The following is a 116,989-nucleotide window of genomic DNA, read 5'->3' as shown; positions in this document are numbered from 1 at the left end:
AATGCTCAGCCCCTGGGCAAGAGGCTTTTCCAGCTGAGTAAGAAGCAAAGTAGAGAAGAAAAATCATCTTCTCACCTCGTAACTAGGCATTACAGCCAGCATCAAATAGACTGTTGTGGAACCATTAATATTCACAGATGGGAGAGTACTAAAGGAGGGTATATGGAATTCTTGCTCTTGAACTTGGTGATGCACGTACTACTATGAAACTCTAACTGAGAAAGATCTGAGGTATAAAGTGGATAAAATATTGTCTGAATGGGGTCTTGGCATTGCCTACAACAAAATCAATACTGTTAACTAATTCAGCAACTGACAGTGTACAAAATAAATTGTTTTAAAGCATGGATGATTTAATCCTGAAGAAAATTGTTTGTCGTTGCATACAAATACTATAAGCATTATCTTAAAAACTCAACCACATCATAGGCATCTTTCAAAATACGAAAGTCAATTACAATGAGAATGTCCTTTCAAAATGAGACGTAAATTACAGTATTTTGCTGCATTAAACCATGAATCTTGTTGTTTCATTTATGTACTTCTGAAAATTCTCATTGTTTTCCATACTGCATTTTTAGACTTAAGCCAGTTGGATGCCAAATACTGATATACAGCATAGAGACTGAACAACATTCTGCCTAGAATGTTTAGAAATGAAGGCAAACAATGCATGTGATTGCAGGAAAAATGAATATTGAGAGATCTTAATACAACATTAGTAATCATCATATTAGTAATCATTAGTTACTACCTTAGAATAGTAACTTAGTATATTTGATTGTGCATCTGATCATATGTATACATTTTTCACATCTTCCTAAACTACTACAAATCCATGTGATACATAATGAAGGAAAAAAAAAATAATAGTGGCTGTAGTGGCTGTTAGGCATAAATAAAATCTTTTTTTTTTTTTTTTTTAGTAGAGAACTGTTTTCACACACACCGAATTTTTACAAGTTTAGCTGAAATTGTTTTAATTATATATTTGAGATTGATATGCTGTTTTAATTTAATGATGATAAACATACTGATTCAAGCTAAACAGTTGAGTAAAATAAAATTAATTAAATCAAAACATAAAGAATTCTTGGGGAAAAAAAAGTTTGAGGCTTTGATATCATGGCTGCATTCTGTAGTTTAACCTGATGCATCTTCATGTTCATCACTGTTTTGAGGTGCTAGTTTTGGCTAGGATTGAAAAAATCACAGCAAAAACTGCAGTGATAATTTGATGCTGCCACTACATACATACCACCAAGTATTTCCTGCTACCATCCTCACAGCTAAGCCAGGTTTTATGTTTATCCAATTCAGTACAAACCCAGGCACTTTTAATTACTTAATTACAGAGATATCCAGCTGCACTGTGGGATAGGCACATAGCTTTCATTTGACAGAAATTCTAAACAGAATAAAAATGATGCTGCTCAGCTACTGTTTCTGTGTTAGTCATACACGTATTAGTTTAATCTGTAGCAGCTACTCACTGCTTACTAGTCCTCTGGTAAAATATTGCTTTATCTGTAAAATTTGAGACAGCTTAAAGCATGTTTCAGGATTTCAGGAAAAGAAGGGAAATATATTTCTGTTGGTGTATTGCAGTGAAAGTAGATACCTCTCTATAGCTCTAAAAAGTCTTTTGAATATTAGTTTTCAGAGTGGAAACTTTCAGCCAAGTGAGAGATGCAGGCTGTCTAAATGCTGAATTACCATTGAAAGGACTCATGAACAAGAATGGAAATTAAAACAGAAATTTTACACTCTGAACTCTTAATTTCTGTAAAACTAACAACAGAAGAGAAGCAAGGATCAGACACACAGAAATTTAGGTCACTTATTGCTATCATTGGTACTAAACAGTTTAAATACCTGTTTCTTTTATAGACCACTATACCAGTATAATTTCCTCTTGGTAAGCAAAAGCACGCATGATATTTATGGGTAGTTTCCCCTCCATCAATGAGGGGCATAGGATACTAAAATCTAGGGACTTGGACTGGACAAAAAATGATCATGCTTGGGATTTCCCTGTGCAGCTTTGCCAATTGCATTGTACATCTTCTTAGAAGACTCAGCAGTTTATTACCTACAGAATAATCGATCTCATCATGATGTGGGAGAAATCAAGCTTTATTAAAATTTATTTATTTATTGTTTTACCAAAAGTTGTATCATACAGGCTGAATGATGAGACCAGAAAGAGTACTGTGGGTTACCTACACCACCAAATTCATTATTCCTGTGGACTTTGCATTATTGTTTTTAAGGACTGCACTCTTGGACAACAGTTGTTTCAAAAAACAAAGCACTTTATGGAAACATCCTAAATCAGTGATATTCTTAAAGCTGATACTTTCTGTTGCTATCTATTTCAATACCAGTAAAGGACTGAATGTCACCAATACCATTCTCACACTGAAGCAACAGCTCCTACTGAATTGTCATGTTTAAACTTGGAAATTTTACATTCATGAATTTTATGTTCAAATATCAGTTTTCACTTAATGGGTTTAAAATTAGATTGTTACCCAATGTGTGCATGCTCTGTGGAGCAGAAGGTCTCATAAAAAAGAAAAAAAAGAAGAAAAAAAAAAACACTCAGATGTTTACATCAGTGAGGTATTCAGCCAGAGACCAGTTTCTGAAGGTGGATTACCATTTGGAGTCCATACTGGTAGCAGTTTCCCTGGCTAGTAGACCAGTTTTTCTCCCACATTCATCATCATTTAGAAAAGCAGAAGTCAGTTTCTGTGGTTAAGAGTTCCTCAATATTTCAGTTTTTTCTCACAGCTGCACTGAGACAGTGGTTATCCCAACATGTTTCCTGTTACAAATACAAAATTTATTCAGATAGCTTTCTTCTTTACGGTGAAGCAATATTCCAATGCCATGAGAGTTCTGCAGCTTTAAATGCCCACAATGCCAGAACTGGTAGGAGCCAACACTGCTGCTGCATCCGTGACACCATCCAGTGGCAGACAGCAGTGTGCTCCAAACACCCTGCCTCGCCTCCCCAGAGCTCAGACCACGCCACCCGCACTTCCTTATGGCTTGAGCACAGCAAAAAGGGAACTGGTGATGACCACACTCTGTGTGTCTCCCCTTGTCATGGCTAAATGCCAAGAAAAGCTGTTGTCTGTGAGAGCAGTGCAGCTGCCAGAAGTCAGGAAACAGGCGGTGACAATGTTGGAGCTCACATTGCTCACCCTGCAGCAAACAGAGCAATGCCCTGTCCATAGATTGCATGTGAGCTACCACCAGGGTGACACTGTCTCAAAATGGATCACTTCTACATTATTCCACTACTAACAAGGTCAGACGAGATGAAGAAAGAGGAAAATTATACATGTATGAGGAAAATTATCTCTGCCACTGATTCCTGTATGCACTAATACTTGATACTGAACCGGTATCAGTACTCTGAAGGACCCATACTGCTGCCTAGGGCTTCCATACTTCCACTGGAAGGTCCAAATTAAGAAACATACTTCTTACCTTCTGAATTTAAATTTTCAAGTGAGAAATGATGAACATCATACACAGCTGGTTTTTTTTTGTTTGTTTGGTCATTTGTTTGTTTTTGCATAGTGTTGTGGTTTAACCTATCAGGCAGCTAAGCACCATGCAGCCATTTGCTTACCCTCCTCCCTCCCTCTGTGGGATGGGGGAGAGAATCAGGAAAAAGAAAAAAAAAAAAAAAAAAAAAAGGAAAGAAAGCCTGTAGGTTGAGATAAAGACAGTTTATTTGGAGAGAGGAAAAAAAAAAAAAAAGAAGAAGAAAAAAAAGGAAAATAATAATAATGATGATAAGAGTATTAATACCACTAATGTGTACAAAACAAGTGATGCACAATACAATTGCTCACCACCTGCTGAACGATGCCCAGAAAGAAAGAAAATTATCTCTAAGCTACACATGGCTCTGTAAAAGGAGTCTAGATAAACTATACTAAAATTCTTTTTGAGTCCAAGCTGAAAAGTGTTGAGAAAACCCCAACACAGAACGTAAAACTTTGGAGTACTGGCTCAATAGTCATGATGTCAATTGGATTTCTGGTTTTCACATTTCTATTTTCACATTAGCCTGCAACTATTATCATCATAATATACAACACCTTTTTTTCCAGCTACTTCATAAAGTTTTGCATTAAAAGTCAGCTGCTTTCCTTGCATGACCATGTGTTTTTGTTTTTGTTTTTGTTTTGGTTTTTTTTGAGAATGGAAAAGAGGAATCTGAGTATAACATTTTCTCATGTTTGAAAGTGAGCAGCTTAATGGCTGCTGTGATATCAAAGTTCCAACACATTGACTTAATAGTACAATATTGCTGACCTGCAATTTATGTACTACAGTAGCCTGCAATCCCAGAAAGTCCAAAATTGCCACAAAATCATATTTTTCACACCAGCAGAGATAATCACAGACATTTTATTATCAATAATAAATGTATCAAGCTCATATGTCTGCATTTCTTGTGTAACACAGAAAACACTAAGATCAAGGACATGTATGCATCCTACATTCAGCATTTTTATGTCTTTGACAGTGAATGTCGTAGCAATATTGCAGGAGTTCTGGGAAAGCAAACAGAAGCAGAAGGCCATATTCCCAAGCGAAGGCATCATTGTGTATGAATCACTGAGCTCCCTGGGCCCACCATTTGTGAGCTATGTTACCTTGCCGGGAGGAAGTTGCTTTTGTAACTTTCAGGTAAGTGTCAGCTTCCAATCTTTGCCAGGGGAATTTTATCTATTTATTTATATATTTATTCAGGAAAATTCTTTTGCCATAGAAGATACAGGACAACTACTTCTGTAACAATGAATACTACACTTGACTTTTCCAATCTCATTCTGTCCCAGCCCTCACCGACTTGAGAGACAAGGTACCTGAAGGAAAACAACACAGAGTTCTAGGAATGATTTTACCAGTCTTGTCTATGGTTTCCAGTCATATCTACAATGAAGTGAAACATTATGAGTAACTCAAGCATTTCTGTCAGTTGAATCTAAGACCAAGGTGTTTGTAGTTTCTTTCTTTCAGAAAACAATAATATATTTTATGGTGGAGAAATAGCTTAGTATTTTATTTTATTTTATTTTATTTTATTTTATTTTATTTTATTTTATTTTATTTTATTTTATTTTATTTTATTTTATTTTATTTTATTTTATTTTATTTTATTTTATTTTATTTTAATGTTTTCCTTCAAAACAAGGGTCTGATTTGCGATCCGTAAAGTAGAATGACACTGAATTTCTTCCTGGTTCTGTGCTTCGTTTCTTTTAAACCAAATATACTGTGAGGAATTTTGAGGAGGTTTGACCACTGGAAAGGACAACTTGAAACAAGGTTGTCACCCACTGTTGTTCATTCCACCTGGCTGCAGAGCTGCTTAAGCTGGCAGTTGCTTGTGCTACCAGCTGCTGGTAGCTGCTGTCCTTGCACAGCTTACAGGGGGCTACTCACCAATTACATGTAAGTCTAACCTTCAGAAGCTCCAGCTCGTGTTAAATTTCTGTTTTTGTAATAAGTTATGAACAATTCTTAGCTTTTTCAACAAGCAATGCTCTCCATGGGCCACAGCCTCCTCCAGGCCACATCCACCTGCTCCACCGGGGGCTCCTCCACCCATGGGGGGGCTGCAGCGTGGAGATCTGCTCCATGGGGGACCCATGGGCTGCAGGGGGACAGCCTGCTCCACCGGGGGCCTCTCCCTGCACAGCCCGCAGGGGAACTGCTGCTGCCTGCCTGCAGCACCTCCTGCCCTCCTGCGGCGCTCACCTGGGGGGCTGCAGGGCTGCTTCTCTCACGCTTTCACAATCCACTCTCCCAGCTGCTGTTGCACAGCAGTATTTTCCCCCCTTCCTTAAATCTGCTCCCCCGAAGCCCACCCAGCAGCACTCCCTGCCTCGGCTCTGGCCAGCAGCAGCTCCTTTTTGGAGCCATCTGGAGCTGGCTCTGCTCTGATGCTGACAAGATGGGGCTGCATTCATTTCCAAACTGTCTGTCATAAAGGCCTTCACCTTTGCATTACATTGAGGCAGCGGTGATCTCAGCCTTATTGTATTGCTCTGCGTAATGTAGCTCCCAAAAGAGATCCCAAGGTCCAGAACAGACATGGAAATAACTGGGGGGTTGTAAGGAAAACAATTGTATTCCATCTACAGGCTTGGGTGTTATTAACAGAGCTTTGTATACTGAGCTGGTGCTTGGTAGGAGAAAAACCATAAATCTTCCCTGGGAAAGTTGGACCCTCTCAGCTACATACTGCTATGAGCAAATTCAGATGTAAGAACATACTTCAAAAATTGGTGCTCTCTACAAACCGGTTAAGGGTTTGGGACCTGCAGGTGCTGCCTACACCTGTGTGCGTTGCAGTCGTGCCTGTTGCCACTGAGCAAAACGGGGAGAGCTGCTTTGTCGAACGCGGTGTGTTAAAGCACGTGCCGCTGCCTGGAAGAAAAGCACGGACTTCTTCCCTCGTGTGGGACTTCTTCCCTAGCGATCTGTGGTTTACCTGATGGTTTCCCATAAGCTGTGAATGTTTAAAAGAAAAAAAAACAAAAACAAAACCAAAACCCAACCCCAGCGTTGAGAGTGGTGAGGCAGATCCTCACCTGGGGACTCAGAATCAGCGGTGACATCACCATGCGAAGCATTGTGTGCGCTTCGGGTCGGGGCTGCTGCGAGCCTCGCAGCGGGGAGGGAGAGCGGATCCGGGGTGCCTCTGTGTCAGGCCTGTGCCCTGGTGGCTTCGTGAGCACTGAGAGTTTGACTCCTGTGTTCCCAGCTTTTGCTTGCGCACCTGCGGTGTGGCAGAGCCAGCGAGCTGCTTCCTCAGCTGGAGGAGGAAGAGGAGTGACCTCAACGTTGCCGAGGTAAAGCACAATTATTGAAAAGATTTGGCAAAGATGTGGGTTGTAGCAGCGCGGCTGCTGCAGCTGCAGCAGATCCTGGAGTATTGGAGAAGATAGAGAGGGGTTTCTTGGTGAAAAGAATGCTGTGAAAAGTGTTTTCATGCCAGAAATTAGGAGAAACGCCTCTGTTGTTTGACATCCTCTATTGACCTGGCACATTGGCATTACAGCGTACCCTGGCACGCTGTTTGTATGGAAAAAAAAGGTCTTTTAGTCAGGGCAGGCCAGAAACCTGTCTTGGCACTTCCACATCGCAGCAATGCTTACAGACCCTGCATCCTGGCTGCCAGGCCAGGATCTAAATCCGATGGTGCTGTTGGTAAACTGAAGCTCAGGAAGCGCTTCTGGGTTTTTCTGTACTTCCATGTGAATTTTTACCCTCTGAAGATGGTGTATTAAGCTATTTTTGTAACAACAACTAGGTTTAAAAGCAGTTTCAGTTTAACATCTACATGCTTGGGTGTTATTAACAGAGCTTTGTATACTGAGCCGGTGCTTGGTAGGAGAAAAACCATAAATCTTCCCTGGGAAAGTTGGACCCCCTCAGCTACATACTGCTATGAGGAAACTCAGATGTAAGAACACACTTAAATAACACATCAGCAGAGCTGTTGTGCTCCTGACCACCAAAGGCACCTTTTTCCAACACCGTCGTACTGGAAGTTGATGCAGCTGGTTCCATCCTTAACGTGGGACTGTACAGTGCTGTAAAAGAAATATTTTTTCACAGCTTTGGAGAAAGTGAAGCAGAGAAAACCCCACCTAACCACTGATACCTGGACCCCAAACTGCCACAGACTGACAGCGATGCCCACTGGATATCTCCTGCTGCCTTCTGACTGCTCCAGCAGAAGTCCCGTTTGAATTAGCCAGCAGGTCCCTCTGAGTGGCTTTGCTGAAACTCCTGCCGTAGGAAGTATCCTACGGGAGCCAAGTTGCTAAACTGATGTGTGGTTTTCCCTTAACCCCCTCAGCCCTGACTTTGCAGCTCCTGACGACACTGCCAACGTGTGCAGTGTCACCGTGTGCCAACTAGGTGCCAGCTGCCATGGTTTATAGATTGTAAAATGAGTGATTTGGGACTCGTGAGCACTGAGAACAGGTTAGCAATTGCTTAAGAGCTTTACTTGTGTCGCTCTGGGGCAGGGAGATGGGTGAAACATCTTAGGCTTGAAAGTGATTCCCTGCAGAGGGACGTGCTCAGATCTGCACAACAGATCTGTCGTTTTGGTCACCTTATTAGATCCCTGCTTGAGAGGTTGCTTGCAAGAATCGATTCCTCTTCACCTTGATGTGTCAAGCTAAAGACAAATCTGTGCCGAAGCACTGTCTGATCAGACGAGTGCCTCAGTTCAGGATTGTTCTTGGACAGCTCCAGAAACACCAGGACGATCAGCGCCTTCAGGAACAGATTAATTGGATCTCGAGGCTGTCATAAAACAGGTCCCTGAAGTTTGAAGACTCTTCCAATAGTTTGGGCCAGCAAGGAGCAGCTGTACCTGGCGGCTGCGGTAACTCGGGGCTCAGAGTCTCAGAGAGCGTGCTGAAAGGTGACCCCCCGCTGGCTGCTGGAGGAAGCTGAGGCAGCGTTCAGCTCTAACCTTTGCCTTCTTGGCTGTCATCTTTGCACTCCTGCTGTCAGTGGGTGTTGAGTGTCCTTCCCCCCAGCCTCAGCACGTGCCCTCAGATGTAGGCAGCGTTTAGCAGCTAGAATTCACTCCAATATAAAGAGTACAAATCATGCGTTTTCTGCTTTTGCTTTGGAACTCTTAGCTTGAGGTTTTCCTGCAGGCCATGAGGTTTCTTGCAGCAGCAGGGATGAGTTCTGTTAGCAAGAGGCTGTTCTGTGCTTCGACTGTGGGAAGATGAATGGTTACCCGTGCACCGTTAAATAGAACTTGACACCTAGGACACCGCACTTGCAGCCTGTGGGGTGCTTTAACAAACAGGTAAATCAGCAGAGGCTGTTTTGCAGCCGGGGTGATGCTGGGTGATTAAAAAGCAGGGGCAGAACAAGGAGTTTCTAGTGTTTGTTCTTGCTTGTCATCTGACTCTCCACTTCCACTGTTCGTTAGAAAAAAGAACAAAAACAAAACAAAACAAAACAAAACAAAACAAAAAAAAAAACAAGGGGTAAGCATCTTAATATCTTTATTATAAATGGAAGGCACAAAACAGACCAGCTACAGAGACTGTCCAAGAGAAATACTTGGTGCTTTATAAACAAACAAGGAAGTACCCTTAGGTGGGTGTGATAATCCTCCTCTAATGCGTTTTTGGAGTGCAAAAATAGATTTGTTCTTGCTCTTCTCTCCAGGACAAAGGCAGAATAGGCAACTGCAAAGTTAGACCAGGGAGGTCAGTTTGTTCCATACTGAGAAAGACAAGCCTGTAAAACAAACTAGACAGATTTTCTTGGTACTATTCATCTTCCTTCAGCAAAGGCAAAGCTTATGACACTTGTTGGTGTGTGTATATATATTTATCCAGTGCTCTCACAACAAAATTTTGATTTGAAGAGGGCACACAGATCTGATTTTTTTTTTTCTTTTCCAGTAACTAGTATAATAAGCACTGGTATTTTTGTATAAAAACAGAAAAATACAAAACAAAAGACTGAATATTATGTGGTATGCATGACATTAAAAAAAAATGGTGGTTTCAAAGCAATATGTACCCTGGTGTGTTTGCCATATCCTAGAGTCCAGCTTAAAGTGCATCTGATCTGTATTGCATTTTGATATTAATCTCTGTGTACAATGTTTTGCATGTAATTTATATAGTTCTTGGGAGAAAAAAAAAAAAAAAAAGAATGAATTGTCAGTTAGCTTCTTCTGAGAAAACAGACTCCAAGCAGAGATATTACTCAAATCAGAAGTGGACGAGCAGTTGAGGGGTGGGAAAAGGGATACATATACAAAATTTAAAAATAAATAAATAAATAAATAAAACATGCTGGGGGTGGGGGAGAAGGGAAATGGTTTTGAATCAATAAAGCTTTGGCTGTTGAGCAGAAACAATGCGCGAGTGCATCCAGAGAATAAAATGTGCCCACATGTAACTGTGACGTCCTCAGTGTGTCCACCAGCTTGTGAAATCGATCCCACATCTTCTCGTGGTGCTGGATGAATGGCTGAGCTTCCCATCTGAGCAAGGCAGAGCGTGCAAGTAGGGCCTGCAGGGTGGAAAGAGGGATGGGGCTCAAGAAGCAAGCCCACTGCTATGACAGAGTCCCTATAGGCAGTGTGGGTTTTCTCTCTATGCAAGCCTCATTATTCAGAGGCAGAATATGGCTTCGTCCATTCAAGGTCCAGAATCAGTTGTCAAATGCTAGCCAAAGCCAGTGGCTCCTGGGCTATGTGACAAACTAACCCTAGAGCAAAAACCCTCCTTGTCCTCTTACCTGGTGCCCTTTCTGCGATGCCTTTAGGGTGAGTCAAGGCTATGATCTCCACCTTCTGGGGCTGGTGTTTGAGCTATGTCCTACCTCAGTGCTGAGACTCTTTTGCCTCTGTAGAGGCCCTTTGCCATGACACGAGTGACGATGAGAACTAAAATCAACTAGCCTCTGAAACGTTCTTGTTCCCAAGCACAGCTTTTTCACTGGATTGCTTGAACTCCTAGTTTTTGGCCGAGAAGCTATTGTTTCTCTGTGCCTTTAATAAGAGGCTTTCTCTGGAGCCAAGTCAGGATGGCAAGATTGAGCTGGGCAAGGCTATCGAGGAGGAAATTCAATCTTCCCAGCTGGGTGTCTGACCCTTGGAGCCCGGGCCAACTGATCTGAAGCGGCTGTAAAAGCTTTATTTCACAGCATCGCTGTCTTCCCTGCTCGCATTCTAGGCACGGTGTTTCTGCTGACAGCATCTTCCACCTCCTCAGCAGAAGCTGCTTCTGTCTTTAAACGTAGTACAGGCTGGACGCAAAGAAAGAAACTGCTAGCGGTGCTTTTAGCTATTTAAATGGGGAGAAAAACAGCCACTGTTTCTTTCTTTGTCCAGGGCAGCCACGAATGCTTGCGTGACGTGGGCTCCTCTCCCACGTCCTTAATTGCCAAGCCGATAGCGGCTCTGGTGACGTGTCCCATGGGTGTCTGTGCAGTGACGGGGCTGCCTCACCCCTGTGTACCCCAGGACAGACATTTGGGGGGCTCTTTGCTGCTACCACAGGGCGCAACCTGCGGGTCCTGGGGCAGGCAGGATGAGTGCTGCTGGGCCCGGAGGGTAGGCCTGGCCTGAGAGGAGACAGTAAAGGAGGCAGGTTTGGGGCTTAAAGCAGGCTTGTCCTGCCCCAGCCTTCTCCAGAACCTGTGTGCCTGGCTCTGGAAAGCCGTGACAAGACATAAAATGACTCGCAGCTTGCCAAGAGAGCTGCGGTGGTGGAGGAATGGCCGCCTCAAGGGGCTGAGGCCAGGCACCATCACGGGCAGGACTCGAGAGACAAGGCACGATCTTGGCACAGACAGAGAAGGGAAGGGGAAGCACTGCTCTGCTGGCCCTGAGCGGTGCAGCCCCAGGAGAAAAGAAAAATCTGTGTTTCCTTCCGCTGATGTCCACGCTGAAGGTGCAGAAGGGTTCCGTGCTGTTGCTTGGGTCAGCCTTGTTGCCAGGTTGGGAATGTTTAGCCTCCCGGTGCTTCGGTGCTGTTGGGCTGCACTCAGAGTGTGAGCTCTGGGCGTTATTTCTCAACTACTGCGTTATTGGAGCGTACGGACCCGAGATATTCTGCGGATAGGTGATTTAAGCCACGTCAGAAACACCGCTGTGGCATGTGCCAGCGTCGGACGCCCGTTCGACTGATCGGGCGGAGCAGGTGAATTGAATTTGGTGCTGGATGGCAAGGTGGTGTTGGGAGAAGAGCTAGGCTAAGGAGAGCTTCCTCTTGCTCTACCCCTTCCCATCTCAAATGGCCGCTTCCTGGGGAGATGGGTTCGTTGGGAGGTTAACTACAACGTTACAGTGAGGATGAGGAATCCTCTTTAGTCCCGTAGGTATTTGCTGCCAGGCGGCAGCGTTGATTTCAGAAATTGTATTTCAAAAGGGAAAAAGAAAGGAAATCTGTATTCTTTGACATACTCTCTTTTCTCGGAGAGTAGATGTAGGAGCTTCAGCAGTGCCCTTCCTCCAGAAACGATTCCCAGTGTCTGCTCAGACACTGAGGAGGAAAATGGAGGAGAGCCACCCGCTATAAATAAAGGAAAGAAGGGGTCATGGATTAAGGGAGAGCCACTACTTCAAAAATTGGTGCTCTCTACAAACCGGTTAAGGGTTTGGGACCTGCAGGTGCTGCCTACACCTGTGTGCGTTGCAGTCGTGCCTGTTGCCACTGAGCAAAACGGGGAGAGCTGCTTTGTCGAACGCGGCGTGTTAAAGCACGTGCCGCTGCCTGGAAGAAAAGCACGGACTTCTTCCCTCGTGTGGGACTTCTTCCCTAGCGATCTGTGGTTTACCTGATGGTTTCCCATAAGCTGTGAATGTTTAAAAGAAAAAAAAAAAAACAAAACCAAAACCCAACCCCAGCGTTGAGAGTGGTGAGGCAGATCCTCACCTGGGGACTCAGAATCAGCGGTGACATCACCATGCGAAGCATTGTGTGCGCTTCGGGTCGGGGCTGCTGCGAGCCTCGCAGCGGGGAGGGAGAGCGGATCCGGGGTGCCTCTGTGTCAGGCCTGTGCCCTGGTGGCTTCGTGAGCACTGAGAGTTTGACTCCTGTGTTCCCAGCTTTTGCTTGCGCACCTGCGGTGTGGCAGAGCCAGCGAGCTGCTTCCTCAGCTGGAGGAGGAAGAGGAGTGACCTCAACGTTGCCGAGGTAAAGCACAATTATTGAAAAGATTTGGCAAAGATGTGGGTTGTAGCAGCGCGGCTGCTGCAGCTGCAGCAGATCCTGGAGTATTGGAGAAGATAGAGAGGGGTTTCTTGGTGAAAAGAATGCTGTGAAAAGTGTTTTCATGCCAGAAATTAGGAGAAACGCCTCTGTTGTTTGACATCCTCTATTGACCTGGCACATTGGCATTACAGCGTACCCTGGCACGCTGTTTGTATGGAAAAAAAAGGTCTTTTAGTCAGGGCAGGCCAGAAACCTGTCTTGGCACTTCCACATCGCAGCAATGCTTACAGACCCTGCATCCTGGCTGCCAGGCCAGGATCTAAATCCGATGGTGCTGTTGGTAAACTGAAGCTCAGGAAGCGCTTCTGGGTTTTTCTGTACTTCCATGTGAATTTTTACCCTCTGAAGATGGTGTATTAAGCTATTTTTGTAACAACAACTAGGTTTAAAAGCAGTTTCAGTTTAACATCTACATGCTTGGGTGTTATTAACAGAGCTTTGTATACTGAGCTGGTGCTTGGTAGGAGAAAAACCATAAATCTTCCCTGGGAAAGTTGGACCCCCTCAGCTACATACTGCTATGAGGAAACTCAGATGTAAGAACACACTTAAATAACACATCAGCAGAGCTGTTGTGCTCCTGACCACCAAAGGCACCTTTTTCCAACACCGTCGTACTGGAAGTTGATGCAGCTGGTTCCATCCTTAACGTGGGACTGTACAGTGCTGTAAAAGAAATATTTTTTCACAGCTTTGGAGAAAGTGAAGCAGAGAAAACCCCACCTAACCACTGATACCTGGACCCCAAACTGCCACAGACTGACAGCGATGCCCACTGGATATCTCCTGCTGCCTTCTGACTGCTCCAGCAGAAGTCCCGTTTGAATTAGCCAGCAGGTCCCTCTGAGTGGCTTTGCTGAAACTCCTGCCGTAGGAAGTATCCTACGGGAGCCAAGTTGCTAAACTGATGTGTGGTTTTCCCTTAACCCCCTCAGCCCTGACTTTGCAGCTCCTGACGACACTGCCAACGTGTGCAGTGTCACCGTGTGCCAACTAGGTGCCAGCTGCCATGGTTTATAGATTGTAAAATGAGTGATTTGGGACTCGTGAGCACTGAGAACAGGTTAGCAATTGCTTAAGAGCTTTACTTGTGTCGCTCTGGGGCAGGGAGATGGGTGAAACATCTTAGGCTTGAAAGTGATTCCCTGCAGAGGGACGTGCTCAGATCTGCACAACAGATCTGTCGTTTTGGTCACCTTATTAGATCCCTGCTTGAGAGGTTGCTTGCAAGAATCGATTCCTCTTCACCTTGATGTGTCAAGCTAAAGACAAATCTGTGCCGAAGCACTGTCTGATCAGACGAGTGCCTCAGTTCAGGATTGTTCTTGGACAGCTCCAGAAACACCAGGATGATCAGCGCCTTCAGGAACAGATTAATTGGATCTCGAGGCTGTCATAAAACAGGTCCCTGAAGTTTGAAGACTCTTCCAATAGTTTGGGCCAGCAAGGAGCAGCTGTACCTGGCGGCTGCGGTAACTCGGGGCTCAGAGTCTCAGAGAGCGTGCTGAAAGGTGACCCCCCGCTGGCTGCTGGAGGAAGCTGAGGCAGCGTTCAGCTCTAACCTTTGCCTTCTTGGCTGTCATCTTTGCACTCCTGCTGTCAGTGGGTGTTGAGTGTCCTTCCCCCCAGCCTCAGCACGTGCCCTCAGATGTAGGCAGCATTTAGCAGCTAGAATTCACTCCAATATAAAGAGTACAAATCATGCGTTTTCTGCTTTTGCTTTGGAACTCTTAGCTTGAGGTTTTCCTGCAGGCCATGAGGTTTCTTGCAGCAGCAGGGATGAGTTCTGTTAGCAAGAGGCTGTTCTGTGCTTCGACTGTGGGAAGATGAATGGTTACCCGTGCACCGTTAAATAGAACTTGACACCTAGGACACCGCACTTGCAGCCTGTGGGGTGCTTTAACAAACAGGTAAATCAGCAGAGGCTGTTTTGCAGCCGGGGTGATGCTGGGTGATTAAAAAGCAGGGGCAGAACAAGGAGTTTCTAGTGTTTGTTCTTGCTTGTCATCTGACTCTCCACTTCCACTGTTCGTTAGAAAAAAGAACAAAAACAAAACAAAACAAAACAAAACAAAACAAAAAAAAAAACAAGGGGTAAGCATCTTAATATCTTTATTATAAATGGAAGGCACAAAACAGACCAGCTACAGAGACTGTCCAAGAGAAATACTTGGTGCTTTATAAACAAACAAGGAAGTACCCTTAGGTGGGTGTGATAATCCTCCTCTAATGCGTTTTTGGAGTGCAAAAATAGATTTGTTCTTGCTCTTCTCTCCAGGACAAAGGCAGAATAGGCAACTGCAAAGTTAGACCAGGGAGGTCAGTTTGTTCCATACTGAGAAAGACAAGCCTGTAAAACAAACTAGACAGATTTTCTTGGTACTATTCATCTTCCTTCAGCAAAGGCAAAGCTTATGACACTTGTTGGTGTGTGTATATATATTTATCCAGTGCTCTCACAACAAAATTTTGATTTGAAGAGGGCACACAGATCTGATTTTTTTTTTTCTTTTCCAGTAACTAGTATAATAAGCACTGGTATTTTTGTATAAAAACAGAAAAATACAAAACAAAAGACTGAATATTATGTGGTATGCATGACATTAAAAAAAAATGGTGGTTTCAAAGCAATATGTACCCTGGTGTGTTTGCCATATCCTAGAGTCCAGCTTAAAGTGCATCTGATCTGTATTGCATTTTGATATTAATCTCTGTGTACAATGTTTTGCATGTAATTTATATAGTTCTTGGGAGAAAAAAAAAAAAAAAAGAATGAATTGTCAGTTAGCTTCTTCTGAGAAAACAGACTCCAAGCAGAGATATTACTCAAATCAGAAGTGGACGAGCAGTTGAGGGGTGGGAAAAGGGATACATATACAAAATTTAAAAATAAATAAATAAATAAATAAAACATGCTGGGGGTGGGGGAGAAGGGAAATGGTTTTGAATCAATAAAGCTTTGGCTGTTGAGCAGAAACAATGCGCGAGTGCATCCAGAGAATAAAATGTGCCCACATGTAACTGTGACGTCCTCAGTGTGTCCACCAGCTTGTGAAATCGATCCCACATCTTCTCGTGGTGCTGGATGAATGGCTGAGCTTCCCATCTGAGCAAGGCAGAGCGTGCAAGTAGGGCCTGCAGGGTGGAAAGAGGGATGGGGCTCAAGAAGCAAGCCCACTGCTATGACAGAGTCCCTATAGGCAGTGTGGGTTTTCTCTCTATGCAAGCCTCATTATTCAGAGGCAGAATATGGCTTCGTCCATTCAAGGTCCAGAATCAGTTGTCAAATGCTAGCCAAAGCCAGTGGCTCCTGGGCTATGTGACAAACTAACCCTAGAGCAAAAACCCTCCTTGTCCTCTTACCTGGTGCCCTTTCTGCGATGCCTTTAGGGTGAGTCAAGGCTATGATCTCCACCTTCTGGGGCTGGTGTTTGAGCTATGTCCTACCTCAGTGCTGAGACTCTTTTGCCTCTGTAGAGGCCCTTTGCCATGACACGAGTGACGATGAGAACTAAAATCAACTAGCCTCTGAAACGTTCTTGTTCCCAAGCACAGCTTTTTCACTGGATTGCTTGAACTCCTAGTTTTTGGCCGAGAAGCTATTGTTTCTCTGTGCCTTTAATAAGAGGCTTTCTCTGGAGCCAAGTCAGGATGGCAAGATTGAGCTGGGCAAGGCTATCGAGGAGGAAATTCAATCTTCCCAGCTGGGTGTCTGACCCTTGGAGCCCGGGCCAACTGATCTGAAGCGGCTGTAAAAGCTTTATTTCACAGCATCGCTGTCTTCCCTGCTCGCATTCTAGGCACGGTGTTTCTGCTGACAGCATCTTCCACCTCCTCAGCAGAAGCTGCTTCTGTCTTTAAACGTAGTACAGGCTGGACGCAAAGAAAGAAACTGCTAGCGGTGCTTTTAGCTATTTAAATGGGGAGAAAAACAGCCACTGTTTCTTTCTTTGTCCAGGGCAGCCACGAATGCTTGCGTGACGTGGGCTCCTCTCCCACGTCCTTAATTGCCAAGCCGATAGCGGCTCTGGTGACGTGTCCCATGGGTGTCTGTGCAGTGACGGGGCTGCCTCACCCCTGTGTACCCCAGGACAGACATTTGGGGGGCTCTTTGCTGCTACCACAGGGCGCAACCTGCGGGTCCTGGGGCAGGCAGGATGAGTGCTGCTGGGCCCGGAGGGTAGGCCTGGCCTGAGAGGAGACAGTAAAGGAGGCAGGTTTGGGGCTTAAAGCAGGCTTGTCCTGCCCCAGCCTTCTCCAGAACCTGTGTGCCTGGCTCTGGAAAGCCGTGACAAGACATAAAATGACTCGCAGCTTGCCAAGAGAGCTGCGGTGGTGGAGGAATGGCCGCCTCAAGGGGCTGAGGCCAGGCACCATCACGGGCAGGACTCGAGAGACAAGGCACGATCTTGGCACAGACAGAGAAGGGAAGGGGAAGCACTGCTCTGCTGGCCCTGAGCGGTGCAGCCCCAGGAGAAAAGAAAAATCTGTGTTTCCTTCCGCTGATGTCCACGCTGAAGGTGCAGAAGGGTTCCGTGCTGTTGCTTGGGTCAGCCTTGTTGCCAGGTTGGGAATGTTTAGCCTCCCGGTGCTTCGGTGCTGTTGGGCTGCACTCAGAGTGTGAGCTCTGGGCGTTATTTCTCAACTACTGCGTTATTGGAGCGTACGGACCCGAGATATTCTGCGGATAGGTGATTTAAGCCACGTCAGAAACACCGCTGTGGCATGTGCCAGCGTCGGACGCCCGTTCGACTGATCGGGCGGAGCAGGTGAATTGAATTTGGTGCTGGATGGCAAGGTGGTGTTGGGAGAAGAGCTAGGCTAAGGAGAGCTTCCTCTTGCTCTACCCCTTCCCATCTCAAATGGCCGCTTCCTGGGGAGATGGGTTCGTTGGGAGGTTAACTACAACGTTACAGTGAGGATGAGGAATCCTCTTTAGTCCCGTAGGTATTTGCTGCCAGGCGGCAGCGTTGATTTCAGAAATTGTATTTCAAAAGGGAAAAAGAAAGGAAATCTGTATTCTTTGACATACTCTCTTTTCTCGGAGAGTAGATGTAGGAGCTTCAGCAGTGCCCTTCCTCCAGAAACGATTCCCAGTGTCTGCTCAGACACTGAGGAGGAAAATGGAGGAGAGCCACCCGCTATAAATAAAGGAAAGAAGGGGTCATGGATTAAGGGAGAGCCACTACTTCAAAAATTGGTGCTCTCTACAAACCGGTTAAGGGTTTGGGACCTGCAGGTGCTGCCTACACCTGTGTGCGTTGCAGTCATGCCTGTTGCCACTGAGCAAAACGGGGAGAGCTGCTTTGTCGAACGCGGCGTGTTAAAGCACGTGCCGCTGCCTGGAAGAAAAGCACGGACTTCTTCCCTCGTGTGGGACTTCTTCCCTAGCGATCTGTGGTTTACCTGATGGTTTCCCATAAGCTGTGAATGTTTAAAAGAAAAAAAAAAAAACAAAACCAAAACCCAACCCCAGCGTTGAGAGTGGTGAGGCAGATCCTCACCTGGGGACTCAGAATCAGCGGTGACATCACCATGCGAAGCATTGTGTGCGCTTCGGGTCGGGGCTGCTGCGAGCCTCGCAGCGGGGAGGGAGAGCGGATCCGGGGTGCCTCTGTGTCAGGCCTGTGCCCTGGTGGCTTCGTGAGCACTGAGAGTTTGACTCCTGTGTTCCCAGCTTTTGCTTGCGCACCTGCGGTGTGGCAGAGCCAGCGAGCTGCTTCCTCAGCTGGAGGAGGAAGAGGAGTGACCTCAACGTTGCCGAGGTAAAGCACAATTATTGAAAAGATTTGGCAAAGATGTGGGTTGTAGCAGCGCGGCTGCTGCAGCTGCAGCAGATCCTGGAGTATTGGAGAAGATAGAGAGGGGTTTCTTGGTGAAAAGAATGCTGTGAAAAGTGTTTTCATGCCAGAAATTAGGAGAAACGCCTCTGTTGTTTGACATCCTCTATTGACCTGGCACATTGGCATTACAGCGTACCCTGGCACGCTGTTTGTATGGAAAAAAAAGGTCTTTTAGTCAGGGCAGGCCAGAAACCTGTCTTGGCACTTCCACATCGCAGCAATGCTTACAGACCCTGCATCCTGGCTGCCAGGCCAGGATCTAAATCCGATGGTGCTGTTGGTAAACTGAAGCTCAGGAAGCGCTTCTGGGTTTTTCTGTACTTCCATGTGAATTTTTACCCTCTGAAGATGGTGTATTAAGCTATTTTTGTAACAACAACTAGGTTTAAAAGCAGTTTCAGTTTAACATCTACATGCTTGGGTGTTATTAACAGAGCTTTGTATACTGAGCTGGTGCTTGGTAGGAGAAAAACCATAAATCTTCCCTGGGAAAGTTGGACCCCCTCAGCTACATACTGCTATGAGGAAACTCAGATGTAAGAACACACTTAAATAACACATCAGCAGAGCTGTTGTGCTCCTGACCACCAAAGGCACCTTTTTCCAACACCGTCGTACTGGAAGTTGATGCAGCTGGTTCCATCCTTAACGTGGGACTGTACAGTGCTGTAAAAGAAATATTTTTTCACAGCTTTGGAGAAAGTGAAGCAGAGAAAACCCCACCTAACCACTGATACCTGGACCCCAAACTGCCACAGACTGACAGCGATGCCCACTGGATATCTCCTGCTGCCTTCTGACTGCTCCAGCAGAAGTCCCGTTTGAATTAGCCAGCAGGTCCCTCTGAGTGGCTTTGCTGAAACTCCTGCCGTAGGAAGTATCCTACGGGAGCCAAGTTGCTAAACTGATGTGTGGTTTGCCCTTAACCCCCTCAGCCCTGACTTTGCAGCTCCTGACGACACTGCCAACGTGTGCAGTGTCACCGTGTGCCAACTAGGTGCCAGCTGCCATGGTTTATAGATTGTAAAATGAGTGATTTGGGACTCGTGAGCACTGAGAACAGGTTAGCAATTGCTTAAGAGCTTTACTTGTGTCGCTCTGGGGCAGGGAGATGGGTGAAACATCTTAGGCTTGAAAGTGATTCCCTGCAGAGGGACGTGCTCAGATCTGCACAACAGATCTGTCGTTTTGGTCACCTTATTAGATCCCTGCTTGAGAGGTTGCTTGCAAGAATCGATTCCTCTTCACCTTGATGTGTCAAGCTAAAGACAAATCTGTGCCGAAGCACTGTCTGATCAGACGAGTGCCTCAGTTCAGGATTGTTCTTGGACAGCTCCAGAAACACCAGGATGATCAGCGCCTTCAGGAACAGATTAATTGGATCTCGAGGCTGTCATAAAACAGGTCCCTGAAGTTTGAAGACTCTTCCAATAGTTTGGGCCAGCAAGGAGCAGCTGTACCTGGCGGCTGCGGTAACTCGGGGCTCAGAGTCTCAGAGAGCGTGCTGAAAGGTGACCCCCCGCTGGCTGCTGGAGGAAGCTGAGGCAGCGTTCAGCTCTAACCTTTGCCTTCTTGGCTGTCATCTTTGCACTCCTGCTGTCAGTGGGTGTTGAGTGTCCTTCCCCCCAGCCTCAGCACGTGCCCTCAGATGTAGGCAGCGTTTAGCAGCTAGAATTCACTCCAATATAAAGAGTACAAATCATGCGTTTTCTGCTTTTGCTTTGGAACTCTTAGCTTGAGGTTTTCCTGCAGGCCATGAGGTTTCTTGCAGCAGCAGGGATGAGTTCTGTTAGCAAGAGGCTGTTCTGTGCTTCGACTGTGGGAAGATGAATGGTTACCCGTGCACCGTTAAATAGAACTTGACACCTAGGACACCGCACTTGCAGCCTGTGGGGTGCTTTAACAAACAGGTAAATCAGCAGAGGCTGTTTTGCAGCCGGGGTGATGCTGGGTGATTAAAAAGCAGGGGCAGAACAAGGAGTTTCTAGTGTTTGTTCTTGCTTGTCATCTGACTCTCCACTTCCACTGTTCGTTAGAAAAAAGAACAAAAACAAAACAAAACAAAACAAAACAAAACAAAAAAAAAAAAAAAAAACAAGGGGTAAGCATCTTAATATCTTTATTATAAATGGAAGGCACAAAACAGACCAGCTACAGAGACTGTCCAAGAGAAATACTTGGTGCTTTATAAACAAACAAGGAAGTACCCTTAGGTGGGTGTGATAATCCTCCTCTAATGCGTTTTTGGAGTGCAAAAATAGATTTGTTCTTGCTCTTCTCTCCAGGACAAAGGCAGAATAGGCAACTGCAAAGTTAGACCAGGGAGGTCAGTTTGTTCCATACTGAGAAAGACAAGCCTGTAAAACAAACTAGACAGATTTTCTTGGTACTATTCATCTTCCTTCAGCAAAGGCAAAGCTTATGACACTTGTTGGTGTGTGTATATATATTTATCCAGTGCTCTCACAACAAAATTTTGATTTGAAGAGGGCACACAGATCTGATTTTTTTTTTTCTTTTCCAGTAACTAGTATAATAAGCACTGGTATTTTTGTATAAAAACAGAAAAATACAAAACAAAAGACTGAATATTATGTGGTATGCATGACATTAAAAAAAAATGGTGGTTTCAAAGCAATATGTACCCTGGTGTGTTTGCCATATCCTAGAGTCCAGCTTAAAGTGCATCTGATCTGTATTGCATTTTGATATTAATCTCTGTGTACAATGTTTTGCATGTAATTTATATAGTTCTTGGGAGAAAAAAAAAAAAAAAAAGAATGAATTGTCAGTTAGCTTCTTCTGAGAAAACAGACTCCAAGCAGAGATATTACTCAAATCAGAAGTGGACGAGCAGTTGAGGGGTGGGAAAAGGGATACATATACAAAATTTAAAAATAAATAAATAAATAAATAAAACATGCTGGGGGTGGGGGAGAAGGGAAATGGTTTTGAATCAATAAAGCTTTGGCTGTTGAGCAGAAACAATGCGCGAGTGCATCCAGAGAATAAAATGTGCCCACATGTAACTGTGACGTCCTCAGTGTGTCCACCAGCTTGTGAAATCAATCCCACATCTTCTCGTGGTGCTGGATGAATGGCTGAGCTTCCCATCTGAGCAAGGCAGAGCGTGCAAGTAGGGCCTGCAGGGTGGAAAGAGGGATGGGGCTCAAGAAGCAAGCCCACTGCTATGACAGAGTCCCTATAGGCAGTGTGGGTTTTCTCTCTATGCAAGCCTCATTATTCAGAGGCAGAATATGGCTTCGTCCATTCAAGGTCCAGAATCAGTTGTCAAATGCTAGCCAAAGCCAGTGGCTCCTGGGCTATGTGACAAACTAACCCTAGAGCAAAAACCCTCCTTGTCCTCTTACCTGGTGCCCTTTCTGCGATGCCTTTAGGGTGAGTCAAGGCTATGATCTCCACCTTCTGGGGCTGGTGTTTGAGCTATGTCCTACCTCAGTGCTGAGACTCTTTTGCCTCTGTAGAGGCCCTTTGCCATGACACGAGTGACGATGAGAACTAAAATCAACTAGCCTCTGAAACGTTCTTGTTCCCAAGCACAGCTTTTTCACTGGATTGCTTGAACTCCTAGTTTTTGGCCGAGAAGCTATTGTTTCTCTGTGCCTTTAATAAGAGGCTTTCTCTGGAGCCAAGTCAGGATGGCAAGATTGAGCTGGGCAAGGCTATCGAGGAGGAAATTCAGTCTTCCCAGCTGGGTGTCTGACCCTTGGAGCCCGGGCCAACTGATCTGAAGCGGCTGTAAAAGCTTTATTTCACAGCATCGCTGTCTTCCCTGCTCGCATTCTAGGCACGGTGTTTCTGCTGACAGCATCTTCCACCTCCTCAGCAGAAGCTGCTTCTGTCTTTAAACGTAGTACAGGCTGGACGCAAAGAAAGAAACTGCTAGCGGTGCTTTTAGCTATTTAAATGGGGAGAAAAACAGCCACTGTTTCTTTCTTTGTCCAGGGCAGCCACGAATGCTTGCGTGACGTGGGCTCCTCTCCCACGTCCTTAATTGCCAAGCCGATAGCGGCTCTGGTGACGTGTCCCATGGGTGTCTGTGCAGTGACGGGGCTGCCTCACCCCTGTGTACCCCAGGACAGACATTTGGGGGGCTCTTTGCTGCTACCACAGGGCGCAACCTGCGGGTCCTGGGGCAGGCAGGATGAGTGCTGCTGGGCCCGGAGGGTAGGCCTGGCCTGAGAGGAGACAGTAAAGGAGGCAGGTTTGGGGCTTAAAGCAGGCTTGTCCTGCCCCAGCCTTCTCCAGAACCTGTGTGCCTGGCTCTGGAAAGCCGTGACAAGACATAAAATGACTCGCAGCTTGCCAAGAGAGCTGCGGTGGTGGAGGAATGGCCGCCTCAAGGGGCTGAGGCCAGGCACCATCACGGGCAGGACTCGAGAGACGAGGCACGATCTTGGCACAGACAGAGAAGGGAAGGGGAAGCACTGCTCTGCTGGCCCTGAGCGGTGCAGCCCCAGGAGAAAAGAAAAATCTGTGTTTCCTTCCGCTGATGTCCACGCTGAAGGTGCAGAAGGGTTCCGTGCTGTTGCTTGGGTCAGCCTTGTTGCCAGGTTGGGAATGTTTAGCCTCCCGGTGCTTCGGTGCTGTTGGGCTGCACTCAGAGTGTGAGCTCTGGGCGTTATTTCTCAACTACTGCGTTATTGGAGCGTACGGACCCGAGATATTCTGCGGATAGGTGATTTAAGCCACGTCAGAAACACCGCTGTGGCATGTGCCAGCGTCGGACGCCCGTTCGACTGATCGGGCGGAGCAGGTGAATTGAATTTGGTGCTGGATGGCAAGGTGGTGTTGGGAGAAGAGCTAGGCTAAGGAGAGCTTCCTCTTGCTCTACCCCTTCCCATCTCAAATGGCCGCTTCCTGGGGAGATGGGTTCGTTGGGAGGTTAACTACAACGTTACAGTGAGGATGAGGAATCCTCTTTAGTCCCGTAGGTATTTGCTGCCAGGCGGCAGCGTTGATTTCAGAAATTGTATTTCAAAAGGGAAAAAGAAAGGAAATCTGTATTCTTTGACATACTCTCTTTTCTCGGAGAGTAGATGTAGGAGCTTCAGCAGTGCCCTTCCTCCAGAAACGATTCCCAGTGTCTGCTCAGACACTGAGGAGGAAAATGGAGGAGAGCCACCCGCTATAAATAAAGGAAAGAAGGGGTCATGGATTAAGGGAGAGCCACTACTTCAAAAATTGGTGCTCTCTACAAACCGGTTAAGGGTTTGGGACCTGCAGGTGCTGCCTACACCTGTGTGCGTTGCAGTCGTGCCTGTTGCCACTGAGCAAAACGGGGAGAGCTGCTTTGTCGAACGCGGCGTGTTAAAGCACGTGCCGCTGCCTGGAAGAAAAGCACGGACTTCTTCCCTCGTGTGGGACTTCTTCCCTAGCGATCTGTGGTTTACCTGATGGTTTCCCATAAGCTGTGAATGTTTAAAAGAAAAAAAAAAAAAAAACAAAACCAAAACCCAACCCCAGCGTTGAGAGTGGTGAGGCAGATCCTCACCTGGGGACTCAGAATCAGCGGTGACATCACCATGCGAAGCATTGTGTGCGCTTCGGGTCGGGGCTGCTGCGAGCCTCGCAGCGGGGAGGGAGAGCGGATCCGGGGTGCCTCTGTGTCAGGCCTGTGCCCTGGTGGCTTCGTGAGCACTGAGAGTTTGACTCCTGTGTTCCCAGCTTTTGCTTGCGCACCTGCGGTGTGGCAGAGCCAGCGAGCTGCTTCCTCAGCTGGAGGAGGAAGAGGAGTGACCTCAACGTTGCCGAGGTAAAGCACAATTATTGAAAAGATTTGGCAAAGATGTGGGTTGTAGCAGCGCGGCTGCTGCAGCTGCAGCAGATCCTGGAGTATTGGAGAAGATAGAGAGGGGTTTCTTGGTGAAAAGAATGCTGTGAAAAGTGTTTTCATGCCAGAAATTAGGAGAAACGCCTCTGTTGTTTGACATCCTCTATTGACCTGGCACATTGGCATTACAGCGTACCCTGGCACGCTGTTTGTATGGAAAAAAAAGGTCTTTTAGTCAGGGCAGGCCAGAAACCTGTCTTGGCACTTCCACATCGCAGCAATGCTTACAGACCCTGCATCCTGGCTGCCAGGCCAGGATCTAAATCCGATGGTGCTGTTGGTAAACTGAAGCTCAGGAAGCGCTTCTGGGTTTTTCTGTACTTCCATGTGAATTTTTACCCTCTGAAGATGGTGTATTAAGCTATTTTTGTAACAACAACTAGGTTTAAAAGCAGTTTCAGTTTAACATCTACATGCTTGGGTGTTATTAACAGAGCTTTGTATACTGAGCTGGTGCTTGGTAGGAGAAAAACCATAAATCTTCCCTGGGAAAGTTGGACCCCCTCAGCTACATACTGCTATGAGGAAACTCAGATGTAAGAACACACTTAAATAACACATCAGCAGAGCTGTTGTGCTCCTGACCACCAAAGGCACCTTTTTCCAACACCGTCGTACTGGAAGTTGATGCAGCTGGTTCCATCCTTAACGTGGGACTGTACAGTGCTGTAAAAGAAATATTTTTTCACAGCTTTGGAGAAAGTGAAGCAGAGAAAACCCCACCTAACCACTGATACCTGGACCCCAAACTGCCACAGACTGACAGCGATGCCCACTGGATATCTCCTGCTGCCTTCTGACTGCTCCAGCAGAAGTCCCGTTTGAATTAGCCAGCAGGTCCCTCTGAGTGGCTTTGCTGAAACTCCTGCCGTAGGAAGTATCCTACGGGAGCCAAGTTGCTAAACTGATGTGTGGTTTTCCCTTAACCCCCTCAGCCCTGACTTTGCAGCTCCTGACGACACTGCCAACGTGTGCAGTGTCACCGTGTGCCAACTAGGTGCCAGCTGCCATGGTTTATAGATTGTAAAATGAGTGATTTGGGACTCGTGAGCACTGAGAACAGGTTAGCAATTGCTTAAGAGCTTTACTTGTGTCGCTCTGGGGCAGGGAGATGGGTGAAACATCTTAGGCTTGAAAGTGATTCCCTGCAGAGGGACGTGCTCAGATCTGCACAACAGATCTGTCGTTTTGGTCACCTTATTAGATCCCTGCTTGAGAGGTTGCTTGCAAGAATCGATTCCTCTTCACCTTGATGTGTCAAGCTAAAGACAAATCTGTGCCGAAGCACTGTCTGATCAGACGAGTGCCTCAGTTCAGGATTGTTCTTGGACAGCTCCAGAAACACCAGGACGATCAGCGCCTTCAGGAACAGATTAATTGGATCTCGAGGCTGTCATAAAACAGGTCCCTGAAGTTTGAAGACTCTTCCAATAGTTTGGGCCAGCAAGGAGCAGCTGTACCTGGCGGCTGCGGTAACTCGGGGCTCAGAGTCTCAGAGAGCGTGCTGAAAGGTGACCCCCCGCTGGCTGCTGGAGGAAGCTGAGGCAGCGTTCAGCTCTAACCTTTGCCTTCTTGGCTGTCATCTTTGCACTCCTGCTGTCAGTGGGTGTTGAGTGTCCTTCCCCCCAGCCTCAGCACGTGCCCTCAGATGTAGGCAGCGTTTAGCAGCTAGAATTCACTCCAATATAAAGAGTACAAATCATGCGTTTTCTGCTTTTGCTTTGGAACTCTTAGCTTGAGGTTTTCCTGCAGGCCATGAGGTTTCTTGCAGCAGCAGGGATGAGTTCTGTTAGCAAGAGGCTGTTCTGTGCTTCGACTGTGGGAAGATGAATGGTTACCCGTGCACCGTTAAATAGAACTTGACACCTAGGACACCGCACTTGCAGCCTGTGGGGTGCTTTAACAAACAGGTAAATCAGCAGAGGCTGTTTTGCAGCCGGGGTGATGCTGGGTGATTAAAAAGCAGGGGCAGAACAAGGAGTTTCTAGTGTTTGTTCTTGCTTGTCATCTGACTCTCCACTTCCACTGTTCGTTAGAAAAAAGAACAAAAACAAAACAAAAAAAAAAAAACAAAAAAACAAAAAAAAAAAAAAAAAAAAACAAGGGGTAAGCATCTTAATATCTTTATTATAAATGGAAGGCACAAAACAGACCAGCTACAGAGACTGTCCAAGAGAAATACTTGGTGCTTTATAAACAAACAAGGAAGTACCCTTAGGTGGGTGTGATAATCCTCCTCTAATGCGTTTTTGGAGTGCAAAAATAGATTTGTTCTTGCTCTTCTCTCCACGACAAAGGCAGAATAGGCAACTGCAAAGTTAGACCAGGGAGGTCAGTTTGTTCCATACTGAGAAAGACAAGCCTGTAAAACAAACTAGACAGATTTTCTTGGTACTATTCATCTTCCTTCAGCAAAGGCAAAGCTTATGACACTTGTTGGTGTGTGTATATATATTTATCCAGTGCTCTCACAACAAAATTTTGATTTGAAGAGGGCACACAGATCTGATTTTTTTTTTTCTTTTCCAGTAACTAGTATAATAAGCACTGGTATTTTTGTATAAAAACAGAAAAATACAAAACAAAAGACTGAATATTATGTGGTATGCATGACATTAAAAAAAAATGGTGGTTTCAAAGCAATATGTACCCTGGTGTGTTTGCCATATCCTAGAGTCCAGCTTAAAGTGCATCTGATCTGTATTGCATTTTGATATTAATCTCTGTGTACAATGTTTTGCATGTAATTTATATAGTTCTTGGGAGAAAAAAAAAAAAAAAAAGAATGAATTGTCAGTTAGCTTCTTCTGAGAAAACAGACTCCAAGCAGAGATATTACTCAAATCAGAAGTGGACGAGCAGTTGAGGGGTGGGAAAAGGGATACATATACAAAATTTAAAAATAAATAAATAAATAAATAAAACATGCTGGGGGTGGGGGAGAAGGGAAATGGTTTTGAATCAATAAAGCTTTGGCTGTTGAGCAGAAACAATGCGCGAGTGCATCCAGAGAATAAAATGTGCCCACATGTAACTGTGACGTCCTCAGTGTGTCCACCAGCTTGTGAAATCAATCCCACATCTTCTCGTGGTGCTGGATGAATGGCTGAGCTTCCCATCTGAGCAAGGCAGAGCGTGCAAGTAGGGCCTGCAGGGTGGAAAGAGGGATGGGGCTCAAGAAGCAAGCCCACTGCTATGACAGAGTCCCTATAGGCAGTGTGGGTTTTCTCTCTATGCAAGCCTCATTATTCAGAGGCAGAATATGGCTTCGTCCATTCAAGGTCCAGAATCAGTTGTCAAATGCTAGCCAAAGCCAGTGGCTCCTGGGCTATGTGACAAACTAACCCTAGAGCAAAAACCCTCCTTGTCCTCTTACCTGGTGCCCTTTCTGCGATGCCTTTAGGGTGAGTCAAGGCTATGATCTCCACCTTCTGGGGCTGGTGTTTGAGCTATGTCCTACCTCAGTGCTGAGACTCTTTTGCCTCTGTAGAGGCCCTTTGCCATGACACGAGTGACGATGAGAACTAAAATCAACTAGCCTCTGAAACGTTCTTGTTCCCAAGCACAGCTTTTTCACTGGATTGCTTGAACTCCTAGTTTTTGGCCGAGAAGCTATTGTTTCTCTGTGCCTTTAATAAGAGGCTTTCTCTGGAGCCAAGTCAGGATGGCAAGATTGAGCTGGGCAAGGCTATCGAGGAGGAAATTCAGTCTTCCCAGCTGGGTGTCTGACCCTTGGAGCCCGGGCCAACTGATCTGAAGCGGCTGTAAAAGCTTTATTTCACAGCATCGCTGTCTTCCCTGCTCGCATTCTAGGCACGGTGTTTCTGCTGACAGCATCTTCCACCTCCTCAGCAGAAGCTGCTTCTGTCTTTAAACGTAGTACAGGCTGGACGCAAAGAAAGAAACTGCTAGCGGTGCTTTTAGCTATTTAAATGGGGAGAAAAACAGCCACTGTTTCTTTCTTTGTCCAGGGCAGCCACGAATGCTTGCGTGACGTGGGCTCCTCTCCCACGTCCTTAATTGCCAAGCCGATAGCGGCTCTGGTGACGTGTCCCATGGGTGTCTGTGCAGTGACGGGGCTGCCTCACCCCTGTGTACCCCAGGACAGACATTTGGGGGGCTCTTTGCTGCTACCACAGGGCGCAACCTGCGGGTCCTGGGGCAGGCAGGATGAGTGCTGCTGGGCCCGGAGGGTAGGCCTGGCCTGAGAGGAGACAGTAAAGGAGGCAGGTTTGGGGCTTAAAGCAGGCTTGTCCTGCCCCAGCCTTCTCCAGAACCTGTGTGCCTGGCTCTGGAAAGCCGTGACAAGACATAAAATGACTCGCAGCTTGCCAAGAGAGCTGCGGTGGTGGAGGAATGGCCGCCTCAAGGGGCTGAGGCCAGGCACCATCACGGGCAGGACTCGAGAGACGAGGCACGATCTTGGCACAGACAGAGAAGGGAAGGGGAAGCACTGCTCTGCTGGCCCTGAGCGGTGCAGCCCCAGGAGAAAAGAAAAATCTGTGTTTCCTTCCGCTGATGTCCACGCTGAAGGTGCAGAAGGGTTCCGTGCTGTTGCTTGGGTCAGCCTTGTTGCCAGGTTGGGAATGTTTAGCCTCCCGGTGCTTCGGTGCTGTTGGGCTGCACTCAGAGTGTGAGCTCTGGGCGTTATTTCTCAACTACTGCGTTATTGGAGCGTACGGACCCGAGATATTCTGCGGATAGGTGATTTAAGCCACGTCAGAAACACCGCTGTGGCATGTGCCAGCGTCGGACGCCCGTTCGACTGATCGGGCGGAGCAGGTGAATTGAATTTGGTGCTGGATGGCAAGGTGGTGTTGGGAGAAGAGCTAGGCTAAGGAGAGCTTCCTCTTGCTCTACCCCTTCCCATCTCAAATGGCCGCTTCCTGGGGAGATGGGTTCGTTGGGAGGTTAACTACAACGTTACAGTGAGGATGAGGAATCCTCTTTAGTCCCGTAGGTATTTGCTGCCAGGCGGCAGCGTTGATTTCAGAAATTGTATTTCAAAAGGGAAAAAGAAAGGAAATCTGTATTCTTTGACATACTCTCTTTTCTCGGAGAGTAGATGTAGGAGCTTCAGCAGTGCCCTTCCTCCAGAAACGATTCCCAGTGTCTGCTCAGACACTGAGGAGGAAAATGGAGGAGAGCCACCCGCTATAAATAAAGGAAAGAAGGGGTCATGGATTAAGGGAGAGCCACTACTTCAAAAATTGGTGCTCTCTACAAACCGGTTAAGGGTTTGGGACCTGCAGGTGCTGCCTACACCTGTGTGCGTTGCAGTCGTGCCTGTTGCCACTGAGCAAAACGGGGAGAGCTGCTTTGTCGAACGCGGCGTGTTAAAGCACGTGCCGCTGCCTGGAAGAAAAGCACGGACTTCTTCCCTCGTGTGGGACTTCTTCCCTAGCGATCTGTGGTTTACCTGATGGTTTCCCATAAGCTGTGAATGTTTAAAAGAAAAAAAAAAAAAAAACAAAACCAAAACCCAACCCCAGCGTTGAGAGTGGTGAGGCAGATCCTCACCTGGGGACTCAGAATCAGCGGTGACATCACCATGCGAAGCATTGTGTGCGCTTCGGGTCGGGGCTGCTGCGAGCCTCGCAGCGGGGAGGGAGAGCGGATCCGGGGTGCCTCTGTGTCAGGCCTGTGCCCTGGTGGCTTCGTGAGCACTGAGAGTTTGACTCCTGTGTTCCCAGCTTTTGCTTGCGCACCTGCGGTGTGGCAGAGCCAGCGAGCTGCTTCCTCAGCTGGAGGAGGAAGAGGAGTGACCTCAACGTTGCCGAGGTAAAGCACAATTATTGAAAAGATTTGGCAAAGATGTGGGTTGTAGCAGCGCGGCTGCTGCAGCTGCAGCAGATCCTGGAGTATTGGAGAAGATAGAGAGGGGTTTCTTGGTGAAAAGAATGCTGTTAAAAGTGTTTTCATGCCAGAAATTAGGAGAAACGCCTCTGTTGTTTGACATCCTCTATTGACCTGGCACATTGGCATTACAGCGTACCCTGGCACGCTGTTTGTATGGAAAAAAAAGGTCTTTTAGTCAGGGCAGGCCAGAAACCTGTCTTGGCACTTCCACATCGCAGCAATGCTTACAGACCCTGCATCCTGGCTGCCAGGCCAGGATCTAAATCCGATGGTGCTGTTGGTAAACTGAAGCTCAGGAAGCGCTTCTGGGTTTTTCTGTACTTCCATGTGAATTTTTACCCTCTGAAGATGGTGTATTAAGCTATTTTTGTAACAACAACTAGGTTTAAAAGCAGTTTCAGTTTAACATCTACATGCTTGGGTGTTATTAACAGAGCTTTGTATACTGAGCTGGTGCTTGGTAGGAGAAAAACCATAAATCTTCCCTGGGAAAGTTGGACCCCCTCAGCTACATACTGCTATGAGGAAACTCAGATGTAAGAACACACTTAAATAACACATCAGCAGAGCTGTTGTGCTCCTGACCACCAAAGGCACCTTTTTCCAACACCGTCGTACTGGAAGTTGATGCAGCTGGTTCCATCCTTAACGTGGGACTGTACAGTGCTGTAAAAGAAATATTTTTTCACAGCTTTGGAGAAAGTGAAGCAGAGAAAACCCCACCTAACCACTGATACCTGGACCCCAAACTGCCACAGACTGACAGCGATGCCCACTGGATATCTCCTGCTGCCTTCTGACTGCTCCAGCAGAAGTCCCGTTTGAATTAGCCAGCAGGTCCCTCTGAGTGGCTTTGCTGAAACTCCTGCCGTAGGAAGTATCCTACGGGAGCCAAGTTGCTAAACTGATGTGTGGTTTTCCCTTAACCCCCTCAGCCCTGACTTTGCAGCTCCTGACGACACTGCCAACGTGTGCAGTGTCACCGTGTGCCAACTAGGTGCCAGCTGCCATGGTTTATAGATTGTAAAATGAGTGATTTGGGACTCGTGAGCACTGAGAACAGGTTAGCAATTGCTTAAGAGCTTTACTTGTGTCGCTCTGGGGCAGGGAGATGGGTGAAACATCTTAGGCTTGAAAGTGATTCCCTGCAGAGGGACGTGCTCAGATCTGCACAACAGATCTGTCGTTTTGGTCACCTTATTAGATCCCTGCTTGAGAGGTTGCTTGCAAGAATCGATTCCTCTTCACCTTGATGTGTCAAGCTAAAGACAAATCTGTGCCGAAGCACTGTCTGATCAGACGAGTGCCTCAGTTCAGGATTGTTCTTGGACAGCTCCAGAAACACCAGGACGATCAGCGCCTTCAGGAACAGATTAATTGGATCTCGAGGCTGTCATAAAACAGGTCCCTGAAGTTTGAAGACTCTTCCAATAGTTTGGGCCAGCAAGGAGCAGCTGTACCTGGCGGCTGCGGTAACTCGGGGCTCAGAGTCTCAGAGAGCGTGCTGAAAGGTGACCCCCCGCTGGCTGCTGGAGGAAGCTGAGGCAGCGTTCAGCTCTAACCTTTGCCTTCTTGGCTGTCATCTTTGCACTCCTGCTGTCAGTGGGTGTTGAGTGTCCTTCCCCCCAGCCTCAGCACGTGCCCTCAGATGTAGGCAGCGTTTAGCAGCTAGAATTCACTCCAATATAAAGAGTACAAATCATGCGTTTTCTGCTTTTGCTTTGGAACTCTTAGCTTGAGGTTTTCCTGCAGGCCATGAGGTTTCTTGCAGCAGCAGGGATGAGTTCTGTTAGCAAGAGGCTGTTCTGTGCTTCGACTGTGGGAAGATGAATGGTTACCCGTGCACCGTTAAATAGAACTTGACACCTAGGACACCGCACTTGCAGCCTGTGGGGTGCTTTAACAAACAGGTAAATCAGCAGAGGCTGTTTTGCAGCCGGGGTGATGCTGGGTGATTAAAAAGCAGGGGCAGAACAAGGAGTTTCTAGTGTTTGTTCTTGCTTGTCATCTGACTCTCCACTTCCACTGTTCGTTAGAAAAAAGAACAAAAACAAAACAAAAAAAAAAAAACAAAAAAACAAAAAAAAAAAAAAAAAAAAACAAGGGGTAAGCATCTTAATATCTTTATTATAAATGGAAGGCACAAAACAGACCAGCTACAGAGACTGTCCAAGAGAAATACTTGGTGCTTTATAAACAAACAAGGAAGTACCCTTAGGTGGGTGTGATAATCCTCCTCTAATGCGTTTTTGGAGTGCAAAAATAGATTTGTTCTTGCTCTTCTCTCCACGACAAAGGCAGAATAGGCAACTGCAAAGTTAGACCAGGGAGGTCAGTTTGTTCCATACTGAGAAAGACAAGCCTGTAAAACAAACTAGACAGATTTTCTTGGTACTATTCATCTTCCTTCAGCAAAGGCAAAGCTTATGACACTTGTTGGTGTGTGTATATATATTTATCCAGTGCTCTCACAACAAAATTTTGATTTGAAGAGGGCACACAGATCTGATTTTTTTTTTTCTTTTCCAGTAACTAGTATAATAAGCACTGGTATTTTTGTATAAAAACAGAAAAATACAAAACAAAAGACTGAATATTATGTGGTATGCATGACATTAAAAAAAAATGGTGGTTTCAAAGCAATATGTACCCTGGTGTGTTTGCCATATCCTAGAGTCCAGCTTAAAGTGCATCTGATCTGTATTGCATTTTGATATTAATCTCTGTGTACAATGTTTTGCATGTAATTTATATAGTTCTTGGGAGAAAAAAAAAAAAAAAAAGAATGAATTGTCAGTTAGCTTCTTCTGAGAAAACAGACTCCAAGCAGAGATATTACTCAAATCAGAAGTGGACGAGCAGTTGAGGGGTGGGAAAAGGGATACATATACAAAATTTAAAAATAAATAAATAAATAAATAAAACATGCTGGGGGTGGGGGAGAAGGGAAATGGTTTTGAATCAATAAAGCTTTGGCTGTTGAGCAGAAACAATGCGCGAGTGCATCCAGAGAATAAAATGTGCCCACATGTAACTGTGACGTCCTCAGTGTGTCCACCAGCTTGTGAAATCAATCCCATATCTTCTCGTGGTGCTGGATGAATGGCTGAGCTTCCCATCTGAGCAAGGCAGAGCGTGCAAGTAGGGCCTGCAGGGTGGAAAGAGGGATGGGGCTCAAGAAGCAAGCCCACTGCTATGACAGAGTCCCTATACGCAGTGTGGGTTTTCTCTCTATGCAAGCCTCATTATTCAGAGGCAGAGTATGGCTTCGTCCATTCAAGGTCCAGAATCAGTTGTCAAATGCTAGCCAAAGCCAGTGGCTCCTGGGCTATGTGACAAACTAACCCTAGAGCAAAAACCCTCCTTGTCCTCTTACCTGGTGCCCTTTCTGCGATGCCTTTAGGGTGAGTCAAGGCTATGATCTCCACCTTCTGGGGCTGGTGTTTGAGCTATGTCCTACCTCAGTGCTGAGACTCTTTTGCCTCTGTAGAGGCCCTTTGCCATGACACGAGTGACGATGAGAACTAAAATCAACTAGCCTCTGAAACGTTCTTGTTCCCAAGCACAGCTTTTTCACTGGATTGCTTGAACTCCTAGTTTTTGGCCGAGAAGCTATTGTTTCTCTGTGCCTTTAATAAGAGGCTTTCTCTGGAGCCAAGTCAGGATGGCAAGATTGAGCTGGGCAAGGCTATCGAGGAGGAAATTCAATCTTCCCAGCTGGGTGTCTGACCCTTGGAGCCCGGGCCAACTGATCTGAAGCGGCTGTAAAAGCTTTATTTCACAGCATCGCTGTCTTCCCTGCTCGCATTCTAGGCACGGTGTTTCTGCTGACAGCATCTTCCACCTCCTCAGCAGAAGCTGCTTCTGTCTTTAAACGTAGTACAGGCTGGACGCAAAGAAAGAAACTGCTAGCGGTGCTTTTAGCTATTTAAATGGGGAGAAAAACAGCCACTGTTTCTTTCTTTGTCCAGGGCAGCCACGAATGCTTGCGTGACGTGGGCTCCTCTCCCACGTCCTTAATTGCCAAGCCGATAGCGGCTCTGGTGACGTGTCCCATGGGTGTCTGTGCAGTGACGGGGCTGCCTCACCCCTGTGTACCCCAGGACAGACATTTGGGGGGCTCTTTGCTGCTACCACAGGGCGCAACCTGCGGGTCCTGGGGCAGGCAGGATGAGTGCTGCTGGGCCCGGAGGGTAGGCCTGGCCTGAGAGAAGACAGTAAAGGAGGCAGGTTTGGGGCTTAAAGCAGGCTTGTCCTGCCCCAGCCTTCTCCAGAACCTGTGTGCCTGGCTCTGGAAAGCCGTGACAAGACATAAAATGACTCGCAGCTTGCCAAGAGAGCTGCGGTGGTGGAGGAATGGCCGCCTCAAGGGGCTGAGGCCAGGCACCATCACGGGCAGGACTCGAGAGACGAGGCACGATCTTGGCACAGACAGAGAAGGGAAGGGGAAGCACTGCTCTGCTGGCCCTGAGCGGTGCAGCCCCAGGAGAAAAGAAAAATCTGTGTTTCCTTCCGCTGATGTCCACGCTGAAGGTGCAGAAGGGTTCCGTGCTGTTGCTTGGGTCAGCCTTGTTGCCAGGTTGGGAATGTTTAGCCTCCCGGTGCTTCGGTGCTGTTGGGCTGCACTCAGAGTGTGAGCTCTGGGCGTTATTTCTCAACTACTGCGTTATTGGAGCGTACGGACCCGAGATATTCTGCGGATAGGTGATTTAAGCCACGTCAGAAACACCGCTGTGGCATGTGCCAGCGTCGGACGCCCGTTCGACTGATCGGGCGGAGCAGGTGAATTGAATTTGGTGCTGGATGGCAAGGTGGTGTTGGGAGAAGAGCTAGGCTAAGGAGAGCTTCCTCTTGCTCTACCCCTTCCCATCTCAAATGGCCGCTTCCTGGGGAGATGGGTTCGTTGGGAGGTTAACTACAACGTTACAGTGAGGATGAGGAATCCTCTTTAGTCCCGTAGGTATTTGCTGCCAGGCGGCAGCGTTGATTTCAGAAATTGTATTTCAAAAGGGAAAAAGAAAGGAAATCTGTATTCTTTGACATACTCTCTTTTCTCGGAGAGTAGATGTAGGAGCTTCAGCAGTGCCCTTCCTCCAGAAACGATTCCCAGTGTCTGCTCAGACACTGAGGAGGAAAATGGAGGAGAGCCACCCGCTATAAATAAAGGAAAGAAGGGGTCATGGATTAAGGGAGAGCCACTACTTCAAAAATTGGTGCTCTCTACAAACCGGTTAAGGGTTTGGGACCTGCAGGTGCTGCCTACACCTGTGTGCGTTGCAGTCGTGCCTGTTGCCACTGAGCAAAACGGGGAGAGCTGCTTTGTCGAACGCGGCGTGTTAAAGCACGTGCCGCTGCCTGGAAGAAAAGCACGGACTTCTTCCCTCGTGTGGGACTTCTTCCCTAGCGATCTGTGGTTTACCTGATGGTTTCCCATAAGCTGTGAATGTTTAAAAGAAAAAAAAAAAAAAACAAAACCAAAACCCAACCCCAGCGTTGAGAGTGGTGAGGCAGATCCTCACCTGGGGACTCAGAATCAGCGGTGACATCACCATGCGAAGCATTGTGTGCGCTTCGGGTCGGGGCTGCTGCGAGCCTCGCAGCGGGGAGGGAGAGCGGATCCGGGGTGCCTCTGTGTCAGGCCTGTGCCCTGGTGGCTTCGTGAGCACTGAGAGTTTGACTCCTGTGTTCCCAGCTTTTGCTTGCGCACCTGCGGTGTGGCAGAGCCAGCGAGCTGCTTCCTCAGCTGGAGGAGGAAGAGGAGTGACCTCAACGTTGCCGAGGTAAAGCACAATTATTGAAAAGATTTGGCAAAGATGTGGGTTGTAGCAGCGCGGCTGCTGCAGCTGCAGCAGATCCTGGAGTATTGGAGAAGATAGAGAGGGGTTTCTTGGTGAAAAGAATGCTGTGAAAAGTGTTTTCATGCCAGAAATTAGGAGAAACGCCTCTGTTGTTTGACATCCTCTATTGACCTGGCACATTGGCATTACAGCGTACCCTGGCACGCTGTTTGTATGGAAAAAAAAGGTCTTTTAGTCAGGGCAGGCCAGAAACCTGTCTTGGCACTTCCACATCGCAGCAATGCTTACAGACCCTGCATCCTGGCTGCCAGGCCAGGATCTAAATCCGATGGTGCTGTTGGTAAACTGAAGCTCAGGAAGCGCTTCTGGGTTTTTCTGTACTTCCATGTGAATTTTTACCCTCTGAAGATGGTGTATTAAGCTATTTTTGTAACAACAACTAGGTTTAAAAGCAGTTTCAGTTTAACATCTACATGCTTGGGTGTTATTAACAGAGCTTTGTATACTGAGCTGGTGCTTGGTAGGAGAAAAACCATAAATCTTCCCTGGGAAAGTTGGACCCCCTCAGCTACATACTGCTATGAGGAAACTCAGATGTAAGAACACACTTAAATAACACATCAGCAGAGCTGTTGTGCTCCTGACCACCAAAGGCACCTTTTTCCAACACCGTCGTACTGGAAGTTGATGCAGCTGGTTCCATCCTTAACGTGGGACTGTACAGTGCTGTAAAAGAAATATTTTTTCACAGCTTTGGAGAAAGTGAAGCAGAGAAAACCCCACCTAACCACTGATACCTGGACCCCAAACTGCCACAGACTGACAGCGATGCCCACTGGATATCTCCTGCTGCCTCCTGACTGCTCCAGCAGAAGTCCCGTTTGAATTAGCCAGCAGGTCCCTCTGAGTGGCTTTGCTGAAACTCCTGCCGTAGGAAGTATCCTACGGGAGCCAAGTTGCTAAACTGATGTGTGGTTTTCCCTTAACCCCCTCAGCCCTGACTTTGCAGCTCCTGACGACACTGCCAACGTGTGCAGTGTCACCGTGTGCCAACTAGGTGCCAGCTGCCATGGTTTATAGATTGTAAAATGAGTGATTTGGGACTCGTGAGCACTGAGAACAGGTTAGCAATTGCTTAAGAGCTTTACTTGTGTCGCTCTGGGGCAGGGAGATGGGTGAAACATCTTAGGCTTGAAAGTGATTCCCTGCAGAGGGACGTGCTCAGATCTGCACAACAGATCTGTCGTTTTGGTCACCTTATTAGATCCCTGCTTGAGAGGTTGCTTGCAAGAATCGATTCCTCTTCACCTTGATGTGTCAAGCTAAAGACAAATCTGTGCCGAAGCACTGTCTGATCAGACGAGTGCCTCAGTTCAGGATTGTTCTTGGACAGCTCCAGAAACACCAGGACGATCAGCGCCTTCAGGAACAGATTAATTGGATCTCGAGGCTGTCATAAAACAGGTCCCTGAAGTTTGAAGACTCTTCCAATAGTTTGGGCCAGCAAGGAGCAGCTGTACCTGGCGGCTGCGGTAACTCGGGGCTCAGAGTCTCAGAGAGCGTGCTGAAAGGTGACCCCCCGCTGGCTGCTGGAGGAAGCTGAGGCAGCGTTCAGCTCTAACCTTTGCCTTCTTGGCTGTCATCTTTGCACTCCTGCTGTCAGTGGGTGTTGAGTGTCCTTCCCCCCAGCCTCAGCACGTGCCCTCAGATGTAGGCAGCGTTTAGCAGCTAGAATTCACTCCAATATAAAGAGTACAAATCATGCGTTTTCTGCTTTTGCTTTGGAACTCTTAGCTTGAGGTTTTCCTGCAGGCCATGAGGTTTCTTGCAGCAGCAGGGATGAGTTCTGTTAGCAAGAGGCTGTTCTGTGCTTCGACTGTGGGAAGATGAATGGTTACCCGTGCACCGTTAAATAGAACTTGACACCTAGGACACCGCACTTGCAGCCTGTGGGGTGCTTCAACAAACAGGTAAATCAGCAGAGGCTGTTTTGCAGCCGGGGTGATGCTGGGTGATTAAAAAGCAGGGGCAGAACAAGGAGTTTCTAGTGTTTGTTCTTGCTTGTCATCTGACTCTCCACTTCCACTGTTCGTTAGAAAAAAGAACAAAAACAAAACAAAAAAAAAAAACAAAAAAACAAAAAAAAAAAAAAAAAAACAAGGGGTAAGCATCTTAATATCTTTATTATAAATGGAAGGCACAAAACAGACCAGCTACAGAGACTGTCCAAGAGAAATACTTGGTGCTTTATAAACAAACAAGGAAGTACCCTTAGGTGGGTGTGATAATCCTCCTCTAATGCGTTTTTGGAGTGCAAAAATAGATTTGTTCTTGCTCTTCTCTCCAGGACAAAGGCAGAATAGGCAACTGCAAAGTTAGACCAGGGAGGTCAGTTTGTTCCATACTGAGAAAGACAAGCCTGTAAAACAAACTAGACAGATTTTCTTGGTACTATTCATCTTCCTTCAGCAAAGGCAAAGCTTATGACACTTGTTGGTGTGTGTATATATATTTATCCAGTGCTCTCACAACAAAATTTTGATTTGAAGAGGGCACACAGATCTGATTTTTTTTTTTTCTTTTCCAGTAACTAGTATAATAAGCACTGGTATTTTTGTATAAAAACAGAAAAATACAAAACAAAAGACTGAATATTATGTGGTATGCATGACATTAAAAAAAAATGGTGGTTTCAAAGCAATATGTACCCTGGTGTGTTTGCCATATCCTAGAGTCCAGCTTAAAGTGCATCTGATCTGTATTGCATTTTGATATTAATCTCTGTGTACAATGTTTTGCATGTAATTTATATAGTTCTTGGGAGAAAAAAAAAAAAAAAAGAATGAATTGTCAGTTAGCTTCTTCTGAGAAAACAGACTCCAAGCAGAGATATTACTCAAATCAGAAGTGGACGAGCAGTTGAGGGGTGGGAAAAGGGATACATATACAAAATTTAAAAATAAATAAATAAATAAATAAAACATGCTGGGGGTGGGGGAGAAGGGAAATGGTTTTGAATCAATAAAGCTTTGGCTGTTGAGCAGAAACAATGCGCGAGTGCATCCAGAGAATAAAATGTGCCCACATGTAACTGTGACGTCCTCAGTGTGTCCACCAGCTTGTGAAATCAATCCCACATCTTCTCGTGGTGCTGGATGAATGGCTGAGCTTCCCATCTGAGCAAGGCAGAGCGTGCAAGTAGGGCCTGCAGGGTGGAAAGAGGGATGGGGCTCAAGAAGCAAGCCCACTGCTATGACAGAGTCCCTATAGGCAGTGTGGGTTTTCTCTCTATGCAAGCCTCATTATTCAGAGGCAGAATATGGCTTCGTCCATTCAAGGTCCAGAATCAGTTGTCAAATGCTAGCCAAAGCCAGTGGCTCCTGGGCTATGTGACAAACTAACCCTAGAGCAAAAACCCTCCTTGTCCTCTTACCTGGTGCCCTTTCTGCGATGCCTTTAGGGTGAGTCAAGGCTATGATCTCCACCTTCTGGGGCTGGTGTTTGAGCTATGTCCTACCTCAGTGCTGAGACTCTTTTGCCTCTGTAGAGGCCCTTTGCCATGACACGAGTGACGATGAGAACTAAAATCAACTAGCCTCTGAAACGTTCTTGTTCCCAAGCACAGCTTTTTCACTGGATTGCTTGAACTCCTAGTTTTTGGCCGAGAAGCTATTGTTTCTCTGTGCCTTTAATAAGAGGCTTTCTCTGGAGCCAAGTCAGGATGGCAAGATTGAGCTGGGCAAGGCTATCGAGGAGGAAATTCAATCTTCCCAGCTGGGTGTCTGACCCTTGGAGCCCGGGCCAACTGATCTGAAGCGGCTGTAAAAGCTTTATTTCACAGCATCGCTGTCTTCCCTGCTCGCATTCTAGGCACGGTGTTTCTGCTGACAGCATCTTCCACCTCCTCAGCAGAAGCTGCTTCTGTCTTTAAACGTAGTACAGGCTGGACGCAAAGAAAGAAACTGCTAGCGGTGCTTTTAGCTATTTAAATGGGGAGAAAAACAGCCACTGTTTCTTTCTTTGTCCAGGGCAGCCACGAATGCTTGCGTGACGTGGGCTCCTCTCCCACGTCCTTAATTGCCAAGCCGATAGCGGCTCTGGTGACGTGTCCCATGGGTGTCTGTGCAGTGACGGGGCTGCCTCACCCCTGTGTACCCCAGGACAGACATTTGGGGGGCTCTTTGCTGCTACCACAGGGCGCAACCTGCGGGTCCTGGGGCAGGCAGGATGAGTGCTGCTGGGCCCGGAGGGTAGGCCTGGCCTGAGAGGAGACAGTAAAGGAGGCAGGTTTGGGGCTTAAAGCAGGCTTGTCCTGCCCCAGCCTTCTCCAGAACCTGTGTGCCTGGCTCTGGAAAGCCGTGACAAGACATAAAATGACTCGCAGCTTGCCAAGAGAGCTGCGGTGGTGGAGGAATGGCCGCCTCAAGGGGCTGAGGCCAGGCACCATCACGGGCAGGACTCGAGAGACAAGGCACGATCTTGGCACAGACAGAGAAGGGAAGGGGAAGCACTGCTCTGCTGGCCCTGAGCGGTGCAGCCCCAGGAGAAAAGAAAAATCTGTGTTTCCTTCCGCTGATGTCCACGCTGAAGGTGCAGAAGGGTTCCGTGCTGTTGCTTGGGTCAGCCTTGTTGCCAGGTTGGGAATGTTTAGCCTCCCGGTGCTTCGGTGCTGTTGGGCTGCACTCAGAGTGTGAGCTCTGGGCGTTATTTCTCAACTACTGCGTTATTGGAGCGTACGGACCCGAGATATTCTGCGGATAGGTGATTTAAGCCACGTCAGAAACACCGCTGTGGCATGTGCCAGCGTCGGACGCCCGTTCGACTGATCGGGCGGAGCAGGTGAATTGAATTTGGTGCTGGATGGCAAGGTGGTGTTGGGAGAAGAGCTAGGCTAAGGAGAGCTTCCTCTTGCTCTACCCCTTCCCATCTCAAATGGCCGCTTCCTGGGGAGATGGGTTCGTTGGGAGGTTAACTACAACGTTACAGTGAGGATGAGGAATCCTCTTTAGTCCCGTAGGTATTTGCTGCCAGGCGGCAGCGTTGATTTCAGAAATTGTATTTCAAAAGGGAAAAAGAAAGGAAATCTGTATTCTTTGACATACTCTCTTTTCTCGGAGAGTAGATGTAGGAGCTTCAGCAGTGCCCTTCCTCCAGAAACGATTCCCAGTGTCTGCTCAGACACTGAGGAGGAAAATGGAGGAGAGCCACCCGCTATAAATAAAGGAAAGAAGGGGTCATGGATTAAGGGAGAGCCACTACTTCAAAAATTGGTGCTCTCTACAAACCGGTTAAGGGTTTGGGACCTGCAGGTGCTGCCTACACCTGTGTGCGTTGCAGTCGTGCCTGTTGCCACTGAGCAAAACGGGGAGAGCTGCTTTGTCGAACGCGGCGTGTTAAAGCACGTGCCGCTGCCTGGAAGAAAAGCACGGACTTCTTCCCTCGTGTGGGACTTCTTCCCTAGCGATCTGTGGTTTACCTGATGGTTTCCCATAAGCTGTGAATGTTTAAAAGAAAAAAAAAAAAAAAACAAAACCAAAACCCAACCCCAGCGTTGAGAGTGGTGAGGCAGATCCTCACCTGGGGACTCAGAATCAGCGGTGACATCACCATGCGAAGCATTGTGTGCGCTTCGGGTCGGGGCTGCTGCGAGCCTCGCAGCGGGGAGGGAGAGCGGATCCGGGGTGCCTCTGTGTCAGGCCTGTGCCCTGGTGGCTTCGTGAGCACTGAGAGTTTGACTCCTGTGTTCCCAGCTTTTGCTTGCGCACCTGCGGTGTGGCAGAGCCAGCGAGCTGCTTCCTCAGCTGGAGGAGGAAGAGGAGTGACCTCAACGTTGCCGAGGTAAAGCACAATTATTGAAAAGATTTGGCAAAGATGTGGGTTGTAGCAGCGCGGCTGCTGCAGCTGCAGCAGATCCTGGAGTATTGGAGAAGATAGAGAGGGGTTTCTTGGTGAAAAGAATGCTGTGAAAAGTGTTTTCATGCCAGAAATTAGGAGAAACGCCTCTGTTGTTTGACATCCTCTATTGACCTGGCACATTGGCATTACAGCGTACCCTGGCACGCTGTTTGTATGGAAAAAAAAGGTCTTTTAGTCAGGGCAGGCCAGAAACCTGTCTTGGCACTTCCACATCGCAGCAATGCTTACAGACCCTGCATCCTGGCTGCCAGGCCAGGATCTAAATCCGATGGTGCTGTTGGTAAACTGAAGCTCAGGAAGCGCTTCTGGGTTTTTCTGTACTTCCATGTGAATTTTTACCCTCTGAAGATGGTGTATTAAGCTATTTTTGTAACAACAACTAGGTTTAAAAGCAGTTTCAGTTTAACATCTACATGCTTGGGTGTTATTAACAGAGCTTTGTATACTGAGCTGGTGCTTGGTAGGAGAAAAACCATAAATCTTCCCTGGGAAAGTTGGACCCCCTCAGCTACATACTGCTATGAGGAAACTCAGATGTAAGAACACACTTAAATAACACATCAGCAGAGCTGTTGTGCTCCTGACCACCAAAGGCACCTTTTTCCAACACCGTCGTACTGGAAGTTGATGCAGCTGGTTCCATCCTTAACGTGGGACTGTACAGTGCTGTAAAAGAAATATTTTTTCACAGCTTTGGAGAAAGTGAAGCAGAGAAAACCCCACCTAACCACTGATACCTGGACCCCAAACTGCCACAGACTGACAGCGATGCCCACTGGATATCTCCTGCTGCCTTCTGACTGCTCCAGCAGAAGTCCCGTTTGAATTAGCCAGCAGGTCCCTCTGAGTGGCTTTGCTGAAACTCCTGCCGTAGGAAGTATCCTACGGGAGCCAAGTTGCTAAACTGATGTGTGGTTTGCCCTTAACCCCCTCAGCCCTGACTTTGCAGCTCCTGACGACACTGCCAACGTGTGCAGTGTCACCGTGTGCCAACTAGGTGCCAGCTGCCATGGTTTATAGATTGTAAAATGAGTGATTTGGGACTCGTGAGCACTGAGAACAGGTTAGCAATTGCTTAAGAGCTTTACTTGTGTCGCTCTGGGGCAGGGAGATGGGTGAAACATCTTAGGCTTGAAAGTGATTCCCTGCAGAGGGACGTGCTCAGATCTGCACAACAGATCTGTCGTTTTGGTCACCTTATTAGATCCCTGCTTGAGAGGTTGCTTGCAAGAATCGATTCCTCTTCACCTTGATGTGTCAAGCTAAAGACAAATCTGTGCCGAAGCACTGTCTGATCAGACGAGTGCCTCAGTTCAGGATTGTTCTTGGACAGCTCCAGAAACACCAGGACGATCAGCGCCTTCAGGAACAGATTAATTGGATCTCGAGGCTGTCATAAAAAGGTCCCTGAAGTTTGAAGACTCTTCCAATAGTTTGGGCCAGCAAGGAGCAGCTGTACCTGGCGGCTGCGGTAACTCGGGGCTCAGAGTCTCAGAGAGCGTGCTGAAAGGTGACCCCCCGCTGGCTGCTGGAGGAAGCTGAGGCAGCGTTCAGCTCTAACCTTTGCCTTCTTGGCTGTCATCTTTGCACTCCTGCTGTCAGTGGGTGTTGAGTGTCCTTCCCCCCAGCCTCAGCACGTGCCCTCAGATGTAGGCAGCGTTTAGCAGCTAGAATTCACTCCAATATAAAGAGTACAAATCATGCGTTTTCTGCTTTTGCTTTGGAACTCTTAGCTTGAGGTTTTCCTGCAGGCCATGAGGTTTCTTGCAGCAGCAGGGATGAGTTCTGTTAGCAAGAGGCTGTTCTGTGCTTCGACTGTGGGAAGATGAATGGTTACCCGTGCACCGTTAAATAGAACTTGACACCTAGGACACCGCACTTGCAGCCTGTGGGGTGCTTTAACAAACAGGTAAATCAGCAGAGGCTGTTTTGCAGCCGGGGTGATGCTGGGTGATTAAAAAGCAGGGGCAGAACAAGGAGTTTCTAGTGTTTGTTCTTGCTTGTCATCTGACTCTCCACTTCCACTGTTCGTTAGAAAAAAGAACAAAAACAAAACAAAAAAAAAAAAACAAAAAAACAAAAAAAAAAAAAAAAAAAACAAGGGGTAAGCATCTTAATATCTTTATTATAAATGGAAGGCACAAAACAGACCAGCTACAGAGACTGTCCAAGAGAAATACTTGGTGCTTTATAAACAAACAAGGAAGTACCCTTAGGTGGGTGTGATAATCCTCCTCTAATGCGTTTTTGGAGTGCAAAAATAGATTTGTTCTTGCTCTTCTCTCCACGACAAAGGCAGAATAGGCAACTGCAAAGTTAGACCAGGGAGGTCAGTTTGTTCCATACTGAGAAAGACAAGCCTGTAAAACAAACTAGACAGATTTTCTTGGTACTATTCATCTTCCTTCAGCAAAGGCAAAGCTTATGACACTTGTTGGTGTGTGTATATATATTTATCCAGTGCTCTCACAACAAAATTTTGATTTGAAGAGGGCACACAGATCTGATTTTTTTTTTTCTTTTCCAGTAACTAGTATAATAAGCACTGGTATTTTTGTATAAAAACAGAAAAATACAAAACAAAAGACTGAATATTATGTGGTATGCATGACATTAAAAAAAAATGGTGGTTTCAAAGCAATATGTACCCTGGTGTGTTTGCCATATCCTAGAGTCCAGCTTAAAGTGCATCTGATCTGTATTGCATTTTGATATTAATCTCTGTGTACAATGTTTTGCATGTAATTTATATAGTTCTTGGGAGAAAAAAAAAAAAAAAAAGAATGAATTGTCAGTTAGCTTCTTCTGAGAAAACAGACTCCAAGCAGAGATATTACTCAAATCAGAAGTGGACGAGCAGTTGAGGGGTGGGAAAAGGGATACATATACAAAATTTAAAAATAAATAAATAAATAAATAAAACATGCTGGGGGTGGGGGAGAAGGGAAATGGTTTTGAATCAATAAAGCTTTGGCTGTTGAGCAGAAACAATGCGCGAGTGCATCCAGAGAATAAAATGTGCCCACATGTAACTGTGACGTCCTCAGTGTGTCCACCAGCTTGTGAAATCAATCCCATATCTTCTCGTGGTGCTGGATGAATGGCTGAGCTTCCCATCTGAGCAAGGCAGAGCGTGCAAGTAGGGCCTGCAGGGTGGAAAGAGGGATGGGGCTCAAGAAGCAAGCCCACTGCTATGACAGAGTCCCTATACGCAGTGTGGGTTTTCTCTCTATGCAAGCCTCATTATTCAGAGGCAGAGTATGGCTTCGTCCATTCAAGGTCCAGAATCAGTTGTCAAATGCTAGCCAAAGCCAGTGGCTCCTGGGCTATGTGACAAACTAACCCTAGAGCAAAAACCCTCCTTGTCCTCTTACCTGGTGCCCTTTCTGCGATGCCTTTAGGGTGAGTCAAGGCTATGATCTCCACCTTCTGGGGCTGGTGTTTGAGCTATGTCCTACCTCAGTGCTGAGACTCTTTTGCCTCTGTAGAGGCCCTTTGCCATGACACGAGTGACGATGAGAACTAAAATCAACTAGCCTCTGAAACGTTCTTGTTCCCAAGCACAGCTTTTTCACTGGATTGCTTGAACTCCTAGTTTTTGGCCGAGAAGCTATTGTTTCTCTGTGCCTTTAATAAGAGGCTTTCTCTGGAGCCAAGTCAGGATGGCAAGATTGAGCTGGGCAAGGCTATCGAGGAGGAAATTCAATCTTCCCAGCTGGGTGTCTGACCCTTGGAGCCCGGGCCAACTGATCTGAAGCGGCTGTAAAAGCTTTATTTCACAGCATCGCTGTCTTCCCTGCTCGCATTCTAGGCACGGTGTTTCTGCTGACAGCATCTTCCACCTCCTCAGCAGAAGCTGCTTCTGTCTTTAAACGTAGTACAGGCTGGACGCAAAGAAAGAAACTGCTAGCGGTGCTTTTAGCTATTTAAATGGGGAGAAAAACAGCCACTGTTTCTTTCTTTGTCCAGGGCAGCCACGAATGCTTGCGTGACGTGGGCTCCTCTCCCACGTCCTTAATTGCCAAGCCGATAGCGGCTCTGGTGACGTGTCCCATGGGTGTCTGTGCAGTGACGGGGCTGCCTCACCCCTGTGTACCCCAGGACAGACATTTGGGGGGCTCTTTGCTGCTACCACAGGGCGCAACCTGCGGGTCCTGGGGCAGGCAGGATGAGTGCTGCTGGGCCCGGAGGGTAGGCCTGGCCTGAGAGAAGACAGTAAAGGAGGCAGGTTTGGGGCTTAAAGCAGGCTTGTCCTGCCCCAGCCTTCTCCAGAACCTGTGTGCCTGGCTCTGGAAAGCCGTGACAAGACATAAAATGACTCGCAGCTTGCCAAGAGAGCTGCGGTGGTGGAGGAATGGCCGCCTCAAGGGGCTGAGGCCAGGCACCATCACGGGCAGGACTCGAGAGACGAGGCACGATCTTGGCACAGACAGAGAAGGGAAGGGGAAGCACTGCTCTGCTGGCCCTGAGCGGTGCAGCCCCAGGAGAAAAGAAAAATCTGTGTTTCCTTCCGCTGATGTCCACGCTGAAGGTGCAGAAGGGTTCCGTGCTGTTGCTTGGGTCAGCCTTGTTGCCAGGTTGGGAATGTTTAGCCTCCCGGTGCTTCGGTGCTGTTGGGCTGCACTCAGAGTGTGAGCTCTGGGCGTTATTTCTCAACTACTGCGTTATTGGAGCGTACGGACCCGAGATATTCTGCGGATAGGTGATTTAAGCCACGTCAGAAACACCGCTGTGGCATGTGCCAGCGTCGGACGCCCGTTCGACTGATCGGGCGGAGCAGGTGAATTGAATTTGGTGCTGGATGGCAAGGTGGTGTTGGGAGAAGAGCTAGGCTAAGGAGAGCTTCCTCTTGCTCTACCCCTTCCCATCTCAAATGGCCGCTTCCTGGGGAGATGGGTTCGTTGGGAGGTTAACTACAACGTTACAGTGAGGATGAGGAATCCTCTTTAGTCCCGTAGGTATTTGCTGCCAGGCGGCAGCGTTGATTTCAGAAATTGTATTTCAAAAGGGAAAAAGAAAGGAAATCTGTATTCTTTGACATACTCTCTTTTCTCGGAGAGTAGATGTAGGAGCTTCAGCAGTGCCCTTCCTCCAGAAACGATTCCCAGTGTCTGCTCAGACACTGAGGAGGAAAATGGAGGAGAGCCACCCGCTATAAATAAAGGAAAGAAGGGGTCATGGATTAAGGGAGAGCCACTACTTCAAAAATTGGTGCTCTCTACAAACCGGTTAAGGGTTTGGGACCTGCAGGTGCTGCCTACACCTGTGTGCGTTGCAGTCGTGCCTGTTGCCACTGAGCAAAACGGGGAGAGCTGCTTTGTCGAACGCGGCGTGTTAAAGCACGTGCCGCTGCCTGGAAGAAAAGCACGGACTTCTTCCCTCGTGTGGGACTTCTTCCCTAGCGATCTGTGGTTTACCTGATGGTTTCCCATAAGCTGTGAATGTTTAAAAGAAAAAAAAAAAAAAACAAAACCAAAACCCAACCCCAGCGTTGAGAGTGGTGAGGCAGATCCTCACCTGGGGACTCAGAATCAGCGGTGACATCACCATGCGAAGCATTGTGTGCGCTTCGGGTCGGGGCTGCTGCGAGCCTCGCAGCGGGGAGGGAGAGCGGATCCGGGGTGCCTCTGTGTCAGGCCTGTGCCCTGGTGGCTTCGTGAGCACTGAGAGTTTGACTCCTGTGTTCCCAGCTTTTGCTTGCGCACCTGCGGTGTGGCAGAGCCAGCGAGCTGCTTCCTCAGCTGGAGGAGGAAGAGGAGTGACCTCAACGTTGCCGAGGTAAAGCACAATTATTGAAAAGATTTGGCAAAGATGTGGGTTGTAGCAGCGCGGCTGCTGCAGCTGCAGCAGATCCTGGAGTATTGGAGAAGATAGAGAGGGGTTTCTTGGTGAAAAGAATGCTGTGAAAAGTGTTTTCATGCCAGAAATTAGGAGAAACGCCTCTGTTGTTTGACATCCTCTATTGACCTGGCACATTGGCATTACAGCGTACCCTGGCACGCTGTTTGTATGGAAAAAAAAGGTCTTTTAGTCAGGGCAGGCCAGAAACCTGTCTTGGCACTTCCACATCGCAGCAATGCTTACAGACCCTGCATCCTGGCTGCCAGGCCAGGATCTAAATCCGATGGTGCTGTTGGTAAACTGAAGCTCAGGAAGCGCTTCTGGGTTTTTCTGTACTTCCATGTGAATTTTTACCCTCTGAAGATGGTGTATTAAGCTATTTTTGTAACAACAACTAGGTTTAAAAGCAGTTTCAGTTTAACATCTACATGCTTGGGTGTTATTAACAGAGCTTTGTATACTGAGCTGGTGCTTGGTAGGAGAAAAACCATAAATCTTCCCTGGGAAAGTTGGACCCCCTCAGCTACATACTGCTATGAGGAAACTCAGATGTAAGAACACACTTAAATAACACATCAGCAGAGCTGTTGTGCTCCTGACCACCAAAGGCACCTTTTTCCAACACCGTCGTACTGGAAGTTGATGCAGCTGGTTCCATCCTTAACGTGGGACTGTACAGTGCTGTAAAAGAAATATTTTTTCACAGCTTTGGAGAAAGTGAAGCAGAGAAAACCCCACCTAACCACTGATACCTGGACCCCAAACTGCCACAGACTGACAGCGATGCCCACTGGATATCTCCTGCTGCCTCCTGACTGCTCCAGCAGAAGTCCCGTTTGAATTAGCCAGCAGGTCCCTCTGAGTGGCTTTGCTGAAACTCCTGCCGTAGGAAGTATCCTACGGGAGCCAAGTTGCTAAACTGATGTGTGGTTTTCCCTTAACCCCCTCAGCCCTGACTTTGCAGCTCCTGACGACACTGCCAACGTGTGCAGTGTCACCGTGTGCCAACTAGGTGCCAGCTGCCATGGTTTATAGATTGTAAAATGAGTGATTTGGGACTCGTGAGCACTGAGAACAGGTTAGCAATTGCTTAAGAGCTTTACTTGTGTCGCTCTGGGGCAGGGAGATGGGTGAAACATCTTAGGCTTGAAAGTGATTCCCTGCAGAGGGACGTGCTCAGATCTGCACAACAGATCTGTCGTTTTGGTCACCTTATTAGATCCCTGCTTGAGAGGTTGCTTGCAAGAATCGATTCCTCTTCACCTTGATGTGTCAAGCTAAAGACAAATCTGTGCCGAAGCACTGTCTGATCAGACGAGTGCCTCAGTTCAGGATTGTTCTTGGACAGCTCCAGAAACACCAGGACGATCAGCGCCTTCAGGAACAGATTAATTGGATCTCGAGGCTGTCATAAAACAGGTCCCTGAAGTTTGAAGACTCTTCCAATAGTTTGGGCCAGCAAGGAGCAGCTGTACCTGGCGGCTGCGGTAACTCGGGGCTCAGAGTCTCAGAGAGCGTGCTGAAAGGTGACCCCCCGCTGGCTGCTGGAGGAAGCTGAGGCAGCGTTCAGCTCTAACCTTTGCCTTCTTGGCTGTCATCTTTGCACTCCTGCTGTCAGTGGGTGTTGAGTGTCCTTCCCCCCAGCCTCAGCACGTGCCCTCAGATGTAGGCAGCGTTTAGCAGCTAGAATTCACTCCAATATAAAGAGTACAAATCATGCGTTTTCTGCTTTTGCTTTGGAACTCTTAGCTTGAGGTTTTCCTGCAGGCCATGAGGTTTCTTGCAGCAGCAGGGATGAGTTCTGTTAGCAAGAGGCTGTTCTGTGCTTCGACTGTGGGAAGATGAATGGTTACCCGTGCACCGTTAAATAGAACTTGACACCTAGGACACCGCACTTGCAGCCTGTGGGGTGCTTCAACAAACAGGTAAATCAGCAGAGGCTGTTTTGCAGCCGGGGTGATGCTGGGTGATTAAAAAGCAGGGGCAGAACAAGGAGTTTCTAGTGTTTGTTCTTGCTTGTCATCTGACTCTCCACTTCCACTGTTCGTTAGAAAAAAGAACAAAAACAAAACAAAAAAAAAAAACAAAAAAACAAAAAAAAAAAAAAAAAAAACAAGGGGTAAGCATCTTAATATCTTTATTATAAATGGAAGGCACAAAACAGACCAGCTACAGAGACTGTCCAAGAGAAATACTTGGTGCTTTATAAACAAACAAGGAAGTACCCTTAGGTGGGTGTGATAATCCTCCTCTAATGCGTTTTTGGAGTGCAAAAATAGATTTGTTCTTGCTCTTCTCTCCAGGACAAAGGCAGAATAGGCAACTGCAAAGTTAGACCAGGGAGGTCAGTTTGTTCCATACTGAGAAAGACAAGCCTGTAAAACAAACTAGACAGATTTTCTTGGTACTATTCATCTTCCTTCAGCAAAGGCAAAGCTTATGACACTTGTTGGTGTGTGTATATATATTTATCCAGTGCTCTCACAACAAAATTTTGATTTGAAGAGGGCACACAGATCTGATTTTTTTTTTTTCTTTTCCAGTAACTAGTATAATAAGCACTGGTATTTTTGTATAAAAACAGAAAAATACAAAACAAAAGACTGAATATTATGTGGTATGCATGACATTAAAAAAAAATGGTGGTTTCAAAGCAATATGTACCCTGGTGTGTTTGCCATATCCTAGAGTCCAGCTTAAAGTGCATCTGATCTGTATTGCATTTTGATATTAATCTCTGTGTACAATGTTTTGCATGTAATTTATATAGTTCTTGGGAGAAAAAAAAAAAAAAAAGAATGAATTGTCAGTTAGCTTCTTCTGAGAAAACAGACTCCAAGCAGAGATATTACTCAAATCAGAAGTGGACGAGCAGTTGAGGGGTGGGAAAAGGGATACATATACAAAATTTAAAAATAAATAAATAAATAAATAAAACATGCTGGGGGTGGGGGAGAAGGGAAATGGTTTTGAATCAATAAAGCTTTGGCTGTTGAGCAGAAACAATGCGCGAGTGCATCCAGAGAATAAAATGTGCCCACATGTAACTGTGACGTCCTCAGTGTGTCCACCAGCTTGTGAAATCAATCCCACATCTTCTCGTGGTGCTGGATGAATGGCTGAGCTTCCCATCTGAGCAAGGCAGAGCGTGCAAGTAGGGCCTGCAGGGTGGAAAGAGGGATGGGGCTCAAGAAGCAAGCCCACTGCTATGACAGAGTCCCTATAGGCAGTGTGGGTTTTCTCTCTATGCAAGCCTCATTATTCAGAGGCAGAATATGGCTTCGTCCATTCAAGGTCCAGAATCAGTTGTCAAATGCTAGCCAAAGCCAGTGGCTCCTGGGCTATGTGACAAACTAACCCTAGAGCAAAAACCCTCCTTGTCCTCTTACCTGGTGCCCTTTCTGCGATGCCTTTAGGGTGAGTCAAGGCTATGATCTCCACCTTCTGGGGCTGGTGTTTGAGCTATGTCCTACCTCAGTGCTGAGACTCTTTTGCCTCTGTAGAGGCCCTTTGCCATGACACGAGTGACGATGAGAACTAAAATCAACTAGCCTCTGAAACGTTCTTGTTCCCAAGCACAGCTTTTTCACTGGATTGCTTGAACTCCTAGTTTTTGGCCGAGAAGCTATTGTTTCTCTGTGCCTTTAATAAGAGGCTTTCTCTGGAGCCAAGTCAGGATGGCAAGATTGAGCTGGGCAAGGCTATCGAGGAGGAAATTCAATCTTCCCAGCTGGGTGTCTGACCCTTGGAGCCCGGGCCAACTGATCTGAAGCGGCTGTAAAAGCTTTATTTCACAGCATCGCTGTCTTCCCTGCTCGCATTCTAGGCACGGTGTTTCTGCTGACAGCATCTTCCACCTCCTCAGCAGAAGCTGCTTCTGTCTTTAAACGTAGTACAGGCTGGACGCAAAGAAAGAAACTGCTAGCGGTGCTTTTAGCTATTTAAATGGGGAGAAAAACAGCCACTGTTTCTTTCTTTGTCCAGGGCAGCCACGAATGCTTGCGTGACGTGGGCTCCTCTCCCACGTCCTTAATTGCCAAGCCGATAGCGGCTCTGGTGACGTGTCCCATGGGTGTCTGTGCAGTGACGGGGCTGCCTCACCCCTGTGTACCCCAGGACAGACATTTGGGGGGCTCTTTGCTGCTACCACAGGGCGCAACCTGCGGGTCCTGGGGCAGGCAGGATGAGTGCTGCTGGGCCCGGAGGGTAGGCCTGGCCTGAGAGGAGACAGTAAAGGAGGCAGGTTTGGGGCTTAAAGCAGGCTTGTCCTGCCCCAGCCTTCTCCAGAACCTGTGTGCCTGGCTCTGGAAAGCCGTGACAAGACATAAAATGACTCGCAGCTTGCCAAGAGAGCTGCGGTGGTGGAGGAATGGCCGCCTCAAGGGGCTGAGGCCAGGCACCATCACGGGCAGGACTCGAGAGACAAGGCACGATCTTGGCACAGACAGAGAAGGGAAGGGGAAGCACTGCTCTGCTGGCCCTGAGCGGTGCAGCCCCAGGAGAAAAGAAAAATCTGTGTTTCCTTCCGCTGATGTCCACGCTGAAGGTGCAGAAGGGTTCCGTGCTGTTGCTTGGGTCAGCCTTGTTGCCAGGTTGGGAATGTTTAGCCTCCCGGTGCTTCGGTGCTGTTGGGCTGCACTCAGAGTGTGAGCTCTGGGCGTTATTTCTCAACTACTGCGTTATTGGAGCGTACGGACCCGAGATATTCTGCGGATAGGTGATTTAAGCCACGTCAGAAACACCGCTGTGGCATGTGCCAGCGTCGGACGCCCGTTCGACTGATCGGGCGGAGCAGGTGAATTGAATTTGGTGCTGGATGGCAAGGTGGTGTTGGGAGAAGAGCTAGGCTAAGGAGAGCTTCCTCTTGCTCTACCCCTTCCCATCTCAAATGGCCGCTTCCTGGGGAGATGGGTTCGTTGGGAGGTTAACTACAACGTTACAGTGAGGATGAGGAATCCTCTTTAGTCCCGTAGGTATTTGCTGCCAGGCGGCAGCGTTGATTTCAGAAATTGTATTTCAAAAGGGAAAAAGAAAGGAAATCTGTATTCTTTGACATACTCTCTTTTCTCGGAGAGTAGATGTAGGAGCTTCAGCAGTGCCCTTCCTCCAGAAACGATTCCCAGTGTCTGCTCAGACACTGAGGAGGAAAATGGAGGAGAGCCACCCGCTATAAATAAAGGAAAGAAGGGGTCATGGATTAAGGGAGAGCCACTACTTCAAAAATTGGTGCTCTCTACAAACCGGTTAAGGGTTTGGGACCTGCAGGTGCTGCCTACACCTGTGTGCGTTGCAGTCGTGCCTGTTGCCACTGAGCAAAACGGGGAGAGCTGCTTTGTCGAACGCGGCGTGTTAAAGCACGTGCCGCTGCCTGGAAGAAAAGCACGGACTTCTTCCCTCGTGTGGGACTTCTTCCCTAGCGATCTGTGGTTTACCTGATGGTTTCCCATAAGCTGTGAATGTTTAAAAGAAAAAAAAAAAAAAACAAAACCAAAACCCAACCCCAGCGTTGAGAGTGGTGAGGCAGATCCTCACCTGGGGACTCAGAATCAGCGGTGACATCACCATGCGAAGCATTGTGTGCGCTTCGGGTCGGGGCTGCTGCGAGCCTCGCAGCGGGGAGGGAGAGCGGATCCGGGGTGCCTCTGTGTCAGGCCTGTGCCCTGGTGGCTTCGTGAGCACTGAGAGTTTGACTCCTGTGTTCCCAGCTTTTGCTTGCGCACCTGCGGTGTGGCAGAGCCAGCGAGCTGCTTCCTCAGCTGGAGGAGGAAGAGGAGTGACCTCAACGTTGCCGAGGTAAAGCACAATTATTGAAAAGATTTGGCAAAGATGTGGGTTGTAGCAGCGCGGCTGCTGCAGCTGCAGCAGATCCTGGAGTATTGGAGAAGATAGAGAGGGGTTTCTTGGTGAAAAGAATGCTGTGAAAAGTGTTTTCATGCCAGAAATTAGGAGAAACGCCTCTGTTGTTTGACATCCTCTATTGACCTGGCACATTGGCATTACAGCGTACCCTGGCACGCTGTTTGTATGGAAAAAAAAGGTCTTTTAGTCAGGGCAGGCCAGAAACCTGTCTTGGCACTTCCACATCGCAGCAATGCTTACAGACCCTGCATCCTGGCTGCCAGGCCAGGATCTAAATCCGATGGTGCTGTTGGTAAACTGAAGCTCAGGAAGCGCTTCTGGGTTTTTCTGTACTTCCATGTGAATTTTTACCCTCTGAAGATGGTGTATTAAGCTATTTTTGTAACAACAACTAGGTTTAAAAGCAGTTTCAGTTTAACATCTACATGCTTGGGTGTTATTAACAGAGCTTTGTATACTGAGCTGGTGCTTGGTAGGAGAAAAACCATAAATCTTCCCTGGGAAAGTTGGACCCCCTCAGCTACATACTGCTATGAGGAAACTCAGATGTAAGAACACACTTAAATAACACATCAGCAGAGCTGTTGTGCTCCTGACCACCAAAGGCACCTTTTTCCAACACCGTCGTACTGGAAGTTGATGCAGCTGGTTCCATCCTTAACGTGGGACTGTACAGTGCTGTAAAAGAAATATTTTTTCACAGCTTTGGAGAAAGTGAAGCAGAGAAAACCCCACCTAACCACTGATACCTGGACCCCAAACTGCCACAGACTGACAGCGATGCCCACTGGATATCTCCTGCTGCCTCCTGACTGCTCCAGCAGAAGTCCCGTTTGAATTAGCCAGCAGGTCCCTCTGAGTGGCTTTGCTGAAACTCCTGCCGTAGGAAGTATCCTACGGGAGCCAAGTTGCTAAACTGATGTGTGGTTTTCCCTTAACCCCCTCAGCCCTGACTTTGCAGCTCCTGACGACACTGCCAACGTGTGCAGTGTCACCGTGTGCCAACTAGGTGCCAGCTGCCATGGTTTATAGATTGTAAAATGAGTGATTTGGGACTCGTGAGCACTGAGAACAGGTTAGCAATTGCTTAAGAGCTTTACTTGTGTCGCTCTGGGGCAGGGAGATGGGTGAAACATCTTAGGCTTGAAAGTGATTCCCTGCAGAGGGACGTGCTCAGATCTGCACAACAGATCTGTCGTTTTGGTCACCTTATTAGATCCCTGCTTGAGAGGTTGCTTGCAAGAATCGATTCCTCTTCACCTTGATGTGTCAAGCTAAAGACAAATCTGTGCCGAAGCACTGTCTGATCAGACGAGTGCCTCAGTTCAGGATTGTTCTTGGACAGCTCCAGAAACACCAGGATGATCAGCGCCTTCAGGAACAGATTAATTGGATCTCGAGGCTGTCATAAAACAGGTCCCTGAAGTTTGAAGACTCTTCCAATAGTTTGGGCCAGCAAGGAGCAGCTGTACCTGGCGGCTGCGGTAACTCGGGGCTCAGAGTCTCAGAGAGCGTGCTGAAAGGTGACCCCCCGCTGGCTGCTGGAGGAAGCTGAGGCAGCGTTCAGCTCTAACCTTTGCCTTCTTGGCTGTCATCTTTGCACTCCTGCTGTCAGTGGGTGTTGAGTGTCCTTCCCCCCAGCCTCAGCACGTGCCCTCAGATGTAGGCAGCGTTTAGCAGCTAGAATTCACTCCAATATAAAGAGTACAAATCATGCGTTTTCTGCTTTTGCTTTGGAACTCTTAGCTTGAGGTTTTCCTGCAGGCCATGAGGTTTCTTGCAGCAGCAGGGATGAGTTCTGTTAGCAAGAGGCTGTTCTGTGCTTCGACTGTGGGAAGATGAATGGTTACCCGTGCACCGTTAAATAGAACTTGACACCTAGGACACCGCACTTGCAGCCTGTGGGGTGCTTCAACAAACAGGTAAATCAGCAGAGGCTGTTTTGCAGCCGGGGTGATGCTGGGTGATTAAAAAGCAGGGGCAGAACAAGGAGTTTCTAGTGTTTGTTCTTGCTTGTCATCTGACTCTCCACTTCCACTGTTCGTTAGAAAAAAGAACAAAAACAAAACAAAAAAAAAAACAAAAAAACAAAAAAAAAAAAAAAAAACAAGGGGTAAGCATCTTAATATCTTTATTATAAATGGAAGGCACAAAACAGACCAGCTACAGAGACTGTCCAAGAGAAATACTTGGTGCTTTATAAACAAACAAGGAAGTACCCTTAGGTGGGTGTGATAATCCTCCTCTAATGCGTTTTTGGAGTGCAAAAATAGATTTGTTCTTGCTCTTCTCTCCAGGACAAAGGCAGAATAGGCAACTGCAAAGTTAGACCAGGGAGGTCAGTTTGTTCCATACTGAGAAAGACAAGCCTGTAAAACAAACTAGACAGATTTTCTTGGTACTATTCATCTTCCTTCAGCAAAGGCAAAGCTTATGACACTTGTTGGTGTGTGTATATATATTTATCCAGTGCTCTCACAACAAAATTTTGATTTGAAGAGGGCACACAGATCTGATTTTTTTTTTTCTTTTCCAGTAACTAGTATAATAAGCACTGGTATTTTTGTATAAAAACAGAAAAATACAAAACAAAAGACTGAATATTATGTGGTATGCATGACATTAAAAAAAAATGGTGGTTTCAAAGCAATATGTACCCTGGTGTGTTTGCCATATCCTAGAGTCCAGCTTAAAGTGCATCTGATCTGTATTGCATTTTGATATTAATCTCTGTGTACAATGTTTTGCATGTAATTTATATAGTTCTTGGGAGAAAAAAAAAAAAAAAAAGAATGAATTGTCAGTTAGCTTCTTCTGAGAAAACAGACTCCAAGCAGAGATATTACTCAAATCAGAAGTGGACGAGCAGTTGAGGGGTGGGAAAAGGGATACATATACAAAATTTAAAAATAAATAAATAAATAAATAAAACATGCTGGGGGTGGGGGAGAAGCGAAATGGTTTTGAATCAATAAAGCTTTGGCTGTTGAGCAGAAACAATGCGCGAGTGCATCCAGAGAATAAAATGTGCCCACATGTAACTGTGACGTCCTCAGTGTGTCCACCAGCTTGTGAAATCAATCCCATATCTTCTCGTGGTGCTGGATGAATGGCTGAGCTTCCCATCTGAGCAAGGCAGAGCGTGCAAGTAGGGCCTGCAGGGTGGAAAGAGGGATGGGGCTCAAGAAGCAAGCCCACTGCTATGACAGAGTCCCTATAGGCAGTGTGGGTTTTCTCTCTATGCAAGCCTCATTATTCAGAGGCAGAGTATGGCTTCGTCCATTCAAGGTCCAGAATCAGTTGTCAAATGCTAGCCAAAGCCAGTGGCTCCTGGGCTATGTGACAAACTAACCCTAGAGCAAAAACCCTCCTTGTCCTCTTACCTGGTGCCCTTTCTGCGATGCCTTTAGGGTGAGTCAAGGCTATGATCTCCACCTTCTGGGGCTGGTGTTTGAGCTATGTCCTACCTCAGTGCTGAGACTCTTTTGCCTCTGTAGAGGCCCTTTGCCATGACACGAGTGACGATGAGAACTAAAATCAACTAGCCTCTGAAACGTTCTTGTTCCCAAGCACAGCTTTTTCACTGGATTGCTTGAACTCCTAGTTTTTGGCCGAGAAGCTATTGTTTCTCTGTGCCTTTAATAAGAGGCTTTCTCTGGAGCCAAGTCAGGATGGCAAGATTGAGCTGGGCAAGGCTATCGAGGAGGAAATTCAATCTTCCCAGCTGGGTGTCTGACCCTTGGAGCCCGGGCCAACTGATCTGAAGCGGCTGTAAAAGCTTTATTTCACAGCATCGCTGTCTTCCCTGCTCGCATTCTAGGCACGGTGTTTCTGCTGACAGCATCTTCCACCTCCTCAGCAGAAGCTGCTTCTGTCTTTAAACGTAGTACAGGCTGGACGCAAAGAAAGAAACTGCTAGCGGTGCTTTTAGCTATTTAAATGGGGAGAAAAACAGCCACTGTTTCTTTCTTTGTCCAGGGCAGCCACGAATGCTTGCGTGACGTGGGCTCCTCTCCCACGTCCTTAATTGCCAAGCCGATAGCGGCTCTGGTGACGTGTCCCATGGGTGTCTGTGCAGTGACGGGGCTGCCTCACCCCTGTGTACCCCAGGACAGACATTTGGGGGGCTCTTTGCTGCTACCACAGGGCGCAACCTGCGGGTCCTGGGGCAGGCAGGATGAGTGCTGCTGGGCCCGGAGGGTAGGCCTGGCCTGAGAGGAGACAGTAAAGGAGGCAGGTTTGGGGCTTAAAGCAGGCTTGTCCTGCCCCAGCCTTCTCCAGAACCTGTGTGCCTGGCTCTGGAAAGCCGTGACAAGACATAAAATGACTCGCAGCTTGCCAAGAGAGCTGCGGTGGTGGAGGAATGGCCGCCTCAAGGGGCTGAGGCCAGGCACCATCACGGGCAGGACTCGAGAGACGAGGCACGATCTTGGCACAGACAGAGAAGGGAAGGGGAAGCACTGCTCTGCTGGCCCTGAGCGGTGCAGCCCCAGGAGAAAAGAAAAATCTGTGTTTCCTTCCGCTGATGTCCACGCTGAAGGTGCAGAAGGGTTCCGTGCTGTTGCTTGGGTCAGCCTTGTTGCCAGGTTGGGAATGTTTAGCCTCCCGGTGCTTCGGTGCTGTTGGGCTGCACTCAGAGTGTGAGCTCTGGGCGTTATTTCTCAACTACTGCGTTATTGGAGCGTACGGACCCGAGATATTCTGCGGATAGGTGATTTAAGCCACGTCAGAAACACCGCTGTGGCATGTGCCAGCGTCGGACGCCCGTTCGACTGATCGGGCGGAGCAGGTGAATTGAATTTGGTGCTGGATGGCAAGGTGGTGTTGGGAGAAGAGCTAGGCTAAGGAGAGCTTCCTCTTGCTCTACCCCTTCCCATCTCAAATGGCCGCTTCCTGGGGAGATGGGTTCGTTGGGAGGTTAACTACAACGTTACAGTGAGGATGAGGAATCCTCTTTAGTCCCGTAGGTATTTGCTGCCAGGCGGCAGCGTTGATTTCAGAAATTGTATTTCAAAAGGGAAAAAGAAAGGAAATCTGTATTCTTTGACATACTCTCTTTTCTCGGAGAGTAGATGTAGGAGCTTCAGCAGTGCCCTTCCTCCAGAAACGATTCCCAGTGTCTGCTCAGACACTGAGGAGGAAAATGGAGGAGAGCCACCCGCTATAAATAAAGGAAAGAAGGGGTCATGGATTAAGGGAGAGCCACTACTTCAAAAATTGGTGCTCTCTACAAACCGGTTAAGGGTTTGGGACCTGCAGGTGCTGCCTACACCTGTGTGCGTTGCAGTCGTGCCTGTTGCCACTGAGCAAAACGGGGAGAGCTGCTTTGTCGAACGCGGCGTGTTAAAGCACGTGCCGCTGCCTGGAAGAAAAGCACGGACTTCTTCCCTCGTGTGGGACTTCTTCCCTAGCGATCTGTGGTTTACCTGATGGTTTCCCATAAGCTGTGAATGTTTAAAAGAAAAAAAAAAAAAAAACAAAACCAAAACCCAACCCCAGCGTTGAGAGTGGTGAGGCAGATCCTCACCTGGGGACTCAGAATCAGCGGTGACATCACCATGCGAAGCATTGTGTGCGCTTCGGGTCGGGGCTGCTGCGAGCCTCGCAGCGGGGAGGGAGAGCGGATCCGGGGTGCCTCTGTGTCAGGCCTGTGCCCTGGTGGCTTCGTGAGCACTGAGAGTTTGACTCCTGTGTTCCCAGCTTTTGCTTGCGCACCTGCGGTGTGGCAGAGCCAGCGAGCTGCTTCCTCAGCTGGAGGAGGAAGAGGAGTGACCTCAACGTTGCCGAGGTAAAGCACAATTATTGAAAAGATTTGGCAAAGATGTGGGTTGTAGCAGCGCGGCTGCTGCAGCTGCAGCAGATCCTGGAGTATTGGAGAAGATAGAGAGGGGTTTCTTGGTGAAAAGAATGCTGTGAAAAGTGTTTTCATGCCAGAAATTAGGAGAAACGCCTCTGTTGTTTGACATCCTCTATTGACCTGGCACATTGGCATTACAGCGTACCCTGGCACGCTGTTTGTATGGAAAAAAAAGGTCTTTTAGTCAGGGCAGGCCAGAAACCTGTCTTGGCACTTCCACATCGCAGCAATGCTTACAGACCCTGCATCCTGGCTGCCAGGCCAGGATCTAAATCCGATGGTGCTGTTGGTAAACTGAAGCTCAGGAAGCGCTTCTGGGTTTTTCTGTACTTCCATGTGAATTTTTACCCTCTGAAGATGGTGTATTAAGCTATTTTTGTAACAACAACTAGGTTTAAAAGCAGTTTCAGTTTAACATCTACATGCTTGGGTGTTATTAACAGAGCTTTGTATACTGAGCTGGTGCTTGGTAGGAGAAAAACCATAAATCTTCCCTGGGAAAGTTGGACCCCCTCAGCTACATACTGCTATGAGGAAACTCAGATGTAAGAACACACTTAAATAACACATCAGCAGAGCTGTTGTGCTCCTGACCACCAAAGGCACCTTTTTCCAACACCGTCGTACTGGAAGTTGATGCAGCTGGTTCCATCCTTAACGTGGGACTGTACAGTGCTGTAAAAGAAATATTTTTTCACAGCTTTGGAGAAAGTGAAGCAGAGAAAACCCCACCTAACCACTGATACCTGGACCCCAAACTGCCACAGACTGACAGCGATGCCCACTGGATATCTCCTGCTGCCTCCTGACTGCTCCAGCAGAAGTCCCGTTTGAATTAGCCAGCAGGTCCCTCTGAGTGGCTTTGCTGAAACTCCTGCCGTAGGAAGTATCCTACGGGAGCCAAGTTGCTAAACTGATGTGTGGTTTTCCCTTAACCCCCTCAGCCCTGACTTTGCAGCTCCTGACGACACTGCCAACGTGTGCAGTGTCACCGTGTGCCAACTAGGTGCCAGCTGCCATGGTTTATAGATTGTAAAATGAGTGATTTGGGACTCGTGAGCACTGAGAACAGGTTAGCAATTGCTTAAGAGCTTTACTTGTGTCGCTCTGGGGCAGGGAGATGGGTGAAACATCTTAGGCTTGAAAGTGATTCCCTGCAGAGGGACGTGCTCAGATCTGCACAACAGATCTGTCGTTTTGGTCACCTTATTAGATCCCTGCTTGAGAGGTTGCTTGCAAGAATCGATTCCTCTTCACCTTGATGTGTCAAGCTAAAGACAAATCTGTGCCGAAGCACTGTCTGATCAGACGAGTGCCTCAGTTCAGGATTGTTCTTGGACAGCTCCAGAAACACCAGGACGATCAGCGCCTTCAGGAACAGATTAATTGGATCTCGAGGCTGTCATAAAACAGGTCCCTGAAGTTTGAAGACTCTTCCAATAGTTTGGGCCAGCAAGGAGCAGCTGTACCTGGCGGCTGCGGTAACTCGGGGCTCAGAGTCTCAGAGAGCGTGCTGAAAGGTGACCCCCCGCTGGCTGCTGGAGGAAGCTGAGGCAGCGTTCAGCTCTAACCTTTGCCTTCTTGGCTGTCATCTTTGCACTCCTGCTGTCAGTGGGTGTTGAGTGTCCTTCCCCCCAGCCTCAGCACGTGCCCTCAGATGTAGGCAGCGTTTAGCAGCTAGAATTCACTCCAATATAAAGAGTACAAATCATGCGTTTTCTGCTTTTGCTTTGGAACTCTTAGCTTGAGGTTTTCCTGCAGGCCATGAGGTTTCTTGCAGCAGCAGGGATGAGTTCTGTTAGCAAGAGGCTGTTCTGTGCTTCGACTGTGGGAAGATGAATGGTTACCCGTGCACCGTTAAATAGAACTTGACACCTAGGACACCGCACTTGCAGCCTGTGGGGTGCTTCAACAAACAGGTAAATCAGCAGAGGCTGTTTTGCAGCCGGGGTGATGCTGGGTGATTAAAAAGCAGGGGCAGAACAAGGAGTTTCTAGTGTTTGTTCTTGCTTGTCATCTGACTCTCCACTTCCACTGTTCGTTAGAAAAAAGAACAAAAACAAAACAAAAAAAAAAAAACAAAACAAAAAAAAAAACAAGGGGTAAGCATCTTAATATCTTTATTATAAATGGAAGGCACAAAACAGACCAGCTACAGAGACTGTCCAAGAGAAATACTTGGTGCTTTATAAACAAACAAGGAAGTACCCTTAGGTGGGTGTGATAATCCTCCTCTAATGCGTTTTTGGAGTGCAAAAATAGATTTGTTCTTGCTCTTCTCTCCAGGACAAAGGCAGAATAGGCAACTGCAAAGTTAGACCAGGGAGGTCAGTTTGTTCCATACTGAGAAAGACAAGCCTGTAAAACAAACTAGACAGATTTTCTTGGTACTATTCATCTTCCTTCAGCAAAGGCAAAGCTTATGACACTTGTTGGTGTGTGTATATATATTTATCCAGTGCTCTCACAACAAAATTTTGATTTGAAGAGGGCACACAGATCTGATTTTTTTTTTCTTTTCCAGTAACTAGTATAATAAGCACTGGTATTTTTGTATAAAAACAGAAAAATACAAAACAAAAGACTGAATATTATGTGGTATGCATGACATTAAAAAAAAATGGTGGTTTCAAAGCAATATGTACCCTGGTGTGTTTGCCATATCCTAGAGTCCAGCTTAAAGTGCATCTGATCTGTATTGCATTTTGATATTAATCTCTGTGTACAATGTTTTGCATGTAATTTATATAGTTCTTGGGAGAAAAAAAAAAAAAAAAAGAATGAATTGTCAGTTAGCTTCTTCTGAGAAAACAGACTCCAAGCAGAGATATTACTCAAATCAGAAGTGGACGAGCAGTTGAGGGGTGGGAAAAGGGATACATATACAAAATTTAAAAATAAATAAATAAATAAATAAAACATGCTGGGGGTGGGGGAGAAGCGAAATGGTTTTGAATCAATAAAGCTTTGGCTGTTGAGCAGAAACAATGCGCGAGTGCATCCAGAGAATAAAATGTGCCCACATGTAACTGTGACGTCCTCAGTGTGTCCACCAGCTTGTGAAATCAATCCCATATCTTCTCGTGGTGCTGGATGAATGGCTGAGCTTCCCATCTGAGCAAGGCAGAGCGTGCAAGTAGGGCCTGCAGGGTGGAAAGAGGGATGGGGCTCAAGAAGCAAGCCCACTGCTATGACAGAGTCCCTATAGGCAGTGTGGGTTTTCTCTCTATGCAAGCCTCATTATTCAGAGGCAGAGTATGGCTTCGTCCATTCAAGGTCCAGAATCAGTTGTCAAATGCTAGCCAAAGCCAGTGGCTCCTGGGCTATGTGACAAACTAACCCTAGAGCAAAAACCCTCCTTGTCCTCTTACCTGGTGCCCTTTCTGCGATGCCTTTAGGGTGAGTCAAGGCTATGATCTCCACCTTCTGGGGCTGGTGTTTGAGCTATGTCCTACCTCAGTGCTGAGACTCTTTTGCCTCTGTAGAGGCCCTTTGCCATGACACGAGTGACGATGAGAACTAAAATCAACTAGCCTCTGAAACGTTCTTGTTCCCAAGCACAGCTTTTTCACTGGATTGCTTGAACTCCTAGTTTTTGGCCGAGAAGCTATTGTTTCTCTGTGCCTTTAATAAGAGGCTTTCTCTGGAGCCAAGTCAGGATGGCAAGATTGAGCTGGGCAAGGCTATCGAGGAGGAAATTCAATCTTCCCAGCTGGGTGTCTGACCCTTGGAGCCCGGGCCAACTGATCTGAAGCGGCTGTAAAAGCTTTATTTCACAGCATCGCTGTCTTCCCTGCTCGCATTCTAGGCACGGTGTTTCTGCTGACAGCATCTTCCACCTCCTCAGCAGAAGCTGCTTCTGTCTTTAAACGTAGTACAGGCTGGACGCAAAGAAAGAAACTGCTAGCGGTGCTTTTAGCTATTTAAATGGGGAGAAAAACAGCCACTGTTTCTTTCTTTGTCCAGGGCAGCCACGAATGCTTGCGTGACGTGGGCTCCTCTCCCACGTCCTTAATTGCCAAGCCGATAGCGGCTCTGGTGACGTGTCCCATGGGTGTCTGTGCAGTGACGGGGCTGCCTCACCCCTGTGTACCCCAGGACAGACATTTGGGGGGCTCTTTGCTGCTACCACAGGGCGCAACCTGCGGGTCCTGGGGCAGGCAGGATGAGTGCTGCTGGGCCCGGAGGGTAGGCCTGGCCTGAGAGAAGACAGTAAAGGAGGCAGGTTTGGGGCTTAAAGCAGGCTTGTCCTGCCCCAGCCTTCTCCAGAACCTGTGTGCCTGGCTCTGGAAAGCCGTGACAAGACATAAAATGACTCGCAGCTTGCCAAGAGAGCTGCGGTGGTGGAGGAATGGCCGCCTCAAGGGGCTGAGGCCAGGCACCATCACGGGCAGGACTCGAGAGACGAGGCACGATCTTGGCACAGACAGAGAAGGGAAGGGGAAGCACTGCTCTGCTGGCCCTGAGCGGTGCAGCCCCAGGAGAAAAGAAAAATCTGTGTTTCCTTCCGCTGATGTCCACGCTGAAGGTGCAGAAGGGTTCCGTGCTGTTGCTTGGGTCAGCCTTGTTGCCAGGTTGGGAATGTTTAGCCTCCCGGTGCTTCGGTGCTGTTGGGCTGCACTCAGAGTGTGAGCTCTGGGCGTTATTTCTCAACTACTGCGTTATTGGAGCGTACGGACCCGAGATATTCTGCGGATAGGTGATTTAAGCCACGTCAGAAACACCGCTGTGGCATGTGCCAGCGTCGGACGCCCGTTCGACTGATCGGGCGGAGCAGGTGAATTGAATTTGGTGCTGGATGGCAAGGTGGTGTTGGGAGAAGAGCTAGGCTAAGGAGAGCTTCCTCTTGCTCTACCCCTTCCCATCTCAAATGGCCGCTTCCTGGGGAGATGGGTTCGTTGGGAGGTTAACTACAACGTTACAGTGAGGATGAGGAATCCTCTTTAGTCCCGTAGGTATTTGCTGCCAGGCGGCAGCGTTGATTTCAGAAATTGTATTTCAAAAGGGAAAAAGAAAGGAAATCTGTATTCTTTGACATACTCTCTTTTCTCGGAGAGTAGATGTAGGAGCTTCAGCAGTGCCCTTCCTCCAGAAACGATTCCCAGTGTCTGCTCAGACACTGAGGAGGAAAATGGAGGAGAGCCACCCGCTATAAATAAAGGAAAGAAGGGGTCATGGATTAAGGGAGAGCCACTACTTCAAAAATTGGTGCTCTCTACAAACCGGTTAAGGGTTTGGGACCTGCAGGTGCTGCCTACACCTGTGTGCGTTGCAGTCGTGCCTGTTGCCACTGAGCAAAACGGGGAGAGCTGCTTTGTCGAACGTGGCGTGTTAAAGCACGTGCCGCTGCCTGGAAGAAAAGCACGGACTTCTTCCCTCGTGTGGGACTTCTTCCCTAGCGATCTGTGGTTTACCTGATGGTTTCCCATAAGCTGTGAATGTTTAAAAGAAAAAAAAAAAAACAAAACCAAAACCCAACCCCAGCGTTGAGAGTGGTGAGGCAGATCCTCACCTGGGGACTCAGAATCAGCGGTGACATCACCATGCGAAGCATTGTGTGCGCTTCGGGTCGGGGCTGCTGCGAGCCTCGCAGCGGGGAGGGAGAGCGGATCCGGGGTGCCTCTGTGTCAGGCCTGTGCCCTGGTGGCTTCGTGAGCACTGAGAGTTTGACTCCTGTGTTCCCAGCTTTTGCTTGCGCACCTGCGGTGTGGCAGAGCCAGCGAGCTGCTTCCTCAGCTGGAGGAGGAAGAGGAGTGACCTCAACGTTGCCGAGGTAAAGCACAATTATTGAAAAGATTTGGCAAAGATGTGGGTTGTAGCAGCGCGGCTGCTGCAGCTGCAGCAGATCCTGGAGTATTGGAGAAGATAGAGAGGGGTTTCTTGGTGAAAAGAATGCTGTGAAAAGTGTTTTCATGCCAGAAATTAGGAGAAACGCCTCTGTTGTTTGACATCCTCTATTGACCTGGCACATTGGCATTACAGCGTACCCTGGCACGCTGTTTGTATGGAAAAAAAAGGTCTTTTAGTCAGGGCAGGCCAGAAACCTGTCTTGGCACTTCCACATCGCAGCAATGCTTACAGACCCTGCATCCTGGCTGCCAGGCCAGGATCTAAATCCGATGGTGCTGTTGGTAAACTGAAGCTCAGGAAGCGCTTCTGGGTTTTTCTGTACTTCCATGTGAATTTTTACCCTCTGAAGATGGTGTATTAAGCTATTTTTGTAACAACAACTAGGTTTAAAAGCAGTTTCAGTTTAACATCTACATGCTTGGGTGTTATTAACAGAGCTTTGTATACTGAGCTGGTGCTTGGTAGGAGAAAAACCATAAATCTTCCCTGGGAAAGTTGGACCCCCTCAGCTACATACTGCTATGAGGAAACTCAGATGTAAGAACACACTTAAATAACACATCAGCAGAGCTGTTGTGCTCCTGACCACCAAAGGCACCTTTTTCCAACACCGTCGTACTGGAAGTTGATGCAGCTGGTTCCATCCTTAACGTGGGACTGTACAGTGCTGTAAAAGAAATATTTTTTCACAGCTTTGGAGAAAGTGAAGCAGAGAAAACCCCACCTAACCACTGATACCTGGACCCCAAACTGCCACAGACTGACAGCGATGCCCACTGGATATCTCCTGCTGCCTTCTGACTGCTCCAGCAGAAGTCCCGTTTGAATTAGCCAGCAGGTCCCTCTGAGTGGCTTTGCTGAAACTCCTGCCGTAGGAAGTATCCTACAGGAGCCAAGTTGCTAAACTGATGTGTGGTTTTCCCTTAACCCCCTCAGCCCTGACTTTGCAGCTCCTGACGACACTGCCAACGTGTGCAGTGTCACCGTGTGCCAACTAGGTGCCAGCTGCCATGGTTTATAGATTGTAAAATGAGTGATTTGGGACTCGTGAGCACTGAGAACAGGTTAGCAATTGCTTAAGAGCTTTACTTGTGTCGCTCTGGGGCAGGGAGATGGGTGAAACATCTTAGGCTTGAAAGTGATTCCCTGCAGAGGGACGTGCTCAGATCTGCACAACAGATCTGTCGTTTTGGTCACCTTATTAGATCCCTGCTTGAGAGGTTGCTTGCAAGAATCGATTCCTCTTCACCTTGATGTGTCAAGCTAAAGACAAATCTGTGCCGAAGCACTGTCTGATCAGACGAGTGCCTCAGTTCAGGATTGTTCTTGGACAGCTCCAGAAACACCAGGACGATCAGCGCCTTCAGGAACAGATTAATTGGATCTCGAGGCTGTCATAAAACAGGTCCCTGAAGTTTGAAGACTCTTCCAATAGTTTGGGCCAGCAAGGAGCAGCTGTACCTGGCGGCTGCGGTAACTCGGGGCTCAGAGTCTCAGAGAGCGTGCTGAAAGGTGACCCCCCGCTGGCTGCTGGAGGAAGCTGAGGCAGCGTTCAGCTCTAACCTTTGCCTTCTTGGCTGTCATCTTTGCACTCCTGCTGTCAGTGGGTGTTGAGTGTCCTTCCCCCCAGCCTCAGCACGTGCCCTCAGATGTAGGCAGCGTTTAGCAGCTAGAATTCACTCCAATATAAAGAGTACAAATCATGCGTTTTCTGCTTTTGCTTTGGAACTCTTAGCTTGAGGTTTTCCTGCAGGCCATGAGGTTTCTTGCAGCAGCAGGGATGAGTTCTGTTAGCAAGAGGCTGTTCTGTGCTTCGACTGTGGGAAGATGAATGGTTACCCGTGCACCGTTAAATAGAACTTGACACCTAGGACACCGCACTTGCAGCCTGTGGGGTGCTTCAACAAACAGGTAAATCAGCAGAGGCTGTTTTGCAGCCGGGGTGATGCTGGGTGATTAAAAAGCAGGGGCAGAACAAGGAGTTTCTAGTGTTTGTTCTTGCTTGTCATCTGACTCTCCACTTCCACTGTTCGTTAGAAAAAAGAACAAAAACAAAACAAAACAAAAAAAAAAAAAAAAAACAAAAAAAAACAAGGGGTAAACATCTTAATATCTTTATTATAAATGGAAGGCACAAAACAGACCAGCTACAGAGACTGTCCAAGAGAAATACTTGGTGCTTTATAAACAAACAAGGAAGTACCCTTAGGTGGGTGTGATAATCCTCCTCTAATGCGTTTTTGGAGTGCAAAAATAGATTTGTTCTTGCTCTTCTCTCCAGGACAAAGGCAGAATAGGCAACTGCAAAGTTAGACCAGGGAGGTCAGTTTGTTCCATACTGAGAAAGACAAGCCTGTAAAACAAACTAGACAGATTTTCTTGGTACTATTCATCTTCCTTCAGCAAAGGCAAAGCTTATGACACTTGTTGGTGTGTATTTCCAGACCCCCAGCTACTGGCACTGTAGCGCATCTCTAATTGTTTGGTAGAAAAGGTTCAAAATCTCTTAATGCAAACATTTTTCCAGCACCCTGGAGCAAAAAAAAAGAAATCTAATAATCTTACCAACTTCTATTACAGACCTGCTGAATGCACCAGAGTTACTCATTTTTATTCAGGCTTTCAGGGAGAACTTCAGCTGGTTTAGCGCCCGGATTGCCGTGTTAGCAGGTGTCAGTTTAAAAAAAAAAAAGCTTTTGAGGTCCTTTTTAAAATGAGACTGCTTTTTTGGAATTTAGGGCTGCGAGGTATGCTTGGTTTTGCTTTCTTCCTATTCCTTAGACCAGATCTATTCAGATTCTGAACAGTGTTCCCGGTCTGTTCAGGAAACTGGAAGGCAACAAGCAAAATGATGAGCTCCTTGGGCAGTCAAAAGAGCTAAATCTGGAGAGTGTTTTGAGTCAAACTTCCATGCTAAGGAGCACCAGTAATTGTTAGAAGTAGATGCAGAGGAACCTGCATGGCACTGGGTGTGTTTCTGAAGGTGCTAAAGGTGTGAAGTGACGATTCCTATCCATAGTAAAGAAGAGAAGGAAAGCTTGCACTTAACTACTGTTTTTATTCCCTTTGCCCAGCAGTCAAAAGCAGTAACTAATATGAGAAGCCAACTTTTCCTCTCTTTATCTTAGATTTGGGAAAATTCCCTGCCAAAAAAATATTTCCTGGAAAATTCACTAGTGTTTGTGTGAGTAAAAGGTTCCAACCTTTGATTATTAATTTGTAAGAACTATTTCATCCACTTTTGTCCAGAAGAGTCAGAAATAATTTGCACAGAAATGTGCAGCGTTTTAATGAAAGGATTCAGAATCACTCTAATTTGAACTTTATCTGGTCTGGTTGCAGGTTTTGTGTTTAGTGTCTTTAAAAAAAATAATAATTAAAATTTCTGACTTCATCTCAGAAAAAAGAAAAAAAAATGCTTGTGGCTAAATAAAATCTGTTGCAGCTCTGCTCATCGAAAAATCATTGGCTGTTAAATTGGACCTAAGTCGTCTTCTCTAACCTTTCATGATCCTGAAGCAATGGATGAGGATGGATATATGGATTAGGGAACAGCACCTGGTGGCAAACCTGTGGTATTTGCTACAGCGCAGAAAGAAAAACCCAATTGCTTCCAAAAAATCCAACTAATTCAAAATCCTTGGCATCATGCAGTCATGCCACTGGCAAAGTGAGCATTCCCCTGCCTCTCAAAGCTTGCTGTACCCTTGATCTGCTGTCTTCCTGCTGTTAATTGATTGCAACTCTACGTGTCTGATCAGGGCTACGAGTTGTTCTCGCTATGGAGATCATACAACATATACTGTGCACGCTTGTGTGTATAGATCTGTTTATCCTGTATGCATGTACATACGTCTGCATATTTGTGTGGTGGCCCCCAGATCACTCATGTTACAAAGCATCGGCCTCGAAGGCATACTCATCAAAATCTTTTGTAGAGCCTCCATTTTTTTCTAGTTCCCTCAAAATGAGAGAATTTTTACGCGCTCTCTGTGTCGAAAAGGCAAAAATTCTGATTTTCACTGTCGCTCTCGCTAACTTTCTCTCACTCCCTCCTCGTGTGTGTATAAACACAGATGTGTGTATGCGTATGCACATCTGTGGATTTATATGCACTGGTATGTTTTTTGCTGTACAGGTAATAAAGACGGGGAAAGGTTTTTGTGTTTTCTTAATAGGTGAAGAAATCTTGAAGACCAGAGATTGGAACATACCGAATTTTAAATTAAAAAAAAAAAAAAAAAGTTAAATTGTCCGGCTGTGGAAGATGGAGCCTCATTTTTGCAGCCACTTTGAATCACGAGTTCATCTCTAAATGTGCTGGGTTTTTTGTTTTTGTTTTGTTTTGTTTTTTGGTTTTTATTTTTTTGAAGAGCTAACTAACCCTGGCTGTCTCCAGTCTGAGAGAGCATTCAAATGGACTTGCTTCCTCTATTAGTTATAAGCTGTTTAAAAGCACATCCTATGTTTGAATTGTGGATGAGAGGTTCCCTTGGCAAAGTGAGGAGGAAAATTCTTCCTACCCCTTTATTATTAATTCACGGATTCAGTCTTGGTTTGGCCTACAGGAGAAGTTAACTGGAAGTCTTTGAAGATCGATAACTTTGCTGAGGTTGTCCAGGTAGGTGAAATGGAAGACCCACAGTGCCTGGAACGTGCTGTTTAATGCATCCTAACTGTGTTCTAGAGAAGTTATTTGTAGCCAGAGTTGATTATTGACTTGCATGTATGATCAGGTGGTTTTTTAAGGAGTGACTCCGTTTTCAGGCTTCCAGATGTGCTCCAAGTCATCTTACTGAGGATGTGGAAGAGAACGCTTGCTGACAAAGCTCCTGGCAGCTTAACGGAACTTTCATATTTAGTTAGTTCATGTAACAGCTGATTTCAAGGCTTTGCTCTCTTCGAGAGACTGATAACTTGATTTGATCAACTGAAGAAAGCTGGAAAAATGTTGGTTCCTCATTATTTTTCACTTGTTACTTTCTTTAGGGTTACTTTTCAAAAGAAGATTTCCCTGCTCACAAGCCAGTAGAAGACTTTCAGCCCAAGCAAGGGTGAAGACAGCTCTCTCCAAGAGCAGAGGAAGGCCCTGTGGAGAGAAGCCGAGCTTGTTAGCAGAACTCGTCGGCATGTCTAAACAAGGAGACGATTGCTACTTCTATTTCTATTCTACCTGTACCAAGGTATGGCTGGCTTTCCTTTGCTTTGCTTTTTTTTCCCATTTTTTTTCAGGAAGGAGTAGATTAGGAGGAGGAAGCACGCTGGTCTTTGGTTAACTTGAGAACCAGATAGATTCTGAATTCAGTTGTAGCAACATTAGGCAGCAGCATGGCCATTTTTGAGGCTGTACTCTATTTTCCTCGTTGGTTTCCTTTTGGTTCCAGGGAGACAAATGTGCCTACCGCCACTGCGAAGCTGCTCTGGGCAATGAGATGGTCTGCAAGCTGTGGCAGGAGGGTCGTTGTTTCAGGAATGTCTGCCGATTCAGACACATGGAAATTGACGTGAGTGCCTAACGATGTGTTCTCAAAATCAATCAACAAAAGCATTTTTCAGTGCCGTAGGTGTACTGATTGTGCTTTTGCAGGATAGATTTGTTTGCTTCAAAATCATACTGGTTTCTGTTACCAAGAGAGGGGGTGGGAGGAAGCAGAGGAAAATAAAATCAATGCCTTAGGTATGTCTTAGCAAGATATATATATATTTTTATTAGATGCTGACAGTTTTCTCAACAGATGCAGAATAGCTGTTAAATAGACTGCTAAAACCTGCTGGAGCAGGGGGGTAATAAACAGGCTGTTCTATCGTCATGGGAGCAGGCTTGATAATGAACTCTCAGGTCTCTTCTGACCCACAGTCCTTCTGATAACGCTGTTCTAGCTGCCTGGGGTAGGAAGTGGGGAAAGTTAAAGGTGCAGAAGAACTAAGTCTCCAAGAAGTAGTTCTAGACAGGGTTAACCTAGGCAATTTCAGATGTTCTTTTTCCCTCTGAATAATGTTAGTATAATCCTAGGTGTATTAGTTTAACCCACCCTCAACTGGTGTCTGAGAGTGCCTGTCTTCTCTAACTGAATGATGACAAATCTAAATGTGCATAGTGGTTCCAGCTTATGCAAACTTTGTGAATATGCCCAGAAATACTCCACTGAACTGAGAAACTGACCTTTGGAATGATGTTTCAGCACTGTGTTGTGACAGCTGTCATGATCTGGAGCTGCGCATCTCTTTGCAAGCCTCAGGTGCATGTTATCACGAGCTTTTCTTTCTTTCTGTCTTCAGAAAAAGTGCAGTGAGATTCCTTGCTACTGGGAGAACCAGACGGGAGGCTGTCAGAAAGCCAACTGTGCTTTTCATCATGCAAAGGGACGTTACATCGGTGGACAATTCTTCCCACCAAGCAAGAGTGAGTTTAGGTCCTTTTTCTTGAAGCGCTGAAGACTTAATTTGGAGTATTACTTAGTGGGTGCCAATCCTGTAGGGGGCATCAGGTAACTGTTCATTTGTGAGTACAGGAAAAGGTCTGCAGTCATAGGTGTACTGCACCGAGTGTACTGCTGGTGTTTGTTTTCTGCTTTCGTGCTCAGCTTCTCTTGGCTTTGTGTGATGTTTGCCTTGCAGTTTGCTTCCTGTTGTTTCATCTTTTGCTGGGTGGTAGGGAGATTTGTTGTTGTTCGAAGGGAAGTCATTGTTGACGGTGTAAACAGTGATGGGATAGGCAAAAGGAGATGATGAATTCATTGTCTGTGCGGGTTATCTGCCTTTCCTACCACCTCTTTGCTAAATTGTGGTCAAAGTTTTAAACTGTCATATTACCGATGATCCTCCTCTTCCTCTAGCTACACTGCCAAGTCCGCCTGAGTCCGCGGACGATGCTTTGAAAGTGGCTCAGATGTCACTGCAGCAAAACAAACTTTCTGTCCAGTCAAATCCCTCTCCACAGCTAAGGGGGTGATGAAAGTGGAAAACTCTGAAAATGTCCCAAGCCCTACACACCCTCCAGTTGTAATCAATGCTGCAGATGATGATGAAGATGATGATGGTGAGCATGTTTTGGTTCTTGGAAGGAATTTGTGCTGTAAATGATTGTGTAAATCTTTGGTTCTTGAAGGAATCTGTGCTGTAAAGGAATGTAGAAATCACAGATGACCTGAGGTCTGACTAGCGATAGGGCAGGCAGTGTGGCCAGGTCACTGGTGGCTTTGTCTGGCAGTCAGTGGACAGAACCTGAAACGTTGGAGGAAAGCTTAGAACCACTCCTGGCTTTAGCTGGTCTGTTGTGTAAAGTTCTATGTGAAACTAGGAAGGAAATTTCTTTTTTCTGTCTGAAGAGCAATGTGTTGTGTAGTACTTAAAGCTGCAGAGAGAATCTAGAGTCCTAGATGTTTTGTCCTAGTGTATTCTACTTAGGAGTTCATCAGGTCAATGTAGCTCTTTAAAAAACAAAACAAAACAAAAGAGCAACAAAGTTTTTTATATGAAGCATGGGCTGAAGTGTCACTGCATGAGCTACGTAATCATGAACAATCTGGTCTATGCATAACTGAATAGATTTTTCCCCTTCAGACCAACTTTCTGAGGAAGAAGAAACTAAAACTCCCGTCCAGCAACCAGCTGTGGAAGGCAAAAATGGATTACGGGTGATTTCCACTCGCAAAGGCAGTTCTACTGCTACTAAACAAGGTATTCCAGCACCTTAGTAGGATAAATCAGAAGAACTTGACAGTTAACTCAAAAGCAGTGTGGTGTAAAAACACAACAAAATGTAGGGGTGCTGAATGGACTCGGTTATTTCCATGATCTCATTTCTGCCATGAATACCATCATGTGCCCATTGGGTCAGAAAGGTGAACTCCTTTTCTTTACTTTTGGAGAACAAAACAGGGCCACAGCGTGGAGTTGAAATGGCTGCACGTGCAGCCTTGCAACCACTGTTGATAAGCCATATCTAACGATAGAGGGATCTAATATCGTGTAAATGGATTAAAATTAAAACTACATTTTTAAGCCTGAAGGATGAAAGGAGGGGCAAAATGCCCTTGGTTCTCTGGCTCTTTCACTTGTGAGGAGTGTTGCCAGGCTTTATTCTAAATACTTCAGAAAGTTGCTGAGCGCTAAGAAGCCTGAGGAGCTGTGGTCCTCAGTGAGTGCCTCTAAGCCAGTCTCATGAACTGTTTCCTATTTTCAGAGGGCAATCTGAATTTTGGAATAAAAACACTTGAGGAAATCAAATCTCAGAAGATGAAGGAAAAAAATAAGAGACACAGTGGTGAGTTAGTACAGTCAGTACTTTAGGTGTTAGCTGAGCACGTGTTTCGATGATAGATGGTGGCAAATAAGCATGTTAGTAATAGACACAAGGAGACAGCGTGTGGGAAGATGCTCTTTTCAAAGTTCTTGGAAATCTGTGGCTTTATTAGTTTAGTTGAAGATGGAAGTGGTTCAAGAGGAACTGAGTTGTGTTTTTGGGCTATTCAGCGTATTTTCCTTGAAACAGTAGATCACCGTATTTAAAGCTATGTGGTTATTCCACAAATGCTTGAAAGTCTGCTCCTAACGTCAGCCTAGAGTCCTAAATTGTGATGTGCTGCTCATTTCTTTGTGGTGTTTGAACATTTGCCAGTTAACTGTAAATTCATGCATGTATAAAAAGCTGTACGCAGACCAGGAAGCTGCTGATGCTCCAACTGAGTTTCTGGGTGTGCATTACGCTCCTCTTAACATGTGTGTTGGGGGCTTACAGCAGTGCTTACAGTAGAGCTATTTGACCTGCAGTGTGGGTTAAGGTGGGTAACATAGAAAAGGGATTCGGTGTTACTGAAACACTGGATATGTTACTTTTATCATAGTTAGCTTTGTTACATCATGTCTAAAACTAGACTGAAGCTCTTCAGGGCATTGTCCTGTCTTCTGTTTCTGAGAAGTACTTAAATGCTTTAGGGAACTGAAGCTAGAAATACACCCTTTTGTTTCAGTCATTTCACAGTTTAGCTTTCTAAATGTCTCTTTGTTTATCAAGTCTTTAGGGTGGAGTAAGCTCTGTGTACTTACAAATTGCTGCATCAGACATGCTAAAGCAGTGTTCCATGTCATTAGTGGGACCGACTTGGTCTTATCTGTTGTTTTAATATAAAAATCTGAAATAATCCATTCACGTATGCTGACATGGTTTGTAGAAAAGCATGACCTACAAATGAGTAAAGCACTAAATAAATAAATAAATAAATTACTACTTGCTAGAAATAACCATTGCTATAATGTTGCCTTAAAATTATATGGTACATGTATATAATGCTCATCTTCTGTTGGTGATGCATGAATCTGAGTAACAGGTACTTTTGGCTGCAGGAGCTGTGTTCACAACTCTTACTGCTTGGAGCAGACTGCACAGAGAGTTGCACTAACAGCCTGCTAGTGATATGCAGATCAGAAAGTTGGGAAACTGGGTCATTTATGGGAGCTGTCAATCCATGCCATGATGGTGTTGCAACTTGGATTATTGAGGGCTCTTTTTGTAACGGGGTTACTTACTTCCTTGACACATTAGTGAAAGTCTTCTCTCAAGACTGTGGCTCTTGCTAATATATAACACAAATGGAAACAATTTCAAATACTTGCCAGCAGGCTTTGCTTCCTTTTACCTTCATGCGGATTTTTCCTGTAGCCTATGTAGTAGGGAATATTGTGTTCAGATAAATAGGGTTTGGGCAACAGGCTGTTATTTACTTCCAATATTTTACCGCACTTCAAAACTCTTCCTTGAAAACTACTGTAGAAGTTGAAATAATGCTTCAGGTCATAGTTTGATCTGTGGAATTATGAAACTCCTTGTGGTATTTGATTAAGGAGGCAGTGGGGAGGCATTGGGGAGGCAAGAACAATCCCCAGACAAGGACTGTATATCTCGAAACAAGATGCTGCAACTCATGATAAGGAAGCGGCAGACAGACAGAGAAACAAATGGAAGGACTATAAATCTCAAAACTGGACATTGGAATTCATTATAAAGATACAACAAATGGAAGAATTAGCAACAACCAGCGCTTGCAATTAAGAAACATGCCAGCTCAGCAGATTCCTGACCAAAGGTGAAAAGTACACTGTGAGGAAGACTCGGGGTCTTCCTCCCAAAGACCCCTGCCCACGTCCCAAAGACCCCTGCCCACAATTCTTGGGAGGCTCTACGCAGGCGCAAGGTGTCAAAAGGCTAATTAGCATGAGAAGCGAGGGAAGGCGGGGATAGGTAAGGAATATGTATAGGCGCTTGTAGAATATTGATAGATTGATTGTATAAATTCAAGACTGCTTTCCGCCTTGGGTATGCACGATAGGTGGAGAGATCCCCTGTGCATCATCCAGCGCTGCAATAAAGAATATACCACTTCAAGGAATTTCGGCTTTGATCTTTGAATCATATTTGAACACTTTCTTTCTGTGATCAAAAAGCTTCCTTAAACACAGCCTCAAGCTCAATTACACCAGTGTGTTTTTAATTTTCTACGGCTGGTTATTTCTATAGCAATACAGAATAACACTGCTCATAATTCCTGAGGTGGGGGGAACTATACCAGCCTCTGAAAGGGTGCTAGCAAGCACCTCTAATTAGCTGAAAGCTTTTGAGGTATCAGCCCATTGTTTTTTCAGGGAGGGGGGAATGGGAGCCATACTTTGAAACTGAAGTGCTAGGTGCTTAATAAAATGGGTCTGCCAGAATTGTAGGTGTGGTGCTAAAATATGAAGCCTGGCATGGTGGTAGGCCTTGGTGAATCACTGGATCCATCTTTAGGTGTTGCAGAAGTGGGATAATTTGATCCTGCTGTAATATGAATAGTATTGAAATGTCCTACCAACTGAATTAGCAATGTTAACAACTATCTGCGACTCAACTAGAAAATAACCTGCAATCTCATGTATTTGCAATTCACTTTATAAACTCATTGCCATCCATTATGATGATGATGATGTAGAAACACCGAATTCAGGAATAAGGTTTTGTAAATTGATATCATGTTGTCACTGTAGTATTTCAGTGAATTGGAACAGCAGAATTCCATGGGTAGTACTTGTTAAATGTACTTGTCAGCTGGGCTCTTAATTGCATGCCAACTACGATAAGACAGCAAAGGTATACTTACTGGTGTATTTATATTGGTGTATTTATAGACGAAAGAAGGGAGTTTGCAGCCACTTTATGTACCTGTGTAGAGGTTCAGCTACGTGTAATTGTTTTCAGATTGTATGTGCAAAAAGAAGGATTTGGCAGCATTAGCCACTGCTGCCACTGTACAAATAAAGACTGTTGTGCCGTTGTACTGTTTACATTAACTATAAATACACCACAGTAGAGAGAGACTAGAAATTCCAAGCTTTTACTGAAGAGTCATACTATAGTTCTTTTTTTTTTTTTTTCTTAAGCCAAGCACAGCAGGGAGTCTGCAGACAAAACTTTGAGTGTTGTCTGCTTTAGAGCAACATCCAGCATCATAAGTTCTTGTGGAACATGACTGAGCACTTTTATCTGGTGCTTTTTCTTGCTGTAAAGATGCACCTGTAATCTTTTCTCTGAGCTTCAAGTTTCAACATATTTTGTGTCCAGCTAGTAAGAGCATGAAGTCTCTCAACTTTAACTAATTTCCTCAGCTGGTTAACTATATAGTTATTTAGCATTAAAATATTTGTCAATGTATGCACACGTGTGCATATGTGCACAGTCTTGTCTGCACAAAAATCCAAATGTATCCTGTTCTGTCATTTAAAGAGTGACAAATATGAATTACTTATGATGTAGATATGATTGACCTGTATTTTCTAGATACATAGTTGTGGTCTGATCAGCTAATCTGAATATCAGCATCAAGTAGATTCACAGCTCAATGGCCGTTTTCTCCTAAGAATGACCAGCTTCATTTTCTCTTCTTTTGAGAGAAATGGAGTTGAGTAACTTTGTGTGATGAGAATGCTCTTTTCTGTAACCTTTTTGTCTCCTGTAAACTTAAGAGTAGAGCATGGTTCTTTCATCTCTGATAAGTGAAATGACATATTCCTTTTAAATCATTATTTTGGGGAATGGTCTCTGCCATGCTATTGTTGCATGTTGACATACCTGAGTATATATGGAGCACCTATACAATTTTGGACTGGAGAAATTCTGGAGTTAAGTGGTAAAGAGAGCCTGTGGAAACTTCTGCAGAGTCTCATGTTCTTTTGTAATAGTACTTAATAAGGAACAGATTTGTAGGTTATCTAAGCAGATAACTCAAGAACTTGTTTCAAACTCTAAAGATCCCTTTTGAACAGTAATTTCAAGAAGTATGTATTATCTCACTACACCTCTGTCATAATATGTCAGCATATCTAGATGTCTGTTTTCTATGAAATTTGTAATCAGAGATGGATATCATCACTTTCAATACTCTGCTAATTGACCAAACTCTGCATGGAAAAACTGCAGTTGGACAAACATAGATATACCCAGGATCTAGCTTTAATGCTAGGTAAATGATTTGATCTTTAGAATGGTGCCCCAGGGATGTACATGTTGCTTTTAGCTACAGGCAACAACAGAAGGCATAAGTGTTACTTAGTTCTGTCTCCTCCCAACGTATCCTCTGTGTCTTGCTGTAAGAACAGGTGAACTTGATGTTTGTGGACGGTACCAGCTGAAATGCTGGGTTCACCTCCCTGTGGAGAAAACTGCTTGCTGAATCTCCAGTGCATTGCAAACAAAATTAAACTTCTTGTAAAAGAAGAGATAAGGCTCCTTACCCCAAACTGGAGCTTGCGTATGTGTATTATCTACTTCATTTTTAAATTGTGTTTGTCAGGCTCTGGGGATGGCATCTGAAATAGTTTTTAAGCACTAAATTATTCTATTCTATTCTATTCTATTCTATTCTATTCTATTCTATTCTATTCTATTCTATTCTATTCTATTCTATTCTATTCTATTCTATTCTATTCTATTCTGTCTATTTCCACCCAGAACATGAAGACCAGCTTCTTGTAGAGCCACCTTTTTTCCACAAAATCTCTCAAGAGCGAATGTATTAGCCTAAAATGTGTTTGGTAGACAGTTTTTTTTTGTTTTTTTTTTTTTTGTTTTGTTTTTTTTTTTTTTAATGTAATTCTTCTTTAGTTACCTAAGGTAATACAGTGTAGTCGGTTAAAATATAAATAAATTATACTGTATCTTTTTGATTTCTCCCTCATTCCCCCAATTCCAGCCCTGTCTTATGCTTTCTGAGCCAAAAAAAAACCACTTCTGTGGTTTAATGATATGAATTATTGCTTGTTTGATCAAACAATGTTTTCATTCTACCTTCTGTGCTACTTTCCCAGGAAACTGATAATTAAAAGAAGCCAGCTCCCTAGAATTTCAGACAATGGCAATGGAATCTGCTCTAATCAGTTCAGTCCCTACCACTGCATCTCGTTTTGCCTTACTACAACTGGAAAGTGATACTGATTCAGAGCCTGGAAAAGGCAGAAGTGGCCGACGTGCTGGTAAATCTCTAGCTTCAGGGTGTAGATCTATAAATGTGAAGAAAAGAGAGAAAAGAAGAAAAAGGAGAGAACAGCAGCAGAGTGAGGTCAATGATGTAAAGGGATTGTATTTTCAACAGTGAGTAAGGTTGTTGTCTCATCAAGAGTTTTTGCTGTCCCTGAAAAGTCATTGGTTTTGGTTTTCCCTGTGAAAGAAGAACTACTTAATCGCAGATTACATCTTTACATTGTCCTGTCTTATGTTTCTGAGAAGTACTTACACGCTTTAGGGAACTGAAGCTGGAAATACACCTTTTTGTTTCAGTCATTTCACAGCTTAGCTTTCTAAATGTCTCTTTGTTTATCAAGTCTTTAGGGTGGAGTAAGCTCTGTGCACTTACAAATTGCTAAAGCAGTGTTCCATGTCATGAATGGGACCGACTTGGTCTTACCTGTTGTTTTTCATATACAAATCGGACAGAATCCGTTCGCGTTTTGCTCCTTGAGCTCTGTCGGCATTGTGTCTACAGATGTGTCTGTGTGGACGTGTGCCTGGGCACTCCCGGCGGCTGCTGGGCCAGCAGCTGCGAGCAGTTGTGAGCGTGGCTCGCCTACTTGGAGACCGCTTGTGTTTGAGGGAAAACTCAGCCTTTACCGCTGAGCTCCACCGGAGCCGTAAGGAGACGCTCTCCTCCATGACGAGCGCGGCGATGGAAGCCGCATTTCGCACCCCTGCTTTGACCACAAGCAGACGGCCCCCTCCACCCTGCCCAGGACTCGAGGGCGAGCTGTGCGCATCCCTGGGGGCCGGGGGCTGCCCCCCGCTGCCCTCCGGTGTCCCCTCACACCCATCCCTCAACCCCCGCTCCGCCCGCGCCCTCCTGCCGCGGGGGGCCGCTGTGCGCGGCGGGGCGGCGCCGCCGAAGGTTGCGGCCGTTGCCTAGCGAGGCACTGTCACCAGCAGCTCGGGCGGCCCAGGCGCGGCCCGCCGGCCCCTCAGCCCGCCCGGAAGCTGCCTCCCGCCGCCCGGAGCAGGTTTGGAGCGGGGAGCGACGGGGCCGGGGCTGGGGCTGGGGGGAGCCGCCCCACAGCGCCGCTGAGCCGGCATTTTGCTTGGTGTTTGTTTGAGGAAGTAGGAAATGGGATCTCTCCCCTCCTCCGCCCCTCCCCTCCCGCGACTAGTTTGGGTGTCATTTTGGGAGGGGGGGGCGGGGGGGGCGAGTCAGTAAGTTTTCAGTATGTGCTCGTGATTGCCGTGCCCTTTCTGAAATGAGCAGGATTTCAGGCTCTTGCTTCTCTTTCTTGGTTTCCCTTTGCTCTGTTCTGTACAACAAGGCTTTTTGTCAGCTTCCAATGTTTCTCAGCTCTGAATGGACAAGCCCTCAATGCAAATGGGTGTGAGTGAAATGCCAAAACTCTTCTCTTTGCAACCACAGAAGACTTGTGTTTCAATCTGGTTGCATTTTCATGCAGGCTGAATTTGATGTGCTTAGCTGGTGAGTCCTGCCAGTTGGGTAACAGAGCAAAAAGGCTGCGTGGGAGTTGAGCAAGAAGGAAGTTCAGCAAACTTTCCTTTGCATGGCAAAGCCTCCTTGACTGAGAATCAGCAAGAGCAGAAGATGTGTTTGGGATCCGGCAGCATTTGATACCCATCGAGACTTTGGAGTGTTTCTGGTAGACATTTGTAAAGAAATCCTATTCGATGCTTCTTCTTGTGCTTCAGAATTAATAGATGGGGGGCAGTATAAGGAACCATGGTTGCTGAAATATATAACTAATAAAAAATAGTTCCATATGGGCATAAAGAGACGGATTAAAATCAGAGGAATGCTTGGTGTGTAGTAATCACAACTATTTAAAATCATACCCACCATGTAAGCAACACGACAGCTTTCTGTGCTTCTGAAATTCTAAATACTTGGCCCTTGTAAGCAGAAGATGGCTTTCAAGCACGTGTGTGTCTATAGGTATAAATTCAGGATAAAAAGGTTTTGTTTGAATAATTTCTGTTGCTTATGCATCGGTACTGTAGCAGTGAGAAAATAAGGTTCATTGTAAGTCTATGCTTTATCAAGAGTTCATTAACAAGATCTTACAATATTGTTGCTTCATCCGGCAGTATAACATCCAAACAGAAAGTCTGACCACTTTCAGACCAAAGGTTAAGTCTGCTAGCTTAGAAGGTAATAGAAGCAAAATTAGTTTCTGCACTGGTTTAACAGTTGTTAACATATCTGCTTTTTTATCACAGTTCCTTTCCAGGGTGTAATGATGCTTATGTATTCTTTGGGAAACTCTTCAACATTCTGTTTCAGCAGGGAGTTAATTCTTTATTATTTAACTCGGAGAACATTTTTTCTTAGGTGCAGAAAATTGCAAATGAGGTGAACAGAGGAATTGTAACAGATCTCGTAATGACTTCCTGAATACCGAGTGGGGAGCACAGAGATGGAGGCCGGCATGGAGGAGATCCTGGTTAAAGTTGCAGTAAGGGTCAGACCTCTGCTTTCCAAGGAAGTACTTCATAACCACCAAGTATGCGTGAGATTAGTCCCAAATACACAACAAATAATCATTGGGAAAGACCGTGTCTTCACTTTTGATGTTGTATTTGGCAAAAACTCAACCCAAGAAGAAGTTTATCCAGTTTGCATTAAACCTCTTCTAGTGTCTTTGGCTGAGGGATATAATGCTACAGTATTTGCATACGGACAGACAGGTTCTGGGAAGACTTACACCATTGGAGGTGGTCACATTGGTACGTTGTAAAAAGTCTTTTTTTGTGTGTGTGTGAACAATGTAGTTCTGCAAATTAAGTATTTAATACATAACAGATGATGCTTGAGAATTTTTAAGAGATAATGAAAAAATGTATAGCAAAAAAAGACATATATATTCCAAAGTTTATGTGATGGTTGTGTTCTAAACACAAATTCTGTGTCCGTTAGGCTATACCAAAAGTATGAGAGAAAAAAAAAATAAAAAAAAATTAAAGTGCTCTTTCCCATTCTCTATTCTAACAGGCAACTTACACTACTTTCTGAAACACAGTGCTTTAGAAATTTTGGCTACATTTATCCTACTTAGAAAGTATCTGCTTTAGGTAATTGTATGAAGCAAACTCACTCTTGGACTTTTTTCAGAGTCTGACAAAGAGATTTCATAGATAAATTTCATGGAATAGAATCCTAGAAGGGTTTGGGTTGGAAGGGACCTTAAAGATCACCCAGTTGCAACCCCCCGCCACGGGCAAAGATGTCACCCACTAGACCAGGTTGCCCAGGGCCCCATCCAGCCTGGCCTTGAACACCCCCGGGGATGGGGCATCCACTGCTTCTTTGGGCAACCTGTGCCAGTGCCTTGCCACCCTCTGAGTAAAGAATTTCTTCTGAATATCTAATCCAAATCAACCCTCTTTTAGTTGGAAAGCCATTCCTCCTTGTCCTATCATTACACCACCTGCCAAAGAGTCCCTCCAGAGTCCCTCCCCAGCTTTCCTGTAGGCCCCCTTTAGGCACTGGCAGGCTGCTGTGCCTAAAGCCTCTTCTCCAGGCTGCACAACTCCAACTCCCTCAGCCTGTCTTCGTAAGAGAGGTGCTCCATCTCTCTAAGTATCCCTGTGGCCCTCCTGGACTCTCTCAAATACTTCCACGTCCTCGTGCTGGGGGACCCAGAGCTCCAGGTGGGGTCTCACGACAGCAGAGCAGAGGGGGACAATCACTTCCCTCCCCCTGCTGGCCATGCTGCTTTTGATGCAGCCCAGGATATGGTTGGCTTTCTGGGCTGGAAGCACACATTGCTGGCTCAGGTGGAGATTCTCATCATCCAACACCGCCAGGTCCTTCTCCTCAAGGCTGCTCTCAATCTGTTTTCTGTCCAGACTGTAGTTGTGCTTGGAACTGTTCCAGCACAAGTGCAGAACCTTGCATATTGGCCTTGTTGAACTTTATGTGGAATTCAAATTTTGCTTTTTTAAAGGCAGATATCTGAAACTCTACTATTCGACTTACTTGGTATTTCCAAGTCAGTGTTTCTCAAACACCTGAGACTGGAAACTACTATTTTTCTGTATTAGTTCGCAGAAGAATTCTTCAGCTTCTGCATGTATACAATTTTGCTTTCTGACTTTCCCTGAAATCCTGTATCACCAGCTCTGGTTATCTTCCCTTCCGTATCGAGAAGTCACAATTTGTTTGTCTGTTCTGCTGAATAAGAGAGAAGAAGTGGAGTAGCAGGAATTAGAAGACTACCTGGATTTTTCTTGGTCCTTGATTCTGAATTTGAAACCCTGAAAATTATGTATTCGTTCTTTTTGCATAAAGGATTTGAAGTTTTATCATTAATTCATTAGCAAGTTCAAAATATTTTTTTCTTCTAGCGTGATTTTTTACTAATTTAATTTTCTTGTAGTCTCGTACCCGCAGAAAGTAGTAAAGTTCTGTATCATTTCCATGCATTTCTGATCAACAGAAAAGCAAATCTTTACATGAAAACTTGGGAAAACTGAGCTCTTCCTATTCCTTATTATATTGAGTGATAAACCTCGCAGACTTCTCTTTAGTTTTAGTCTTTGTAATTTGTGTGACAGAATGACTGCAAGTATCTGTGACATCTGTGTTTATATTTTAGCATCATTTTCAGAGGATGAAAAAGGCATAATCCCACGGGCTATTCAGGAGTTATTTCAGCATATTTCTGAAAACCATAACATCAATTTCCGAGTGAAGGTATCTTATATAGAGGTTTACGAGGAAGAACTTTGAGATTTATTGGAGTTGGAGACCTCTGTGAAAGATTTACATATCTGAGAAGATGAAAAGGGAAATACAGGTAGGATTTCAGCTCTAGAACTTTGTGCATTTGATTTCTGTTGTGTGCACAAATTATTGTTTCCATCTCTTGAAAAGAGAGCTTACCGATGACTAATACTAGACGAAGTCACGTTTTCAAAATATCAATTCAGTTTAGCTGATCTGAAGCAGCCTTCATTTGAGATTCCTATGAACAATATCAATGTTCCTCCAGAAGCAGCATCAGGTAGTAAGGTAGTACTGTTACTGTTTCTGCAAATTCAGCATAGAAACACAATTGTGCATGATTATTCAGTTGAATGAATGCTTTAAGATTAAGCCTTTGCTTCTCACTTCAAAGTTATATTTGTTAAGCTACTTATGCTGTAAATATCTGCTTCCATTCCACTAAGAACTATGTTCTTAACATAGGCTGGGAGTCACTTTTACTACAAACTTTCAAAATTTCTGTCTTTTTTTTTTTTTTAACTGACAAAGTAAGCTTTGAGCTAGGTTTGCTCATACTTTTTTTCTAGATAGCACTAGGTTGCAAATTGCATAAGACGATGTGTAAACACCTAAGTGTATTCTGTGTATTCTGTTTACAATACTGTTTCAAATGGTGTGACAAAATACACCCATATATTCTATTTCTGCAGGTTTCAGATGTGTTGTACTTCATGCTTTCCACATACTGTTTTATTTTATTTAGCTATGTGCTACGACCTTATAATAATGCAGGCTGGTATGCTTCTGTGATTTGTGTTTATAGATTGACTCTTCATAATTGCAGTAAACTTTTACTGAAAAGTTTAAAATTAATGTAATTATTCTGATTTTCTTTTGGTGTTTGAAGTGATTGTTGGTGCTAAGGAATTCCTAGTAGAATGTGCAGATGAAGTGATGAGCCTGTTGGAAAGTGGCAATGCAGCTCGTCACGCAGGCACAACACAAATGAACGAACACTCTAGTTGATCACATGCCATTTTTACTATCAGTATTTGTCAGAAACAATCTGCAGAGTCTCAAAAAAAATAGTGATCCACAGGATTCATCTTGGAAATCAGTCCAGATGATTGCTTCAAAGTTCCATTTTGTGGATTTGGCAGGATCAGAGAGGGTGACAAAGACTGGAAATACCAGTGAAGGATTCAAAGAATCAATTCAAATCAATAGTGGTTTGTTGGCCTTGGGAAATGTCATCAGTGCTCTTGGAGACCCAAAAAGGAAAAGCGTACATATTCCATACAGGGATGCTAAAATCACTCGCATTCTGAAAGACTCCCTAGGAGGGAACGCCAAGACTGTCATGATAACATGTATAAGTCCATCCTCATCAGACTTTGATGAATCTGTAAATTCGCTCAAATATGCAAACAGAGCCAAAAACATTAGAAATAAACCAGTTGTCAACTACAACCCTGATCAAGACCGGATTGATGAAATGGAACTTGAAATCAGATTGCTCTGAGAAGCTTTGCAGAACCAACAAGTTGGTAATCAGTGTTGACATGACTTAAATCAAGAAAGAACCTGAATCAGTTTGCTAGAAGAACAGCTCACCCAGCTTCAAGTTCAGTGCTTCAGCTACAGAAACTGTTTGGACGAAGCCTTCCCATTCCTGGTTGATTTGAATGATGATGTTAGCTTAAAAAGCAGGAAGCTCTCACCGTGCAGCAAATTGACACTGGAACTGGCACCATGCAAGAGCCCCATCATATCACAATTCTTCAGCTGAGGAGAGAACTAAAGAACTGCCAGGTATTTCATTCTAAGTTGATTGTTTAGGTACCTATGAACAAATCAGGAAAGCTAATGTGTCTGTCTTGTAGGAGGAGGAGATAGAGTTCCAACAAGCTAGAATTTTATAAAATCAACCTATTTTCATTTTTCACACTGAATTCTGGTAAGCCTGTAGATTGTTACCTCGCAATCGCATACACAAATTCTGGCTTTTCTTGGTTCTCATCATCCTAAATTACAGCTCTGTTATTTATTCTTCATTTTTTTTCTCTGGCTTATTGTAAAGCTCTGCTTCCCAGGTTCAAAACAGTGTAAGAGCTGGGTTTAAACTGAAAGATACCCAGGTAAGCATGCCATCCACAGCTCGGAGGAGATGGTTAGGGAGATGCTAAAATAAACAGGGCAATAAAGGCTCTTGAGCAGCTCTTAAGAGTTGTATTTACTTGAAAGATATAGGTTGTACAGAAAAGATAGAGTTGTACAGAAGTATCTGTCTTTAGAATAGTAAGACATAGTGTGTCTATACTTTGCATTTGGCTCCTAAAGGTTTTCTGGAAGGCCAACTACATTTGGAAGTAACCTTCAATCACTACTGGATCACTTACCCAGAAAAACATCTGAAAAAAAATAACATTATAATTTCTTTAATCTTTAGGCTCTTCTTTGAGATGAAAAATGAGGAGGGCCATCCTTATTTTTTTGTTTGAGAAGTGTATTAATATTATGATTGATGCTGAGATTTTACAGCCAAATCTCACAGCACACCTGTGGTGGTTTTACCGTACTGGGCAGCTAAACCCCACAACCGCTCTCTCACTCCCCCTCCTTTAGATGAGGAGGGGGAGAAGTAAAGCAAAGAACAACTCACGGGTTGAGATAAGGATAATTTAATTAAAGGGAAAATAATTATAATAATAAAATAAAGACTACCGAACTAACAATTTAACTAAGGGGAAATAAAAAGGGAAAGGGGAAAGGGAGGGGAAAAAAGGAAAATAAAAAGAAGGGAGGAAAACAAACAAACAAAATAAATGAAGGCTATATGGAAGTGCAGAGGAAAGAAATTACTCTCTACTTCCCACAAATGAGCGATGATTGACCACGTCCTTGAAGCAAGGCCTCAACGCACGCAGCCGGTGTTCGAGAGGAGGACCGACGTCTTCCAAACGAGAGCCCACCCCTCCTCTCTTCTTCCTGTTTTCCCCTTTTATTGCTGAGTGTGACATCACATGGTATGGAATATCCCTTTGATTGGTTTAGGCCAGCTGCCCTAGTGATGTTTCTCTCCTCAACTTTTGCCCACCCCCTAGGAGGGTTAGAGAAAGGCCTAATACTGTGCCACTGCTGCTCAGCAGCAGACACAACACTGGTGTGGTAACACTGCTGTTCCAGCTACAAGTACAGCGTACGGCACTGTATGGGCTGCTGCTGGGAAAGTTAACATTCCAGCCAGACCCAATACAACCTCCACCCCTTATTCCATAACATTTGTGTCACACTCAAGTTCTTGTTGCACTGCCCGGCTCCTTGCAATGATGACCTGTCGTTGATCCTACAGCATCTTCCTACAACATATAACTTAGATTACAGATTAGTTTTCTCTCAGTGTCAAATCTCCTTGAGGCACACACTTGATATCCCCATTCCTTTGCATGACCCACCAGGTATACCCTGGTCCTTGGGCGAAGACAATCCCACGAGTGGGTTTGCCTTTTCCCGAGGCAGGAGCAACCCACACTGCCTTCCCCATCCACCTTCCTACATGCACTACGGGAACTTTAGCTCCTTTCACAGTGTGTAGGGGTTTTGTTTCGGCAGGACCAGCACGGCTGTTAGACCCCCTATTGTTAACTAGCCAAGTGGCTTCTGGTAGATTTGTGTCCCATTGTTTCCATGTCCCAGCACCTAATGCTCGTAACATAGTCTTTAACAGTCCATTGTACCTCTCAACCTTCCCAGAGGCTTGTGGGTGATAAGGGATGTGGTATACCCACTCAATACCATGCCTCTTTGCCCAGGAGGTAACAAGATTGTTTCGGAAATGAGTCCCATTGTCAGACTCAATTCTCTCTGGTGTACCATGACGCCACAATACTTGTCTTTCCAGGCCCAAGATAGTATTTCGGGCCGTGGCATGGTTTACAGGGTATGTTTCCAACCACCCAGTAGTTGCTTCTACCATGGTGAGTATGTACCGTTTGCCTTGGCGGGTTTTTGGAAGTGGTCCAATATAGTCAATTTGCCAGGCCTCACCATATTGAAACCCTAGCCATCTCCCCCTGTTCCAGGGAGATTTTACCTTCATGGCTTTCTTGATTGCAGCACAGGTCTCACACTCATGGGTAACCTGTGTGATGGCTTCAATGGTCAAGTCCACCCCTCGATCACGAGCCCATCTGTAAGTGGCATCCCTCCCCAGATGTCCTGATGTTTCATGGGCCCATCGAGCTACAAACAGCTCACCCTTACGTTCCCAGTCTAGGTCCACCTGAGCCACTTCAATTTTCGAAGCTCGATCCACTTCTTCGTTGTTCCGATGTTCTACAGTAGCGCGACTCTTGGGCATGTGGGCATCTACATGACGTACTTTAACATCCAGGTTTCCTACCCGGGCAGCAATATCTTGCCACAGGGTAGCAGCCCAGATAGGTTTACCTCTGCGCTGCCAGTTGCTCTCTTTCCATTGCTGCAGCCACCCCCACAGAGCATTTGCCACCATCCATGAGTCAGTATAAAGATACAATACTGGCCAATTTTCTCTTTCGGCGATATCTAGGGCTAGTTGTATGGCTTTTACTTCTGCATACTGACTCGACTCACCTTCCCCTTCCATGGCCTCCGCAACTCGTCGTATGGGATTCCACACAGCAGCTTTCCATTTCCGATGACTCCCTATCACACGGCAGGATCCGTCAGTAAACAACGCATACTGCTTTCTGTCCTCTGGCAACTCATTGTATGGTGGTGCCTCTTCAGCACGGGTTACCTCTTCTGTTGGTACTCCGAAATCTCTACCTTCCGGCCAGTCCATAATCTCTTCCAGGATTCCTGGGCGATTGGGTTTTCCCATTCGAGCCCGCTGTGTAATTAGTGCTATCCACTTACTCCATGTAGCATCAGTTGCATGGTGTGTAGTGGGAATTTTCTCTTTGAACATCCAATGTAACACAGGTAACCGTGGTGCCAAGAGGAGCTGTGCCTCTGTACCCACAACTTCTGAAGCAGCTCGAACACCCTCATATGCTGTGAGTATTTCTTTTTCAGTTGGGGTGTAATTGGCTTCTGATCCTCGATAGCCCCGACTCCAGAAGCCCAGAGGTCGGCCTCGAGTTTCTTCTGGGGTTTTCTGCCAAAGGCTCCAGGTGAGGCCATGCTCCCCAGCTGCAGTGTACAGTATATTTTGCACAGCTGGTCCAGTACGGATAGGCCCAAGGGCTACTGCACGAGCTATTTCTTGTTTGATTTGTTCAAATGCCTGTTGTTGCTCAGGGCCCCACTCGAAATAGTTTCTCTTTCGAGTCACTCGATATAGAGGATTCACAAGTTGACTATAGCCTGGCACATGCATTCTCCAGAATCCCACGAGGCCTAGGAAAGCTTGCGTTTCTTTTTTGCTAGTTGGCGGAGACATTGCTGTTATTTTATTGATCATATCCATTGGAATATGGCGACGTCCATCCTGCCATTTTACCCCCAAGAACTGGATTTCCTGTGCAGGCCCCTTGACCTTGCTCTGTTTAATGGCAAAACCAGCTTTCAGGAGAATTTGGATTATTTTCTTCCCTTTCTCGAAAACTTCTTCTGCTGTGTTGCCCCACACGAGGATGTCGTCAATGTACTGAAGGTGCTCAGGAGCTCCCCCTTGCTCCAGTGCAGACTGGATCAGTCCATGGCAAATGGTAGGGCTGTGTTTCCACCCCTGGGGCAGCCGATTCCAGGTGTATTGGATGCCCCTCCAAGTGAAAGCAAACTGCGGCCTGCATGCTGCTGCCAAAGGGATGGAGAAAAATGCATTAGCAATATCAATTGTGGCATACCACTTGGCTGCCTTTGACTCTAGTTCGTACTGAAGTTCCAGCATGTCCGGCACTGCAGCACTCAGTGGTGGCGTGACTTCATTCAAGCCGCGGTAGTCCACTGTTAGCCTCCACTCGCCATTAGACTTTCGTACTGGCCATATAGGACTATTAAAGGGTGAGCGAGTCTTGCTGATTACTCCCTGACTCTCCAGTCGGTGAATCAACTCATGGATGGGAATCAGGGAGTCTCGGTTGGTGCGATATTGCCGTCGGTGCACCGTTGTAGTAGCAATTGGTACCTGTTGTTCTTCAACCTTCAGCAATCCTACAACAGAAGGGTCTTCTGAAAGGCCAGGCAAGGTAGACAGCTGCCTAATCTTTTCTGTGCTCAAAGCAGCTATGCCAAAAGCCCACCGGTATCCTTTTGGATCCTTGAAGTACCCTCTCTTGAGATAGTCTATGCCAAGGATACATGGAGCCTCTGGGCCAGTCACAATGGGATGCTTTTGCCACTCATTCCCAGTTAGACTCACTTCAGCTTCCAGTACAGATAGTTGTTGGGATCCCCCTGTCACTCCGGAGATACAGGTGAGTTCTGTCCCTTGGTAGCCTGATGGCATTATGGTACATTGTGCGCCAGTGTCCACTAAAGCTTTGTATTCTTGTGGTTCTGATGTTCCAGGCCATCGGATCCACACAGTCCAATAAATCCGGTTATCCCTCTCCTCTACCTGGCCAGAGGCAGGGCCCCTCTAGTCCTGGCTGGAGCGTCTGCCACTTAATTCTTGCAAATGAGAGGTAGAGGTCTCTTCATCAGGGTCAAGAATAACATCAACTCTTCTACTGCCTCTGGGGTACTGCCCCATGGAAACTGGAGCAGCATTTCTCTTAGGAACCCCTCTTCTTGCTGCTGTATTTCCTTTCAGTTCACGTACCCGAGCAGCTAGGGTTGAAGTAGGTACACCATCCCATTTCCTCATATCTTCCCCATGGTCACGCAGAAAAAACCACAAGGTGCCACGTGGTGTACGTCTTGGGTACTCTCTCTCTTGAGTGCGCGAATGCTGATTCTTAGTGGCTGAAGTATCACTCTGTCCAAATGAGGGGGAATATACTCGTTCCACTCGTTCCACGAGCTTGTCAAGTCCTTTAGACAGTTTCTCCACAGCTGAGACACTGGACTGTAGCGGAGCAGAGAGATTGTCTTCATATTTTTGAAGCTGGCAGGACATATCATACAATGTTGGTCCCATCCCCTCATCCCAGTTAATTGATGCCAGGGTACTGGCATGTGCTGGTGGTGCACTCCGCACAAATCTACGCCACATGGATGTTGTGCACTGGACTTCATCGGGGTCTTGAGGTGTCTGGGCATTGTCCAAATCACTATAAATCATCTCCCGCACAGCTAATTCCCGCAGATGCTGGAGACCTTTATCTATAGTGGTCCACTTGCCGATTTGATATACAATATCTTCCTTATGGGGATATCTTTCTCTCACAGCCGCCAGGAGTCGTCTCCAGAGGCTGAGGGCCTGTGCTCCTCTCCCGATTACTTTGTCGATTACCCTTTCTCTAGAGAGGGATCCCAGCTGCTTGGCTTCATTGCCTTCTAATTGTAGGCTATTGGCCCCAGCATCCCAGCATCGAAGCAGCCAAGTGAGGATGTGTTCACCTGGGCGTCGACCATAATCCTTTCGTATTTCTCGCATCTCACTCAGGGATAAGGATCGAGTGATTTCTGATTCCTTTATGATTTCTGTCTCGTCTTCCCGCTGTTTTTGTGATGGCCCTGCTTTAGAGGTGCCTGCCATTTCCTCTTCTTCCTCCTCCTTAGGAGAGCCTTCTTCCCTTACTAAACGAGCTGATTTCCGTTTCCATTTTTTTGACTTGACTATGGGGGCGACTGATACCATAGTTGGTTGGTCTTTTGGGTCAGCCACATCGTGTGTTACTTGGTCATCATATTCAGAGACTTCCTCCCTCTCTTCAAGTTGCTGGATGATGTTAAACAGTGTTTGATAGGAATAAGCCAGGACCCAGCACAATGCTGCAAGTTGTCGTTCTCCGGCATTATCAGGGTCAGGACATACAACTCTCAAACATTCTACTAATTTTTTAGGATTTAGCACTTGCTCAGGGGTGAAGTTCAAAACTATTGGAGGAGACACTCGTGACAGGTATCTGCTAACATCATCCCACACACCTAGCCACTCACCACAAGACTGTTTCGGGACAGATTCCCAAGTAAGTTTTCTAAACAATCGACTAATCTTAGAGAGAAAATGAAACTGGTTGTTCAGAATTAGAAATAGCAATACATGGGTTACAGATGGATCTTCAAAATACTCCCAAACGGTTGTAATTAGCCCACTGTGAAAGGAGGGAAAGGTACCATTCTTAATATTATTAATAAACTGGTGTCCAGATGAGAAAAGGAAGGCAGTGTAGTTCTGAATATTCTCTGAAAGATAGTTTCCATGGGACCCAAATGATAACAGTGCAGAGCCTGAATTCCAGATTAAAACCAAGGTCAGTGCTTGGCAGCACAGCGAATTAAAAAAAGTGAACACAGATTGTAGCACTTTGTCGGATCGGATATATAGGAGAAAGGAGAATATGACACGGATTGCATGACATAGGAACAAAGCTATTATTATTAACAGGGCAATGTACATGGTTACTAGCAAGCAAGCGTGTTAGTTATATGCGTTTAATCAATTCTATTGTTATCTCAACCCTTCGTGCCCCACGTTGGGCGCCAAAAAGGACTGTGGTGGTTTTACCGTACTGGGCAGCTAAACCCCACAACCGCTCTCTCACTCCCCCTCCTTTAGATGAGGAGGGGGAGAAGTAAAGCAAAGAACAACTCACGGGTTGAGATAAGGATAATTTAATTAAAGGGAAAATAATTATAATAATAAAATAAAGACTACCGAACTAACAATTTAACTAAGGGGAAATAAAAAGGGAAAGGGGAAAGGGAGGGGAAAAAAGGAAAATAAAAAGAAGGGAGGAAAACAAACAAACAAAATAAATGAAGGCTATATGGAAGTGCAGAGGAAAGAAATTACTCTCTACTTCCCACAAATGAGCGATGATTGACCACGTCCTTGAAGCAAGGCCTCAACGCACGCAGCCGGTGTTCGAGAGGAGGACCGACGTCTTCCAAACGAGAGCCCACCCCTCCTCTCTTCTTCCTGTTTTCCCCTTTTATTGCTGAGTGTGACATCACATGGTATGGAATATCCCTTTGATTGGTTTAGGCCAGCTGCCCTAGTGATGTTTCTCTCCTCAACTTTTGCCCACCCCCTAGGAGGGTTAGAGAAAGGCCTAATACTGTGCCACTGCTGCTCAGCAGCAGACACAACACTGGTGTGGTAACACTGCTGTTCCAGCTACAAGTACAGCGTACGGCACTGTATGGGCTGCTGCTGGGAAAGTTAACATTCCAGCCAGACCCAATACAACACCGAAGAAAGTAATTGGATTTAAATACCCACTTTGTAAGGTAGTGTTGGTTATGGGTCCATTATTTCCTTTGGGAGAAAGAAACTTGTCAAAACAAAATCAATAGATGAGAAACAGAAGTAAAGAAACGACTGGTGGAAACCACTTTTGAAGGGAGCAGCTGATTCCCCAGAGGGCCATGCTGCCATAGCCACAGGGACCTTGACAGCCTAGAAAGGTGGGCTGACAAGAACCTCATGAAGTTCAGCAAGGGCAAGTTCAGAGTCCTGCACCTGAAGAGGAACAACTGCAGGCACTAGTGCATGCCGGGGGCCACCCTGCTGGAAAGCAGCCCTGCAGAAAAGGAGCTGGGCGTCCTGGTGGTCACCAAGTTGAACATGAGTCAGCCATGTGCCCTTCCTCCTAAGAAGGCTAGTGGTTTTGTTGGCTGCACTAGGCAAAGTGTCACTAACAGGTCAACAGATGTGATCCTTCCGCTCAGTGAGGCCACAGCTGGAGTAGTGTGTCCAGTTGCAGTTGCAAACTGTATTTTGTGGTGCGTTATACACAGCATAGGCAGCCAGTCAAAAGAGGTGATTCTCCCACCATATTTAGCATTGATGTGGCCTCACCTTGAGTATCGTGTGCTCAGGGGCACCCCAGTTGAAAAAAGGATGTGAAGATAATTGAAAGTGTGAAGAGGAAGGCAACAAAGCTGGTAGAAGGGCTGGAAGGCAGGTCCTATGAGGAGAGACTGAGAACACTTGTGTTGTCCAGTCTGAAGAATAGGAGGCCAAGAGGCGACCTCATGGCTCTCAGCAACTTGCTGAGGAGGGAAGGTGCTGGTCTGTGCTGCTGGTAACTGAGGGAAGAATGCATGGGAATGGCACAAAGCTGTGGGGGATGTCCAGTTCACGCTGGACATCAGGGAAAATTTCTGTACCATGAGGATGGTCAGACACTGGCACCGGCTTCCTAGCGAGCTGTTTGGTGCCCCATGCCTGTCAGTATTCAGGAGGCGTTTGGGCACTGCCCGCAATAACATGCTGTAACTTTAGGTTAGTCCTGAAGTGGTCAGCCAGTTGGACTTGATGATCTTTGTAGGTCCTTTCCAACTTCTCTACTGCATTCTGCTTGATTCTGTTCAGTTCCGGGCTCCCCCATGCAAGAGATTCAGGGACATAATGGAAAAAGTGCAGCAGAGGGCCACAAAGATGCTTAAGGGACTGGAGCACCTCTCCAATGAGGAAAGGCTGAGAGAGATGGGACTGTTCAGTTTGGAGAAGAGGAGGCTCAGTGGGGGATTTTAGCAATGTCTTACAAATACCTGAAGGGAAGGTGCAGTGAACGTGCAGCCAGGACAAAAGGCAGTGGGCATATACTGGAACACAAGAGCTTCTAGGCAAACATCTGGAAGCACTTGTGTACTGTGTGGTGGCCGTGGCTGTGCACTGGAACAAGTTGCCCAAAGAAGTGGAGTCATCCTCTGAGACCTGCAAAAGCCACCTGGACATGGTCCTGGGCAACCTGCTCAAGGTGGCCTTGCTTGAGCCAGGGGTTAAACCAGGTGACCTCCAGAGGTCCTTTCCAGCCTCAGCTGTTCTGTGATTCCATGGTGGGAGAATTTGCCATATATACGTCACAACTTTGCAGTTCCACTCACATCTTTGAACAACAAATAAATATATGTATGTATTTAATTTTCCAACGTCAAGAATAACAATGCCTGCTTTTCCACTGGCTGAATTTTCCTTTTATTATCTAGCAGGCTCTAGCTATGGATGAAGAAGTATTCAGCCAGAAGGATCATGAATTGAAGATATTGCAGAATCAGATAAAGACATTAATACAGGAAAATGAAGAGCAACTGGAATCTTTAAAGAAGGCTGAAGAAAGACATAGATTACAGGTATTTTTCCTCTGGCATATATTACATATATCTATATCAAACCATCCGTCCACCATAGGAATGTACTCATGATTTCAAGACAGATCCTTCAGAATTTTTTTGGATGTAAACACCTACCAGTCTTACAAGCACCTTGTTTGAATTAGAGCTGTATTCCCTAATGAGCTGAGATCATCTAGTGGGTGAATCACAGTACTGTGATTCCTGAAGTTCGTGTATCAGCCTAACTGTGCCACAGCCTTCCTGTATGATATTAAGTGGTTCATTCACCCTCTCTTTGCTTCCTGCCTTCCTCCAGATCTGTGTTGTTGCTAAGTTGTTTCAGGACGATTCATGATTTAGGACTTGAAAGGCTTTAAAAGATTGTTTAGAATCTCAAAAAGACCATCAAGTTCCTACAGAATGCTTTAATTGAAAGGCTGTGTAGAAACATGCTTTGTTATATCTTTATTCAGTGTGAGAGTAAAGTATTGTTGACTTTTGACTTTTTAAGACAGAATTTCATCCTAGTATTCTGAGAGTTTACTATTACAAGAAGCTGAGTGACACAGTGGAAACACTGCTTGCCTCCTTCCCTCTCTAGATCTTGTATATGCTAATGAAATTGTAATGGGTAGTAAGTGAATAGCATTTCAAGATCCAGGAGACCATATATAGGATAGTTGATAGATCTGACTTTATAGGATGATAGATCTGACCTTTTTTAAAGGGAACAGCATAAACATGGCTAGTTAGTACTCTTCTCCTTTTTCTCCTTTTTTTCCTTATTCTCCTTTTCCTCCTTTTCCTCCTTTTTCCTCTTCTTTGCTGATGGCTTGGGGAGAGTCAATGAATGAAAGGTAAGTACACTGGTCACCATCTTTTCCTTCCCTCTGTAACTTTTTTTCTGTTCTGTCATTTCTGGATAGGCTTTTTTTGTGTGTTTTCCCTTTTTAACCCATACTGCATATTGTCAGCTTATTAGACTAAAACAATCCATGCTTCTAATACACATAGATGCTTATATACGATTATGCTTATAATTGTATCCTATGGAGGATACGAGGCAGATGTTATGAACAGAAACAGTTGTACTGTAGGCAAAAGATCGCAGCTCTCACTTTTACTTAAAAACAGAAAAATCAGTATAATAATCAAATCAAATGCTTGTGTCAAATGGCTTAAAGTTGTATGCACAGGAAAGTGTCATTTCAATGATACATGACAGAATAAGAACTGTAAAAGTAGCATGTAAATGTTTGTACCCATGTATTTATGTAACAGGTTATGCACTATGGGGTTGTATGTACAAGGGCATAAGGGACAGAGTCTTATAGGGATTAAAAAAATAAAAAAGTTGTAAGGTGGAGTTGCCCATTACTACTTCCACAATCATAAAATGTATGGTATTGACATATATATTCTTTTTGCTATGACACAGAAATATTATGTATTGTATTCCAACAAAATGTCAATTTGTGGGGCATTGTCTATGTATGGGGAAAGGACTTGCAGTCTAAGAAGATGAGAAAAAAAGAATAAATAAAAAATATATGATTCAAAGTAGGAGAATGCATACTTTAGTTAACTATCTCTAGCTGTTATTCAAATTTCCTGTTGGTAGGCAAGATTTTCGATGTATTCTGAAAGGAACAGAGAAGACTGAAAATTGTATGGTCTTGGCCTTATGGATAAATCAGTTCAGTGAAGATATGTAATTTTGAACAATGCACAGAGATTGCTGTAGGAAAGGCAAGTAAGTTCTTCAAACTAGCATTACCGACAAATTTGAGGCTGGGTAGAAAAGAAAGTAACGGTTGATACAGGGGATCCTGGGGTCACGTACAATTTTATGAATGTTAATTAATAAAAATAATCTTTCAAGTTGGACCACTCCAAGAGGAAGAGGAAGCCTACATGTATGTACATTTCATTCTTTAAACTCAGACCATGTGCTTCATTTGAACATTTTTCTTGAATTACCGTTTTATTTATCCATGAACACACAAATAAGGCAAGCAAGGGCTGATAAATATGTCATCTACTTCTCACTAGATGTCTAAATCTAGCTGACATAATTTATATAGGACAGGTCCTTTAGAGACAAAAATGTCTCAAAAAAAATGATTGGAGTTTGGGGAGAGGTAAGATTCTACCTGTCATGCCAGAGAATTTTCAGTTTGTTGCAGAATTTGCCTGTGCACTGCAGAAGAATTTAGAGTTAGTGAATGATATACAAGAAGACTGACCTTTATAATGAATTTAGAAAGGTATGATGCAAACCTGATGATCAGCAACCGTTTTTGTTTTTGTTTTTTTCATATGAGAATGAAAAAATGGTGGAACAGCAAATCCTTATTGATCAGCTAAAAGAAAAATTAGAGAAGTTTATGGTTGTGAAAACTTGGGACTTCTCAAGTGCTTGTGAAGATGGGCCTGCTGTTACGGCATCTGCAAGAAGGCCATACAGTGTCCCACTCACAAAGAGTCTGCTACACTCGCTTTACCCATCTTCAGGGACAGAGACACGAAAGGTAAGGTCTACCTAAGCATTACATTTTTTTTAACGGTTATTGTTCAATAATTCTATTGGGCGTGACAAATTATGGTGACCTCTTGTCAGCTGCTGTTTAGCTTTGAAGCATTTTAGCATTGAAGACTGAAAAAGTACTTTTGAATGTCTTGCAACACACGCTATGTCCCAGTTGTCCAAAATCTATGGGCTTACATTTTGAATCCCAGAATGGCTGGAGTTTGAAGGGACCTTTAAAAATCATCTAGTCCAACTCTGCCATGGACAGAGACACCTTTCACTAGATCAGGTTGCTCAAAGCCCCATACAAATTGACTTAAAACACAGAATTTATCACAGTCATAAAGCTGTAGTCTTTAGTGATCTTTTTGTGCAATGTTTAACAGTTCAGATAGGAAGCATTACCAAAATGAATGATTATTCTGTACTGATAAACTGAACATTTTGGGTAATAAGTTGGTAACAGTACCTTCTTTTGCACTTGGGACAAGTGTTCTAAGCAGAACCTTCTCTTGCAAAACCTTCTGGTACACAGGTACTCAGAAATATTATTTAAACACCTGCAATTCTGCATACAAGGTCAGGTAGTGAAAGACTTTTAAACTGAAATACTATTGGAATATCAATAAAGAATTACTGAACTATTCCAAGTGTTTTTTTGGTGCTTTTTGGCAGGTGTATACCAGTCCCCCTGCTTTTTCCCTGGCTCGGATGATGGCAGGATTCCGTGCTCGTAGCCAGATGATACTGAGCTACATAGAAGATCAAGATGAAGTCCTTCACTGCCACCTCTCTATCAGAGTGATGAAGAGAAAGAAAATACAGACAGTCAAAAGTAATTTATTTTTTTTTTCTCATTTAGGTAATTTTTTCTTTAACTTTTGTTACAGATAAATATATAGCAAATACAATATTACTGCCTAATCCTACTGTAATGTGAGGCCATTTGTGATACTACTTAAAATAAATTTGCAGGACCAACTAGGCATATTATGAAACTAGTTTAAAAACCACGTTTTTTTGATGCGATAAAGATTGCATGATCTTTGTTTTGGGGACATCATCCAACAAGATCAAGCATGGGAAGAAGAAGGTGCAAATGCTTATGTAAGCTTTCTCAGTTTGGCACTCTTCTCTTTAATATCATGTACTTTATATAAAGTTAAAAGAAAAAAAAATCCCTTTGTGTTTAGAATGTATCATGTTTTCCATTCTTTCTTAGGCATTCAATAAACCAAAAATGGACACGAAAACAGGCTTCTCTGTGCTTTCCCTTTGAGCAAAGTGACATGAAATGTCAAGTTGACAAGTCCAGCTTATGTGACAAATCTGTGCCACAGACTGATACAGCCACAGGTAAAATGGAAGTCATGAGAGTAAATTGTGTTAGATGTAGTACTAGAATATGCAATAATGTCTTTATCACATGTAATTATTTTTCTCATCAAAATGTCTTTATTTGCTACAAATACTTTTTTCATTATAGCTCAACATAAATTTATTTTTTAATTATTTTCCTTTTCCCTTTTCTGAAATTGACATCAGTGACCTTAATGTTTGAGTACTACTTACTAGCGAGAAAGCACTTGACCTACAAATCTAGTACTAGTTCAAGAAAAGGAAACATGCTATTATTTCATCAGAGATGCACTGAAAATGCTTAAATTAAATATGTTTTTTCTCTCTCAGATTAGCATTCATTAGCATTCTTTAAATGCTAATGCATGCTGTCATTTCCGTATTTAGATGGCAGGGAAAAGACTCTTTGCAATACTCTCTCCTTTTGGCTCTTTCGCTTCATCTGTAAGAATTCTATACATACTATATTTCAGATCACTGTCTTTTGGCTAAAGAGTGTATTCCTTTTATTCCATTTTTATTCCTTTTTTTTTTGGTTTCCACATTGCTTTGTTTTCTTTCAAGGTGAAGAAATCGACTGCCTCCAGAAAAGTCATGTTTTTAACATGCAGAAGTTAAAGAATTCAGAGTTGAGACTCACTGAGGCCAAGCAAAAAATGGGAGAACTTGCACTTAACATCAAAATGAAAGAAGAACTTATTAAGGAATTAGTAAGAACAGGTAAGTGACTGAAAAATTGAAATGAAGACATTCAGAAATAAGCAAGAAAAAAGACACAAAACTTCTGAAGACCTGCATATCTTAGTTTTTGGGTAATTTTCTTCTGCGGGAATACTTCTGGTAACTTACAGTTTCCTAACTTCTATGAATTACTTGCTATGAGTGCATTGAAGGCTGCAAATTTTTATTGTGTCCTACTCAGCTGTGATCTGCAGATTTGTTTGTTAAATATTTTTTTGTGTTTTGTAGCTTATTGCGTTTGTCCACCTATAGTGTAATTTTTCATGTATGCTTAGTGCAACTGATCTCTTCATGGACATGTGTTTGTCACCCAGTGTCTGGGATAGGAGAGAAGATACGACACTGTGCTGGGAATGCTTGCATTGCCATCATAGCAGTAGAGAAGCAGGAGTCAGAAGTGGATGAGGGAAAAGGTCAGTGTCCCTGTTAGCCTATATCATTACACACCTGTCCTGATATATATATGCTTGCCAGAAACTTATCATTGTGATGACCCTAAAGATCTGTGCTTACCTGTTTCAATCACACTCTTCTAGTGTGTACATATTCTCCTGAGGCAGTCTTTTGGCATTGAGAAACATTGTGCGCCCCCAGTAACAGTACTCACGGAATCCCAAACAGAGCAAATCAGATTGCCCGAACAGGGCAAATCAGTAGAAACACAATCGAGAGTTTTTTGCTGATTACCAAGTTGAAAGCTGAGAAATATGTAGCATATTCTTCTGGGGAACAAAGAAACAAACATACAAACAAACAACAAAAAACATAATAATACAGGCAAGCTATTTTGTCAAGGACTGCAGTAGGCAGAAAATTTTCACTTGATGTGGCACTCAGGTGTTACTTTCTTTGGTGACATCAGATGATTTATGAAGAGTTCAGATTTAAGATTCCTTTGTTCATCTATATTTCAGTGTTATAAGGGAGCTGTTTGTTTAGGTTTGGAAAATGTCTCAGAAATTTTTGGTTTAATCAGGATGAAGTAAGTAACGATTCAATTACAGGTTTAAGTGATACATTGCAAATTATTAGCTTGCTGTTTTAAAACTATTTGGATATGATGTCTTTAAGGTAAGGATGCAGAGTGTGTAAGCAGGCAATATTCTTTGAAGATAACTAAACCGGAACAAGAATCCGAGCAGGCCAAAATGGAACTGGCCGAAACTCAAAAGCAGCTTCAGGAGCTGGAGAATAAGGAGCTGAGAAAGCCAAGCTGCAAAGAGAGTTCCGAAAGAAGATGGATGCAGCTAAGCTGAAAGTGCAGGTATTTCCAATATGACCATTAGGATTTGCAAATTCCTGTCTCAGCATCACCTTTGAAATCCGTACACTCTGATTGTGAAACTCTCACCAGCTTCACACAATTGAAGCTAGTTGGATTGAAGTAGCCAATGAGAACCTTCACACAGTTATACCCACTACTATTTAACAACTAAGTAGTTAGATAGTTCTGTCTTTGATGATTTTACGAAGGCTCAGAGACCTTAGAGATAATGTGTGATTGTTGTGGCAAAATGTAGCAAGTCTTGCTCACTGTCCTAACTCAGTGAAATAGAGAATTAACCTGAGTCGGGTTTTAGTTTTAAGTTTTCCTGTTGTTAAGCTGAAATTTTCCATGAACATTCAGGCCTTACAGAAGAAGAAGCAAGACACTAAGAATCTGGCTTCTCTATCTAACCAAAGTGAAAAACGAGCAATAGAACTTGAGCAGAACGTGGCTCAGATGAAGCATCAGCAGACCCTGCTAGAGAAAAGACTGCGTGAGGAGAGTGAAAAAAAAGAAGCAACTAGAAGCAGAGCTTCAGCGGGACCAGCTACAAATTAAAGTAGGATTCTTTCTGTTTCCTTATGACAAAGAATAAGATCAACCAGTTTGACCTTTGTTTTCCCAAAGGCAATGTACTATACTACCAGATTTTGTCCTTTTAAGTAATTGCTTACTTGACACTGAAGAAATTGTGTATAAGTATTTTCACAGAAATCTTCATTCTTCCTTTCTCTTCAGCTATTTTTTTGAATGTTATTATGTGATGTCTAGCCCTGAGTTGCAATTTTGCATGTAAATTAGTTCAATATTTCTGATTTCATGATTGTGTAGATTCTGTCATTAAATGTGTTTGAAAAACACACTGACTGAGGCAGAAAGAGTTTTGTTTGTTTGTTTTTGTTTAGAGGAACTTCAGCTTAAGATGGAACAGCAACAGAAGATTCTTAAAGACAGAGAGATTGCTGCATTTAAAAAGAAGAAAAATAACTCGGTGTGGACTTTACAGAAATCAGAGGTAGCTAATCTATTCCAAATCTGTGTGGACACTGAAAAGAAAGGTGTCTTTATTCACCCCGTGTCATCTTTGTAAAGCGTTTGGAAGAAGAGTATTCCGTCCTCCCTCCCCTGTTTTTTTTTTAAATTGTTATTTTTTTGTTGTAGCAAAAACTGAGACAAGTCAAGAAGCTCTTTAACTGGTTTTGAATGAACGAAAGGAGAGGGCTGTAATGTCTTTGTTTTTTCTATGACTTGTCAAAGGTAGTAATGCAGATAGCTGGAAATTCAACGAGTTTGGTTGTCTGGTAGGTTTGAAGGTGATTCTGATGAGCTCTGTTATAAATGTTGCATGGTTTGTTTGTTTATCTCTTTTCCCATCTGACAAATATGACAAATGGCTATGGTTTTGGTTGTTCATGACAGTGTTAGAATAGTAGGTTTCCTGTGCAACAGTGCTACCTGCATGATTTCAGAACTAGACATTGGAACATGAGAGTTTCATGAGTTAACCAAAGTCTTTAGAGGTGAAAATCAATTTAAAAAATGAAATAAAAGCAACTTCTTAGCCATACCAGCAATATGCCCACTGATAAACCATTGCTTCAGAAGAGACTTATAATAGACTCTGCTAGCAGGATCAGAACTCCCATTTTTTCTTTCTTTCAGCATCAGAGTTTCTCATCACGATGTGTTTTTCCACAAATCTTGGTCTTGGGCAAGAATCATGCAATGAGGATGGGCTAGCTGATTTCTTGTGGTACCTTTCAAACTTAGTTGTTGTCATTCTATATATGACATCTATTTCTATAACTGTTTTTAGGAAAATAATACATTTCCTTAAAAGCATCTGATAAAATTGTTTGCATAAGATGTAGTAATATAACATTGCTGAGCCTCTCCTTAAGTCAGTCCTATTTCTGTATTATCCTGAATCAGGATTCTGTTGAACACTTAATGTTAAGAATTGAAATGTTGATTTCTCACGTTTTATCAGTTACTCTAAAAGAGGAAAAACATAGTCATAAAATTCTGACCCAAATAGTCCTCGTTAATGCTCTCTGGATCTCTGTTTAAATTGTAGAAGTTAGAAGAGCAAAAGAAATGGCTGGATGAAGAAATGGAAAGAATTCTGCAACAGCACCAACAGTTAGCGGAACTAGAAGAAGATTTAAAGAAAAGAGAAGCCATTGTAGCTAAAAAAGAAGCATTATTGCAAGAGAAGAGCCTCCTAGAAATCAAGAAACTGAGATCTAGCCAGGTGATTTAAGAAATAAAAAAAAGAAAGAAAGAAAGAAATTTAACACAATTGTAGAGCTGCCTGAAAAGACTATGGGAGGAGGGCAGCCGGATAACAGAAGAGGTTTAAGCCATGCAACTTGTATCTCTAGAGCTGCCATTACATTATTGTGTGGCTTGATCAAATGAACATTTTAAACATGAATAATAGAATGTAATAACCTTTATTTACATGATATCCCCGAAATTCTAACAACAAAACAAAATCTGACTTCCAAAGTTCTGTTATTGCAGCACATTAAATAACGATATCTAAAAAATGCTCAGTGCCTGCAAAGTAGAGAACATGGCAGAGAAACATTCTGTATTATTTACTTTGGCTACTGAGAAACAGAAATTGAAGTGTCATTGTCACCGTAATGACTAACTCATGTAAGATATGTAGAAAACTGCACATTGCTTTTCTTTGTTTTCTTTCATCTTTTGATTAAATAGTAAATTTTATGGTAGCTGTCTACTTAGCCTAAATGGCGTCCCTTTACAAGAAGTAGACAGGTCTTCCACTTTAGGATGCGACAGTCTCATGTACATGTTTATGGGGAAGGAGTTTTATACTTACGGTTTCTTTCATTCTTCCTCTTATTTCTTTCTCTCTCTCTCTCTCTCTCTCTTTTTTTTTTTTTTTAAAGGCTTTAAACAAAGATAGTATGAAATTGTCTACTCGCTTAAGTATGCTGGACCAGGAATTGTGTGATAAAGGTATGCAGCTTCAGGACAGCACTACTGAAGATAAGACAGACATTCTGGAAAAAATTCAGGTTCTTCAGAAGGAAAGGGATCAGCTACTCAGGAGAAGAAATAGTGTGGATGAGAAACTGAAAGAGGGTAACTGAAAAGTGTTGTCAGCTGAAGTAAGTAACTATCTCTGAGATACATCAAAGTTTTAGGCAATGTTGTATAATAAAGTATTCCAATCATGACCTAAAATGTCTCCCAGTATTAGACAGTAGAGAATCAAGGAACTGAGGTTGGGTGTTTTTGTTAACAGCCGACATGAAAGTACTGCTATAATGGCACTACTTCCATAACAGGGAACAACATATACTTTCAGAGGAACTTACTTACTTTAGCTAGAGTCCGGACAAATGTCGCTGGCCTAACAATTCTATAATGAGAAATAATGAAACAGGATGTCCATCAATTTATCTTAGGCAGCTATTTTCCTATCAGGACATAGAACAAGGTGAAGTACTCTAATAGTGATGTCCCTTGATTTTTTTTTTTCATAGGCTTTAGTGAAAGACCAAACCTCACCTGAAGGCCTCCATATAGTTACAATGAAAATAAGCCATATTATGGATGTTACACACTTGAATTGATCAGTATAATTAAGTTGAAGATTGAATAAATTGATGTCAAATACACAGTTTTGTTTTAGGTCTTGAGAAGCAGCAGTTGGGGCCTATTACTGAGCTGATAGCATGCCAGAAAGAATCCTATTTGCTTCACTCCACAGAATCTTCTGCAATACTTCAGGGCATGAATTTCTGCCACCTTCCTGCACAGATAATGGTCACCAAACTGCTTACAGATCTGATTGGTTCATTAATCGCTAATTAGAAAACTAGTTCAACTGAAAAAGTAATAGAAGTCATCAAATTGTGGGGAGGGGAAAATGGAGGAAGAATAGAATGTAGGCTTTTGTGGTGATGAACCATTTGTTTGAACTCTGGTCTGTGGAAGGGATATCAAGACATTTCCTGCTTGCTCCAAGCAGGTTCTAGATTTGTACTCTTCCTCTTATTTTTCCCATTCCATTCTCTGTACTACTACTAGTTAGTCTTGCTCTTCAATTTAGATTCACCTTTGAGAATGAAGTTAATGTCTTATGCACACAAAGGTTTGTTTTGTACTTTTTTTACAATCTCACTCCTGTGTTTCTGTGTAGGAAGAACATGTCCTTTTGCAGCTGGAAGAAGGAATTGAAGCCCTGGAGGCTGCTATTAATTACAAGAATGAAAGTATTCAGAGTCGCCAGTACTTGCTTAGATCCTCTTCACAGATCCTTTCACAGAGTGAGGATAATGCAATAGGAAAACTAGTTTCCTTGTCTGCTGATGAGCTCAGAGCTATCCTCTTCAAATACTTTAACAAGGTTTGCTTTGGCTAATGATCAATATTTTAGCCTATTACCTGTTATTGCGCTAAATAGTTAAATGAAATAGTGTCAAGAAGTAAAGTCAATTTAATCCACTTTCCTTGAAAGCCTGCTTAGGTTACTCACATCTGTTGTTAATTTGGATATTTTGCATCTTGACATCAACATAAAAAAGGATGCTTTTCTATTACTTGTTTGTATCTTGTTTTGGTGTCATTAGCTTAAAAGGTGTTGCAACTCTGGAAATTTCCTTGCTCCTTTCCACTGCTTTATGCTGCTAACTTCTCAAGTAGCAACATATTTAAACAGTGGTGTCGTATTGAAATTCTTCCCACCTGCAGTCTTTATTAACCTCAGGATAGTATTTCTTTTTTCCAAATCCATTATAAAATCTTTCTGCAAACAAGCGCTTACCACCATATACTGAAGAATCGTAATGACACCTGGAAACATAAAAAAGAAATGCATTAGGACTTGGTGTCTCTCTTTGCCCATGGGTGAACCTTGGGTGATTTTGTGAACAAGTTGTCTGTGGTACACAAATTGGCAGTTTTCCAGAAACAGGAAAAAAACTCTTGTATCAGTTTAAGTTCTGCACAGGGCATTAAAAAATCCACTAGTCCATGTGATCAAAATCTACAGAGCTCAATTCTGAAGTGTGAACTCGTGTCAGCAGGCAAATCTGTTTCCAGTATAAGCTTATAGCTTATACAGACAATTGCTTTTGTATCCATTCATCTATTAAGCAGAACTGTAAAAGCATTTGTTGAAATGGTTTGATAGAAGTGTATTAGATTGTCTTAGATTGTTGGCCTGCGAGAGTCTGAACGTAAATTACAACTGCAGACTGAAGAACAGGAGATGAAGGTCATAGACCAGGAAAATATAATACGTGAATTGGAATCTGCACTTGAGCACATCAAGTTGCAGTGTGACAGGCAGCTGACGCTACAACACAGAGAACATGAGAAAAAACTACAGTTGATACTGCATCATTTCAAGGGTGCTTGTTTGTTTTCCAAGGGGAATTGTACAGCAGATATTATCTTTAGTCACTGTTGAGAAATACTGTGTTTCATATGAAAGAAAAAAGAAGATATGAGGTAGAAAGATAACATTTTGGCTGTTACTAATTCTGATGTCGTGTAGGATGCTGATGAACAGACACAAGGTGCTTGTATAAAAGAAAAAAGCTGACCATTTTTAAAAAACGGTCAGAATTGTCACATTTTTATATTCAATTTGTTGACATTGGAAAGGTGAAAGATAGCAATCCCATTGATCTTTATCCTCTAAATGCTCCTATTAAAATGGAGAATTGGGGTTGGCATGGGCTTTTTGATCCTCTGTCATACTAGTTTAAATGTACACCCTGAAAGCAGAGTGTCAGCAAAATACAGGACATTCTCTAGCTGGGCATCTTGATTTTGGCACAGAGAAGTGAAGTGAAGATTTGATTCTCATACTAGTTTTACTTGCCCTAGAACAAGATGGTGAAGGTATTGCAGAAACTTTGAAAGAGTATGAAGTAAAAGTCCAGCAACTGGAAAAAGACTTCTTTTATTCTAGAGAAAACCAGCAGAGAGCTGAAGAAGAAATTGAAGGGCTTTTTTGGAGAGTCACCCCATCAACTAATGGCACCTACTAAATGTAAGTACATGATCTTAAAATGCTTTTGTGTTTGTCAGTAGATCATTTGAGGGGTAGCAAACAGACAGAAGTATATCAGATAGACATAAAACTCATATTTTTACTGAACTAACTCTTATCCAGGAAGGTACTACATCTCCCCACACTTGCAAAGGAGAGACAACATCAGTTTGTAATAGAGGCAGTGGTATAACACTGTTCTAAATTCGTGTTTGGTTTTCTGTGGATTCGAGCATAATTTCAGAAGCTACAGTCTCACACTGTTGTGGTTGAGAAAACGGTATTTTATGATCTGAAAGACTCTGAATGGCATTATAATTAACAAATGTGTAATATGCTATGCTTTTAGATGCCAGTATTTTAAACAATCAACTTGATTTTGCTGCCAGCACTTGATTTCATAGAAGTTATTTCTTGGAAGATTGTCAATGAGGAGGTCCATACTTCCAGTTAACTAAAATCATTCTTTATTAAGGTTAAAAGACCTAGATATTTGTAGTAAGAAGATAAGCTTCCTAATGTGATCTATGCTTTGACCAAAAAAAAAAAAAAAAAAAAAAAAGGACCAACAAACAACTATGAAAAGGTTTTTTGATTGTTCCAGGTCCTACTAACCACAACTCAAACTTAAAATGAAGTAGTTCTAGTGTAGAAGCAAAAATGGTTTAATCATTGTCATTATCTTGGTTGTCTTACACCTCACACTGCCACCACCACCACTTCACACGCACAGTGCAGCCTTCTTGGCCCCGTGTTTCGTCTTAAGGCTCAGCGTGACTCATTCTTCCTCTTAACTGATGGTTCTATTTCGTCACACTTGAGGTAGTGCCATGTCTTTGTAATACGTAGATGCTGGTCACATATGCATCTGTTGCTACCAGAGTGAATTGAGGTTTAGCTCTCCAGGCAGGATAATAAGCCTAGAGGTTCATTACTCGAAAGTATGCTGTGGCGGTGTGAACATGAATATTGCACAGGTTGGACTGTAAATGAGCATGGGGAAGATTATTCTGTGTCTAATACACAAAGAAGCATGTAGTCCAGGACATGTTTTGCTGTGAGGAAACATCCATCGCAGCCAAACTGTAGCGAAATGTAGAAGGGTGAATGTCCCTGTGAATTTCTAACTTTTTCAAATCCATATGTTTGTAACGTTTGTAAGAAGCGCTCAGTATTTTTGTATAATTACCTTTAGTTATCTTTCCTCTGAATATATTTTGGGGCATAATACAATGTAATAAAAAAGTGATGAGCTTTAAAAATAACAAAAATCCCTGTGTACATTAAAGTCACATTCAAAGACTATGTTTTGTGTGTTCTGCTAATGAAATTGCAGACTACTTTTGAAAATACGAAGAATTTCATATTTTACTGTCATGGTTCAGTTGTTTTAAGATTGCCTAAATTGCAAGTTAGAATGGTGAAGCTTGTATTACAAGCAAAGAGCCAGCGGAAAGTAAAAGACACAGTCTTTTACTTCCTCGTCTTTCGGGTGCTTAACATACAATGGTGCTAGCTCAGACCTAGGAATCACCAGTCTTTATCTTGTTCCCTGTCTCAAGTCCCCCCTTTTCTTGAGCCTAAGAAAATTCTTTGGCTTATTACAATCCTTCTTGATTAAAAGTTTTCATTAAATTCTTACCAGTTTTGACTTGGTGCTTGTTTCAGTTACACTTCCAGGTATCATAATCTAGTCCTTCATACAGCACCAAAATGCACATTGTACCACTACACAAGTCAAGACTACTACTCTTAAAAAGAAGATCAGGATTCCTCTAAACGATTGCTTAAGCCAAGAAAAGTTGGGTAACCAAAAGGTTATTTTGTTGCATAATTCTCGAAAACCCCAGGAGGTGTCATCTTGAATTACCTTACGTAATCACCTTAGACTAATCACCTTATTACCGTAGTCTTTCCCCAAATGTTTTCGTGCTCAGTCTCAATTCCTCCTGCCTCATTTACACACATACAGCAACTAATATTGATTAAAGTGCATCCTTCCCCTTGGGAGGCAAATAAAAGGTCTAGTGCCTAAAACATTGATTTGTTCTAGTTGCTTGCACCAAACTGTAAGATGTTGTTGCAAATATTGGTTTCCTAAATGGGTTAGATCTTCTCCTTTGTCCGGCATTTGGTAAGGTCTGCCATACAATATCTCCAAAGGGGCTTAGTTTGACCAAGTTTGCTCCTGGGGGATGGATGGAGCCCGTGGTAGGGAGCCGTGTGGGAGCAGTGCTTGAGGAGCTGCTGCCTTTGGCAGCCCCTGCAGGCTCACTTCAGGAATCCCGTGTGAGGGATGAAGTTCTGTGTTTTTTGTTTTGTTTTTCTTTTGTTTTGTTTTGTTTTGTTTTTCTGAAGAAACCGGGTGTTTAAGAAGGAAATGCAGAGTTGCCTTTGTTTGGCACTCGATGGTCTTGAGGTCTCTTCCAACGTAGACATTCTGTGATTCTGTGAAGTCACAAACGCCAAGGCATCACACTGGCTGGCTCTGCAGCACAGATGCCAGGAGTGCCGCTTGGCATGGCGGCGGCGGCGCGGTGCCCCAGCCCCAGGCCCGTCCCAGCCCCAGCGCACATTGCCCTCCGCTCCCCCATGGAGCCCCCCGCCGCCTCAGCAGCCCCGCGGCGGACGCCCCATGGCAGAGCCGCCCCCAAGGAGAAGGAGCCCGCAGACCTCTGCCCACACCGCACCGCACTGCACCAAGCGCCGCGCAACGGCTGCCACCACCGCGGGGGCTCCTGGTGTGAGTGGCAAGCGGTGGCAAGGGGGGGCTGCGCTTCCTGAGTCGAGCTGCTGGACACCGGCTTGCCTGGGCAATTGCCCATGTTGCTGAGGAGGCAACAGAGCCAAAGCCCTTGGGGCTGAAGATCCAGCACAGCTGGGGAGGCTTTGGCATTTCTGCACAATGCTGCTCAATCCTGCTTGGGAGCCCAGCCTCAGGTGCGGAATGAAGCCAAGCAAGCTCGAGGGAAACTGTGTGCTGGTAAGTTGTCAGTTCTTGCTTTCTTTTTCATTCCTCACGCCTAAGAAAACCTAACTCTTTCAAGCACCTGTTTGAAGACACGGTTTGATGGACTTGATTCTGGGTGTGCTCCTTAAGCTTGTTTGGCAGCTGTTGAACCCCGCTACACTTGCAGGAGACCTATGCTCGAGTTGATGCTTGCTGTGATCAAGCGGTGTTCTTTTGCTCTTCTTTGCTTTGGGGATGGCGGGTGAGGTTGCAAAGAGTTTTCAGGAGGATTCTTCTTTTCCTTTGCAGAATCCCAGACTGTGTATTAGAGCTGATCTTCATCTCTGCTCGGAAAAGCTTCACGGGCCAAAAGAGAATGGAGATGAGGAAGGCAATGGAGAATGATGAGGACTATTTGCAGTCAGCACCCGTAAGCTTTGTGAAAGAATCAGGTGCATTTCTGTAGTGGTAGAAAGCGTAGCTGGAAAGACTTCCTAAGGACGTCAAGTCCAATTCATTGTTCTCAGTTAGAGCAATCCCGTAGTTTAGACTCCTGATAAGGTATTTGTCTGTAGGCAGCTGCCAACTTGTCCAGCTAATCCAATTCAGCCTGGAAAACAAGCAAGCAAGCAAGCAAGCAAAAAGCACAGAAACCTGCAGTTTATGGAGTGCAACTGTCTCCTTTCTAATCTCATGGGTTTCACCAAGTTTTGGGTGACTCCAGGGCTGGCTTGCCAGGGAGACTTTCTTGAATTGCTGGCAGATCAGCCAGAAGGGCAATACAAGGCCCTGGCTAAACACAATCTGTAGGCTGCTTCTAGATCAACAGTTTCCTTGGTTACTCCACAACCTCCACAATCTCCACTTGCTTCGAAGCTGTGAAGATTGCAAGTCCACTTTGTGTTTTTCAGCCACTCTGTGTCAAACGGTAAGAGTTTTCACTGGCTGTTAAAACAGAAAGGACAAAGAGCCCCTCCTCTGGGTCTTCAGAAGGCTCCTAAGATCCCCCAGACTGGCTAAGTAGCGACGCTCTAGTATAGATGCATCTAGATGCAGTAGAGCTAGATGGTGGGAGAGAGGCTCTAGCATGGACGTGACACGCTTTGACAGCATCTTTTCTCTGACAGCAACTTCTGCCTTGGCTCTTCCCATCAAGCCAGAGCAGTTTCTTGGCCTGCGCAACCTGCAGACTGACCTCTCGTGTGTATCCGTGCTGGACTGAGGGTAATGTTTGGAACACACACTGATGCTGTATTCACTAGAACTTTGAGAAGAGAGCGCAAGAAGCTAACCTGCATACGATTTTCTTAGGTTTCTGTAGAGAGAGATGTACATGCATGCATATTTACTTCTGTCTTTACTTCTTTCAAGATATCTTTTGTTCTCCAAAATGAATCCTCTGACTGTTACTAACGTATGGGACACACCTTGACACTCTAATGGCATAGAAATACTTTTCAGCTCATCCTTGCTATTGTTTCTGGATTGAAAAAATAATTGTGAATATGATTACCTGCTTGGAATCTTTTTTTTTTTTTTTTATTTAGTATATATCTATTCTATTATGAAATCCTATAAAAAGGAGTGAACTCAAGAGGAAAAAAAAAAAAAAGAAAACAATTTTATATCCACTTCTAAATTAGCTCAACAAATGAAACAGTAAAAAATGCACATAATATTTCTTCTATCCCAAGATTTCATGGTACAATAGTTCTTTGCCTAACCCTGCAATAGCCCCATAGGCATTGCAATTGCTTACTTGTGTTCTTCTCCTTTGCTTGTGTTTAGTGTTTGCTTTTCTAATGTTACAACATTGGATTGATTTACCTCTTTAGGTATCAAGAGAAGAAGGCATTTGCTTCAGAGGACAGTACTTTGATGCTTTCCAGGGCTAATGGCCAAAGTTCTCAAAGCACTTTTTTTTCTTTTTTTTTTTTTTTTCCCCATCAGTGATTTATACATTTGTCAATCTTTCCATCTTCATTTACAACTCCGAATTTAGGTTTTAGGTGAACAAGAACCCTGAAACCAGCTGAAGCCATATCAGACATGAAGCCATATCAGACATAGTAAGGACATGTGTCTGTGAGGAAGTAATTCAGAGTGATTCTCTGGTGTCCTTTGGACAGCTTTCCTCTGGTCCTCTGCACTAAGCATCCCCAAGGGATATTTCAAAGCTCTCAGAATGATCTGTCATTCTCTCTTCCACTGGAGTCTCTATTAGAAAAGCGTGACTATTCCTTGCCCATGTGGAAAAGAAGTCCTCCTTGCGTTGTTTCTAAGCAAAACCTCTTTCTTGTGTTCTATGGACAGAAACCACTTGGCTAGACAAACTCAATCATTGCAAATGGAAGGAGTGGAACTACTTCAGCACCGTGCTTCGGCTTCTAAGCAGAACTGTAATGTAGGTGGGGACGTAGCAAGAGGACATGGCCAAGCCAGGGTGGACTTGAAAGTGCCGTGTCCGAGCCACAGCAAGAAGTCCGTGATTGCCCCTTGGAGACTGCTGCTCACCTAGTAGCACAGCAGCTGGAACGCTTCTGGATACTGCTGATGGATTGCCACGAATCAGGCAGTGACACAAGCTACGAGAACGACGGAAGTGACTGGAAGTGATGCTTCTCCCTGTTCTCCATTGCAATTTGTGAAAGAAAGGAGAAGAGAGGAGAAGAAGAAAGGAGAAGATGGGAGGGAAGGGGAGGGAATGAAGAGAACGGGAGGGAGGGGAGGGAAGGGTAAAAACGAGAATGGGAGGGGAGGGAAGGGCAGGGGAGGGCAGGGGAGTTCTGGGGAGGGCAGGGGAGTTCTGGGGAGGGCACGGGAGGGCAGGGGAGGGCACGGGAGGGCAGGGGATGGCAGGGGAGCAGAGTGTAGTGGAGTGTAGGGTAGTGTATGGTAGTGTAGGGTAGTGTAGGGGAGGGGATTGTTTGGTGAGGAGAGTGTAGGGGAGCGTAGGGGAGGAGAGTATAGGGGAGTGTAGGAGAGGAGAGTGGAGTGGAGTGTAGGGAAGGGGAGTGTAGGGGAACTGAGTGAAGGGGAAGGTAGGGGAGGTGTGTGTAGGGGAGTGTAGGGGAACTGAGTGAAGAAGAGGGTAGGGGAGCAGAATGTAGGGGAGGGTAGGGGAGCAGAGTGTAGGAGAGTGTAGGGGAACTGAGTCAAGAAGAGGGTAGGGGAGCAGAATGTAGGGGAGTGTAGGGGAACTGGGTGAAGAAGAGGGTAGGGGAGCAGAGTGTAGAGGAGTGTAGGGGAGCAGTGTGTAGGGGAGGTGTGTGTAGGGGAGTGTAGGTGAGGAGAGTGTAGGGGAGTGTGTGTGGGGGGAGTGTACGGGAGTATAGGGGAGGAGAGAGTCGGGGAAGGAAGTGGAGGGGAGGAGAGGGAAGGGGAAGGAGGGAATATTGCCTTATTTGTTACCTTTTTACTGTCTTCGTGTAGAGCCGTGACAGGCAAAATAAACTATGTTGGTGAAAAGGACGTCTTTGTCTGGTGTGATTCCCGCTCCCCCAGTTTAAATTAATCAAGAATAATCTGCTCCTGATTGAGGTCTTCCCTTACTAGTGCAGTGCTAGGACCTACGTGCTCAATGTGCTGAGGATGTGCAAGAGTCTTAGAAAACAGTCAAGTTTTCCTCCCTCCTTGCTTCTTTATGAAATAAACATGATATCATACAGCACCGGGCTGTTTTTCATGATGGAAATTCACTTCTACCCTGCACAACAAAGCTTATGATATATCCAGACCAGAGCTAAGCCGTCAGCTTGGGCAGCCACTGTCAGGCGTTCGCTTCTGGCCAGTCGCCCCTTGGGGAAGCCACTTGCACTGGTTGCTTTCCTCACAAGTTTACCAAGTTTGCGTAAAGCTCCAAAGCTCAGGCCTATGCAGACACAGACCTGCTGCTCCTTTAACACACAAGAGGGGGCTATTGTTCACAACAGCTTTTCCAGTGCTTCTCTCCGTTTTTTGTTGGAAATCCAGTCCTTGCTTGCAGATTGGCTTTTTCAATTCAGTGATTAGTGGGTACTGGAAGGTTCAAAAACAACACCTGACAATCTTGTCCATACGTAGGTAAGGAGAGATCTAAGGAAGGAACAGGTTGCAATACCTAAGGCTTATGCATCGCTCAAGCTTCCAGTTGAGCTGTGAAATCCACACCTCAGGTCACTTGAGGTACCAGGAGTCCCTGTAGAACATACAGGGGTCTCCAGCAGTGAGGTTCCCTGAGCAGAGGGCTTCAAGAGCTCCACAGGGAATGAAAAGAAGACTTGTGATATCCATGAGGAATGTGGCTTGCTCTCGGCAATAGAGACAAATTCCTTTCTGATTAATGCTCCACCCTGCTCCACTCCAGGGACAGATGCCTATGGCAACCTGGTCCCAGTACGTAGTACTAGGATGAGGTGGCAGGGACTGTCCCCATTCATTTTCTTTCTTCAGGGTGGCCATGCCTCCTCTCTGGCTGAAGGTGGGCTTCATGGACCGTGTGAAGGGGAGAGGTCTGGGGAAGGACTGAAAAACTTGAGAAATACTCCGAGGATAAATCAAAAGTTGGTTGCACTGAAGTAGATAGGAAGTGCAAATGATAGCCTGGGTAGATTTGCTGCAAAGAATCTGAAGAATCTGGGTCTGCTTGCCAGAGCACTCATCCCAGTGGCTCATGATTTCTTTTGCACAGTTTTGGTTTTTTGTTCCCCAAGTCAGGACGGAATTTTGGTAATGCTCTTACACTTACCTCATGAAAGAAAGACATGTTCTTTACTAGGTATGATTTTACCTGCTTAGATTTAGGGTACTTAGGCTATGCTATACAACTCTTCTTCACAAGAATAGTCTTCTCTATACAACTCTGTATAGTTGGTCTAATGAAATGAAAGGAACAGTGTCAATTTACAGGAACAGTGTCAATTCCAGCATTTGAAGCAGTGCTGTGGCTTCATAATTAATAGACAGCTTTTAGAAGAACAGACAAAAATGATTCTATCTATCTTTATTTCCTGTGTAGATTTACTTATGTGGTTCTTTCCCATTCATACTAATCCAGCTATTCACATACAGACCGGAGTTATGCACTAAAAAATTATGTCACTCTGTCACTTTCTGTCATGATGTAATTATTGCTTACAAGCAGCAGTCAATTGAACAAAGCCTTTCACATTACTGGCTGTCTAACAACTATGCTGCTGTTGTATTTCCCAGGTGAACCACTTCAGAATTTCATAGAAGTGAAGAAGGATGCCTATATGGTATGCTATCTGGCTACCCAGGTGTAGTCTGTTGGTTCCAAAACTGCCTGTCTTCACCTTGGGCAAAAGAACACAAGGTACTCAATATTGAAAAGATACCAGATAAGCATTAGTATCTTGAGTGTCGTAAGTACTCCAAGCCCGAAGGGAATTGCCACATTTCCTCTTGGCCAGCACAGCCGTGGTGTTTTTAATATCTTGGAAAACAAAATGATCAGGTATGCTGTGAATCAGCTGGCAATTTGCTTTGTGGCTTTTCTCATGAATTCTGCATGCTTCCTTTCTTTGGAGATACTTGACTTGTACATCCAGGTCTTTCTTCTTTAAGAAAGTAGAAGCATCTCAAAAAGCAAAAAGTTACCAAGGTGTTTGAAAACAGGAGTCCAAATCTAACAGATGTAGGGATTTATAACAGAGGAAGTGGAGACAAAGATCAGCCATGAAATAGATCTGAGAAAAACACAGGTAGCAGTGTCACGTGCGGATAAAGGAAAAGAGATAACCAAATGTCTTTCCTGAAGTGGAAAAATAATGGGGAAAACAAGACTCATGGGAAAAGCAAACATCTTAGCTGGGATTGACAATAAGTAAAAAGCTACTACGCAGAAGTCTGTAGCTGTTGTAAAGTTGCCATGCCATTTTGCAGAGCAGAACGCAAACACATCAACGTGCATTCTGGGCTTAGAGGAAGAAGCTCGTGAATTCTTGGTAGTTCTCATTCTGAAGTGAAGGGTCTGTAATGTGCATATTGAAGCAAAAGTCACACTTGTACAATATGTATAGAATTCCCTGGAGCATTTAACAAAAACGCCTGACTGGTAAGGTAGGACTGGTTAGAAATGCTCGCAAGTTGGATGACAGCTGATGACTAGGTTACAGTGCAGAGTAACCTTGGATTTCAGATGACAACATTGCGGTTGTGCCAGAAGATAAGCTGTAGATCACCTTACACGAGCATGACATTTATTTCACCCATTCTTGTAGAAAAAGGGAAGGATTAATTCATTAGGAGGAAAGAGGCACAAGAATACAGTGTGCCTCTTTGATTTGTTCCGTACCTAGTTGACATCAAGAAATACAGACCTAGAAACCCAATGACAATCTTATCTACATCTATGTCCAAAACCTAATTTGATGGAAATCTCAGAGCATGTGCTACTACAAGACTAACAATGAAGATCCTCTGCCCAGAAGAGTCTTTCAGAAAATGCTTCTCTCTACTCCAAATTGTCTCAGAGCAGAAGCCCCTGAAAGAAAAAAGAGCCTTGCTGCAGAAACACATAGCTTTCCCAGTGAAGATTGCTCAAGACTTAGTGCTGGAAGCCTGTTGTCCGAACTGAGCAAATGACTGCTTGAACAAGAATTTGTTTCCAGCAGCCTCTGCTCCACAGTGGCAACATCTGGCCAGAGGAAGACAGGAAGCCAAGAGGAGACTTGCCTTTGTATGTGTGCCAGCCTCAGTCAATCCTTCTGCACACAATTCAGCTGTCACCCCCATGGAAGACAAACACCTGCGAGGAAGTACAGAAACTGCTGGGATTGGAGGTGGTGGTATTGCAACCAGCTTTGGCTGCATTCTTCGACAAGTCCGGCTGTTCTACTGGATGGAAATGGGAATGCAAATTCTGGCATGACAACTAACACCCTGGGATGAAAGAGGACATCCAACAGGAGACTGCAAGACAAACTTTCTTTCAAAGGAGGAAAGAACAAGGACAAGATCATATTTTTACAGATTTGTTGTTGCATTGCTTCACTCTCTCCAGCACAGTAAAATGGTGACACTGATGGACAGTAAAACCAGTTCATTTTCTTCCTATGAAAGTTTCTCTTCGGGTCTTCTTCCCAGACTCCACTCTTTTCCAGTGGCTATGGCTTGAAAGCAAGACCAAGGACATAAAGACAAGATTCACTTCAACAATCAGGTTTGCTTATGGACAGAAGAAGTAAGGTTAAGACACGGCTGAAGATGAGTGAGAAATTACCAGAGAGGTGGGCTAATCAGAG

General features: G+C 45.0%; 1 long non-coding RNA gene and 1 pseudogene across 1 annotated transcript; both read left to right on the top strand.

The window, feature by feature from the left end:
- Window positions 1–67,759: 67,759 nt before the first annotated feature.
- LOC137849007 (uncharacterized) lies at window positions 67,760–70,990 on the top strand. The gene is made up of 3 exons (XR_011091625.1): window positions 67,760–70,107; window positions 70,476–70,669; window positions 70,871–70,990. It is a non-coding gene; the product is annotated as an uncharacterized lncRNA (long non-coding RNA).
- A 925-nt stretch (window positions 70,991–71,915) lies between these two features.
- Window positions 71,916–107,372, top strand: LOC137849006 (kinesin-like protein KIF27; annotated as a pseudogene).
- The last annotated feature ends 9,617 nt before the right edge of the window (window positions 107,373–116,989 follow it).

This window comes from Anas acuta, unplaced genomic scaffold, assembly GCF_963932015.1.
Source record: "Anas acuta unplaced genomic scaffold, bAnaAcu1.1 SCAFFOLD_114, whole genome shotgun sequence".
In the NCBI taxonomy this organism is placed as follows: domain Eukaryota; kingdom Metazoa; phylum Chordata; class Aves; order Anseriformes; family Anatidae; genus Anas; species Anas acuta.
This window is presented reverse-complemented; position numbering and strand designations above follow the sequence as displayed.